Consider the following 144,179-nt stretch of genomic DNA (forward strand, 5'->3'; position numbering starts at 1 on the left):
ATTTAAATAAACCACAGCGTAGAACCTCTACCTTTTAAAGAAAATTCAGTTCTCAGGATCAAAACACTTGATCTGCACTATTTCAGATGGTAAACCTCAACTCTTTCATTGTATAATAAAAGACCTAAATATATCTCTAATATATATAACTATATATAAAGTAAAAGAGACAATTTATCACTGGTGAGTTTAAAACTTGTCTGTGATATGGTTTTGATCTCTTTTTACTTTCCTTTTAAAGCATCTTTCAAGTGCACTTCATTCAGAAAATGCAACATAGAATGTGCTATTAAATTAAGAAAAGAAATGATGGCAGCTGCTTCATCAGTCCATCACCATCCCAAAAGTTTAATTAGTCTCTTCCATAACCATCATAATTTTGAACTTTAAAAGATAGTTCTAGCTGTCTTTAAAAAAACTGAAATCTAGCTTTATTTACAAAAACAAAAATGAAATTAAGTTTTTTGGTCCAAATTTATATTAAGGGTACACCTAATAACCAATGCCACTGGCTCTTCAGTTAAAAGGAGGAACAGTTATTTGACTAACCATACACAATAAATTTTGAAATTTCTTTCTCTACCCCTCCCCCCAAAACAATCCCAATGAGTCCAATTACTTTGGGATTCTTTTTGCAGATATTTGATTTTTTTTTAGATTTAGAGATACAGCACTGAAACAGGCCCTTCGGCCCACCGAGTCTGTGCCGACCATCAACCACCCATTTATACTAATCCTACACTAATCCCATATTCCTACCACATCCTCACCTGTCCCTATATTCCCCTACCACCTACCTATACTAGGGGCAATTTATAATGGCCAATTTACCTATCAACCTGCAAGTCATTTGGCTGTGGGAGGAAACGGAGCACCCGGAGGAAACCCACGCAGACACAGGGAGAACTTGCAAACTCCACACAGGCAGTACCCAGAATTGAACCCGGGTCGCTGGAGCTGTGAGGCTGCGATGGATGATAACATAGAGCAAGCAATGCAGCCCTTGCCCCGAACAGGTCACAGCTTCTATATTCAAGACTGCTCATTGCTTGATTTTGCCTACCTTAGGTTTGGAAGCAGGAGATGGAGAGAATGTAAGGGAAAACTCATTCTGGATTAGTGTTGCACACGTTATAAATGGGTCACTTAAGAGCAGTAGAAACCTAGGTGTATGTTGGCTACCTATTCTCTTAGCCAGGGTAAAATGTGAGGTTGCACTGGGAAGTCTAAAAGACGGGACATGGGAAAAGTAGTCAAAATGAGGCAAGAAGTATAAAAGGTCAATTGCTACAGAGACACTTTCTGAAAGACATTCTCCTTTGAAGGGGAAACTAACATGTACAAAATAACTTGCTTTTAAGCCAACATTTTATTTTAAGGGGACCAGAATAAGCTACTTTCTGACAAAAACACATTATAAATAGATTTGATACATGAAATGGAATTACAAGGCTGTAACCCCATTTTAAGGTTTGATTAACTTTGATAACACTTGAGGTTTCCTATTGGTTTATGCTGAGTTAGCCAAACTCCCAAACTGAGTTTCAGGCTTCAATGCTCTTAAAATTACACATATAATATTTAGAACGTAATATTTGTGACCATTTCCTCAAAAATGCACCATGTTACCTGGAGTTGAGGTGCTACCAAATATCTAAATTCCTAAGTGCAGAGTAAATTTTGTCAGCAGGATTAAAACATTGAGTAGTATGATTTTCAATTTGCAGTGCAAGTACTACAAGATTACACTGTGTTGACACACAAACAACTGTACTAAAATTTCTTTTGGAGTGGGGTGGGTGGGAATAAGGAGTTACAGATTTTCTGGCTGTATCATATGTTTTACAAAATGTCAGAAGACAGCAGTCAATTTTCATTTCACTTACTAAAAATACTGCTAATGGATTCTATCATTGTTACAAATGAAGAATGGGAATGGATGAAGATGAACATTCAGGAAAAAAGGTAATACAAGACGTTTCACTGTGGGAAAAGTGGTATCCCAGTAGTTCTCAGTTTAGAACTGTTAGCACTGCCCCACTAAAATTGCTAAGAGAGGTGTGAAGTAAATATTATGCTATAAACTTCATCACTGGGGAGGCATAAAAGTACTAAAAGATCATGTCAAAGCCTTCTCCCTGCCTGAATTTCTACACAGCAAAATGCTAATCTTAGTGAAGTCAAGTGAGGGAAAATGTCAGGCAGAGATGAAGAGCCTTCTCAGAGAAGAAAGAGTGAAATTAAAAGCAAGTCAATAAAATGTGACTGTCCTCATTTCCTTGTGGCCCTGTTATTCAGTGATCACAAGTCGTGGGAGTCAGTTGCCAGCGTTCGCCAGAGCTGGCGGGCAGCCATAAAGACGGGGCTAAAATGTGGCGAGTCGAAGAGACTTAGTAGTTGGCAGGAAAAAAGACAGAGGCACAAGGGGAGAGCCAACTGTGCAACAGCCCCGACAAACAAATTTCTCTGCAGCACCTGTGGAAGAGCCTGTCACTCTAGAATTGGCCTTTATAGCCACTCCAGGCGCTGCTTCACAAACCACTGACCACCTCCAGGCGCGTATCCATTGTCTCTCGAGATAAGGAGGTCCAAAAGAAAAAAAGAAAGATATTCAGGCACCTTACTATGTAGAACAACAGATATCTGGATTGATAAATATCAACTTAATCAAGTAGTTTTAAAAGACATGAAATTCATGAGGAAAAACTCAAATCACTTACAATAGTCATCTGAATCCATTGCTGGAAAACACTCTTGGTATCCATTTAAAATAAACAAACATACTGTTTACATTCCTTGTGAAGTTTACATATGCAGTTCAGGCCTTGGGGTTTGATATTTAGCAGTTGTCTTGGCAGGAGATGTGTGACGAGGTTCAAAGGAGAGATTTAATCATTGGCATCATTACTATAAATGTAATTGCATAATAATCCATAGCCGATTGCTAGAAGTTCTACATACAGCGTATGATAAATACATTCATACCATGGTACATTAATGGTTCTTTATTACATTGTTAAATATTTGTTCATGTCTCCTTAAAATAAATCTGTTTATATTAATTTCAACACTTTTTCCAGTTCACTGTTTTTTTAAATATCGTACCTGTATTTGCTTTTGTGTAGCTCACTAGAGGACCAACATATATGTTTCCTCTCATATAATGCACCAGTGAAATAGCACCATATTGGTGCATGAACAGAAACTCCCAGTTTCTAACACATTCTTAATCTCTATTGTGGCCTGCAATTGGGTTTGAACAGAATCAATTCACAGTGCAGCTCAGTGAACACACTGTTCAACAAAGCCATCACAGCAACACTAACAGACAACAAAAAAAGCAAATCCAGGCAAATTTTTTTAAACAGACAATGGTCTGTTTTTTTCATGTGTAAGAACTATAGCAAGTAATCTAGGGTAGCTCTTTCCCACAAGTGAAAAATACAGAACTTAGTGTTACAGGTGAGATATTCAGCTTATTGTAATGGGTAGGTATCTGCCAGCAGGATCTTGAGTAACCTTTAGTTCTCAAGTAAAAGATGCTACTTTTGATCGTTGTGTAATTTCAGAATGAACATTACCAATTTTCAGATGAAACGCATCAATCCCATAGTTAGTGAAATGGCCAACCTAATCATGCTTATAGAATAAATAATCCCAATAGGGCCACAAATAGTCAGCTGTCCGAATGCCACAATAAATATTTGGTTATATGACATGAAATCCTGAAGCTTTGTCTCTGCAGCTATCAACCAACAGATTGTCAATCTTTTCGGTTGACCATTTCATATCCTCCCCGCCAAGTTGTGCTGCTACAAAAAACGTGCTCAATCCATATTAATCACTTTCTTGACAAAGCCTCAAAAACCAGCCAACATACATGTCAGTGTCACATGTTTACTTACAGTACCAGGACTTTATTAGGAGAAATCATGTTACCACAAAACAAAAAAGTCAAAATGGTACTTATTTCTGTAACTGCATTTGTTTTCCCACAATGTTAATGTAATTTATGAACCATAAATCCTACCCAATGGGACAACTGGTGTCAAAATACCAGAACCGGTGTACAGCATGAGATGCAAAAAGATTGGCACAATAGTAAAAGAGATAGAGAGAGAATATAACAGGAAAGAACAATTAAAACCAATACTGCAACAATAATATTGTTTAGGCATCAAATTCATGGTAATTAAAATCAACTTATCTTTATGATGACAAAGAATTTAAAAATGTAAAGGATTTTTAAAATAGAATGATTAAACTTTGTGCAACAGGACTGGCTCAAGTTATTTACACATGAATATTCTAGAAGGGGGAAAAAAACCACTCAGTGCCCCAGTGACAAGAGCTTACATTTCTGCTTCTAAAATGTAAAATAATAAAATATTTTTAAAAATAAGATGTAATCCATAGACATCATTTCAAGCACACAAACTCTAAGTTCTTGGTATTGCAATTTGTACCCTTGTGTTCTTGAGTGCACAAAATGGCTCAGAATAGGACCAGTTGATACATCACTATTCAAGAGCTGGTGATGTCACTGTTCCCTCCATCTTTCACCCACTCATTTTATCTTCGACTAAAACGGTTCTTGAAAAATTTTATTGTTTTTGCCATCATTGGTGCAATTTCTGAAAAACAAAAATAAAAAAGTCACAAGTAACAACAGTAACTTTTTCTCCATAAGTGTTGCTCAGCAACATTTCAGTATTTGCTCCGCCATTTTTTAAGTTTTACTGGTCAAGCATCATTCCATGGTGGAAACGGCAAGGGATCTTCCTGCATCTAGTTTTTGCCAATATAGTCCTTAGGATGGTTACTGGAAGAAGCACAAACACTTGGGGTGACTTGCCCTCCCTGTGCAGCAAATGGTTATCTATAGTCAGTGCCTCCATCTCCCAATGTCATAAGTGATTGTTGACACCCCTAATATACGATGGCAGAGGATGTTGGTACTTCCAAAAGAAAATCATGTAGTTATGCTGGCATTTTGATGTAAAAGACACTGTATGAAAGAAAATTATTTCAATTTCTCTGATTTGTTTTTTTAAAAAAGTGAATCTTATCACTTTTTAAAGCACAATTAAACAGAATTCTGATAAAGCAGAAGGATATTAAAAGTTCATTTTGGTTACTTTTTCAACATTTTTGCTTAAACAGTAACCAGAGGGCTGCAGCTAGCGAGCCAGATTGGATGAGTTACAGGTGCCAGCAGTATTAAAAGGAACTGTAGAAAACACAAATTGTTGAAGCAATAAAATTTGATGACTGTATATTTACAGACATTAGTTCAACTACCTCATTATGTCAGAGCTCAGATGCTCCTTCCAGTCAACCCTCCCATATGCAAAGATCAGCAGCTCACTGTGTAAATAAAAACACATTCAAATAGAAATAAACAGGACAACGAACAAAAAAAGGTTTTACTCAGAGTTCTTTCAAACTTTTTTTTTTAAAAAAAAGGAGTCTGGTGATGAACTTTCATTATAATCCCAATTTCACTTTATAAAATCACTGATTTTCTTCCCTGCCACAAGTACATGTTTGCCTGATAATGTTGCAACTCCCTCTAAATGGACAAGGCAATCGATATCTACATTGGAAAAAGCTGTCGAGATTTCAGTTACAGGTGAAAAAATGTCTCCACTGAAGTGAAGCAGTTAGTTTCTCAAGCTGGCAAACTAAGTGCTCTCAAGAGCTGTGGACTCAAAAATGGTCAGTGAGAGAACTCTTCCCTTCCCTCAAACATTTTACTGCTGCTTTTCTGAAGGCAGTCACTCTTGCTGTGGTACAGTTCCAAGGTCCTAGCAGCCATCTATGCCTTAGCCAAGTGGTATTTAATCATGTGCCAATCAAGTCAGTAAACAGAACAGACACAGATGATATCCAAGGCTGATCTTATCTTTACCCAGCATCCACATACATACACTTTCCAAACAGTGACTCTGAACAGAAATGCTGAGTGGCTTTTCTCCTGCAATGCATCATTGCTGCTCCAGCTAAGATCAACTAACTTACTCATGAGGAATCAAACCTAGGTGCTTCCAGATTTGAACAGCTGTGCTACACCATGCAGTGCATCTACCAACTGAGCTATCGGGGAGGCAGAAAACAGCTCTTTATTGCATAGAACAATACAACAACCCAACTGGGAGTGCTGCATGTGGTTACTGTGCAGTGAGTTTCCATTCTTCTGCTGTCATCCTTCACCTAAACACAGAAATTCACTATATTATAAAAGAATGGGGAAACTGGAACAGCAGAAAAATATATTTTTTAAAACTTACTTTTGACTTGGGGTTTTTTGGATTCATGGATTCCCCCTCCACTAACAGGGGGCATCAGACTTGATGATGTAGAGCCATGGCTAGTGCTAGGACCATCAAAGGACTGATTTCCTCCCCGACTGCCACTGTTTCCTGCTTGACTATGCATCTTTATCCTGTTGAAAAACAGTTTGAAGAAATAAAAAATATTCTGACTTCAACAGCTCCTAAAATAATTCTAGACTTAATTGAGCACTGTATCTGAGGTTTCACAATATGAAATAATTTCTCTACAAGTGATTTTTTTCATTAGATTTTTGACACTGAAATAATGTAAAGTAGAATAAAAATCTAAGTCCACAGAAGTTATTCCTACCCTGTCAAAAAGCTAAAAAAATGAACGGTGTGATTTGCAGATTAAAGGTACACTACTTTATTATCTAAATAAACTATGGCCATTACCTTGGAGGTGCTGAAATAGATACTCCAGTTCCATGCTTCTCCTGTCTGCGCCTTACATCTCTGGGTGGCTTTACCTCAGTGTTTACGAAGGCCAGCTTTGCCTGACGGCCTGTTTTTAAGACACAAGCAACACAGTACTTAGAGCTGGAAAAGACACCTGTTGCATATTTCTCAGTTCCCCTGAAGTATGCCAGTGCTAATTTCGTGAATTTGTACTTGCATTACAGAGTCTTGTCAATCAGGAGTGCGTAACAGGAAATCGGGAGTGCAACCCACAATTTTCTGTCATTTAATTCTAAGAGACAAAAGATCATGGTGGGGTGGGTGTACATGCACCTAAATTTCCAATATGTACCCCTTCACTGTCTGTGGCGCATTATAGGTATATCTTGGCAGGACAAAATCATAAATGTGGCAGTCCTCTCAAAGGCAGAGCTTCCAAGTGCGTTGGCACTAATCAAACAGACAGCTTCGGTGGATCGGACATGTCCGCAGGATGGAAGACAGTCGCGTACCCAAGGACCTTCTGTATGGTGAAGTAGCCAGGGCCAGATGACTAAGGCCCAAAGCTCTGCTTCAAGGATGTTTGCAAGCGTGACATGAAGGCACTACATGCCAATGTTCGCACTTGGGAGTCACTAGCTAGCAAAAGAGGGAAATGGCGACACATCCTGTGGACTGGTGTGCACTACCACGATGACCAGTTGCTACAGCAACTTGGCAGCAGGCACCAAAGTCAAAAACAACTCACAGCGTCACTTGGCAGCTTCACGTACAGCACCTGTGGCAGAACCTGCCTCTCAATGATTGGCCTTCATAGCTATTAACAAAGGTACACCAATAGAAGACACCCCACTTAAATGGATTGTTTGCTGTGTGTCCGTCACCTTTCTTAGATGGAAGGATGCCAACCATCACTCCTGATGGTTAAATTTGGAAAATTACTCCTTCTGAATTATAACAAAATCATATTTGGCAAAATCAATCCAGCTGCTCTTTCCAAGACAGATATGATTCTGAAATGTAGTTCAACAGTTTGGATGAATAAAAACTTCAAAGCTGGGAGTCAAGAGGCAGTATGTCTAAATCACTGTCAGTTTCGCTCTCACAGATCAAGTCTTGATCCAATTTTTGATGAGATACAGGTTAGCAAGTAGGGCTTCTTCTGATTCTGCAAGTAGTGCTGTGTCTTCAGTATACCATAAGTTTGTTATGTTTTTACATCTGAAAGTATATCTAATTCTCTGAATATTTGTTCTGTGTACGGATTGAATATCTTTGCTGACAGTACACAGCCTTGTTGTACTCCTCTCTTCACTTGAAACATGTCTGATTGTCCATCTTCTAGTCTGATGCTCGTGATTTGGTTCCATGATTGGCTCTGGATAAATCTCAGCTCTTTACCGTCAATGTCACATTTCAATAACGTCTATTAGCTTTTGGTGATAAACACGATCAAACGCTTTTGCATAATCTATAAAGCATATGTAAATGCTCTTGTTTACTTCTAGATATTTATCGAAGATTGTTCTTAGGTTAAATATTCCTTCTCTTGTTCTTACACCAGATCTAAATTTCACCAATTTCTGCTTCAAGTATGTTATTATTTCTTTCTATTATGATTTTCAAGATCACTTTAATGAGATGACTCTAGGTTTAGAGTTCTAAACTGATACACTCCATTGCTTTAGGTTTCTTAGGAAACTTAGCTAATAATGAATGTCTCAAGTCATTTGGAATGTATCCTTTGGTATATATTTGATCACAAATTTCTACAAAATATCGCAGATCAAGCAAAATCTAGAAGTTTAGCAAAAAGACAAAAACAATGGAAATGAGAAGGAATACGTTAGAAGAAACGAAGATTGTAGTGGATGGTGTCACACTGGAACAAGTAGATAAGTTTGTCTATTTAGGACAAATGATAACAGAAGATGGCAGATGCCATACTGAAGTCAGAAGGATAGAGATAGCCAGAAGTAATTTTGTGAAGATGAAGGATGTGTTAACAAGAAGAAAGTTCAATCTTTTAACATGGAAAAAACTCATAAGATGCTACATCCTATCCACTTTCCTGTATCCTGCAGAAAGTTGGACAAGTAAAGAACTGTGGAAGAAAATAAAGGCCTTTGAAATGTGGATGTTAAGACACATGCTTAAAATTTCTTATACAGACCATAAGACACATGAAATTGCAAGAGCAAAAAGGACTCTAAAAAGTGACATTCAGAATATGTCAGTATTCCGGTAATTTGATTACAACTGAAAATCTATAGAGATCTCTCCTAGAGGACAAAATGGAGGGCAGCAGAAAGAGGGGTCAACTTAGGCATAGTTGGATTATGGCCGTCACAGAGCGGTTGCAGACATGCTATAAAAGGATGTGTGAACATGGCGCAAGATAGCCGAGCATGACACACCATGACAGCAGATCTCCTGGGTGTAGTAGGAGCAGCAGCGGCTTAGCACTGAAAAACAATCTGCTAATGCTGCACCTAATCACACCAATCCTGCATTTAGCAGATAGTCTTACATTTAAAGAACATACAGAAACCAATATGCTTCACTGCTGTAGTAAATAGTGCTCATCTACAGGTTTTGAGAGATGTGCTATTCAAGGAATGGAAAAATATTCTGCTCCTCACCTTCAGAACATATCAACAGGAGTTTGTTTTAAAAAATCAAGTGAACTAATAGAATTATACTGAACAAAAGGAGGCCATTCAGCACATCGTGCCTGTTCCAGATCTTTGAACGAGCTAGCCAATAGCTCTCAAATGTTTTCCTTTTCAAGTATATATACAGTTCCCCTTTGAAAGTTACTACTGATCTGCTTCCACCACACGTTCGATCAGTGCATTCCAGATCATAACTCGCTAAACTATAACAATAGTTGAACCTTTCATAATTAAGTATTGTGCATCATGTACATTTCATTTAAAAGTATTAGAACCAACAAATGCTTTTAAACCAGAAAACATAATTTGTTCATGCATTATATTGGCACAGCTTAAAATAAATTGATTTGACTGGCTGACAGCACTGTATTCATTAAAATTGCTCTTTACCCTTTGGTTTGCTGGCATGAGCCGAACTAATGCTTTGCGTTATAGCTCGCAGTTTCTCCTCTCGTTCATCATGAAGACGTAGATACATTTCACGCCATGACTCAAATTCCTGTCGGTCCTGGTTTTTAAAGTCTCTCTTACAGTGTCTCAGCCACAGATGATCGGTTTCTTCAACAAAAGTCTGTTTGGCAGCAAAAATGCACAATTAGACACCTATGGCTAAAGCTGCACTCAAGGACAAAGGTTTAGAAAATGCTGTTGGAGGAAAACTCAAACATGGATGTTACAGTTACCAAGTTAACCAACTCCAGGACATCAAGCCTTTTGGTTACAGTTCAATTTTACCCAAACATTTTATAGATATATATTAAAACTAATAGATAAAAAAAACTCACCGCATAAATTGAAAAAAAATTGCTTAGTGTAGTGGCTAAATGCACTGCCTGATGTATTTGTAATTTAAATGTTTTTCCAAAGTTTTATCTTTATTGTTGTGATCGCAGTGGAATCCATTTGCTGACATTAGCATATTGCTTAATATGATTAAGTAACTGCATTTAAAATATTCAGCTCCATAACTAAATTTTCCACCCTCCAAAATTAATCTTGGCTGAAGCTACACTATATCTTTGTACTGTAAACTAATCACAAACACAATCAGCTTGCACTGGAATTAGTCAATCCCCGATTCAATCCCTATAGTGTTTAGTTTCTTGCAGTCAATGTAAGAGATGGAATCTACCGCAATGCTAATGGCCCATGGGGATGGGGTACACATCCAGGGTTTTTGCTTTGTATCACTAAGAAACCGATGTTGGAAAAAGCACGTTTATGAAAATCTCATAAGGACAGGTTCGGTTACAGCTATAATGCCCCATATAGTCAAATAACTTGTCAACACTCACAATCAAGGCTAGCATATTAAAATTGGCCACTTGGGTGAAGCACTGCAGAACAGAACCCAACAAGAATCTGTACATACTTGAGAGTTGGAGAGAAAGGTTGGGGGTGGGGGAGCAGGCAAATGGAGAAAGAAACAGTAGATGTTTTGGAAAATAATTCATGTCATGTCTCTGCTGTAGGGACAATGTAATGTAAATACTACAGAATATTTTCGGACATTGACTTCCAGACACTGGGGGGGCGGGGGGTGCTGAAATTGGCTTTGGGTGGTAGTCAGTGGAACAGAAACGGACGCATGTATAAAACAGGTTGCCGACCCGCTATTGCCTACTTTGTGCTGCCAGTCAAGACAATTTCAACCTCTGGTTAGTTGCTGCACCAAAGTTAAAATTCCTCCTACAACTCAATTTCCTCCCTTTTCTAGCTCTATAAAACTCACCACTGCAGAAATAGATCGCCCCAGCAAAAATTAACTGCGAGGTGGCAAGATCTGTATGAGACCCCCATGTTAAGCTGACTGGTCCATAGTTACCAGATTCATCTTTTTTCCCTTTTTAAACAGAAGTGTCATACTAGCAATCCTCTAGTCTCCTGGCACAACTTCCAAATTCAAAGATGTTTAATTTTGTGATCAAATCTTCTATTTCCTCTCCAATATTCCTCAATATTCTAGGATGCAGGTCATCAGGCCTGGTGACTTTTTGAGTTCCACAAACTTTCTATGCAATTTTCTCATTTATAGTTAATCAATCTAAAGTTTCCTCCTTTTATTCCTAATAGTAAAGTCTCCAAAAATCTATGGCTCCATGAATGTATCTCAAGTGACTATTCTTCATTGCGAACCCAAATAGAAAACAATTTGACCAAAGGGCATCACACCCAAGTTTGATTTTGTTCACATCTGGCATCCACTCAGATCCATTTCCAGCAGGGGTCATTAGTTAGCAGTTGGAATCGAGAGCCTTGGCTTATTTTCCCTTCTCAAACCTGTGGATGCCGAGGCCAAATTTTACTACAGCTGCCTTGGGTGGCATCAGCTAACTCAGAACATATCGGAGATCCAACAAGAAAGGTACATCTATCACCATATCCAACAGGTGATGTGTCTCCAGGGGCTACAATGTTCCCAATCTGCAACCATAGCTCATTTTCTAAAACATACCAGCAGATTTTTGCTGTTGGTTAGCTGTCTGAAGAGCAGGGTAGTTCTTCTGGTGTCCTGGCAAATATTCATCCCTCAACCATCATCACTAAAACAAATTATCTGTTTGTTTATCTCACTGCTTTTAGTATGATGTTGCTGTGGACAAATTGGGTACTATGTTCCTTACATTACAACAGTGACTTCACTTCAAAAGCACTTTGTTGGCTGCAAAGTGCTTTGGGATTTGAAGTTGTGAAAAGCACTATATAAATGTAAATTCCTTCTTTCTTCTGAGTCAATGTGTCCACTGCCAATAATGGCATAGCAAAGATTGTACAAAAAAAGTGTCATGACTGAGGTCATAACCACAATTCCTCTCATGGTGGGTTTCTGATCTTGACTAGGCCATTAGAAAAACAGCATGACACCTCTTAATAGTTGCTTAAAGTCTCTCAACCTATTTCTCTCCACAATCACTTGAAAATCTGTTTTGAAAATGCAAAAAAAATTGAAGTTTTAAAAAGTCTGGCTGTATCATGGAAAACAGTAATTTCTACCTTTAAGACCTATCGTCTACACTTTAGTGAATCATAACCTCAGTACTTCCTTTGGGAAACTACATAAATAAAGTTAGGACTGCAATGTAGAGAAGAAGGTGACTTGTTTTTTCTATTAGCGAATAGTAGAGCACCACACCGAACAGCTCCTGTACCTTTCAGTAGCTTCCATTTTAGGAGTCAGAGCACAAGCTTACCGGATTGCAGTCCTCAATCCGATACAGCTGGTCTGGGGTACACCGCTCCAGCACAGGTTCTAAGATTTCAAATGGCACTCCTCCAACTTCATGAATAGCTGCAAGAAAGCACACAGATACTGAGAAAAAAATTACAAAACAAACACACTACAAAAGAGTACAAAACAGGACCTTCTTGAAGTAACGCCATCTGAAGAGGAGCTGCTCCTGGCCATAATATCCAAAGTGGTATGGACCACAGAGGGTTACAAGGTTGAGCCAAACCATTTCCCTGATGGCTGTAATTTGCCTCAATAGCCAGATTAAAGGAAGGTGGAAAAAGAAAAAGAATCAGACAGGATTCTTGATACTGATTATTATCCAGTGGCCACTGCCGAAAAGTGCACTTGCGCAGATGCTGGATGACGATTTGACCAGACTTGGCTGTGATGCCCCTCCATTGTCAAGAAATCTGCCACTACTCTTAATCTAGGTTCACATTAGAAGTGTTCACAATCAGACAAGGTTCTGGAGGATGATTTTTATTTATTTAGAGATACAGCACTGAAACAGGCCCTTCGGCCCACCGAGTCTGTGCCGACCAACAACCACCCATTTATACTAACCCTACAGTAATCCCATATTCCCTATCACCTCCCTACACTAGGGGCAATTTACAACAGCCAATTTACCTATCACCTGCAAGTCTCTGGATGTGGGAGGAAACCGGAGCACCCGGCGAAAACCCACACAGACACAGGGAGAACTTGCAAACTCCGCACAGGCAGTACCCAGAATCGAACCCGGGTCTCTGGAGCTGTGAGGCTGCGGTGCTAACCACTGCGCCGCCCTAGATTATTACCTATGAATCTTTATCTCAGCAGGAATCAATGTTTCAACAGGGGAGAAAAAGGGAATAAAGTTTACACGTAAATAGGTGCAGACTTTGAGAAGAAGGAAATTTATTAATAGCCAACTAAATGTGTCTATTGGAGTTTTTGTTTTTTTTTAATTGTACATCTCCTTGTCTTATGATTGGGTGCTTCCGGTTTGCTCCGAGGATCCACAAGCAAAAATCAGCAGACAGCAAAGTGAGTTGGAGCACCAATGTACGGATTGTATCTTTAGCTTGTGAGTTTAAAGGAAAGGGGTAAATTGAATCCTGGTGTAACTATTGTGGTAGAACAGTCCTTTAATGTGAGCTGTCTTGCCAATGTTCAGTAACAGGCATAACCTGTACTGTCCATTGCAGCATGGCATGTGTCCTATTGTATTGGTCAATAAACTATTTACAGAGAGTTAGAAATATGATTGTGTCCTGCAATCCATATAAAATTCATAATGAAAATGTGAGGAGGGGTTATGGTTTAGCTGTACCAGATTGTCAGACTACGGGGACAATATTACACATTGACCAATGTTTGTGCAACAGTCAGTAGACCCATGATTCTACTTTACTGCCTCCTTCAATTCCAGATATACAACTAATTTTAAACTGTTCAGGCTTCCTTCCAAAGAGTGCTGAAAGTTTTGGCCTCAGCTACTGCTATAGTTGAGGTCACTGGCTCTACAATCAGCTGCAGATGATACATATTTGCACCGACAGATACAGCAGTGAAGTTTCTTTTCTTTCCCACCAATGGTTACACAATTTGCTGATTGAGACTATGTAAATTCAAAAATCAAGTCAAGGGAGCTCCACCCCAACAAGCCACCACCTTCAGACAAAGAAGGAATAAAGGGGAAGGAAGAAATAGGTCACCAGAGGCTGGAATTCAAAAATATGACCATCTGGGATGCATTATTGCTGATGTAAGTCGTCTGGACATCTGCTGCCTCCTGTGTCAAGTAGCTTGCCAACATTCAGCATCAAGGTTTACACATTAATAATGTCCATTAGGGTGAGTAATTAGAAATCCCAGCACCTGTGGAACCATAGCACAGCGAGGAGCCAAAGCTTACAGGAGAGGTGAGAAGAAAACTACTGGTCACAAAAGAGCCCACTCGTGCTGACATTTAATGCTACTACATAGTCAGAATACTTAATTACCTCTCAATAAGAAGGTTGGATGGTCTGCAGTGTGGACTTCTCTACACTTGGCTGTTGGGAGGCACATATCAAGCAAAGTGGGTTGCAGCACAAATGTGTACATCATGGAGAAGTGTCAAAGATTTTCAATCCTCTACAGCACATTGTGGTGTCATCATAGAGAGATCAGTGATTTCTAAAAGGGGAAGGGACTGGAGGGGCAGGTGGGGGTGGAGGGTAGGTGACAGATAATTGGCAACTTGCTACAGGCAGTATGTATGGTCCAGATGGGAAATATCTAAACCCAATTGTTGTAAGCAAAGCAGAGCATCAAGCAACCCTGAAACCCAACATGGAACTACTCTATTAGGAAAAAACCACCCAGTCCTAATGTATTTCACGTACTTCAGAACGTGCACACCTGATAGTCATTTGACTTACAATCCACATTGTTTTGCAGAACTCGAATACACTGTTCATATAGTGACATCATTTTTGGGAGGTAGGCAGTCTTTGATCCAGAATAAACCTGCATCTTGGAGTTAAATCGCCGACCAGTAAACCCCAGATCTTCCTCAGACAGGACAGATACAACTGCAACAGAAAGGAACTGTAGGTTATTTCTGAAGCGCTTCAAGAATTAATTTCTAATCAACTGCATCTGGTCAACTGCAATCAACTGTGTGTCTATCCACCGCAGACACATTCGGTCTCCTTCCCACTTTCTTGAGATCAAACAATTTCCCATAACCAGAACACCTGTAACACATCGGGCCAAAAGACTAAATGACTCAAGCTGCAGCAAAGGGGCCTGGCAATTTAGCAGTGCCCTATGTTCTTCCCTTTCCTCCCCAGCCATCCGCATAAGTCAAACCTCACTTTCCACAGAGTAGTTGTCTAGGATCTTGGTGGAAATTCTAACACAACTCAATTAACTGAGGTCAACAGACCAGTGTGCCAAGTGTAAAGTATACCCACAACATCACAGTAAATTTATTTAAGAGCCACAAATTAACAGTACTTTTGATGGAAAATTATTCCAGAAATAGCAACATGACAAGTTGGTTGTTCTGGTTGGAAGGAGGAGTTGAAGCCAATGGGATGTGGCAGCCTGTGATGGTAACGGTGACTGTGGTGCTTAACTTTTACACCTCAGGCTTATTCCTGGGATCGTTTGGAGACATATGTGGGATCTGACAGTCAGCGGTCCATCGCTGCACTTAACAGGTGATGGATGACAAGTACCAGAGGGCAGGGCAATAAATTAGGTATTACACTGATCAGGCCAGTTAGGCTGAGGTCGTATTAGGATTGGGGGCCATGGCTGGATTCCCTCAGGTTCAGGGGGTAATTGACTGCACACACGACCATCAAGGTTCCACAGCGTAGCTGGAGCCTTCATGAACAGGAAGGGGCTCCACTCCCTGAATGTTCAATTAGTTTGCAACCACCGCAAAAGGATCCTGCAGGTGTATACACAGTTCCCAGAAAGCTGCCATGACTCATTCATCCTGAGACAGTACCAGATGCCTCAGCCGTTCAGGCGAACTGAACACCTTCATGCGTAGATACTGGGTGTTAAGGGGTGTGCACTGAAGACATGGCTGCTTACACCGGTGAAGAATCCCAACAGAGAAGCACAGAACACCTACAACCACTGTAATGTGACAAGGGCCACTGAACAAGCCATAGGCCTTCTGAAAATGAGATTCAGATGCCTGGATAGATTGGGGGAGCTCTGCAATATGCCCCGTCAAGGGGCTCACTTATCGGGATGGTATGCTGCACTCTGCACAACCTGGCGCTCCAGAGGGGAGTAGTATTGGAGAATAACAACCACATTGAGCACGCCGCCTCCTCCTCCGAGGAAGTTCAAGAACAGGCGGCCAATGGAAATGCACTGCAAGTTCAATGTCAACGCCACATGTGTGCCAGGGAGTCACACGACTCACTCATAAGCACGTTTTCCTGTGAGACCATTAAATGCCCCTGGAGACAAATCAGTCTTCTCCGAGGTAACCTTGGTGGCCTTTTATTAAACTCCCTTATCAGCTCAGTGGCCCTGTCACTATATCATTCCAAGGGCTACATTCACCATTGCCCTTATTCTGTGCACACCTATTCATGCCGTCTATCTCAAGCGTTCACCATCTGGTAACGGCCCACTGGTGCAGAAATGAACAGATGAACCGTTAAAGAATGCATTAAAAGACCTTTAATTTTGCACATACATCTAATGTTTCACATTCAGCAAACATCTATCATCCAGTGAGACCCCAAGTACTACAAAGTGGATTTACATGAATGCTTCTGTGCTCTCCCAGTGCCTGCAGTTGATGTGGAGGCAGACTACTGCCTTTTCTGCTCTGGTGTACGAGATGGCCACGGTGGACGTCCTCTGGGTGCCTCAACCCTAGAGCGGCCTGGCAGGTGGTGGACCACCTGTACAGGGGCTGCCTCTGTCATCAGGGTTTTTATGCAGCATTTGTGTCACTGTCAAAGGGGTCAAGGATCCACCGTCAACACAAGGAGCAGCTTGAGAAGAGCCCCCATAATCTTCAGGCACCCGATCCTCAGCGCTTTCAAGGCACACCTGCCCGACCCTGCTTACCTGGAGTGGTTGAACACCTGGCAATGGGTCCAGCCATCTCAGGGTCATCCCTCCTTTCCATCGCTCAATACAGCTCATGGATGAGGCCATACTGCGCAGGTCAGGGTGCACCTTCATCATCCACTCGGTGGCGTGCTGCATGTGGTTCTACATGAGGATCACCACTCTCTCAATGGAAGACGCCATACGCTCACATGCCAAAGACATGCCGCCAATCATGGCATAAATGGACTCCTCCATCATATGATCATGAATGCCAACAGCCTCTGGGAGCTCGGACATGTCCACACATTTCACGCTGCTGCTCCAGCATCTGCCGCTTTGCTGATGGCTCCTGAGGCTTGCCATCTGCGTGAAGGTGAGCATCATTGGGCCCTTCCTCAATCCTCCGATGGGGAGTGGCCGCAGATCTCACTGCCTCTGTTACCCACTCAGGCATGTCTGTTCCTTGCTCACCAGCTGGTGTCACTCTTTCTAACTGCCCACTGAGAGTATCTGGCATTGGTGGTGAGTGCACTGGACTGGTGTGATGCAGTCTCCACAGATTGCAGATCCTCCTTTGAGGTCTCATGGTCCCAGAGCTGTTGTCAGTTCCTCATCTGTTTCTAGACCTGTGGGGAAAAAAAAGTGATGTTAATGAGTTGCACTTTCAACCAACTCCTTCCGCTTGTCCTTGCTCTGGAGCTTCCTGTGTTCATCAAGGCCCACAGAAGCACCGTAGCAAGTACTTGTCAGAAGGTTTGATACCGCATCTATTATGTTACTCGCTATGGGCTCCACAACAATGGACCTTCAGCGACAGGTTGTCCCACTCCAACTCATCCTCTTTCTGTTGCCTCCTCTTCCATTCAGAAGCAATACAGCTATGAATGGCACACCACCTCTAGTTCTTCTCCACCACCTGGTATTGTGAGCATGCTTCTCCTGCGAACACATACTCAGTGTCACTTGTCTCACAACCCAGCTGTATTTGTCAGTCTGTGCCACTTTCTATGTCCATCATTGCACCACTGGAAGGCCTGCTGCAAGTGGCCATTCAGTCTTGTCAATGCAGCGACTAACTCTGACTGATTATGGGCCTCCAGTGAGAGTCAACTCTGCGTCTCACTGTGGATTCTGGTCCCTGATCATGCCTCACATCTCATTGCTGCCATTTAAGACATGCATGGCTGCGAGCTTGCTATTATGAATGCCACTCACCTTGCCAGACTGCACCAGGTCATTGAAACTCTTCTGGCATTGCAACCATGTTGCGCAACCTCTCCACAGCTGATTTCCACGGCCCTTCCAACCGTGCTTTCTTCATGAGGCTTGCTGGACTCCACCTCTCTCCGTTCCCTCGACGCCTACAGGAGCATCTCGAGGGAGGCGTCAGTGAATTGTGGAGCCGCCCTTTCTCTGACTCCGGCCATTCCTCCAAAGCCTCCCTTATTCAGCACCCCTTCCAATGCCCTCTTTGTGCCACCTACGAGGCTGCTAAATGGCACCTTCCATTGACATGCCAGAACTTCCTCCCATCCAGCAGCCATTATTGGCCAGATCCCCAGCCTGGCTGCAGATGCGAAAATTCCCGAGGAGTTCCGCCACCCGCTCATGCAACTGCACAACCCAAATTTGACCCCGGCATCTGGACTTCCTTTCAATTGGAAAAATCCTGCCCAAACTGTTCACAATCTTGGCCTCCTATTTGACTCTGAGCTGAACTTCCAGCCTCATAACTTCTCCATCATCAAGACTGCCTACTTCCACCTCTGTAACATCACCTGTCTCAATTCCGGCCTCAGTTCATCTGCTGATGAAACCCTCATCAATGCCTTTGCCAACACTAGACTCGACCATTCCAATGCTCTCCAGGCTGGCCTTCCAACTTGCAACCGCCATAAACGTCAATTCATCCAAAACTCTGCAGCATTTATCCTAATTTGCACCAAGTCCCATTCACTCACAATGGCCGTATTTAAAATTTCGGCCTACAATTAATTTTAGTTTAGTTTAGAGATACAGCACTGAAACAGGCCCTTCGGCCCACCAGGTCTGTGCCGACCAACAACCACCCATTTATACTAATCCTACATTAATCCCATATTCCCTACCACATCCCCACCATTCTCCTACCACCTACCTACACTAGAGGAAATTTACAATGGTCAATTTACCTATCAACCTGTAAGTCTTTGGCTGTGGGAGGAAACCGGAGCACCCAGCAGAAACCCACGCGGTCACAGGGACAGCTTGCAAACTCTGCACAGGCAGTACCCAGAACTGAACCCGGGTCGCTGGAACTGTGAGGCTACGGTGCTAACCACTGCGCCACTGTGCCTCCCCTAAAGCAAACTTACCTTTCCTTTTTGGCGGTGATAATGGAGTCATATCCACAGAAGGAAGAGGTCTGTAGTTGGGCTGGATAAGTGGCAATGGGATATCTGGTAGCACAGGTACCACATCAATCATCATCTGTTGGGATGAGAAAAAAAAACATTAAAACTTCAATCTTTAAGTGACAAACTAGAAACAATAATTGAAGGACAGCACAGTGGCATCTGACATCAGAGCATCAATGCATTGTAATACAGACTCATGTAAAATTGAATACTTAATTGCTTGTATTTCTATTTTTTCTTTTTGTGACTCCTTCCTCTTTTAAAGCTCATTGTCTTTGAGTAAATAAAGTGTTGCTGAAGACAGTGATGGTATTACAATTTCTCATTAGGTAGGTATTAGAATAAAGGAACATTCAATTATCAAAAAAATGTGTTCTCAGTGCCTCATTCCATGGCCAAGAGTCTGACAGTTAACCTGTTTCCAATGCCAGTTTGTGATTAGGCACTCAGGTCCCTGAAGGTGGCTCAACCGAACAGGATTTCCTGCTTCAAAAACAAGAAATGCTGGATTCACTCAGCAGGTCTGGCAGCATCTGTGGAAAGAGAAGCAGAGATAACGTTTCGGGGTCACTGACCCGAAACGTTAACTCTGCTTCTCTTTCCACAGATGCTGCCAGACCTGCTGAGTGAATCCAGCATTTCTTGTTTTTGTTTCAGATTTCCAGCATCCGCAGTATTTTGCTTTTATTTTAGGATTTCCTGCTTTCTCACCTCCACCTTAAATGGAGAGCCAGCTAGAGTCAGCTTATGTATTTGGCTGCAGCAAATAAAATTTCCAAATTAAATCTGGAGGGGATTTGTATCATCTGTTAATGGCAATCACATATGCTTTGCAGCTTAATGAAAAATGAGGAGAAATTATTTACTTTGAAATATTGCAGATGCATATATGCCTTCTTCCAACAATTTTGTTGCACAAGCACAAATCAATTTCCTCCCCGTGTCTCTTAAACCTATAAACTTCCTCCTAGCACTGCAAAACAGTCAATACCACAAAGTCCAAAGCAAGAGGACAGCTTATTTTAGTGTAGAATTCAATTTGATCAACTTTTTTGCCATTTTCATGCGACTAGAGACTTGTCAGCTCTTCCAATTTTGATAACTGACTGCAGGGCTAAACTGATTTGAGACCTTTAATTCCTCATTAAACGTTGGCTCGTATCTTTGGCTGACTGCTGGAATTTGCGGATTTTCACAGCCAATGTAAAACACCAAATACATTTAACAGCCATATAGTTCCTTCTCAAATATCAGGAGGAGAACATTTAGGGGACAGTGATCATTGTATCATAAGGTTTTGTTTAGCTATGGGAAAGGACAAAGAACAATCTAGAGTAAGAATAACTAACTGGGGGAAAGCCAACTTCAATTGGGTAAGAATGGATCTGTGCCAAATAAATTGGAGTCAAAGGTTGGCAGGAAAAACAGTAGCTGAACAATGGGCTGCCTTCAAAGAGGAGGTATCCCAAAGATTTGAGCAACAGGTGAAGCTAGCTGTTTCATGCTGCTGCTATGCAGTAGCAGCACATGTGGTGTTTGCTACTAACAGGATGCTGCTGTCAAGTCAAAAAAAGTCCTGCCTATCACACAAATGAGTAATGTGATGTATGAATTTCAATGTCAGTGTGATGCTAGGTATATAGGCTGTACGTCCCAAAGGCTGGTGGATCGTATCATACAACATATCCCTTCTGCTGTTCACAATGGGCAAGGTACAGGCCGTACCCAACCAGCCTGTGCTTGAAAAACTCAAAACAGTGTCCAACATTAGATGTGATTCCGCGATTGGACAACATTTGCTAAATAATCCTCAGCGTGCTAGGAGTTACTCTGACAACCAATTTAAGGTGGTCAGTCAGGCTCGCAGTTTGGCGCATTTGTGTACTGGAAGCTACATATATTAATACACAGGGCCCTTACTTTGCAGACAGAAAGAACATGTACACATTGCGCTTGTTTCAGCAAAACAAAATAAGTGACAGCCATTTGCTGGTCCATTCCTCAGGGCAATGCCTTGACCAGCGTAAAGCTGCCTGGTTTCAATTTCAAACAAAGCTTGGCAGTTACCTGTCAGTCACCATAAACTGGTGCATTTTCCATGGCAATGCCTCTACCAATCAGAGTCCACTTGCCAACCTATCAGCACTCTCTTCTCATACAGTATTAATTTGTTGTTTTCTCTTACATTGGTATTCTTGCAAGTTCCCCCTGATGAGTGCAAGATGAAAAACTTGACAAATGTCTCTGTTTTCAGCAATACTAAAGAAGAGATAGTTCAGGCACAGACAAGGTATATTTCCTCAAAGAGGAAAGGTACAGCAAATAAATCCAGAGCTCTTTGGATGACAAAAGAGATAGAGATGAAGATGAAGAAGAAAAAGTGTGCTTGTGACAGATGTCTGGTAGATAATACAATAGCAAACCAGGCTGAATATAGAAGGTTCAGTGGGGAAGTGAAAAAGCAAATAAGAGAAGGGAGTGTATGAAGAGACTGGCAGCTAACATAAAAGGGAATCCCAAAGTTGTCTATAGGCATATAAATAGTAAATGGGTGGTAAAAGGTGGAGTGTCTTTACCAAAGAAAATGATGTTACCCAGGCCACAGTGAAAGAGGTGGTTATTAATACAGTAGAAAGGATTTAAAATTAATGAGGAGGTATTAGATAGGGTGTCTATACTTAAAAGTTGACAAAGCACCAGGACTGGATGAGATGCATCCAAGGATACTGAGGGAAGTGTGAGTGGAAATTGGGAAGGAACTGGCCATAATTTTCCAGTTTTCCTTAGACTCCGAGTGGTGCCAGGGGACTGGAGAATTGCAAAAAAGGATACAAAGATAAGCCCAGCAACTACAGGCGAGTCAGTTTAACTTCGGTGGTGGGAAAACTTCTAGAAAGAATAATAAGTGACAAAATTAATAGTCACATGACAAATGCAGGTTAATTAAAGGAAATCTAGTATGGATTTGTTACGGGAAAATAGTGTTTAACTAACTTTCTGCAGTTTTTTTTGAAGAGGTAACAGAGAGGGTGGATGAGGTCAATGCTGTTGATGTGGTGTACATGGACTTCCAAAAGGCATTTGATATAGTACCACACAACATATTTGTAAGCAAAGTTATAGCTCATGGAACAAAAGGGACAGTAGCAACTTGGATACGAAATTTGCTGAATGACAGGAAACAGAGAGGAGTGGTTAATGGATGTTTTTCGGGCTGGAAGGTGGCTTGTAATGGCCACAGAGGTGGGTGTTGTGACTCTTGCTCTTCCCAATCTATATTAATGATGTAAACCTTGGTGTACAGGGCACAATTTCAAAATTTGCAGATGATGCGAAACTTGGAAGCATTGTGAACTGTGAAGAGGAAGGTATAGAACTTCAAAAGGACGTAGGCAAGATGGTGGAACGGGCAGACAAGTGGCAGATGAAGTTCAATGCAGAGAAATATGAAGTGATTCATTTTGGTAGGAAGAACATGGAGAGACAATATAAAATAAAGGGTACAACTCTAAAGGGGGTGCAGGAACAGAGGGACCAGGGTGTATATGTGCATAAATCATTGAAGGTGGCAGGACAGGTCGAGAGCACGGTTAATAAAGCATACAGCATCCTAAGCTTCATTAATAGGGGCCTAGAGTACAAGAGCAAGGTGGTTATGTTGAACTTGTAGAAAACACTAGTTCGGCCTCAAATGGAGTACTGCGCCCAGTTCTGGGCACCGCATTTAAGGAAAGATGTGAAAGCACTGAAGAGGGTTGTCAAAATCCTGTCTTTTTTTCTCTCTCTGGGAGTTTCTAAGCGTGTTTCTAAGACAGCAAAGGATCAGTACTGCTTTAACAGCCTCAGGAGTTGGAGAAAGTGCATTTTAGTTACCTTTGGATACAAGAATATGGAGAGGGAAACAACCAGCTTCAAAGAATGAACATAAGATCATAAGAACTAGGAGCAAGAGTAGGCAATTCAGCCCCTTGAGCCTGCCCCGCCATTCAATACGATCAAGGCGGATCTCATCTCGGCCTCAACTCCACTTTCCTGCCCGTTCTCAATCACCCTTCAACCCTTTACTAATTAAAAATCTGTATCTCCTCCTTAAATTTACTCAATATCACGACATCCACCACACTCTGGGGTAATGAATTTCACAGACTCACGAGCCTTTGAGAGAAGTAATTTTTCCTCATCTCTGTTTTAAATCTGCTACCCCTTATCCTAAAACTATGACCTCCCGTTCTAGATTGCCCCACAAGAGGAAACATCCTCTCTACGTCTACTTTGTCAATCACCTTATATACCTCAATTAGATCTCCTCTCATTCTTCTAAACTCGAGAGAGTAAAGGCCTAAACTGCTCAATCTCTCTTCATAAGATAAACCCCTCATCTCTGGAATCAATCTAGCAAAACTCCTCTGAACTGCCTCCAATGCAACTACATCCCTCCTCAAGTAAGGGGGCCAAAACTGTACGCAATACTCCAGGTGTAGTCTCACTAATGCCTTGTACAGTTGCAGCAACACCTCCCTACTTTTATATTCTATTCCTTTAGCAATAAATTCCAAAACTCCATTTGCTGGATGCATCCTGGTTATCTGACAACAGCCATTCAGGGACCAAGGTGTGGATATACAATGTTGCAATTATTTTTTGAACTGGCTTTTTAGTTGAAGACAGTTTGTTCTAACAGAACACAGACAGACAGCTGGTGTTAGCACCTGAAAGAAGAGCTCTCAGCCATTTAACCTGAAGGAAGAGAATTTAGTCTGTTTAATTATTATCTCTCAAAATTCTAAAAAAGTCAAGCAAAAACAGTGATCTCTGATAATTTAAACCGAAGAAAGGGAAGTTAGACTGTGACAATCTTTTATCCCTCAAAAACTCTAAAGTCATATTGATTCTATTGAAAATGTTTGCAAGTTGTTAATTTGTTGAAATCCATCGCTGGGGAAGGAAAGTATCACTTACTGCTGTTGAAGAACCCTATTTTCCCCATCGGACGGCTGTGAGGGCTTCAAGCAATATTGGACTGTAAATTTGCAAGGACTCTTAATTTTTTCTATTTTAAATGTTGTTTATATCTTCAGTGTTTAAGAATTTCGTTTCTCTAATTAAACAGTTGATTTGTTGATTTAAAGACACCTGGTTTGGTTAGCCTCCTTCGGGGGTTAATAGATGGTACAATTAGGTGATATGTTAGGTGATCTATGGAGGGACGGGATTTAATTAACAGTGCGTTTCTCCCACCACAATCAGAATCATATATTTTGATTGGGGGCTTTGACTAGAGTGGTCGGCTGTAACAGGGCGCAGAAAAGATTCACAAGAATGGTTCCAGGGATGAGTAACTTCATTTACAAAGACAGATTGGAGACGTTGGGACTGTTTTCCTTGGAGAAGAGAAGGCAGAGAGGAGATTGGATAGAGGTATTCAAAATCATGAGGGGTCAGGACAGAGTAGATAGGGAGAAACTGTTTTCACTCATGAAAGGATCAAGAACGAGAGGGCACAGATTTAAGGCAATTAGCAAAAGAAGCAATGGCGACATAAGGAAAAACTTTTTCACACAGCAAGTGGTTAGGATCTGGAATGCACTGCCAGAGTACAGGGAGGCAGGTTCAATCGAGGCATTCAAAAGGGAATTAGATAGTTACCTGAAAAGGACGAATGTACAGGGTTATGGGAAGGCGGGGGAATGGTACTAACTGAATTGCTCACTCAGAGCTGGTGCAGACATGTGCCGAATGGCCTCCTCTTATGTTGTAACAATTCTGCAATTCTCCCATACACAACCACTTGTCAATAGAACAAAATGACTGATATTTAATTTGATATTAATTTCTTCATATTTAATTTTGTCAGTAACATTTTGGTTTTCTCTTGTTGAGTTCAAGTTGAAAGACACATGCACCAAACCGTTACTGCATAATCAAAGAGTTGAGAATCTGATTTTTTCACTTTCAATGGAAAGTAACTTTTCTTTAGATTCATTAATGGACTCGTGCTCTGTTGAAAGAGGCCCCGGTCACATGTTGACCCAAACTTTTTTTTTTAAATTTAAAATTTGACTCCAAGCTGCTCCATTATCCAAACATTCCCATGGCTCAGAGCAGCAAGGGGTGGAAATTTTTGCCCAACTCCAAGCCTCAAAACTATAGGGACCTGGAAATGCCATCTCAAATTACCTGGAGACATCAGTCAGGATCACCAAGGTACTTCTATTAATATACTGACTGATGGTCACACTCACTCTGTCAGGCTGTTGCTTGACTTGTCTGTGGGACAGATCTCCCAACTTTGGCACAAGCCCCCAGATGTTAGTAAGGAGGACTTTGCAGGGTCGACAGGGCTAGGTTTGCTGTTGTCGTTTCCGGTGCCTAGGTTGATGCAGGGTGGTCCGTCTGGTTTCATTCTTTTTTATTGACTTCGTAGTGGTTAGATACAAATGAGTGGCATTTAAGAGTCAACCACATTGTTGTGGGTCTGGAGTCACATGTAGGCCAGACCAGGTAAGGACAGTAGATTTCCTTCCCTAAAGGACATTAGTGAACCAAATGGGTTTTTACAACAATCGACAATGGTTTCACGGCCATCATTAGACTAGCTTTTAATTCATTTATTAATTGAATTCAAATTCCACCTTCTGCTGTGGTGGGATTCGAACCCATGTCCCCTGAGCAATACCCTGGGTCTCTGGATTACTAGTCCAGTGGCAATACCACTAAGCCACCGCCTCCCCCTCTACTGCCCCATCAGTCTACTCTCAATCACCAGTAAAGTGATGGAAGGTGTCATCAACAGTGCCATCAAGCAGCACTTGCTTAGCAATAACCTGCTCAGTGACACTCAATTTGGGTTCCGCCAGGGCCATTCAGCTCCTGACCTCATTACAGCCTTGGTTCAAACATGGACAAAAAAGCTGAACTCAAGAGGTGAGGTGAGAGTGACTGCCCTTGACATTATGACATCATTTGACTGAGTATGGCATCAAGGAGCCCTAGCAAAACTGAAGTCAATGGGAATTGGAGTCATATCTAGCGCAAAAGAAGATAGTTGTGGTTGTTGGAGGTCAATCATCTCAGCTCCAGGACATCATTGCAGGAGTTCATCAGGGTAGTGTCCACGGACGAACCATCTTCAGCTGCTTCACTGATGACCTTCCTTCAATCACAAGGTCAGAAGTGGGGATGTTCGCTGATGATTGCACAATGTTCAGCACCATTCATGACTCCTCACATACTGAAGCAGCCCGGGCAGAAATGCAGCAAGACCTGGACAATATCCAGGCTTGGGCTGATAAGTGGCAAGTAACATTCGTGCCACACAAGTGCCAGGCAATGACCATCTCCAACAAGAGAGACTCTAACCATGTCCCCTTGACATTCAACGGCATTACCAATCGCTGAATCCCCCACTATCAACATCCTGGGGGCTACCATTGACCAGAAACTGAACTGGAGTAGCCATATAAATATCCTGGCTACAAGAGCAGGTCAGAGGCTAGGAATCCTGAGGCGAGTAACTCACCTCCTGACTCCCCAAAAAGACTGTCCACCATCTACAAGGCACAAATCAGGAGTGTGATGGAATACTCTCCATTTGCCTGGATGGGCGCAGCTCCAACAACACTCAAGAAGCTCAACACCATCCAGGACAAAGCAGCCCACTTGATTGGCACCCCATCTACAAATGCACAATGGCAGCACTGTGTACCACCTACAAGATGCACTACAGCAACGCACAAAGGCTCCTTAGACAGCACCTTCTAAACCCGCGACCTCTACCAACTCGAAGGACATGGGAACACCACCTGCAAGTTTCCCTCTAAGTCACACACCATCCTCACTTGGAAGTCTATCGCCATTCCTTCACTGTCGCTGGGTCAAAATCCTGGAACTCCCTTCCTAACAGCACTGTGGGTGTACCTACCTCACATGGACTGCAGCAGTTCAAGAAGGCAGCTCACCATCACCTTCTCAAGGGCAATTAGGGATGGGCAATAAATGCTGACCTAGCCAGTGACGGCCACATCCCATGAATGAATTTTTAAAAAGCAGCATAAATTCTCTAATATATAAAAACACGATTAGTTTTAAAAGAAATTCGCTCCGCGGACAGGTTTCTATCTAACAGGAGTTGTGTAACAACATATTTTTTAAAGAAAGGAAAAATAAACCAATACCCCAAGAAACCTGTTACAGATGCACAGTTTGAAATAAAAATAGCTATTTCATCCTGTTCACGACTATATAGCACCTTGCTCAAGGCTCAAATTTGCCTTTTTTTTTTTCTTATTCACTGCCATTCCTCTGCCCATACCCTCGACCTTGAGGACATTTAACTCTTGCTTTGTATGGTTCTGTGGGAGTAAAAACGTAACTACAGATGACCCAACTTTTACAAAGATAACTGCAATACCGCAGTACGTTCAGATTTGTTCTCTGTCGGAGCAAGCTGGCCTCTCTCACCTCCTTTCCTTAATCACCCTGCAGTGATCAACTCCCTCAGGAGAACTGCAGTAATGAATCCCATGTTGGCACACTCGATAGTGCAATTAACCACATGAATGCACACATGCCAAGATCAAAAGGGGCAGAGTTTTAACCTACCATGTCACCCAGGTCTTTCAAAAAGGAGACTATTGTATACTTCTACAATCTATAAAATACTTTTATTCTGCAGTATTAATTACAACCTTAATTTAATCTTATTTAATGTTACCTTTCTGGGTTTAACACTAGGCATATGGTCAATGTGTCGTTTGGATTTCTTCTTTTCTTCAGCATTCTGTTCTCTATAGGAAGAATTTGAACTCCTAGAACCTGATTTGGACATAGACTTATCTGACCCTTTAGGTTTATCTGGATGAGTTTCTTTAACCTTCTCAACAGGTTTGTTCACCTTTTTCTTTTTTTTCTGTGGCTGGTCATAGCTAAGATAAGACTCAAATGACATTGTTGGTTCTTCAAAATCATCAACCACTGCTGGTTTAGAGGAGTCCTTATGGAAAGAAACAGACTGAATTTTTTCATTAGATTTTGATTTTTTTGAGTCTGGCTGTTCTTTCTGTTTACTTGATGTGGGTTTCTCTTTGGGTTTGTCCAATGTACTTCTCTGCTCTTCATGATCAGATTTCCGCTTGTCTGAGTCTCTATGCTTATATTTTCTGTCATCTAAAGTCTCGTCAGGTTGCAGGCGAGGTTTCTTATGACTGGAACTTATTGATGCAAATCCTTCCTGGTCCCTATGATTCTGTTCCTTTGAGGAAGATTTGTTCATTTTATCTTGCATTTGAAGAGAGGAAAATTTATATTTTTCTTCATCTTTTGTAATTGATTGCTGCTTTTCCTTATATGAAGACTTATGTTCCTTGTCACGGCCTGTGCTCACTTCTACTCGTGAGCTGTGATGGTCCCGATGAGCTTTATGGAAACTTTTCACTGGCTGCACAGGTTGCTCAACATCTTCTTCAGAATAGTCAATCTCTTCATCATAATCTTCCACAGGAGGAGATTTAGTCCATCTCTCCTCTTTAAAGTTGGATTTTGAAGACTGGTAGCCATGGCTGTCAGATCTGAAAGATTTCTCACTCTCCAGTGAGCGTCTCTTTTTCTCATGAATATATTCATAGTTTGGTTCATTGGATTTGCTATGAGGGGCCTGGAATGTCTGTCTACAGTCTTCTTCTGGAGAAAGGTCCCTGTGTCTCTTTTTAGAGACCCCTTTATTATAACCAAACTCCCGTTCTTCTAGTGCATTGGTGGATCTGAACAAAACAAACATACATACAATTAATGATAGGCCATAAAAAGATTTTAATTGACATTGTTACAGTATTTCTACAAAGAAAAGGGACTCTCTTTTAATAAGAACACTCCAAGTTCTTCCCAATGGCACAGCAGCTAGAAGCACTGCCCAGTGTGGAATTGAGCCATACAAATTAGGAAGGTCCCAGGTCTAATCTCTGGTCTCTGTCAGCTAGAAGGGACAACAATGGATCCCTGTGCTCAGTAGAGGGAAAATTAAACAAAATCAGACAGAACTCATGATCATTAGTGATATCTAATGTAAAGTGTCCATTTCTGTATGTTTTGTGTAGGCATCGGAATCAGCTGTGATCTCCCACAATCAAAACTGCCAACAGTCACTGTCTAGGTTCACACATGAGGAATGTATGTTTCACAAGGAGGGCAAAGTGACTAGCTATTGAAAGTCAGCACAGCAGACATGGTCAAATTGTTTTCTTCTACTGTAAAATTCTACGTTTAAATGACTGAAAGGCAAGATAAAATCACCACTGGGCCCAATAAAAGACTTATGCAAGCTAGAGAAAAAAATTAAACATTAATCTTAAATTAGATTGGACAGGAATACAAGTACTTCCCTCCCCTCCCAGTGAATACAAGCAAAATATGAACCAACATAGTAATGCTTACACTTTGTAGCAGGATGATTGAGGGTCGATATGTCTGCTACAAGCTAATAAGGACTCTGATCCCAGAGTAAAGGTATGCTGGTTCCTTTAAGAAACCTGCCTTTAAAAAGTAATTGCACTGGAATGCAGGACAGGGGAGGCACTGGGAGACTTTTCTAGCCAGTTGAGCATAAAAGAGTTATATTCAAGAGAAGAAGAAAATGCTGAAAGGCTGGGAGTTGGAGAGTTCTTTAGGAATTCTGTTTGTAGGAGAAAAGAAATGCAAAGATGGTAGGATAATGTAATAACGTATTTGGAGTAAATACAGCCTGTCAGTCCAGCTCATGCAAGTAAACTTATGTAAGTAAACATAAACTTACTATTATTAATTTTATACAGAACAGCATATTTTAAACGAACATACCAGAAACAGAAGAGCCAATAGTTCAAACTCTTAACCCCGAGAAGTATGGAAGATGATGCCACGCTCCTGTCAGCGACCTTTCTTTTGGGCAGGTGATGGTGATGTGGAGAGGTGAAGCGGAATTACTTTTGGCAGTTACTTTTTCAACTGCTGACTATGTACCTTCAGCTCTAATCATCCTTTTAGTATCATTAAAATGCTTTTCTACATTATTGTCTATCCTTGGCACTATGAGATACTGCATTACTTCTGCCCATCTTTAACACCCTAATAGACTAGGACATTCGTGGAAGACCCAGTAGTGTTTAACTGAAATTGATTACCTGGAAGCTTGGATTCCTGATCACCTTGGCTTGGGATGCTATTCTCCCTATTTTATCATGAATATCTAAACCAGATTCATCAACAAAAAAAAAAATGAATCTTCAGTCACAAAACTTGTAGTAGTAGGATTTTATCTAATTTAATAACTGAAGAGCTCGAGTTAGGGTCAATTGGAAATGACAATCTCCACATTTCAAACTGCCATATTTAGAGAAGCCTGAATATTAGCTTTCTATGTATCATAACACATGATAAATAATCTTTTCTCCTCCAAACCCAACTTCCAGAATTGGATTATACAATAAACAATCGGGAAAAATATGCATGTACAGTGTGTAATAACAGCTTTCACTATTTAAGCAGAGATGGCTGTTAAAACAATACCGTTCTACTTCCTGAGGTACCAGTTTCTTCCACTTTGAGACTAGGTTCTTAGCACACTCTCCAACCACATCATGCTTCCTGAATCCATTCACAGTTTTCCCTATTCCTGTATCCTGTTTACAGAAAGAAAAGAAATAGCAATGAAAATAATTTCTTCAGCCTGTGAATTAGGCACAACTTCAAATCCTCACTACCACACTCCAAATCACTTTGACGAACCACAGAGTAGCACTACTATACTCCAAGATCTAATTAACAACTTTTTAAAAAAATAAAATGTTCATGGTGCATTTAACAGTAGTTGATTATTCCACATGCTGCCATTGAATAATTCTGTTGCATGTTTTCCTCTGTGACTTTGCAGAGCTATTCTATTCCTGTTAAACATTTACTGGGTGACATTCAATGTGGAAAGTGGCAAGATGGGAATATTGGCTTATAGTCCCCAAACAACTCAGTTATCCCTTACAGCCCTTAGTTGCCATATGGAGAGAGAAAATTAATATCAAAGGTAGAGTCATCACTGACTGCTTATGTAGCTTCAAAAAGTCAACTGAACGACTTGCATTTATATAGCACTTTCAACATGCAAAAACACCCCAAGGTACTTCACAGGCACATAATTAGACAAAAATTGACAAGCCAAAGGAGGAGATGTTAGGATGAGTGACTAAAGGCTTGGACAAACAGGTAGGTTTTAAGAGTATCTTTGAGGAGAACAGGTGGAGGAGAGGTTTAGGGAGGGAATTTCAGTGTTTGGAACTTAGGCAGCTAACAGTGAGACGAAGGCAGTGGGGAATGTGCAGGAGACCAAAGTTAGAGGAACCAAAGTTCTTGGAGGGTTGTAGGGCTGGAGGAGGTTACAGAGTCAGGGAGAGGCAAGGCCATGAAGGAATTTGAATGCTGAATAAAAATTTTAAATTTGAGGTGTGGTACATTGGGATAAAATGTAGGTCAGCGAATGCAGAGGTGATGGGTGAACAGGACTTGGCACAGGTTAGGATCCAGACAGTAGAGTTTTGGACGAGCTCAAGGTTATGTAAGGTGAAGATGGGAGGCTGACCAAGAGAGCATTGGAACAATCAAGTCTGGATGGATGAAATGCAAAAGGTTTCAGCAGCAGATGGGTTGAAGCAGGGGTGGAGAAAGGCGATGTTAGAGGTGGAAGATTGACAGTCTTTGCAATGAAGAGGTTACGAGGTTGGAAGCTCAGCTTAGGACACAGAGTTTGCGAGTGGTCTTGTTCAGCCTGAGACAGTGATCAGAGAGGGGGTGGAATTGGTGATGAGGGAACAGATTTGTTTGGGTGGAGGAGGAAACAAAGGTGAAGACGACAATGGTTTCAGTCTTCCCAGTGCTTAGTTGGAGGAAATTGAGGCTTGTCCAGGTCAGGAAGCTCAGGAGCTCTATGCAAATAGGCTTGGGCATAAATCATCTATTCCATGATGAACAGAAAGTTGGCTAGACAGATGAGAACAAGATACCTCTGAGTTTTATTGTAAAAAGTAAAAATTCCACATAGTTAAGAGTAGCAACTTGCATGTCCCCACTACATAGGGATAACTTAAAACTTGAGAATTATGGACAGACCAGCAGATTGGCCAGTAAGAAGCAGAAAAAAAAATACGCATCAAGCATAAGCAGCTTTTCAAACTGCAAATCGAAGTCTGCACTGAGTTCTGATAGGTAGACATTACCATAGTTTTGGTAATGGAGCAGCAAGCACTACATTATATTTGGTGTTCTCTGATGGCCCAACATTAGTGGTTGGTCCTGAATACACTGCAGGTGATGACTTGTACTTTGCAGGGACAACTGTGATGGCAGGTTCAGCTACAGAAATTATATAAATAATCTGACAACCTGAAAAAGAGAGATCAGTACTGCCATTGTTTAGAGGTATGTTTTTGTCATAGGGTTATGTTGTCAGTTGTATTCTTACCCTTTAATCAGATATCCTATCTTTGAGTCCTGGGTATAGTAAATGTACACAAACATTAGCTGTTTTAGATGTACCGTCAAAGCACTTTTATTTTCAGGTAAGATGATAGACATATACGATCAAGAATTCATGCGATCCTCCCTGGATGACTCAACATGTTTACATAGTACGTAACTGAGCTGCACAGACCAGGGACACCCTTCCCAGTTTGGTTTCTCAGGTCTCTGCTGATCTCAGGCAGGAGCAGCAATGGGGGCAGTAGAACTAGCTTTAGTGCACTGGATTATGGAAAGGTAAATTAGCCACAATTCCCACTATTAATCCAGCAATTTATGCTGGAAATGAACATGTGGAAGTTCAGGTGAGAACAGGATTAGGTTCGTCCGTCATGCTCTCCTGTGATTGAATATCTTGTCAGTGTCAGCATTTATACACAAGTAGCCACTTGGAGAAGGTTCCAGGGACAGGGATGACCAATAGGCATGGCACCTTCCTCCTGCAAGCAGTTAAAACACCTACAGAAGCAGAGGGAGGAGAGAAAGCTAGTTGAGAAAACCGGAACATAAATGGTAAATTGTGATCGCCAGAAGTGTTTCACTAGGTATATATATATATATATATATATATATATATTTATTGTTTAGCATTTGTTTAAAAAGGGGAAGGGAAATGTAACTGGTTTGGTGTATTGAGGGAGGAATCCAATTTCACATGAAGACTTGTTGCTTTTATATATATATATATATAAAAGCAACAACAAGTCTTCATGTGAAATTGGATTCCTCCCTCAATACACCAAACCAGTTACATTTCCCTTCCCCTTTTTAAACAAATGCTAACAGAATAGCCCGGATTTTGCAACAGAAAGAACAGTGAGGCTAACAGTGCTCACTATTATGGAGTAAATTGGACAGCAACTTCCAGCGCCCACACACGCACAGTAAAATGAGGAAATCTATAAGCTGTTGTCAGAAACACCCTGCTGCTCCACATTCTGCACTATAACAGAAACTTGCTAATAGAAACCAATGCAAGGTGTGATGTTGGAGTACTTGCCCACTACTTCCCCACTAAAGCCAGGCTCTGCTTAAAAGCCTGCAAAAGTATTGTAAGCAGCTGTCAGAAAGGTGAACAGCAAGCACTGTTCCACTGCCACTGACTGCAAAATCCAGGCCATTTAACCTACCACTGCAGTTTCATTTATTTGCAGAAATTCTGGGAATGTGATTTTACATTTGTGCAACTAAGTGGCTGTGAGAGCGAAGATCCACTAATCAAACCTCCAGAGAAAAGGATGGAACAGTTTATATTGTAGGAAGAACTATGTAATAGTGCAATGCTGAATTGGATTGGCAGATAGTTGTCACAGGATTCAAACTTGCAACCAACATGGTTTTCTGCTCCCTAAGCAATCACTACCTCTTCCTCCCACCCACAAAACTTGAAAAATCAAAAGATCGTAACTTACCGCTAAAATATCCACAGTGACAGGAAGTTCATTCAAACGCTTCAAGGTCTTCAAGAGCTAGTCAAAAAAAGGTTGATAACATTAACCCTCAGAGTATATGCCATACTTTTCATCATATAACACACCATGTATCTGGGTATTACTGCCATTTGATTATACTATCGAAATATACTACAAAATAAAATGTAAAACCTCTGGCTCAGTCAGAGAGACAGTGAAGTTTGAAAGCAAGCCAATGAGGAACAGTTAAAATGTGGGACTGCTCACAGCTAGTGTCGGATTTGTTTACTTCCCTAATTTTCTTCTTGTTGCCAGGGTATGTCTCCAAAAGCAGATGCAGCCTTCTGGGACTTTACACAAATGCCCATTATAGATGCACCAGCCTGGACAGTGACTACACTCGCAGGGTACTTTGCTATTTATTTTGGATACTACATATTAAAGTTTAACAAAAAAAATTCACAAATCTAAACTAAAAACACACCAACAGAAAGAGCAGAAACATTTGTTTGTATCTCTTTTGTATGGGCTAAAGCAGTACAATTATTTTAGTGGAAAAATAAAAGCTCTGTTGCAGATTTTTAAAATCTCCCTTTGTTGTAAAAGTACATCTTTGGTTACATAAAAATTTAACACCAAAGACACAAGACAGATGAAATATCTTTCAATCATAGGACTTTAAAGATGACAAATTCAAACCGTCAATTTCTGGATATATTATTCATCCCCGTAATATCATCTGTGCGTCTACACCAACACCCTATTTATAGAGTGCCAAGATAATGCCACAACAAAAACACATTTCATTAGGTGTCAGCTGTGGCTCACTGGCAGAACTATCACCTCCGAGTCAAATAAAAGCAAAATACTGCAGATGCTGGAAATCTGAAATAAAAACAAGAAATGCTGGAAATACTCAGCACGTCTGGCAGCACCTGTGGAGAGAGAAGCAGAGTTAATGTTTCAGGTCAGTGACCCTTCATTAGAACTGGCAAAGATTAGAAATGTAATAGGTTTTAAGCAAATAAAGCAGGGGTGGGGCAAGAGATAACCAAAGAGGTGTTGATAGGTCAAGGTCACAGAATAGCTGACCAGAAGGTCATGCAGCAAAGGCAAACGGTATGTTAATGGCGTGCTGAAAGACAAAGCATTAATGCAGAGAGGGTGTTAATAGACAGAAAAATAGAACAGCCTGGCCCAAAGCACAAACATGAAAAAAAAAGTCATAGAGTCGTACAGCATAGAAACAGTCTCTTCGGCCCACCGCGTCCATGCCAACCATAATGCCTAACTATACTAATCCCACCTGCCTGCATTAATTCCATATCCCTCTACGCCCTGCTCATTCAAGTACCTGTCCAGATGCCTCTTAAATGTCGCTACTGTTCCTGCCTCCACCACCTCCTCAGGCAGCTCATTCCAGATACCCACTATTCTTTGTGTGAAAAATTTACCCCTTTGATCCCCTTTAAACCTCCTCCCTCTCACCTTAAATCTATGCCCTCTAGTTTTAGTCACCCCTACCATGGGAAACAGACTCTGGCTATCTACCCTATCTATGCCTCTCATAATTTTATATACCTCCATCATGTCCCCTCTCAGCCTCCTTCGCTCCAGGGAAAACAGACCCAACCTATCCACTCTCTCTTTATAACTCAAGCCCTCCAAACCAGGCAACATCCTTGTGAATCTTTCCTGCACCCTCTCTAGCTTAATTACATCTTTCCTGTAGTGCGGCGACCAGAACTGCACACAGTACTCCAAATGCGGCCTAACCAACATTATGTACAACTGTAACATGACGCCCCAACTCTTGTACTCAATGCCTCAGCCGATGAAGGCAAGCATGCCATACGCCTTCTTCACCACCCTGTCTACCTGTGTTGCCACTTTGAGGAAACTATGTACTTGCACCCCAAGGTCTCTCTGCTCAACAACACTCCCCAGGGCCCTGCCATTCACAGTATATGTCCTGCCCTGGTTTAACTTCCCAAAATGCATCACTTCACACTTGTCTGCGTTAAATTCCATTTGCCACTCCCTTGCCCACTTTCCCAGTTGATCTATATCCTGTTGTAACCTTAGACAACCTTCTTCACTGTCCACTATACCACCAATTTTGGTGTCATCTGCAAACTTACTAATCATGCCCCTTACATTCACATCCAAGTCATTAATATATATGACAAACAACAGAGGGCCCAGCACCGATCCCTGCGGCACAACACTGGTCACCGGCCTCCAATCTGAAAAACAACCCTCCACTACCACCCTCTGCCTCCTATCACCAAGCCAATTTTGTATCCAATTTGCTAGCTCACCCTGGATCCCATGTGTTTGAACCTTCTGGACCAGCCTACCATGCGGGACCTTGTCAAAGGCCTTGCTAAAGTCCATATAGACAACGTCCATCACCCTGCCCTCATCAATCCTCTTGGTCACCTCCTCGAAAAACGCAATCAAATTCGAGAGACATGATTTCCCACACACAAAGCCATGCTGAATATCCCTAATCAGACCATGCCTTTCCAAATGCATATAAATCCTGTCTCTCAGAATCCCTTCCAATAACTTTCCCACCACTGATGTAAGGCTCACCGGCCTGTAGTTCCCTGGTTTATCCCTGCTGCCCTTCTTAAATAAAGGCACAACATTAGCTATCCTCCAGTCTTCCGGTACCTCACCCGTGGCTAACAATGATACAAAAATCTCTGCTAGGGCCCCAGCAATCTCCTCCCTTGCTTCCCATAGTATCCTAGGATACACTTGGTCAGGCCCTGGGGATTTATCCACCTTAATATGCTTCAAAACCTCCAACACCTCCTCCTTTGTAATGTTGATAAGCTCCAGGATATCAGTGTTCCCTTCCTTGAACTCACTAGCTTCCATGACATTCTCCAAGGTAAATACAGATGAGAAATATTCATTTAAGACCGCGCCGATTTCCCTTGGCTCCACACATAGATTGCCACACTGATCCTTAAGGGGACCTACTCTCTCCCTAGCTATCCTTTTACTCTTAATATACTTATAGAATCTTTTAGGATTCTCCTTTATCTTATCTGCCAGGGAAATCTCATGGCCCCTTTTCACCCTCCTAATTTCCTTCTTAAGTGTAGTCCTACATCCCCTATACTCCTCAAGGGACTCGCTCGATCCCAGCTGCCTATACCTGACATATGCCTCCTTCTTTGTCCTGACCAGACCCTCAATATCCCTCGGCAACCAAGGTTCCCTAAACTTGCCAGCCTTGTCCTTCCATCTAACAGGAACATGCCGGCCCTGAACTCTTCCTATCTCACTTTTAAAAACCTCCCACTTGCCAGACGTCCCTTTACCTGTAAATGTTTGAGAGAGTTCCTGTCTGATGCCATCGAAATTAGCCTTCCCCCCAATTTAGGACTTCAACCTGAGGACCAGTCCTATCCTTTTCCATAACTATCTTGAAGCTAATAGAGTTATGGTCACTGGTCCCAAAGTGCTCCCCCACTGACACATCAACCACCTGCCCATCTTCATTTCCTAAGAGGAGGTCGAGTGTATCCCCTTCTCTAGTAGGGCCATCCACATACTGCTTCAGAAAACTATCCTGGACACACTTAACAAATTCTTCCCCATCTTCCCCTTAGCACTAAGGCAGTCCCAGTCAATATTAAGGAAGTTAAAATCACCTACTATTACAACCCTATAATGCCTACACCTATCTGTGATTTCCCTGCATATATGCTCCTCCACTTCCCTCTGACTATTGGGGGGGCTTATAGTATAATCCCAAAGTGATCACCCCTTTCTTATTTCTAAGTTCTACCCATATGGCCTCGCTGGACATTCCCCCTGGGATATCCTCTCTAAGTACTGCCGTGATGTCCTCTCTAATCAATAGTGCAACTCCCCGCCCTCTCTTACCTCCACCTCTGTCACGCTGGAAAAATTGGTACCCCGGAACACTGAGCTGCCAGTCCTGCCCATCCCTCAAACACGTTTCCGTAATAGCCATAATATCACAAGCCCATGTACCAATCCATGCTCTGAGTTCATCTGCCTTACCTGTAAGGTTCTTGCATTAAAGTAAATGCAGTTTAGCCTGCCAGACCTTCCACGCTCCCTCTCCTGCCCCTGCCCGGCCTGCCTACCGGACATGCTTGCTTTAACCTCTACATTTGCCTCAACTATCTCATCTGAGCGACTACTACTTTGGGTCCCACCCCGCTGCAAGACTAGTTTAAACCCTCCCGACTAGTGCTAGCAAACCTCCCCGCAAGGATATTGGTCGCCCTCCAGTTTAGATGAAACCTGTCCTTCTTGTACAGGTCACCTCTGCACCAGAAGAGATCCCAATGATCCAAGTAGCTGAAGCCCTCCCGCCTACACCAGTTCTTCATGATTGATGAAACAAACTAAAGTAAAAAATTTTTTTAAAGAACTAAAAATAAAAAGGGAGACCCGTCTTTGCTCTGAAATTATTGAACTCAATGTTCAGTCTGGCAGGCTGTATTGTGCCTAACCGGTAAATGAGATGCTGCTCCTCGAGCTTGCGTTGATGTTCACTGGAACACTGCAGCAATCCCAGGACAGATATCTGGGCAGGAGAGCAGGGGGTGGGGTGTTGAAATGGCCAGCAATCGGAGGCTCGGGGTCATGCTTTCGGACTGAGCAGACGTGTTCCGCAAAGCGGTCACCCAATCTGCATTTGGTCTCCCCAGTGTAGAGGAGACCACATTGTGAGCAGCGAATACAGTATACTAAATTGAAAGTATAAGTAAATTGCTGCTTCACCTGAAAGGAATGTTTGGGGCCTTGGATAATGTGGAGAGAAGAGCTAAATGGGCAGGTATTACACCTCCTGCGATTGCATGGGAAGGTGACAAAGTGTTGGGGGTAATGGAGGAGTGGACCAGGGTGTCGCGGAGGGAACGATCCCTTCGGAATGCTGACAGGGGCGGGGAAGATGCATTTGGTGGTGGTATCATGCTGGACATGGTGGAAATGGCAGAGCATGATCCTTTGGATGTGAAGGCTGGTGGGGTGGAAAATGAGGACAAGGGGAACCCTGTCACGGTTCTGGGAGGGAGGAGAAGGGGTGAGGGTAGAGGTGCAGGAAATGGGCCGGACATGGTGGAGGGACCTGTCAACCACAGTGAGGGGTTTATATTCGGTTGAGGAAAAAGGAAGACATGTCAGAAGCGCTGTCGTGGAAGGTTGCATCATCAGACGGAGAAATTGGGAGAATGGAATGGAGTCCTTACAGGAGGCAGGGTGTGAAGTGTAGTCGAGGTAGCTGTGGGAGTCGGTGGGCTTATAATGAATATTAGCAGACAGCCTATCTCCAGAGATAGAGACAGAGAAGTCGAGGAAGGAAAGGGAAGTGTCGGAGATGGACCATGTAAAGATGAGAGAAGGGTGGAAATTAGAAGCAAAGTTGATAAAGTTTTCCAGTTTGGGGCAGGAGCAGGAAACAGTGCCCGATACAGTCATCAATGTACCGGAAAAAGAGTTGGGGGAGCGGGCCTGAGTAGGACTGTAACAAGGAATGTTCAACATATCCCACAAAAAGGCATAACTAGGACCCATGTGGGTACCCATAGCAACACCTTTTACTTGAAGGAAGTGAGTGGAGTTGAAGGAGAAGTTGTTCAATGTCAGAACAAGTTCAGCCAAGCGGAGAAGGATGGTGGCGGATGGGGACTGGTTGGGCCTCTGTTCAAAGAAGTGGAGAGCCTTCAAACCGGCCTGGTGGGGGATGGACGTGTAGAGAGATTGGATGTCCACAGTGAAGAGGCGGCGGTTGGGGCCTGGAAACTGGAAATCGTCAAAATGACATAGGGTGTCAGGAGAGTCACGGATGTAGGTGGGAAGAGACTGGACCAGGGGAGAAAAAAAAAAGAGAGTCAAGATAGGAAGAAATAAGTTCAGTGGGGCAGGAACAGGCTGAAACAATGGGTCTGCTGGGACAGTCCTGTTTGTGGATTTTGGGAAGTAGGTAGAAGCAGGCTTTGCTAGTTCTGAAGGGTCACTGACCTGAAACGTTAACTCTGCTTCTCTCTCCACAGATGCTGCCAGACCTGCTGAGTATTTCCAGCATTTTTTGTTTTTACATCACCTGAGTCAGTGGGTTCAAGTCCTACTCTCCAGTCTTGAGCACAGAATCCAGCTGACACTTCAATGGCGTATTTCGAGAGAGTGCTGCACTGTCAGAGGTGTTGTCCTCTGGCTGAGATATTAAACTGAGACCTGGTCAGCCTGCTCAGGTGAAAGATCACATGGCTCTATTCAAAGAAGAGCAGGGGAGTTCTCTTTATTGGACAGGACACTGTTTATCCCCTCAATCAACATCACTAAAAGAGATCATCTTATTGCTGTTTGTGGGACCATGCTGTATGCAAAATGGCTGCTGTGTTTCGTACTTAACAGCAGTGACTACACTTCAAAAATTGTTTTGGAATATCCCGAGGTCATGAAAGGTACTATACAAATGCAAGTTCTTTTTATTTACAGCACTTTTGACATGAGCATCCCAGTGTCAATCCTCATGAACAGCACACTTATTCTCATACTGACTTTTTTTTTTAAAAGAGGCAGCATGACAATGCTGGGTTATGGACCACAATCGCAAGCAGTCGAAATAGGCCGGATCCTCCATTTAACTAAGTTATCACTTTCAGCCATACTGCTGTGGGGAAGCACTGAATGGAAAATGGAAGGGAGAGAAAAAGTTATAACCGGACCACCTTCCCTCACTCATTAGCTAGTTTAAGAATTCCATGAAGGGCAGGTCATTTGCCTACTCTGCGAGATTCTTGGCCCGTTGAGACTTTAAGCTAAAGAAGGGGGTGGGGGGAAAAAATCACCTTTTGGGATTACTTTCATCTTCAGAAGAGTTTAGAAGTGCTGCATAAATGTATAAAGGGACTCAAGCCAATGGGCGAGCTTTTATGGTAGAAATAGCAGTGAGGCTAATTACTGGAAATCAGAGAACAACTTCCAGGGACCAGTTAAACGTGGAAATCAGGACACTGCTGTCTAAGGTGCTCTGCTCCTCCAAAAGCAACACAATAACAGTACCTGGCTGAGAGAGCCACCTTTCAAATACATTGAATGGCATAAGGTTGCTGCAGTTACCTGTTAAGTATGTACTAAACTCACCTGAAAAGTTAGATCTTGTCCACTCCAGTGTAAGTACCCATTTAACAACATAATAATCTTAATTAATGCCAAACAACCTCTCTTTTTTAGTTTTCTTTCCATCTCTTATCTCGCTCTTAATCCAGTCTTTCTTTCCCTCTCTTTATTTTGCTTTCTGTTCTTGATTAGACACTGAATTTAGTATTCTAACTGGCTGTTTCTGGTTCAGACTCTGCACTGCTAATTAATGATTATTCACTCTGATTGGTTAAGGAGATTTACCGTTGCTTGCCCTGTTCACACAGGTCCCAGATGTCCTGTAGAGGGCGCAGTGTTTTTTGGCTCTCTATAGCAAATTTGAGCACTAAGTCCCAAAGAGTCGATGGGCATGGGCAGATAGTAGGCAGGCAGGCAGGGCGTATAGGCAGCTGGGATAGGATTCAAAGAAAGCATGCATAATTGGAGTCAGCAAGGAATAACCTGGGTGGGAATGGTGCTGAGAAGCACAAGAGGTGGCCCAGAAAGAGAAATTCAAGTAGCAGGTAAAGAGTGGTTCAAAAGTCCCAATTCTTCAGTCTTTGGATGAGGGACTGCAGGTCTGACACAGGAAGGAAGCAAGCAACAGAGGGTTTGGTGAGCAGGCCTTTGATCGAGGAACCACAGTTAACAGTATAAAGGGAGAAGGAGCACCAGACACTGGACAGCAAAACTTTAAAAAGCTACCAACAGATTTAAGAGTCAATAAAAGTTAGGTGCAGAACAAAAGGGAAAGGAGTTTAAGTGAAAAAGAAAACATAACAAAGGAAAAAGTGGTAAAGCTAACTGGCGAGAAAAAGGAGAACTCACAAAACAATGTCAACAGTGGTGGGAAGAATATAAGGCAAGAAAAATGATATTTTTATAGGCATTAAAGCATTACTCAGATTTTATTTTCACACCAATCCAGAGTGCTCACTAATTTTTTTTTTATTCATTCATGAGATGTGAGCATCGCTGGCAAGGTCAGCATTTGTTTCCCACCCTAATTGCCCTCGAGAAGGTGATGCTGAGCCACCTTCTTGAACTGCTGCAGTCCAAGTGGTGTAGATACACCCACAGTGGTGTTAGGAGAGCGAGTTCCAGGTTTTTGACCCAGTGACAGTGAAGGAACGGCAATATAGTTCCAAGTCAGGATGATGTGTGAGTGGAACTTGCAGGTGGTGGGGTTCTCATGCATCTGCTGCCTTTGTCCTTCTAGGTGGTAGAGGTTGCGGATTTGGAAGGTGCTTTCAAAGGAGCCTTGGCAAGTTGCTGCAGTACATCTTGTAAGTGGTACACATTTCTACCACTGTGCGTCGGTGGTATAGGAGTAAACGTTTAATGTGGTGGATGGGAGTGCTAATCAAGTGGGCTGCTTTGTCCTGGATGATGTTGGAGCTGCACTCATCCAGGCAAGTGGAGTGTATTCCATCACACTCCTGACTTGTGCCTTCTAGATGGTGGACAGGCTTTGGGGAGTCAGATGAGTTACTTGCCACAGAATTCAGAGTCTGACCGGCTCTTATAGCCACAGCAATTATATGGCTGGTTCAGTTAAGTCTCTGGTCGTGGTTAACCACCACTCCCCCCACCCCTCCACCCCCCAGGATATTGACGGTGGAGGATTCACCGATGGTAATGCCACTGAACATCAAGAGGAGATGGTTAGATTCTCTCTTGGTGGAATGGTCATTACCTGTCTCTTTTGAGGCACGAATGTTCCTTGCCCTTATCAGACCAAGCTTGAATGCTGTCCCGGTCTTGATACATGGGGGTATGGACTGCTTCAGCATACGAGTCATCGCAAATGGTACTGCTGAATACTGTGCAATCATCAGTGAACAGCCCCACTTCCAATCTTCTGATGGAGGGAAGGTCATGCTGGATATGATTCCACAGATGCTGGCTAATTTGTGTTGGGTCCAGTTCAATGGGTGCCAATATTCCCTTGCACCATTCCCAAGTGGTCATTCTTTGGGTGAGGGAACAGACAAGGAATATCAGGTCATTTTCCATGCGAAACACTCTATCCTCACCAGATAGCCACAGAGCAGCACCTTTTAGCAGGTTATTAGATAGCGTTCAGAAACAGTAATCATGACTGATCATCTCTCCTTAGCCCAGCAGGATTAAAGTGAACAGAAGTCATAGTCATTTACGGAACAGAAGGAGGCCATTTGGTCCATCAAGTACATGTCAGCTCTTCACGGGTTGTGCAGTCAGTCCCACTCTCCGGCTTGATCCCTATAGCCATCCAACTTCCTCTTGAAGTCAATAATTGTCTCTGCTTCCACTCTCTCAGTCATAGATCCGATTCCAGGATCAAACCCAGGACCTTCCCGGTCTGTACCATTCCATTCCATACTGGGCTGTATATTTACTCTCAAAGTGATAAATGGATTCACTTATAAATTTCTAAATTAAACTGTTTCCTTTTGTTCCAAGGGAAAATTGCCATTGCTTTCCTCCAAGAGTTAAAAACAATCTCCTCTGAAGAACACTTATTCAGAGGATTAAAATGCAGATAAGAAAAACTTTTCACAACCTCGTGATGTCCCAAGTGCTTTCCAGCAAATAAAATTGTTTGAAGTATAGTAACTTGCAATGTAGGAAACACACAGCCAATTTGCACAGAAGGGTCAAACTAATAGCAATAGCGATAGGGGTTGTAGACATAAATGTTGGACATACCTCCCCTGCTCTTCTTCACATAGTGTTGTGGTATCTTTTACTTCCCTTAATACAGCCACTGATGTGTTAGCCTAGATTATGTGCTCAAGTCTCGAGTGGGATTTGAATCCACAACCTTCTGACTCAAGATGAGTTGCTACCACTGAGCCAAAGCCAACGCAATCATAAATACTTTGACTTGTCCAGGCTGGCTGCTTTAAGTTCAAACTCTTCAACAGCTGTTTGTGTGTCTTGCTGCAGGATAGACAACATGCTGCCACAAGGAAATTATGAAGAAAGTGCAACAGGCCAGGAGCACAGCTGCTCTGGTGCCATATATGGCAAGCTGATGTTCCTGTACAGAACATTGGAATGGCTGAACTTGCACTGACATCAGCTTCCATCTATGGGAATCTCACACTCAGTAGTTGCTTCAGCCAGCTATAAATGGCCTCTCTGACATGGTACAGTTGCCCAAATGGCAAAAATAGCAACCACCTGACACTCATCATCTTAAGGGTGACAAACAGGCACAATTCACCCATCCTCCCGATACTGTTCTTTTAAAATGAAATTTCAACAAAAACCAGATGAGATAATTAGTGCATTAAAGTACTGGTACATCCATATGTCACAACAGCAACACACAGATTACTGAAGTGGATGCATACCTAATTCCAAACGTATCAAATCTTGCTAAAGGATTCAAATGTACAAAAACACTTCCTATTCATTCCCCTTACTGAAATGTTGCAGCATCAAATACAATATGAATAAATACAACAGAGAACAGTACAGGAATTCAAAATAAATTTAACAAATGCTATATGTTCCATGCCACAAATTAAATACTGAATTTATGCAACACCTTTAATGAAGAAAATCATCTCAATGCTTAAGTAAAAAACAGCTATGCCTCAAGGTTCAATATCATGTTGAATCTTGAAATACTGAAAATGGTAAGAATAATTGTAAATCAAATTCTTGTTGAGTATTCTATATATTTAAAGACAGAAGGCTAAACCGTTGTTTGTATGTCATTGCCATTGATAGCTTTAACATCAGGTTAACGCTTTGCTGCTGCCCTGTTATACATAGGCCTAACCACTGCTCGCCATATAGTTCTGATCAAAGGATATCTCTCAGGAAATTCTTCTTGGACGCAGTCAATTGATTGCCAAATTTCAGTCAAAAGGAAAGTGACGTTATATATTTGAATTCTCCTCACCAATCCCATCCTGTGGGAGAGATCTCTGCTCAACCCACCACCCACTGACAGGACAGTCTCAGTTAGGAACACCAAGCAAGGAAAGTCAAAGGCACAGTATGTGAGTGGGGCTGAGCTATTCTGATTGTAAAATTCTAAAATACAGATTAATAGCATTTTCCACTTTTTGTAACAATAAGTAATTATTGGTATAATGTTGCTTTATTTCAATTTAGCTTAAATAAGCTAAACATTGCAAACTTAGTTTTGCAAAATGCAAAAGTATATTTCTCAAATAATTATGCAGTATTTCAAAAGTCTGCAAGAGAATCACTCAATCTTTTGCCGTTAGGGCTGCATTGCTTGTGTGCACATCTTTTCAAAGTGGTAGTGACTCAGGTCTAAAATGGACTCCAACAGCTGATTAGAAACTGAAAAGCCTGTTCAGTAACACTGTGATCTGCTACTTGCAACCCTCCACAACAGAGCATACAAAAATTTAATTTATATTCATCACACTTGTTGAAGTTCCTGACCTTTGTTGTTGCTGTTGCAAGTGTCTGTATGTTGAACTATCACCTGAAAGCACAGCATCACAAACGAGAAAGAGAGAGAGAGAAATTTGTGGATAATGGGTAGCTCCACATTAGCAGCAAACTATTTCCTTAGGGTGACAGGAATCACAGTCTTTTCCCAATTCACATACTAACCCTCTGCCCACAGGCTGGGGAGATGACACTGAAATTTTACAACAAAGAAGACTGGACTTGGATTTATAGACCATTCCTCAAGATCGATAGTTTAGTGAATATGGAGTGTTTTTTGTTTCCAAGCAAAAAACTATTAAAAATGAGTATTCATTGTTATCAAGACAACACAATAAATATACTGTCGGGGGAGAAAAAAGCATGCTCAGGAAGCTATTAGTCCCACTGGTTACTAAGGTGCTAAGACTTAACAGTTTATTGGCCTGATTTCTTCTTTTATTTAAAAGGAAAAATATTCTTACAAAATACAGTAATCTTCAGTTTCTGTTCATCATGCCATTGTAGACTAAGGGAGATAGAGCACTATGTGCAGTGTTTATGTACCAGAGACTGTGCTGGCAGAACTACCCACTCAAATGGTTGTCACAACAGATAGTATAAATTGCTGACTGTGTTGTACAGTGCCTTGCCTATGTTTTTGCAAATCATTCTGTTTGTTAAATCAATCTCAACCATAACTATGCCTGTGCAGTGCATTAACATGCCAGAATTCCATCATCTGAATTCACGGAAGATGGTGCATTAAGCAGCCTGTGTGTTTTTCAACAAATAAATAATTTACCACTTTAAGGCTTCACTATCAAAAGACCTGGATCGCATAGAGAATAAAAAGCACAGCTTTTGATTGCAATTAAAATGGTCTACTTATGAAAACTGTTATCAAGCCAAGGAAGGAAGGAGTTGGGAAACAAAGCCTGATCTGTGACAGACAGCCCCATACCTGTAGTAGATTTCCCAGTGACATTGCGGTCGTAGAAAGATGATTCAGAATCCACTATAAAGTATACATTCCTAGCAATGTTCATCAAGGGCTGAGTTACTCTTGCGTGCTGTTGAAAGGCAGCAGTTTAAATTTACAGATTCACTGCAGTACATGGCTTGATAAACTGTCTTAAGCAGGCAGTGAAAAGTGATATGTTCAAAGAACGGTGTACCAGTTGAAACAACTTACCTAATGCTTACACAAAAACACATTTTTGTCACTTCCACTCACACTCTAACCAAAGGATTATTAATATAGATGGCCAGTCACAAACATGTTAGTTTATAATAATGTTTGGTCTACAAAATGGTCCTTACTGTGGTCTATGGGGCAATTTGCTTCTGCACACAGGTGTGTAAGTTTCAGGGCTGTTCCAAGCAAGATATGGAGGCCAAAACCATAATTCAAAAAAATTCACCTCTAAACACCACAAAATCAATCAATAGGGCTCGAAGAGCATAGTGGCGCAGTGGTTAGCACCACAGCCTCACAGCTCCAGCGACCCGGATTCGGTTCTGGGTACTGCCTGTGCGGAGTTTGCAAATTCTCCCTGTGACCGCGTGGATTTCCGCCGGGCGCTCCAGTTTCCTCCCACAGCCAAAGACTTGCAGGTTAATAGATAAATTGGCCATTGTAAATTGCCCCTAGTATACGTAGGTGGTAGGAGAATGGTGGGGATGGTGGTAGGGAATATGGGATTAATGTAGGATTAGTATAAGTGGGTGGTTGTTGGTCGGTACAGACTTGGTGGGCCAAAGGGCCTGTTTCAGTGCTGTATCTCTCTATGACTCTAGCAGATAGGAAGAGTGTGTAAAATGACAGACAGCCAAAAAGGAAAGTCAAAATGGCAATGTCAATAAACAGGTCATGTCACAACCCAAGATGGCAGCTCTCTTACAGAGCACCCGCACACAAGCTAGCAGGAAAATTTAAAAGCAATGGCAAAAGATGCAGCATAGAATATTACCAGGATCAGAGGCCACAGTTATGGAGAGACTTGAGAATTAGGACTTCTCTCACGAGAACTGAAAAAGTTAAGGGGTAACCTGATAACGGTCTTCAAGGCTATGAAGGGCTATGATAAGGTAAAACAGAGATAAATTGTTCCCACTGGTCAGCAAGAATAGTAACAAGAGAGCACAAATTTAAGATCACAAAAAGAATTGAAGGTGAAAAGAAAATACTCACACAGAAATCTGCAATTTTCCAACACACACCATTGTTGAAGCAGATTAGTAAAGCATTGGACTCAACTGTAATAACCCACAGTCTAACAGTCTAGGCCAGGAGACACATGCAGAGAATGATACTTGAAATAGAGTCAATGCTTTCAGGAATGGCATAGGAGCGAAGAGAAAAAAAAACACAAACATATACGACTGCAACTTGTGTTTCAACACATTTTGGTTAATGTTTTAAGAACGTAACACCAATTTAATTATTAACAAGAGATTAAATATTGACAGCATAGGATATCCCAGAAAGTATAATATGCAACTCAAGTTCAGAACCCAGTAACAACCAACATTTACACTCAAGATTCTCCAAGTAATAAATCTGCTTGATGCAGCTTGAGCAATTGAAGGAGGAAAAATGACAGGATAGTTCCAATAGCTCTACAGGCTGACTAATGAACAGTACTCAGAACCTGTGGAGGTATACTCCCTCCCAGCAGAGCATGGAAACATGATTACAATTTGGCTTGGCTTCAACAAGGAGGGACTGTTTTAAGGATTGTAAAAGAGAAATCTAACAAAAAGTCAGAAGGAATTCCAATTTGGCAATCTCTGGTATCAATAAACAAACACACCAAGTCCATGAAAAAGGAATTAGGTTCATAACTGCTATTCCCTTTACACCAAATTTCGGATCACAGCTGGATTGTAATGGAAGGAACCTACCCATGGGGAAACAAAATGTAAGAAGATACAGTAGGCAATTCAATTCAGTTTGCCCTCTACCTTTTGTCACTGTACCTGGAATCTGCTGAGTCAAGAGTAAGCTTATAAAATAATACATTACAATAAAAAAAACCTCTGGAGAACAAGTGACAACAAATAAGGCATAATCCATACCTAAACTTATTGCACATAAAAGACTCTCATCCCATCAACCTTCAGCTAAAATTAGATCACAAATGTTATGAGCACGATGGTAACCTCTTGCTTCACCCAACCACTCTTTCCTCTCTTGTGCCCAAAAGCAGAAGTTTTCTATTGCTACATTGCGCGGGCTTACTATTCCTGACATTTTAACAGCAGCTCCTTATGGTCAGACTAAGGCCTTAAAATATAAAATGCTTGATCATACTCCCAAGTTCATAAAACCATGATCATGTGCCAGTAATTAAAACATTTTAAAATACTATTAAGTGCCAAAGGAATACAAACAAATCAATTACAAGATGGAGCAGATGAGACAACTATTGAGAACACAACAATATCCCTTGCTGAATAAACAGGAACTCTCTACAGTCAGAACAAACATTGTGCCCAGTGCTTTAAGAATTAACAAGAAAGCACAGCTATGGCCTGCTTATTATACATGACCTGCATACTAAATTTATCACACACAGAATGAACAGCCGTCAGGATCGCACCTGCTCCTCAGAGGGTTAGATTTACTTAGTTCACTGGGTGATATATTTCACTAAAGCAGGATTCTGTAGATGGAGAAGGGTGAGGAAAAGCAGGGTGCAGGGGAAGAAAGGGAGTGAGGAAGGTTCACACTCTTGTTATCCGGTCAGTGCGCAGCTTGACAGGATTTGTAATGAAGCTTCAACATGAATTACCTCCCCATTTTAGGCTAAAGCAGTCTCCTGGGCATCAACTAGCCCCTGGTGAAGGATGGATAGGCAAGAGGGAAATTGGATAGTCAAGAGGGAAATTGAATATGCAAAGATTTAGAAACATAGAAAAGAAACAAGGAATGTTCCTTATGAATTAATACCAGGGGAAAAAGAAAAACCACTGAGGGCACAGTTACCTCAACATAATTGGGTTTCATTTACTATCAAGTGACTTAATAACGATTCACTAATAATTCTGTTTACAGCTGAACCAATGAGCAGCTGTGTTATCTCAGCTTACACAGAAATGTGGTGACTAATATAGGTAAGTTTTAAAACCACAAAGAGTTTTGCCTTTTGGAATAATAAAAATAGTGCTGCCCACAAAAACAACTACAATTTTAAAACTTACTTCTGAATCTATTTTTCTTGCCTTTCTTTTGCATACACTATTTGAGCTGAGAACGAAAATTAACTGTTTAAAGCACCACATATTGCTGCTTCAAATGCATCTGAACATCATTAACTATCTGTGGGAAACTGAATGCAAGTAACTATCACCACAATCAAACCCCAGATAATGGAAAATGCCCAAGTCATTAATTCCTGTAAGCAGAGCAGGAACAGGGATGTAATACATACTTATTGGTCGCTTCAGGTATGACAGTAAGTTTACCTTCAAGAATAGACCCCAAGTTGATTTTAAATTGTCCTGGCCATTATTTATCCCTTAATTAACAATTTCTTTTTAAATTACCTTGTCATTATCACATTGATCCTTGTGGGAGTTTGTTGTGCTCAAATTGGCTGCTGCGTTTCCCATATTACATTAGTGACTACACTTCAAAAGTACTTAAGAGTCATAGAGATACAGCACTGAAACAGGCCCTTCGGCCCACCGAGTCTGCGCTGACCATCAACCACCCATTTATACTAATCCTACATTAATTCCATATTCCCTACCACATCGTCACCTTCCCTCAATTCTCCTACCACCTACCTACACTAGGGGCAATTTACAATGGCCAATTTACCTATCAACCTGCAAGTCTTTGGCTGTGGGAGGAAACCGGAGCACCTGGCGGAAACCCACGCGGTCACAGGGGGAACTTGCAAACTCTGCACAGGCAGGACCCAGAACCGAACCCGGGTTGCTGGAGCTGTGAGGCTGTGGTGCTAACCGCTGCGCCGCCCCATTGGCTATAAAATGCTTTGGGTCGTACTGAGGTCATGAAAGGCGCAATGGAAATGCAAGCCTGCCCTTCCTTCTAAAACAAAAGATTACCCAACACAAGCTTATGTTCTAATTTTTAAAAAAAAAGATTTTTGTACTTGTTTACAATAATGAAAAAATAGAAGCCAGGTTATATTTCCTGACTCCAGTTGCCAGTAACCCCTCTCCACTAAAGGGTGTCAAGACACCCAAAACACCACACCATCAATCAAGACATTAGTTAATAGAACAGATCCTCTTAACAAAATATTTCTAGCACACTGCAAAAAAACCCCAGAAAATATTAAAAGAAAAGCTACACAAAATTCTGTAAATAAAAACATGCAGTCCTTTCCACAGCAGTACATAATGCCAATACAAGCTTAAAAACGGATTTGCTTTTTAAAAAGGTTTTGCTCCCAAGCCCTCATGCCCCATTTACAAACTAAGAGAAAAGTAAGCAGTCTGAGTTTTCCGCCTATGACACCACAACTGGCCAAGAACAACAGCAGGACAGCAGCCTCTCTCCTAATAACGAATCACTCTGCCTCCTCTCCAAGTGGATATAGATAATTCTACAGTATGATGGGGAAGTACAGATTTTTCCACCCATGTAATGGTATAAAATGTTTTACTGATCAACTAAACATAACTCCTTGCCTTGCAAACTGGAAAAGAGGAGCATACAGTTTGATCACTTAGCCAAAGGCTTAAAGTAGCTATTTACTGTTTTTATGCAGAGCACCCCAGGTTTGCTCCCAGGAAAAACAAGGGCTAATCGGCAATTGGTGTAATGGCAGGCCTTGACTTATACCACTCATTCCTGGTACTCACACTACTTGAAAATGCAAAGCTCTCATTAGAACAAACAAACCAACAAGATTTATGCAACCTGTAGATTAAGACTTCATGTGGAAAGACAAAGGAATTCCTATTTCAAATGGGAAAGCCCAGAGGCACTTCAACTTCAAACAGAAAGACATAGTGATAATTTAAAAGGACAACCTGGATGTGGGCACATTGACACACAGGGCAAGATAAAGTATAATTCCTGTGAATTCCCAGTGGGTGGCATATAATTCAGTTAATGCATAAGGAAACAAGGAATAAAACTCAAGTACTTCAGGATAACTCAGTCAAGATCAATCATGTGCACCTCCTGGCAGCCAAAACAGAAAATAGGAGTTACAGGTAGTTACTCAGACTGACAAAAGGTGTGCAATGGTGTTCCATAAGGATTTGCATTGGACCACTGTTGTTCACCATTTACATAAATGATTTGGAATCAAAATTTGTGTATGACACCAAATTGGGGAGTATCATTCGTACTGACAAAGGCTGCGACAAGGTACAAGTAGATATTAATAAACTTGTAAAATGAGCATCTAATTGACAATGAATTTTAATATAGACAAGTGTGAGATGGTTCATTTTGGTAAGACGCATGAGCAAGCCACATACTCCTTGGAAAATTAGTGGCTCAATCGGGTAGATGAGAAAGTCATCAAATATGTTTTTGCTGTGTAATGCAAATGTGCATTGCATATAAAATAGAATGGAAAGAGTTGAGGTAACTCGTGTTCGGTATCAAAGGAATCTGATCGCTCGCAATTGTACTTTCCAAAATGTCAAATTTGAACTGCTTTGTAAAGTATTTTTTTACAATTTATGAATAAAGTTTATTTTTGGAAAAAAAAATCTGGGGTACACAAATCCATCAGGCATGGTCTACACGGAATGTCCTCAAGGCCCTACAGGAAAAGGAGATGGTGGATCCTGTCGGATGGTTCTCCGAGCAGACTGCCAAAGTCATTTGGCAGAATGCCTCATCGCCAGAACTTTCAAACAAGCACCAAGATGTAGGTTGGCTGGTAGTGAGAAGGGCCCTCCCCGTCAGATCCTTCCTGCAAGCCCAGAGTCTAACTGCCTCCACACGCTGCCCTCAAGGTGGCTGTGGTGGGGAAGAGAGAGTCATCCACCTCCTTCTGGAATGTGCCTTTGCAAAGTAGGTCTGGAAAGAGATGCAGTGGTTTTTCTCGAGGTTCATCCTGAGCACCTTTGTAGCACAGGGCTCTGTGCTCTATGGGCTGTTCCTAGTGATGCACACAGAGATAAATATCAACTGCTACTGGAGGACTATCGTCTTGGTGAAAGACACTCTTTGGTCTGCCCGAAACATGCTAGTCTTCCAATGTTAAGAGTTATCCACGACCGAGTGTTGCAGACTAGCACATTCCAAGGTCCAAGACTATGTGCTGAGGGATGCACTAAAGCTTGGGGAAGCAGTCACAAAGGCTCAATGGGGGAAAGGCACTGTGTAAGGTCCTCCCACCACAGTGTACAGAGGGTCTGGAACCAGTGTAAAATCCCTCAGGCTGTACCAAATATGTTTTTGCTGTGTAATGCAAATGTACATTGCGTATGAAACGGAATGGAAAGAATTGTGAGGCAACCCATTCTCTGTATCGAAGGAATCTAATCGCTATTGTACTTTTTGAAATGTCAAATTTGAACTGCTTTGAACTATTCTGTAATTTAAATAAAAACCAATATGAAGAATAAAGTATATTTTTGGGAAAAAAAGGAGGTTCTCCCAGGCTGAGGCTGCACTTAATGCACTTCAGGGCTGCTGACACCTGTGAAGCTTCCAAATGCGGGACACTTGACTGCGGAATTTGTGGTAGTGGGGACTGCGTTCGCGCCATCCCTGATTTTACTAATTAAGGATAGAATTTTATTAATGCAGAAAAAAAAATGAGGTACAGATACACAAGTCACCAAAAGTAGCGACACAGGTTAATAAGGCCATAAAAAGGCGAACAAAGCATTGAGGTTCATTTCTAGAGGAATAGAATTGAAAAGTAGCGGTTGTGTTAATTTTGTAGAGAACATTAGTTCGACACTCAAGAACTGTGCACAGTTCTGGTCTCCATATTATAAAATGGATACAGAGCCACCAGAGAAGGTGCAGAAAAGATTTACAAAGATGATAGCAGAACGGAGGTATTATACTGAACAGGAAAGATTGAACAGGCTGGGACTCTTTTCTCTAAGAGAAATAAGGCTGAGGGGTGACCCGATAGAGGTCTTTAAGATTATGAAAGGGTTTGATAGCGTAGAGATGATGTTTCCAGTTTTGGGGAAGACCAAATCTAGGAGCTATAAATACAAGATACACACTAATAAATCTAATAGGGAATTCAGAAGAAATTTCTTTACTCAGAAAGTGGTTAGAATATGGAACTCACTAACAGAAGGAGTAGTTGAGGCAAATAGCATAGATGCATTTAAGGAGAAGCTAGATAAGCCCGAGGGAGAAGGGGATGGAATGGAACATGACAGTATAATCTTAGATTTGCCTATTGTTACGGCCAAGTGAGGATGGGTCACAGTCGCCTCCTCTTGCCCTTCCTCTTATTTGACCGCAACAGGGTTTATTCCTTTTTAAACAGTGGCTGTGCTTACCATCTCCAGGAGTGTTTTACCTTTACAGTGATCGTGAAAGAACCAATCGGACAGGTTTTCTTGAGCTTAAACAAGAAACCGTCAAGTTTATTATACTTAACACTCTAACCCCGATTTTAAAATACCAAAAAAATGCTACACATTCACACGAGAATCTCACACACAAATAGATTTGAGGGAAAAATAGATTTGGTGATTGGATTAAAGTCCAGAATAAATACACAGTTTGAGTTGGATGATTCAGTGATTGTCCAGCTGGAGTTGTACGCTTGAAGTCCTTGGTTGGTCAAAGTGCTCTTTGGCTGGCTTGCTTTGCTCAGGGTTTTCTTGAAGGCAAAATTGTAGTTGGCTCTCTTTCCCTTGGTTCTGGCTGCAGCAGTCTGTAGGCTTGGAAAGTCCACAGTCGCAGAGAGTTTTCAAACTTGATGTTTTCGGAGGAGAGGGGGAGCAGGAACGAGAGAAGCACGCAGCCTCCTCTGCTGCTGCACAGTTTCTGCTTGTCTTCTGTCTGTGTAACAAAACTTCTATTTGTTCAGAGAGGGACAGACAGTCACATGGTTGCTTCAGGTTTTCTGGAACCTTCTAATGCAATTCTAGGTTCCACATGCCCCAGGATGTCAATTTACACTTGGAGGGGGTTTGCTCTTTCAAAGTCAATGTGAGGATTCCTTGACTGCCATGCTAATGAAGCCATTTTAGGTCATTCAATCAATTGGAGCAAGCCATTGTCCTGCTGGGCTTCGTTAGACTTTTGTCTCCAGTTCAATTTCTTGGTATTTCAGATGCTAGTTGCTAGTTTTTTTTTTTAAGTTACTGTAGGATTTTTTCCATTAAAATGTTTAATGCAAGTTTTCAACTGTTAAAATTAATATTTCTCATTTGACATATCCTTTCCTTTCCACTTTGGCATCCTTGTCTCGAGAGACAACGGGTAAGCGCCTGGAGGTGGTCCGTGGTTTGTGGAGCAGTGCCTGGAGTGGTTATAAAGGCCAATTCTAGAGTGACAGACTCTTCCACAGGCACTGCAGTAAAGTTGGTTGTAGGGGCTGTTACACAGTTGGCTCTCTCTTTATACTGCTGTCTCTTCTCCTGCCAACTGCTGAGTCTCTTCAGCCCCACCTTTATAGCTGTCCGCCAGCTCCGGCGATCACTGGCAACTGGCTCCCACGACTTGTGGTCAATGTCATAGGACTTAATGTCACGTTTGCAGACGTCTTTAAAGTGGAGATATGGACGGCCGGTGGGTCTGATACCAGTGACGAGCTCGCTGTACAATACATCCTTGGAGATCCTGCCATCTTCCATGCGGCTCACATGGCCAAGCCATCTCAAGCGCCGCTGGCTCAGTAGGACATACATGCTGGGGATGTTGGCTGCCTCGAGGACTTCTGCATTGAAGATACGATCCTGCCACCTGAAGCCAAGGATTCTACGGAGACAGCAAAGATGAAATGTGTTGTGATGTCGTTCTTGGCTGACATACGTTGTCCAGGCCTCGCTGCCATAGAGCAAGGTATTAAGAACACAGGCTTGAAACACTCGGACTTTTGTGTTCAGTGTCAGTGCGCCATTTTCCTACACCCTCTTGGCCAGTCTGGACATAGCAGCAGACGCCTTTCCCATGGGCTTGTTGATTCCTGCATCGAGAGACAGGTCGCTGGTGATGGTTGAGCCTAGGTAGGTGAACTCTTGAAACACTTCCAGAGTGTGGTCGCCGATATTGATGAATGGAGCATTTCTGACAACCTGTCCCATGATGTTCGCTTTCTTGAAACTTGAAAATGAGAATTAATATTTCTCATTTGGCATATAGGGTTTTCTTAACACTGTTACTCCTTTTGCATTCCTTTTTCACCAATTTCCTCTCCTTCCTTCTCCTGGAGGCACTGAATGCTTTCCACGTAAGGTTGCACAAGCATTGGTCATCCTATGATATTTCACCAAATGACCATTTTGTACATGTTCAAAGGGTGTGAGGGAAACACATACAGTCAATACATCACCTGATGTCCACACATGTACCTGATGTCACTGAATGGCAACCAGAGCAGGAACATTGTGAGTTTCCCTTTCCTAGCATAGGGGTGCTAAGACTGCAGTGCCCATTTGTATCAACCAACTCAAACAAACAAACAGTCAAAACCATGAAGTTGAACCTACTGCATCTTTCCTAGGTCTATCATAGCTAAGTTACACATTGACTTAACCAATTGTGCCATCAGAGAACCATTGCTTATATCATTTAGGTTTAATAAAGAGTGCCTTACAGATTAACCAAGAAACCAGATTTTTGCAGATTGTGTTCGCAATCTTGCATTTTTAAAAAAACCAAGTACCTTGCATAGATTATATAAAGATAACTAAAGTAGAAGTGAAAGATGATAATTTGATTTGGAATCATAGGGCATGCGCCATCTGAACCCTGCTGTACACAGGCTTGTAATTTCTTCCTAGCTATCCAACTGTCTGTATACATTACTCTACAATTAAATGTTGGAAAAATAATCACTTTTCCAGAAAGAAGTGCTATTAAAAAACTGGAGTGATTGGAATAATGCAAAGCCATTTTTTTTTGCTTGGACTAGGTAGATGTTTACCAACACTTCACCTACACGGTCTAAAAAGGGAACTGTAATTCTTCAATCAGCAGTCCTAAGTACACAGCTGCAGAAGGATCCCTTGTGGACGAGTATTCACAAGTGAATAACTTTTGATCATTTATATTTAGAAAAGTATCCAATAATAAAAAAGGAAACAAACAATGTTAAAATCTGTATAGTAAAAGCAGAAAATGCTGGAAATACTCAGCAGGTCAGGCAACATCTGTAGAGAGAGTAACAGAGTTAACCTTTCAGGTCAATGACCCATCATCAGAACAGAATATTAAAATACTTGACAGGGTACTTTGTATTGTACAGAATTGAACAGCTGATATCACAACACCCAGTCAAAATATTTTCACATTATTAGAAAGACATCTATTTTTCTCTCCTCTAGCTCTTGGTATGGCATTCAATGGTACCAAATGAGCCAAGTTCCCGTCTCTGCTCGTGGAAAACATTCAGCCTTCATATCAGTTGAACTGAGGCTATGCACTAAGCCTGGGAGTTGAACCTACAATGTCCATCATGGGTGCAATGGTGTGGCCATGTTACTAGACTATTAAACCAAACAATGCGAATTAAAAAAAAAAAAATTCAGTTCAAAAAATCTGGAATCAGTTAAAAAAAAAAAGAAAAATGACAAAGTTGTCAGATCGTCATAAAAACCCAACTGGTTCATTGATGTCTTTTAGGGAGGGGAACCTGTAGTCCTTAACTGGTCTAGCCTATATGCAACTCCAGTCCCACACAAACAAGTAACATTTAACTGTCTTCTGAAGTGGCCTAGCAAGTCACTCAGTTGTATCAAATTGCTACAAAATAAGGTCCCTTCTCAGGGACAACTACAGATGGGCAATCAATGGCAGCCTTGCAACACCCACATCTGGAGACTGAATTTGCAAAAAATAAAAAATACATGCTTCATGGAGCAAATAACAGTCTGACTATTCAAAATAGCCTTACAAATCAAGGATATACGGAAATGGCAGGGTTAGCCCCAGGCCACATAAAATCACACATAAGTTGACAGAGTAGATAGAGAAAAACTGTTCCCACTCACGAAAGGATCAAGAACGAGAGGGCACAGATTTAAAGTAATGGGTAACAGAAGCAAAAACAACATGAGGAAAAACTTTTGCACGCAGCGAGTGGTTAAGGTCTGGAACGCACTGCCTGAGAGCGTGGTGAAGGCAGGTTCAACTGACCCATTCAAAAGGGACTTAGACTGTTATACAAAAAGGAAGAATTTGCAGGGTTACGGGGAGAAGGCGGGGATTGGCACCAGTTGAATTGCTCATTCAGAGCCGGTACAGATACAATGGACCAAATGGCCTCCTTCTGCGCTGTAACAATTCTATGATTCTGAGGTAGGTTTTAAGGAGTCTCTTAAGAGGAAAGAGAGGTGGAGAAATTTAGGGAGGGAACTCCAGAGTCTAGGGCCTAGGCAGCTGAAGGCACGGCCACCAATGGTGCAACGATTAAAATGGGGGATGTTCAAGAGGCCGGAATTAGAGAAGCGCAGCTATATTGGAGGATTGTAAAGCTGGAGGATATTACAGAGATATGGAGGGCCCAGGCCATGGAGAGATTTGAAAACAAGGATGAGAATTTTAAAAATCGAGCCAGTATAGGTCAGCAAATACAGGAATGTTGGGTGAACAGCATTTGGTGTGAATTAGGCCACAGGTAGCAGAGCTTTGGATGACCCCAAGTTTAGAGAGGGTAGAATGTGGGAGGCCGGCCAGGAGTACGAGCAAAGGAAGGTGTGCCTGTTTACTCTGCAATTCAGATTAAAGGGCTGACAGCACATCTAATAATTCAAAACAAAACAAAAAAATCAGAATTCAACCAAATCAACAAGCTTAAAAGAGAAAGTTCCACATCAAAACAAAAGTATTATATATCCATACTTCTCCCTTTATACATAACTGACATTGCTTTGAGGTCCACAAACGCAGCACGGTATAGAAATTATCTGTTAGCATCATTACATATATTTATAGTAACTATTATTCATCACTTAATTACTCATTAACTATCTCTAAAAATTATTTTGAATTGATTCCAGCAAAAAGTCTAGATGGTCCTGATGGCTTATTTAAAAAGTATTACATTTAAAGTCAAAGTGACAGTAAAACATTTCTATTCTCTTCAAATTACTGGCTAGATTTTTTTTTTAATCAATTGGGGTTTCCTGAGAGGTTCAAAGATTGCAATGTCATCACTTTCCTACACTACAGTGGAGATTCTCAGACAGACGTATTATTCGTTTTTGTAAACAGAAATTGAATACATAAAAAGATAATAAAACAAGCGCATTAATACTTCTCATAAAAGGTAGACGCCCAGCACACGACCCTTGGCCTGACCGCTGGTGCCCCAATGGTTTGATTATTAATCAATATTCAATAGATCGATCACTGGTTTCCCAGGTGTTAGTCAAATACCTTTCCGTGGTAGATTTATTACCCCATTCCTTAAGAGTTACCCCCACCGCGAATCCTAGGAGTGACCTAGAGATCCTGGAACTGGCGGTCCTTTACCTTCTTGGGTTCCTGAGCCTCTGACAAACGAGACTGCAGCTTTAAAACCTGCTCCTGCAACCCGTCAGCAGCCATGATCCCACCGTCTCTGGCCCAGCAACCACCCGGAAGTACTTCTCGCATTCAACCTGGAACTGAACGGATGTCCATTGTAGTTAATAGACCTTATTCGCAATCGCCATCTTGTTTTGACACGAGGCTCAGCAACTTCCACTTTGTTAAGAAATCGGTTCTGACACTCAGGGATTCATCATCTGGCACCAGGAAAATATACATAAATATGAAACTATACAACTGCTAATTGCCATTAAATTAAACAGTGTTTATATTTGATGGCTTGCCCTAATATCGCTGACAATAAAAGCAAGAAATGCTGGAAATATTCAGCAGGTCTGGCAGCATTTATGGAGAGAGAAGCAGAGTTAATGTTTCAGGTCAGTGACCCTTCATCAGAACTATTTTTCGCCTTATGTGGCTCTGTGTCAAATCTGGTTTCATAATGCTCCTGTGAAGCGCCTTGAGATGTTTTACGTTAAAGGTGCTATATAAATACAAGTTGTTGTCATTGTTGATATTCGCACAGAACAGAAACAATTAAGTATAGTCGATTGCACGTATTAATGTTATATTAAAACTTGCTTGAGCAGGAATTATTCTTATAAATACATTCATATTTTACCATTAATAACGAATATAAAACCCTCTATATAGTAAATGTTATTAAACGGTTTTAGTTCAAGAACAGTAAGAAACAGAATACTGCTCTATTACTTGATTTACAGGACATGGAAAATTATGCATTTGATATATAGAAAACAAATTATTATCTTGGATCACTGAGATGTAGTCTACCTAAAGGAGAAGAAATGCCTCGTAAAAAACTATTAACAGGTACCCTGACATAGAGACTAATAGGAGACTCACACATTGACCAACTTGCTGTTAAGAGAAGCTGTTCTTAGAAGACTGATCAAAGATGAGAATTGTGTTTATAGAAACATTACATATCCTTATATAAAAATAACTACATTTTTTCTCCACAAATTTCCCCCAATTTATTCTCTCTTGCCCTCTCTCCCATTCTGAAGGGGTTGGCTTCTGCATGTGTAGGTTCCAGGGGCACCAATATTCTGCAGCACTTAACACAAATGACCTTTCTCCATGTGTGAGCTTAGGTAGGAAGGCAATTTGTTACATGACATCATAGTATAGTCCAATCCTGTCCCTTATTTGGCATCCACAGCTGCAAACATCCAGCAGGGGTCAATGGATCACAATGAGGAGCAGGAATCCTGAATTATAAGCCCTTCTTTAATCCAAGGACTTGGACACCAATTGTAGTATGCCTATTACCACTCATCTGAATTTAGCCAACTAAACACAGACTGGGAAATAAAACCTGGGATATTACTAGTTTTTATAGCTCAGCTACCAAATGTTTTAATCAAATGGCTATCCAAGAGGTAAATTTATAAACATCTTTGTTTAAATGTATTTGTTTTTGCATTCTCTTAATGCAGTATATAAGACAAAAAAAAAGCTTTGAACATTTACCAACTGGTTGCAAAATATTCCTGTAGCCAAAACCTGAAACAATCTTTTTAAACTGTGATGAAAGTATATACACTCAGATAAAATTTAAAAAAATAAGTTGGCAGTAAAGACATAACCTTGGGGGTAAACATAATTTAAACTGAATTTAATATTAAATACAACCTTGACTTAGCAGGTAATATGTCTCCAAGACATGAGCAATTGGTCAGAGGCCCCACCCTTCAGCTGAAATGATAAATTGAGGCCCCACCTGCCTGTTCCATTGATTTGGGTGGACATTAAAAAATCCATGTCACTATTTAAAGAAGAATGGAGAGTTCTCCTAATGTCCTAACCAACATTCTACCCTCAACTCGCACCAACTTGTTCAATAATAGATTAAATGGTCATTCATCTGACAACTGTTTTATGTGATCTTGCCATGCATAAATTGGCTGCTGCCATTGGCTACAGAACCAAGGCCTCTTCACTTCAAAATAGCAATTGAATGCTTTGTAATGTTTCTGAGAAACATGATAAGTTGCTATGCAAGTATTTTTACTATATATTCCCTTCAGTTGTTCTTTTCTACACAAAGAGTTTAGGAGGTTGCAAGTTTGAAAGCTCACACTCTGCCTTTGCTTTTAGCCTAAGCTTTTAACTGTGGTTAGTATAGATGATACAATACATGAATTATTCTTCCTTGACAAAAGCGTAATGGCATTAAAAATAGGCCATCTGGTCTAGGCAGTTGAAGCATGTCAAGCTCCTCAATGAAGGATTAACAATTGTAAATCTTATTGGATGGCAATCTTTCACCGATTACCAAAAATGAAGTCTAGTTGTAAACACATAACATTAATCATAGAGTATAGTGTCATTTATGGCACAGAAGGAGGTCATTCAAGTCATGCTGGTTCTCCACGAAGCTATGCAGTTAATCCCGCTCCTCACTCGATCTCCGAGCCCTGCAAGTCTATTTCTCTCAAGTGGTCATCCAACTTCCTCTTGAAGTCACTGATTGTCTCCGCTTCCACCACCCTTGTGGGCAGCAAGTTCTGGATCATTACTACCCGCTGTGTAAAAGAAGTGCTTCTTCATATTCCCTCTGCATCTTTGCCCAAAACTTTTAATCTGTGTCCCCTTGTCCTTGTACCATTAGTTAACAGGAACAGTTTTTCCTTGTCTAACTTATCTAAGCCTGTCATAATCTTGTACACTTCCATTAAATCTCCACGCAATATTTTTTATTCTAAAATGAACAAACCCAACTTTTCCAACCTTGTAACTAAAATCCTCTATCTCTGGAACCATTTTGGTAAATCTCCTCTGCACCCTCTCAAGGACCCTCACATCCTTCCTGAAGTGTGGTGACCAGAACTGGACACAATACTCCAGTTGGTACCTAACCAGGGCTTTATAAAAGTTCAGCATAACTTCCCTGCTTTTGTACTCAATGCTTCTATTTATGAAGCCCAAGATCCCATATGCTTTACTAACCCCTCTCTCTATGTCCCGCCAACTTCAAAGATCGATACACATGCACCCCCAGGTCCCTCTGTTCCTGCACACTCTTTAGAACTGTGCCATTAAGTATATATTTCCTCTCCCTATTCCTTCTGCCAAAATGCATCACCTCACACTTGGCAGTATTAAATTCCACCTGCCACCTGTCTGCCCACTCCACTAGCCTATCTATACCCTGTTGCAAGTGGTTCATATCATCCTCACTGTTTGTCGCACCTCCAAGTTTGGTGTCATCTGCAAATTTTGACATTCTACTCTGTATTCCAAGACCCAAGTCATTTCTGTATAGCGAAAAAAAAAGCAGTGGCCCCAGCACTGACCCTAGGGGAACACCACTGTCTAACATCCTTCAGTCTGAAAAGCAATCATTTACTACAACTAGCTGCTTTCTATCCTTAAGCTAATTTTTTTTATCCATTTGAACACTGACTCTCCTATTCAGTGAGCCTCAGTTTTGTTTACCAGCCTTTTATGAGGTACCTTATCAAATGCTTTCTTAAACTCCATATAAACAACATCCACTGCACCCCACTGGATATTATGTATACCATTGTGAAAATGATAACAGTTAGGATGGCTCCTGTATTCTCAATAGTTTACCACCATCATTTTCAATAATGTTCATTACTAAGCCTGGACAGTGAGTTGGCAGGCTGATTGACCATGGAGGGCATTACAACAGAAACAAGATCAATCCTTACTCAACATTCACATTTTCCAGTAGGGGTCCCTAGATGGAGATCAGGAGTAAGAAACCTGTCTGAATTTTTTTCACCCTCTCTGTCAGTTGTCTGCTTTCTTTAAAGGATCTAAGTGAAATGGATTTGGTCAACCCAATTGTTAGTAGGTATAAATTCACAACACAAAACTTCCCCTAACGCCATAGCAATTGACAATGGTTGATGTGGAAAATAGAAAACAAAACTAAAAAATCTGTTCAGAAGGAACATGATCCTTTTCTGAAGATGTTGTTGAAGAAGGGCGGCACAGTGGCACAGGGGGGGGGCGGCACAGTGGCGCAGTGGTTAGCACTGCAGCCTCACAGCTCCAGCAACCCTGGTTCAGTTCTGGGTACTGCCTGTGCAAAGTTCTCCCTGTGACCGTGTGGGTTTCTGCTGAGTGCTCCAGTTTCCTCCCACAGCCAAAGACTTGCAGGTTGATAGGTGAATTGGCTATTGTAAATTGCCCTTAGTGTAGGTAGGTGGTAGGAGAATTGAGGGAAGGTGGGGATGTGGTGGGGAATATGGGATTAATGTAGGATTAGTATAAATGGGTGGTTGTTGGTCAGCACAGACTCGGTGGGCCAAAGGGCCTGTTTCAGTGCTGTATCTCTCTATGACTCTAATATTGTTGTGCAGAACAGATGTGATGTGAGTTATGCCTGTCCTAGGAGTGCTCCATGATAATACTGGGTGCTAAAGATGTATATGCATTTCATTCACTGGCACAGATATTCCTCAGCTTGATAATCATGAAATTCAACAAAAATACAAATGAAAACAAAAATATTACCATGCCTTCTATATGCATATTGCTTTAGTATATATGTTCGCAACCCTGGTGTCATATTTGACCCCGAGATGAGCTTCCGATCTCATATTCATGCCACCACCAAGACTGCCTATTTCCACCTCCATGACATCACCCAACTTCACCCCTATCTCAGCTCATCTGCTGCTGAAACCCTCATTCTTGTCTTTGTTATTTTTAAACTTGATGATTCCAATGCACTCCTGGCTGGTCTCCCACATTCTACTCTCCATAAACTTTGAAGTCATCTAAAGCTCTACTGCCCGTGTCTTAACTCACACTAAGTCCCATCCACCTCTCTCCCCTGTGCTCGGTGACCTACACTGGCTCCCAGTCAAACAATGTATTGATTTTAAAATTCTCATTCTTGTTTCCAAATCCCTCCACGGCCTGGCCCTCCCTCTGTAATCACCTCCAGACCCACTACCCACCGAGAAATCTGCACTCCTCTAAGTCTGGCCCCTTGCACATCCCCAATTTTAATTGCTCCCCAGCATCACAGATGCCAGTCCTCAGCCAACCCAATTCACTCTACGTGATATCAAGAAATGGCTGAAGGCACTGGATACTGCATAGACTGTGGGCCCCGACAACATTCCAGCAATAGTACTGAAGAATTGTGCTCCAGAACTAGCAGCGCCCCCCATATCCAAGCTTTTCCAGTACAGCTACAACACTGGCATCTACACGACAATGTGGAAAATTGCCCAGGTATGTCCTGTGCACAAAAAGCAGGACAAATCCAACCCAGCCAATTACCACCCTATCAGTCTAATTCCAATCATGAGCAAAGTGATGGAAGAGATTATCAATAGTGCTATCAAGTGGCACTTGCTCAGTAATAACGTGCTCACTTACACTTATTTTGGGTTCCACCAAGGCCACTCAGCTCCTGACCTCATTACAGCCTTGGTCCAAACATGGACAAAAGAGCTGAACTCCAGAGGCGAGAGTGACTGCCCTTGTCATCAAGGCAGCATTTGACTGACTATGGCACCAAGGAGCCCTAGCAAAACTGGAGTCAATGGGAATCAGGGAGGAAACTCTCCACTGGTTGGAGTCATACCTAGCACAAAAGAAGATGGTTGCGGTTGTTGGAAGTCAATCATCTCTGTTCCAGGATATCACTGTAGGAGTTCCTCAGGGTAGTGTCCTAGGCCATCCCATCTTCAGCTGCTTCATCAATGAATATCCCTCCATTATAAGGTCAGAAGTGGGGATGTTCGCTGATGATTGCACAATGTTCAACAACATTCGTAACTCCTCACATACTGAAGCAGCCTATGTCCATATGCAGCAAGACCTGGACAATATCCAGGCTTGGGATGATAAGTGGCAAGTAACATTCCCGCAACACAAGTGCCATAACTTATCATAACATAAGGCAATAACTATCTCAAACAAGAGAGAATGTAACCATCTCCCCTTGACGTTCAATGGCATTACTATCGTTGAATCCCCCACCATCAAGAGCCTGAGGGTTACCGTTGACCAGAAACTGAACTGGAGCAGCCACATAAATACTGTGGCTATAAGAGCAGGTCAGAGGCTGGGAATTCTGTGGCGAGTAAGTCACCTCCTGTCTCCCCAGTGCCTGTCCATCATCTACAAGGCACAAGTCAGGAGTGTGATGGAATACACTCCACTTGCCTGAATGAGTGCAGCTCCAAGAACACTCAAGAAGCTCGACACCATCCAGGCCAAAGCAGCCCGCTTGATTGGCACCACATCCACTACCTTCAACATTCACTCCCTCCACCACCAATGCACAGTGGCAGTAGTCTGTACCATATACAAGGTACACTGCAGCAACTCACCAAGGCTCCTTCGACAGCACCTTCCAAACCCACACCTCTACCACCTAGAAGGGCAAGGGCAGCAGATGCATTGGAACATAACCACCTGCAAGTTCCCCTCCAAGTCACGCACCATCCTGACGTGGAACTATATCGCTGTTCCTTCACTGTCACTGGGTCAAAATCCTGGAACTCACTTCCTAACAACACTGTGGGTGTACCTACACCCCAAAGACTGCAGCGGTTCAAGAAGGCAGCTCAGCACCACCTTGTCAAGGGCAATTAAGGATGGGCAATAAATGCAGGCCTTGCCAGCGATGCCCACATCCCCCAAACAAATAAAAAAAAAACATTGATGGCCATGTATTCAATTGCCTAGGACCTAAGCTATGGAATTCCCTCCCTAGACCTCTCCATCTCTCTATCTCACTTTCCTTCTTTAAGACACTCCTTAAAATCTATGTTTTTGACCAAGCCTTTGCTCATCTGACCTAATATCTCCTCATGTGTAATAATAAATTGGAAACAAAGTCTCTTCCACACCAAGTAGGTAAAAATCTTAAATGTTACTGTCATGCTTTGTGATCTTTTGACCATTTTTCAGTAGAAAGGAATTGTAAAGGAGTTACTTCAATTGTTGCATATTAAAGTATAGTATAATCATGAAAGTTAAAAGGGATCTAATATGTTAGGCAGTTAAGATGAGCTAGCTTTGATATTGTTTCCTTAAGATTGTAAATAATAAGCAATTTGTTAACTTGACTTGGTATTGACAATCATCTTATGCCCATTGTCTTGGCCAGTTGCTGGTCCTCAGCAAGAGGTCTGATAGGCAGGCCTTTCCTTTTTAGCTGCAAACAGGAAGAAATAAAACAAGAGACAGGCACAGCCAAGGAAGCTTTTTGAAACAGGAAGGCTTCAAAAACAGGTTCCTTAAATAGAAAACTGCAACGCTTCTGCTGATGCAGAGGTTAAAAGTACTGGGCAATAATTAAAATCCATCTTGATATTGTAAATGACTCCCCCTCCTCAGGTACTGTTCCCCCTCCCTTTCAAATCTGTCCTCATTACCCCCTCCTCAAAATATTCACCTTTGACTCCTCTATCCTTGCATATTTATTTATTTATTTAGAGATACAGCACTGAAACAGGCCCTTCGGCCCACCGAGTCTGTGCCGACCAACAACTACCCATTTATACTAATCCTACATTAATCCCATATTCCCTACCACATCCCCACCATTCTCCTACACTAGGGGCAATTTACAATGGCCAATTTACCTAACAACCTGCAAATCTTTGGCTGTGGGAGGAAACCGGAGCACCCGACGGAAACCCACACGGTCACAGGGAGAACTTGCAAACTCCGCACAGACAGTACCCAGAACTGAACCTGGGTCACTGGAGCTGTGAGGCTGCAGTGCTAACTACTGCCCACCTCTAACTTCCCTTTCCTCTCCCAAGCTCTTCAACATGTTGTCACCTCCAAAATCCTCACCCTGTTTCCCACATCTCCATTTATGAACCTTTCCTGTTAGGTAACCACAGTCACAACACTGAAATTACCCTAATCAAAGTCACAAATAGCATCCTCTGTGATTGTGACCGTGATGCACTAATACTCCTCCATTGTCCAGTGGTTCCACTCTTATGTATTCAGTCATAGCCAGAGCAGCTTCTGCAATGGCTTCTCTTCCTGCTCCTGCATCATTAACTCTAGAGTCCCCCAAGGATTTCTCCTTGGTCTCCACATATATTCATCTAAATGCTGCCACTCGGCAATCTCATGCAAAGACATAGGACTGAATTTTCACGACGGAGGTGGGAAGCAGGAGCCAGTTTTGTTTTCAGGTCAGAAACTCACCTCCGATGGGAAACTGATTAAAGACCCAATTTTCATGTGGGTAAGTCATTAATTGGGATGGAGACAGGTTTCCTGTCCAATTACAGCCAGTGGAGGGGAGACAGAGGCAGGTCAGATCAAGTGTGGGATGGATTTAGACTCCCACAGTAACCATCAGTGATGCTGCTGGCTGTCCTGAAGAAAACTGTGGATCATGCCAAAGCCTTCAACTGATCTAAAGGGAGATGAGATGACTCAAGAGAGCCAGAGGCCTAACACCCGGGGCAGGGCTGCCCTTCGGTTCATTGATGTCCCCAACCTGAATCTCATGTTGGAAGCCATGAGGGAGAAGAGAGAGTTCCTTATCCTGGAGGGTAGCAGGAAGAGGCCACCAGCTCAGACCAAGAAGGCCTGGCTCCAGATTACTACCTCCAGGAGTAGTATAAGTAAGACAAGGAGAAATTGGATCTGGTGCTGAAAAAGGTTCAACAACTGGCACGATTAGTACAACCCCCAACCCTCCAAACTGGTCTTAGGGCTCGGCATTCTCAAGCAGACACACCACCTGAGGAGCCTCAGGGCACATGCTGCTTCTGAACATGGTGTGTGTGCCTAGAGCACTTAGTGACCCCTCAGAATGGTTCACTGCCACAGAGCTGCTGAGGACCTCTCACCACTTGAACATGCAGCTCCGAATGGATGGGACAGATGACATTGGACACCGAGGACAGTAGCGCCTTATCTTGCTCACTTTTGTCCTTGTAGGAGAAATGAGTGCACGATATGAGGGAGAGAGCCCAGACGGGAGGAGGGGTGCCCTTCTATCGAATAACCCATACAGAAATGGAGTTGGCCGTATAGTGGGAGAAGAGGCAGTCATGCCTGATGAGAGGGCAAAATGGTCATTAAGGGGGTGCAGTGCACTCCACCCTGTCCGATAGCGTGTTGCGCATTGAGTAACATTGGGTAGCCTCAGCTCTGCAGCAGTTTCCTAGGCTACATTTTATCAACTCTTCTGTCTCCCACAGATGCAGACATCCAACACACAGCACCCTCTCCCTTTACATCTGCGAGCCTGAGTTACACAAGGAAGAAGAAGAAGCACCCTCACACCTTACAAGTGCACCGTTCACCAGTACAAATACTCTCACCTAGGTGGGTCCTCACGTGCGTGTAGATATGGTGGCACAGGGTGATGATCACAGCACTAGTGTGAAGGATGAGGCGGAGGTAGAGGGAGATGTGGGCAGATCCCTTGGTGGATGGAGGACAGACACAGCCCTGCTTCGCTGGGCACAGGTGCAGTGCCTCAGGAGCCACAGGAAAGAAGGCTTTACCTTGAACAGGAGCAGGAGATGTGCTCCCGAATGTTGGAGTTCCCTGAGGCAGTGTGAGGTCTTGGGCAGAGGAGTCCATCCAGCTCATGTGCGCCACCATGGCTCCGGGCTACGAATAAATGAGCTCCTCCACAGAGAGAGTGGCCAACCTTTTGGAGAGCCATGTGTGTCATCACTCAGAGTTAATGCAGGAACTGCACACTGATGTCCATGGGATCTGGGAGACACTGTGTAGAATGGATCAGTCAGTGACACTGGTGGCTCAAAGATCCATGGAGGGTATGCCAGCTGTGCCCCAGCTGGTGTCCTCCACTAGGCATCCGGTGCACCCAACAAGAGTTGAGGATATCACGGCAGAGGATGAGGGTGCCATCCACCCCTCACGAGGCGCCCTCATTATCCTCAGCCTCCTTGGCCCCTCTGTCTGAGGGACCATCTGTGCAGCAGGGCCAAGTGACAGAGGCTGCCCCTGCATTGATGTAGGTGCAGCAGTCTCTGGAGATGCCCCATGGACATGTCCACAACGAGGATGACCACCAAATGCATCTCAGCCACAAGCCGAGATGAGTGAGCAGGTTGCCTCCACGTCCTCCAAGGCCATAACAGAGCAAGGAGAGTAGGAGTGGCTGGGTGCCGAGGCCACCGTGTCATGTGGAGCACTAAGTGGGTCACTGGGGCATCTTCCTACTGTCCATGAGAACTGATTTTCTCTCTGTACACTTTATAAATGATGATACATTAAGGCACAAATCTCGGACCCATTTTATTGCTGCTGTGACAGGAAAAGTGATATGAGGTGGTGAAAGTTATAACAGGATCTTCCACAGTGAGGGCAAAGCTTCTAATAGATGTGCTTCCTTAATTGGCGGTAAGTGATTAGAAGTTCCAGGCTGCATCTTCCATCCATATGTTAGCACAGGCATCTCAGATTCCCTTCCATGCCATGCCCCTCAACCTGGGTCAGAGGTGCTCAGTTAAAACTTTCCAGAATCAGGAGATCCCTGATATTCATGGTATCCTCACGAGCTATTTGCATCTCGGCCGTGCCCGGCCACCTCGTTGTACAGCGTGGGCACCTCGCTGTTCAATGTCATCTCCCTCCGCCTCCACCTCCTCCTCCTCTCTCACCTCCTGCTCCTGCTCTTCCCCCGATGAGCTGTCTCCTTCCAGGGCCTCACCGTTCTCAAGGTTCACACCTCTCTGGAGAGCCATGTTATGGAGAACGCAGCAGACCACCATAACGAGACCCTTGCCAGCCAACCAGTCCAGGCACCGAAATCACATCTTGAGAAGCCCAATGGCCTGCTCAATGGCAGTCCTCGTGAGCAGGTGGCTTTGGTTGTATCGCTTCTGTGTCTCTGTCTGGTGCAGCTGTAGAGGGATAAGTAGCCATGTCTTCAAGGGATTTCCCTTATCCCCTAGCATCCATCATGCACTTTGTGGATTTCAGTAAAGATTTGAGACCATGTGGACTGATACGAATATACAAACATACAAATTAGGAGCAGAAGTAGGCCATTCGGCCCCTAGAGCCTGCTCTGCCATTCAATAAGATCATGGCTGAAATGTTTGTGTCTCGAATTCCACACTCCCATCTACTCAATAACCTTTGATTCCCTTGCCTAACAAGAATCTATCTGCCTCGCCTTAAAAATTTTCAATGACCCTGCCTCCACCACCTTCTCAGGCAGAGAGTTCCAAAGTCGCACAACCCTCTGAGAGAAAACAAATTCTCCTCATCTCTGTCCTAAAAGGGCAACTCCTAATTTTAAAACAGTGCCCCCTTGTTCTGGACTCACCCACAAGAGGAAACATCCTCTCCACATCCAACTTGTCAAGACTGTTCATGATCTTATAAACTTCAATCAAGCCTCCCCTCACTCTAAAGCCTGGTTTGGGCATAAAATTAAAACCCAACTGGGGCCCGACCCGACCACAGCCAACCCGAGCCCGAGCCATTTAATTTTTTTACGCATCTGACCCGACCCAACATGAATCTCCTTCATCTGTTTTGGCAGCAGGCTATTCCTGCAGCTGGTGTTGTGGGGAACCATGGGTAAGCCCGATCCCGTGACTTCCCAGAAGCAGCACTGTCCAGCCCAACCTGACCTGAGCATGAATGCTGGACTCGGAATTTCGACCCAAACCAGACACATGTAATCAGGTCTAGTCGGGTTTGGGTTGGGTAGCCAGGCTTTACCTCACTCTTCTAAACTCCAGCGAAAACAAGCCCAGCCTGACCAACCTTTCCTTATAAGGCAACCCGCTCATTCTAAGCATCAATCTAGTAAACCTTCTCTGAACTGCCTCCAATGCATTTACATCCTTCCTTAAATAAGGAGACCAAAACTGCACACAGTATTTGAGATGTGGTCCCACCAATGCCCTGTATAACTGACGCATAACATCCTTACTTTTATTTTCAATTCCTCTTGTAATAAAGGATAGCATTCCATTAGCCTTCTTTATTACTTGCTGTAGCTGCATACTAACTTCTTGTGAACACCTAGATCCCTCTGCACCTCGGAATTCTGCAGTAGTTCTCTGTTTAAGCAATACTCTGCTTTTTATTCTTCCTGCCAAAGTGAACAACTTCACATTTTCCCACATTATATTCTGTCTGCCAGATTTTTGCCCATTCACTCAACCTATCTATATCAGTCTGCAACCTCCTTATGTCCTCTTCACAACATACTTTCCTACCTATCTTTGTGTCATCTGCAAATTTAGCTATCATGCCATCGTTCCCCTCATCTCAGTGATTGATATAAATTGTAAAAAGTTGAGGCCCCAGCACAGACCCCTGCGGGACTCCACTCGTCACATCCTGCCAATCAGAAAAGGACCCATTTATGCAAACTCTGTTTTCTGCCAGCCAGCCAATCTTCTATCCATGCTAATATGTTACCCCCTATAAAGTCCGCAGCTATAGCCTCTTTAATGATCAATTCTAACACCTTCCTCATGACAGACATCAAACTAACTGGCCTTTACTTCCTGTTTCTGCCTCCCCACCTTCTTGAATGGAGGGTTTATATTTGCTACTTTCCAGTCTGATGGAACCTTTCCAGATTCTAGTGAATTTTGAAACATGATGAAGGAGGATGGAGTTATGGCAGCTGCCAGGAAAGCGAGTCCACACATTGAGGAAGCTCTTGTTATGGTTGCAGACCAGCTGAACGTTTAGGGAGTGAAAGCCCTTCCTAGCAGGTCACTGGGTGCCTTGAAGGTCACATGAGTGCAAGCAATGATGTCTTGCACCTGGCGGAATCCAGTGATGGTGGCAAAACCCACTGCTCTTTGTGTCTGCAAGCCGTGTCTGTCGTGAACTGAATGCACTGTCACGCTCTGGCAAAAAAAGGCATCAGTGACCAGCGAGATGCAGTGGTGTGTTGCCATTTGTGAAACTCCCCTCTGCTGAAGACTTCCATCTCACTTTGAGTAACATGAGGGAGAAAGGTATAGAAGAATATGTTAATAGAGTTAGATGAAAAGGGGTAGGAGGAGGCTCCTGGAGTATAAGAACATGGCATGGATCTATTGGGCCAAATGGCCTGTTTCTCTGCTTTAAATACTCTGTAATTTGACCAGCGAATGTTATTAACAGCCTCCAATCCCCATAATACCACAGCTCCTCGTTGCTGGGTTGAATTTGAAACGTCAGTTCCTGAGAGTGGTTTCAGATCGTTTTGTTATCCAGCCGTCACTAGCTCGCTGCTGCTCCAAAACCTCCACACGAAATTCGAGTTCTTCCCTGAACAGCTCTCGGCGAGTTTCTCCAGCTAAGGTACTGAGTTCATAAAACAGGGTTTAACGGAAAAGCGAGAAGTTCGGGGTGGGTGATGGCGAGGGGGAATCTCTGCATGTAATGATCCTGCCGTTCTGTTAGCGAGGAGTTACTGAGTGAAGCTTATTTTCTTTATTTGTGGATGGAGGACAATCTACACTCGACATGTTTAAAACCATGTAAAATGTTGATTAATGTCGAAAAAAATATAACGATATAATTTCAGTTAAGTTTTGACAATTTCGATTTTGGGGGAGGAAATACAATTTTAAATCAAAGTCGGTAAAACTGACGAACGAATTTCTGAAATGTTATTATCTAATAATAATAACCAGTGACGCGTTTTATGTTTTAGGATTTGATTTTAAGGAGATATTTTGTTGCAGTGTACTGCGATTCCTCACTGTTGGAGAGAGTGCGAAATTGGAGACTTGAAGTTGTCCAGCATCTGCTTAGTCCCTTTTCCTCAATATTTCTGTCAACATCAGATTGACTTTAATAAGCGGGGAAACAGCAATTGTTCTCATGACTCGGGGGAAATTGATGAATGCGATCAAAAATAACTAGTTTGCAATGTTGCTACTCATAGCAAGTTGTCTGCCATTATCTAAAAGGATATCTATAACTGATTGTAGATGAGGTTCGTTAATTCGTTTAGTTTGTTTCTGTTGGCGATGGAAAAGTTACCATAAAAAGTGACCCCGACGTTCGTATTTGATAAACATCTCAGGCTGCGCCATGGTCCAACTTTCTATTTCTGTCCTGAGCCACATTTATAACTGAGCAGCTGGGAGCCTCGACATGACTCGCGGATACCCTTCCAGAAATTAAATATCATTTAAATTACGTACTCTTGTTTCACCTTCATCCGAACAGGACACGGATTACAGAGTCCTCACCAAAAGTTGCAGATTCAGAAACTAGGTTAAATAATGTTCATCGTGACTTTGTAGATTAGGTGTGTTCAGCAGGAATTTTAAAGTTTTGGCATGTTTGGGGGATGGAGTGAAACGTAATCTTTAATACAGAAATATTTCCGATATTAACAAAATTAGGCTTTAAATACTCAGCTTTAGACACAATATAGTATCTTTTCATCCGCCTCCAACTTTTTTAAGTCACGGGAAACCGTGATAATATGTCCTTTTTGTTGGTGTCAAAATGTATACAACTTACTGCGTTGCTATGCTTAATTGCTGATAACCTTGAACTGCAGATCAAGGCATGGCAAAGGTTTCATTTTGTGCTAAGATAAACCCTTTCAAGGGACAAGTGCAACCTAACCTTGTCAGATCCATCATAGAGGAATCTACGTCTTGCGATTCTCTCCAATAATGAGTTGCATTTTGTTTCATTTTCCCGTTTCAATTATTTCTATTTGACCAACAGTAATCGGTTTGTTGACCGTCCCGCTTGTAAACATTTCCCGGAGGTTGACAGGTTCCCAGGCCACCTAGCGGCCAATTCACACGACTGACTCTTATCTATGATATACAAATGCAATCTGTAAATAAAGTAATTTATTGCTATAAGAAACCGGGTAGAAACTTAAAAACACGGGCTTTGATTACTGTGCGATGCCGAAGAATGGCAAGACTATCCGAATGTTTGCCTTTTGTTATTTGTAACAGTTTAAAAGTTCATGGAATGCATAAAGCCAGCTGGTGCCTACTTTGTGGCTGTTACACGGTTCGCTGATCGCTGAAATGTAGGGGTATTTTTTACTAGAACTAAACATGAGATACGCTGTCAGCCCAGACTGGCGCTGCATGCAATTCGTGGTGAGTCGGCCTTCTGCATTTCTTCAGCAGCACTGGGCTTCGACATTCACGCATTTCGCTTGACAACATGTGAGTACTTTTAGGTTTCGTTGGAATGAAATCCGCCCTGTTGGTATTTTAACCGTTCTATTTTAATCAAGAGCTGGAGAAAGCAGCATGGTCAGCTTTATAGAGATCCGGCCATTCTTATAAACCTGATATGTTGCATACCCTTAAAAAATACAAAAGAATTATCCTAGCTTTCACCTTTCCTTAAAGTTTCTTTAGAAAAGCAGGTAAATCGTAAATTAGAGCGTACAAAATATTTCTGGTAGTTTATTATGGCACTGTTGCAGCGTGTTTTATGCTGGAATAGGGTTAATCTCGAGGTTTCCTTTACAATCATTTACATATAAACCCTGATTTCATTATTATAAACAGTTATACTCCTTTACCTGTAATGCCACATAGGATTCATTCCGCTTTTTGATCGTCAGTAGCACGTTTTGTAGATTTAATTGATAGCTCTCAGGCTGGATCTATACTGCAGGCTTTGGGTGCTCGACCCCGAGAATAAGACGATCTCTTGGAGGGGATTTTTTTTTTTATTTCCAAAATATACTTTATTCATAAAAATCTGTAAAAATTACATTGCCAAACAGTTTCCAAACAGCACGAAAAAATACAAACATTGCAAAAGAGATCAGTTTCTTTCAATAATGTCATGAGTTTCTTCCCAACCCTTCCGTTTCACAATTGTCATGTCAATTACAGTTTTACATTTACAGCAATTGAGAATATTAACGATACAGTTCGAGGGGCTTCCCATGGTTCCAGCCCCTCAGTCCAGCTTGGTGGGGGAACCTTACACTGTGGTCTTTCCCCATTGAGCCTTTGCTGCGGCTGCCCCAAGCTTTAGTGCGTCCCTCAGCACGTAGTCCTGGACCTTGGAATGTGCCAGTCTGCAACATTCGGTTCTCACATTTCAGGACATTTGCTGGTTCTTTGGATTATACTGCCACGTTTCCGATGACTTGCACAACCACAACCACTTTACAGTGAAGCTAAAATTGTAGCAGAAATCTTTGGCTTCGGTATTGTTAAATTGAGGGGAGGAGAAAGGGTTCAAAATCAGAGGGGAAACGGGAGGAGTTCATTCAGTACAGCATTCTTTGTCTTTGGGTCTTTGCCTAGAATGGGAATCCAATCGCAAACTCCGCAAAAGAGACCCAAATTTGAAGATTATTGTGCAAAGGAAGCCACTCATACTCGCATTGACTGCCCTGCCAAACTCCGCTAATGTTTAAAATTGGATCTTCTCAAGATGGATTGTCAATTTTGTTGGGGTTTCCATGGAACTTTGCAGAGAAAACAAGCTATCTAATCGGGCAACGGCAAATGTACAAAGGATCACAGTTCACCGCCCAACTAACTAGTCGTAAGGGTATGATGGAGATTGTGAAAGTGACTATGATAGTTAATTTTCACTCTCAGTATTAATTACCGAGGCTATTCAGAGGAGAAAATGGGAGGAAATTTTTTTAATTTCCAAAATATACTTTATTCATAAAAATCTGTAAAAATTACATTCCCAGTTTAAAACAGCATCAAGTCAAAAAATACAAACAGTGCAAAGGTGATAAGTTTCCTTCAGTACAATCATGAGTTGCTTCACAACCCTTCCATTTCATTGTCATGCCATATACATTTTTACATTTTACAGCACACAAAATTTCTCCAATACAGTTCAAGGGGTTTCCCATGGATCCAGCCCCTCAGTTCACCTTGGTGGGGGGAGCTTACACAGTGGACTTTCCCCATTGAGCCTTTGCTGCGGCTGCCCCAAGCTTTAGTGCGTCCCTCAGCACGTAGTCCTGGACCTTGGAATGTGCCAGTCTGCAACATTCAGTCGTGGACAAATCTTTGCGCTGGAAGACCAACAGGTTTCGGGCAGACCAAAGGGCGTCTTTCACCGAATTGATAGTCCTCCAGCAGCAGTTGATGTTTGTCTCGGTGTGCGTCCCTGGGAACAGCCCGTAGAGCACAGACTCCTGTGTTACAGAGCTGCTTGGGATGAACCTCGACAAAAACCACTGCATCTCTTTCCACACCTGCTTTGCAAAGACTCATTCCAGGAATAGGTGGGCAACCGTCTCTTCCCCACCACAGCCAACGCGGGGGCATTGCGCGGAGGGGACGAGACTTCGGGTGTGCATGAAGGATCTGACGGGGAGGGCCCTTCTCACCACCAGCCAAGCTACATCTTGGTGGTTGTTTGAAAGTTCTGGTGATGAGGCATTCTGCCAAATGACTTTGACGGTTTGCTCGGGGAACCATCCGACAGGATCCCCTGTCTCCTTTTCCCATAGGGCCTTGAGGACATTCCGTGCAGACCACTGCCTGATGGATCGGTGGTCAAAGGTGTTTTCCCGCAGAACCTGCTACACGAAGGATAGGTGGTACGGTACGGTACGGCATGGAGCGTTCCACGGCAATGTGACCAGGTCCATCCTTCGCAATACCGGGGACAGATAGAACCTCAGCACGTAGTGACACTTGGTGTTTGCGTACTGGAGGTCTACACACAGCTTGATGCAGCCGCACACGAAGGTGGTCATCAGGATGAGGGCCACGTTGGGTACATTTTTCCCGCCCTTATCCAGAGATTTGAACATCGTGTCCCTCCGGACCCGATCCATTTTGGATCCCCAGATGAAGCGGAAAATGGCTCGGGTGACCGCCACAGCGCAGGAGTGGGGTATGGGCCAGACCTGCGCCACGTACAGCAACAACGTGAGCACCTCGCACCTGATGACCAGGTTCTTACCCACAATGGAGAGAGATCGCTGCCCCCACATGCTCAACTTCTGTTGTACCTTGGCTACTCGCTCCTCCCAGGTTTTGGTGCACGCCCCGGCCCTTCCGAACCATATCCCCAGCAACTTCAGGTAGTCTGACCTGACGGTGAAGGGGACAAAGGATCGGTCAGCCCAGTTCCCAAAGAACATGGCCTCGCTCTTGCCGTGGTTAACTTTGGCTCCCGAGGCCAGTTCGAACTGGTCGCAGATTTTCATCAGTCTGCGCACAGACAGCGGATCCGAATAGAAGACGGCGACGTCATCCATGTACAAGGAGGTTTTAACCTGAGTGCCTCCGCTGCCTGGGATTGTCACCCCTCTTATGCTCGCATCCTTCCTAATAGACTCAGCAAAGGGTTCAATACAGCAAATAAACAAGACCGGGGAGAGAGGACAGCCCTGTCTGACTCCAGATTGGATCGGGAAACTTTCCGATTCCCACCCATTGATTGAGACTGCGCTACTGATGTTTGTGTAGAGCAGTTTGATCCAATTGCAGATTCCCTCCCCAAACCCAATTTTGGAAAGCACGTCCATCATGTAAGTGTGCGATATCCTGTCAAAAGCCTTCTCCTGGTCCAGGCTGGTGAGGCAGGTGTCCACCCTCCTGTCCCGCACGTAGGTGATCGTATCCCTGAGTAGCACGAGACTATCAGAGATCTTCCTGCCGGGTACAGTACAGGTCTGATCGGGGTGGATCACCAACTCCAGAGCAGACTTGACTCGACTGGCTATGACTTTGGACAGAATCTTGTAGTCAACATTAAGCAGTGAGATGGGCCGCCAATTTCTGATTCCTGCCCTCTCCCCCGTCCGCTTGTAAATGAGGGTGATGATGCCTTTCCTCATGGATTCTGACATGCTGCCGGCCAGGAGCATACTCTTGTATACTTCCAACAGGTCCGGGCCCACCCAGTCCCACGGGGCCGAGTACAACTCGACCGGTAAGCCGTTGCTTCCGGGAGTTTTACTCGTCTCGAAGGACTCAACGGCCTTTGTCAGCTCGTCCAGAGTTAGCGGCTTGTCCAGTCTTTCCCTCCTGCCATCATCTAAGTCCTCTGTGATAGATGACAGGAAGGACTGGGAGGCTCTGCTGTCTGTGGGCTTCGCGCCATACAGCCCAGCATAAAAGGATTTGCTGATCCTTAGTATGTCGGACTGCGAAGACGTTACCGAGCCATCTTCTTCCTTCAGGCTGCTGATAACAGAGCTCTCTCTGTGTACCTTTTGGAAGAAGTAACGCGAGCACGTCTCATCCTGCTCGATGGAGCGGACTCTGGACCGGAAGATGATCTTGGAGGCCTCCTTGGCAAAGAGCGAGGCCTGCTGGCCCTTCACCTTCAAGGAGGTTCTCCTTGACCTCGACCCCCATTGACTGCAACCGGAGCAGATTTTGCATACTTTTCTGGAGTCGGGATATTTCCCTCTGTCTCTCTCTCGCCCTCTGAACACCTTTGTGGATGAAGAACCTCTTGATGTTCTCCTTGATCGCTTCCCACCAGTGAACTGGAGACTCAAAGAGGGGTTTCACGGTCCTCCAACGAAAATGGGGGGAAATGTGTTATTTCTCGGCAAAACTGGCAAGGCAGTCAAATGTGAGTATGAGTGGCTTCCTTTGCACAATAATCAAATTTGGGTCACTTTTGCCACTTGGTGACCTGCTGGAGAATGCTGCAGTTAGTCAGCAGTCCCTTAATGTCACAGTGAAAGTTCACTTTGGCCGAGATTTTGCAATAGGATTGAGGGCGAAATTGTCAGTGTTCACCATTTTTACTCCTCTGAAACTGACAGCAACTTCTGTTGCCACACATGCACAGTTTATCATGGAAATCCAGAAGTTGCTGTCACTGATTCTATGTTTCTCCATAGGGGGTGCTGTTGAAGTCCCGGCAGACTGCAATCAATTAGAAAGTGGTGAGAACTTGCCTTTTTACTCTGTAATATTTCTGTTAAAAAACAAAAATGTTATGCCTTGTTAATGGGGTGTAGCTGGGGTTTTAACACCATACTAAGCCATAGCTATTGCTGAAGAACCTCACTGGCCCTGAAAAACTAATTTTATATTTATGTAACGTTAAATTTTTCCAATCTGATAAATCCACGTTTTCTAACAAATGTAAAAAAACTATGATATTTCAGCTTCTAATGTGTACATCCCAATCACTTATTTTGCTCTCTGTAAAATGTAATAAAAGTGAAAGATAACCAGTGGATTTTACTGCTTGGTTTACTATCTGTGAGAATACTTCATGTGACTGGTTGCTTGGTGACATCACTATTGCCGGATGTCTGGAGATCCCCTTGATTTGGCGCCAGATTCAAACTAATGTCAGGAAAGGGAAAAATCCATGCCTCAGAACACTCATTCTTTGTGGGCAGCTTTCATTGAGGTCAACGGTGAGCGCTTCCTAGCTAATATATTTCTATAAGGTTATCAGAGTTGCCTCCTTTAAAGATTCTAAAGTTCAAGTTTCTCTAGTCTTTCCTCATAACTCAACTCTTTGAAACTAAGAATCAGCCTTTTGCCTTCAGCACTTGAATCCAGCTGGCTCAATGATCAGAATTGAACACAATATTTAGGATAAAAGCAAAATACTGCAGATGCTGGAAATCTGGAAAAAAAACAAAGTACTGGACATACTTGGCAGGTCCGGCAGCATCTGTGGAAAGAGAAGCAGAGTTAACATTTCAGGTCTGTGATCTTTCATCAGAACTGGCAAAGGTTAGAAAAGAATTAGGTTTTAAGCAAGTGAAGGGGGAGGTTGGTGAGGAAGAGAACAAAAGGGAAACAATAGAGCAGGACAGCTTTGTTATTTAATCTCTCCTGTCCTCTGCCCTATCACACACCTTTCCTTTTGTTCTCTTCCCCACTGTTACGACTGGGTGAGAAAGGTGGCTAGGGGTCCCTTTTAGTCTTCACCTGGTCTTATTGTAACAGGCAAAGAAATTAGCATGAACAGGCTTTCTTAGGCTTAAAGAAGAAAAGTGAAATTTATTAAACCTTAAACTTAAACTCTAATTTGGTTAACACCCACGGATACATGTCATGCCCCATGCTAACATGCATACTTGATACGCACATGCAAATAGAGACAGAAAAGAGAAGAAAAACAAAGTGAAAATGTTTGATGCAATCTCTGAAGGGAGTTTGTGACTGTGCTTCGAGCTCACTGTAGAGTCTTTGATTGTAAGTAGATCTTGCTTTTCGTTGGGACCCAGTATTCTTCTTAAACCTTGTTCACTGTAGGAGACTTTTCTCTCTTGGGGTTCCTGTGTCTTCAATGGATTTCAGTTCCGTAAGAAAGATGAGAGAATGCAGGAGAGAGGTCCTTTCAGTCTAGGAGAAAACAGCTTTCTGAATTTTAAAACTCTGTGACAAGTTCAAATTCAAAAAACTCCAACTGCCAGTTAGTCATGTGATTAAACTGGTCTGACCAGGTCTTCTGTGCATTGGGGAAGCAGGGACTGAGTCCTTTGTTCCAACACTGTCTGCAAGTCGGCAAAAAAAGTCTTTCTGGCGAGGGGCCTGGCAATTCTTTGTGATAGGCCCTCTTTTCTTCCCAGCAGCAAATTTAGGTTTTAATGTTCAGGTGGCAAAATAATGTGTGCCTCATTCTTGGCAGGTGGGGGCCTGCATGGCACCCACCAACGTCGCCCCTTCACTTGCTTAAAACCTAATTCTTTTCTAACCTTTTCCCGTTCTGATGAAAGGTCACAGACCTGAAACGTTAACTCTGCTTCTCTCTCCACAATAGTTAGGATGTGGTTTACCAAAGCACTGTACAATTTGAGCACGACTTCCTCTGCCTTGCACTCTACTGTTTTGGCTATGTAATTCAGCATTCTATTTGATCGTACTGTGACATCTCTTTCAACTTCATTCTTAGCTACTTCCATACCATTTATGGAGTATGTATGTCATTCCTTTCCTTTCATTGTGCAGTACCTTACACTTTTCTAAAACAAATTTAAGTTGCCATTATTCTGCTCACTTGCGTATTTTGTCCAATTCATTTTGTATTTCCCAACTGTATGTAAAAAGGTTCTAGCTTAAATTTTATGTTTCACTGCACCTGCCTAAGAGAGTGCATATTGGGAAATTGCACATCTGCAGCAGATAATTTTCCATCCACATACTTTGGTCTACAATTTCCTGATATGTACTCCTAGTACTCCGGAGACCGAGACAAAGCGAGTGAGAGAAGCACGGTGGGAGCGGAGGTTTAAACCAGAGTTGGAGACCAGAGACGGGGAGAGAGAGGAGCACGGTGGGAGCGGAGCCGGGAAAAATTGAAAAGTGACATCAGAGTGACGTCACAATCTACAGGGAGAGCAGGAAAATAGAGCCACTGGGGTGACTGTACAGGTAAGCTTTTAATTTAATTTAAATCAAACATAGCATCAAACATCACAGGCAAGCAGGTAGGTAACTGGTTTGGGAAGAAGCTACCTGTTTGGTGAGTATCTGGAAAGTGATTAAGGTCCATTCTAATCCTAACGTTTCAAATAGTAAAGGAACTAGTGGTAAGCTTAATAAGATAAATAAGAAAAGGAAAATAAATAATTGAAATAATTAAGTAGTTAATTAAAACACATTAAGGATGGCAGGACGGGTGATGTGTCACGGCTGCAGCATGTGGGAGCTTCTGGATGCCAGTGTGATCCAGGGTAAACATGTCTGCAGTAAGTGTTTGTGGCTCGAAGAGCTTTGGCTCAGAGTAATTGAACTGGAGTCCGAGCTGCAGACACTGGGACACATCAGGGAGAGGGAAAGTTACCTGATCATTTTGTACCAGTGACACCCCTGAGGATAGGGTCTTCTGATTTGATCAGTGGTCAGGGACAGGAGAGTGTGGCTGCAGCTGAGGCAGGTAAGGGGACCCAGAGGGCAGGAGTGTAGGCGCCTCAGCCTTTGCGATTCTCCAACAGTTTGAGGTTCTTTCAGCTTGTTTCAATGAGAGTGGGGGCTGCAGGGTGGATGAGTAACCTGACCATGGCACCATGGTACAGGAAGGCATTCAAGTGGAAGGAGAAAAAAGGAATGTAGTGGTAGTAGTAGTAGTAGTAGTAGTAGGGGACAGTATAGTTAGGGGGATTAACACTGTTCTCTGCAGCAAAGAGCGAGAGTCCAGACGGATGTATTGTCTGCCCACTGCCAGGGTTCAGGACATCTGCTCAGGGCTGGAGAGGAACTTGTAGTAGGAGGGGGAGGATCCAGTCGTTGTGGTCCAATTAGGTACCAATGACTTAGGCAGGACTACGAAAGAGGTTCTACATAGTCAGTATGAGGAACTAGGCGCCAAATTAAGAAGCAGAACCTCAAAGGTAATAATCTCTGGATTATTACCTGAGGCCACGTACAAATTGGCATAGGGTAAATAAGATTAGAGAAATGAATGCATGGCTCAAAGACTGGTGTGGTAGAAGTGGGTTCCGGTTCGTGGGGCACTGGCACCAGTACTGGGGAAAGTGGTGGCTGTACCTTTGGAACAGTCTGCACCTGAACCATGCTGGGGCCGGTGTTCCAGTGAGCCGCATAACTAGGGAATTAGAGAGGGTTTTAAACTAAATAGTGGGGGCAAGGGATCAAATTTGGGAAGATATGGTAAATCAAGGATTAGAGACAAGGCAAGAGAGAAAGGTATTAATATGGGAAATGATAGACTGTGACAGGAAGGGACAGAGCGTACAAATCTAAGAGTAAATCAACAAATAAGGCTAGAAGTCACAAAAATAATAAAAGGACACAACTAAAGGCTCTATCTGAATGCATGAAGCATTTGAAACAAAACCGACAAACTGAGAGTGCAAATAGAAATAAATAAGTACAATCTGATAGCCATTACAGAGACATGGTGCAGGACGACATAGATTGGGACCTGAATATTGAAGGGTACATGGCATTTAGGAAGGACAGGAAGCTAGAAAAAGGTGGAGGGGTAGCTCTGTTAATTAATGATGGTATTAGCGCAATAGAGAAGGATGACCTAAGTTCAGGAGACTAGGATGTAGAAGCAGTTTGGGTAGAGATGAGAAATCATAAAGGCAAGAGGTCACTTGTGGGAGTTGATGTACAGGCCACCTAACAATAACCACACTGTAGGACAGGGTATAAAGGAAGAAATAATGGCAGCTTATCAGAAAGGGACAGCAATAATTATGGGGGATTTTAACCTACATATAAACTGGAAAAATCAGATGGGCAGACGTAGCCTAGATGAGGAGTACAAAGAATGTGTTCGGGATAATTTCTTGGAACAGTATGGTCTGGAGCCAACCAGAGAGCAGGCTATACTAGATCTAGTATTGTGCAACAAGATAGGATTAATTAATGACCTCATAGTTAAGGTGCCCCTAGGTAGCAGCGATCATAATATGATTGAATTTTAGGTTCAGTTTGAGGGAGAGAAGAGTAGGTCCGAGACTAGTATTTTAAACTTAAATAAGGGCAATTATGAGGGCATGAAAGCGGAGCCAGCTAAAGTGAACAGGCAAATCAGATTAAGGGATAGGTCAATAGAGATGCAGTGGCAGACATTTACGGGGATACTTCAGAATACAAAGAATAAACACATTTCAACGAGAAATAAAAATTCCAAGGCTTGGACCTGCCATCCATGGTTAACTAAAACAGTTAAAGATAGTATTAAACTTAAAGAAAAAGCCTATAATTGCGCAAAGATGAGAGGCAGGTCAGAAGATGGGACAGAATATAAAAAACAGCAAAGAATGACGAAAAGATTGATAAGGAAGGTAAAATTAGAGTACGAGAGAAAGCTAGCTAGAAATATAAAGACAGATAGTAAGAGTTTCTATAGATATTTTAAAAAGAGTTAACAAAGTGAGCGTTGGTCCTATAAAAAGTGAGTCTGGGGAATTACCAATGGATAATAAGGAGATGGCAGATGAATTGAACATATATTTTGCGTCGGTCTTCACTATTGAGGATACAAGTAACATCCCAGTATTAGCTATAAGTCAGGAAATGGAAGGGAGGGAGGAACTCAGGAAAATTACAATCACCAGTGAAGTGGTACTAAACAAATTGTTGGAGCCGCGGGCTGACAAGTCCCCGGGTCCTGATGGACTTCATTCTAGGGTGTTAAAAGAAGTGGCTAGTGAGATAGTTGATGCGTTAGTTTTAATTTTCCAAAATTCCCTAGATTTGAGGAAGGTTCCGTTAGATTGGAAGACAGCAAATCTAACTCCTTTATTCAAAAAGGGAAGGATACAGAAAGCAGGAAACTACAGGTCAGTTAGCCTAACATCTGTCCTAGGGAAAATGTTGGAAGCTATTATTAAAGACATTATAACAGGGCATTTAGAAAAGTTCAAGGTAATCAGGCAGAGTCAACATGGTTTTGTGAAAGGGAAATCATATTTAACCAATTTATTGGTGTTCTTTGAGGGATTTACATGTGCTGTGGATATAGGGGAAGCGGTGGATGTATTGCACTTGGGGTTTCCAGAAGGCATTTGATAAGGTGTCACATCAAAGGTTATTGCAGAAAATAAAAGCTCTTGGTGTAGGGGGTAACATATTGGCATGGATAGAAGATTGGTTAGCTATCGGGAAACAGTAGGCATAAAATAGTAATTTTCTGGTTGGCAAGATGTAACGAGTGGTGTGCCACAGGGATCTGTGCTGGGGCCTCAACTTCTTACAATTTATATAAATGACTTAGATGAAGGGACCGAAGGTATGGTTGCTAAATTTGCTGATGACACAAAGATAGGTAGGTAAATAACTTGTGAAGAGGACATAAGGAGGCTACAAAGGGATATAGATAGGTTAAGTGAGTGGACAAAGACCTGGCAAATGGAGTATAATGTGGGAAAGTGTGTAATTGTCCACTTTGGCAGGAAGAATCAAAAAGAAGCATATTATCTAAATGGTGAGAGATTGAAGAGCTCTGAGATGCAGAGGGATCTGGGTGTCCAAGAATCGCAAAAGATTAGTATGCAGGTACGGCACATAATTAGTAAAGCTAATAGAATGTTATCATTTATCGTGAGGGGAATTGAATACAAAAGTAGGGAGGTTATGCTTCAGCTATACAGGGCATTGGTGAGACCACATCTGGAGTTCTGTGTACAGTACCGGTCTCCTTATTTAAGGAAGGATGTAAATGCGTTGGAGGCAGTGTAGAGAAGGTTTACTAGATTAATACCTGGAATGGACGGGCTGTCTTATGAGGAAAGATTGGACAGGCTAGGCTTGTATCTGCTTGAATTTAGAAGAGTAAGAGGCAACTTGATTGAAACATATAAGATCCTGAGGGGTCTTGACAGGGTGGATGTAGAAAGGTTGTTTCCCCTTGTGGGAGAATCTAGAACTAGGGGTCACTGTATAAAAGGGGTTGCCCATTTAAGACAGAGATGAGGAGAAATTTTTTCTCTTAGAAGGTCATGAGTCCTTGGAATTCTGTTCCTCAAAAGGCGATGGAAGCAGAGTCTTTGAATATTTTTAAGGCAGAGGTAGATAAATTCTTGATATGCAAGGGGGTGGAAGATTATCGCGGGTAGGTGGAAATGTGGAGTAATCAGTTCAGCCATGAATTTATTGAATGGCAGAGCAGGCTCGAAGGGCCGAGTGGCCTACTCCTGCTCCTAATTTGTATGTTTGTAAGTTTGTATGTTCGTATCAGTTGTATGATGGAAATTTATATATATATATATATATATATAATGAGTAATTTGAGTTTATCTTTTTGCTGCACTTGACTAAGCATTTGGTGACTTTAGAAATTGGCCAACACAAATGTAGCCTTTCGATAACCCACATTAATAATGCCACAGTAAACACCCAGTTAGCAAATCAAAAAGCAAATGCTCCTTTTGTCTTCTGGAGCAACTAAAGTAAATGCTAAATATCACAATCAAATACAAGCTGACTGTTAAGGTAATTTAGATAGTTAACTCAAAGGTGAACAAAATGAATTATGTGAGAAAAGTAACGAATCTTAACTTTTTTCGGTATTTGTTGTCAAAAAATGGCAGTCCTTTTATTAGACATGGAGACTTGTGGAATTATAATATTGAAATATCCAAGTGTGTAATTCCAATACATCAAAAATCTTAATTTTGATTAGCAGGGTTTTCAATTCAGAAAAAATGCAGGATGTGGTTTACTTCAACTTATTTCAAAACTTCTGTTGGGAGGGGATAGTGGAATTGTGAAATATGATTCTAATTATTGAATTTCTACTTTTAGATTGGCTTGTGTCAGTAAAACACAAAATGGCACCAAAGAAGAAAAGCACCAAGAAAAACAAGACTGAAAAGAATGAAGTACCAAAGATAAGCATTGTTGAGGACACAACCATTGACATTGTTCAGCTGAACCACCTTAACACTCTCTATGATAGTGGATCAAATGGGTTTCGGTGCACAGCTACAGAAGTCTCCAATCCCAACCATGGCACCATCCTCTTGGAGGAAATCAGCAGGATGCGCCAGGAGAGACTCTTCTCTGATCTCACACTATCCACTAAAAACAAATCCTTTGATGTCCATAAAGTGGTGATGGCTGCTTACAGTGATTATTTCCGTAATATGTTGAAGAAAGATCCATCCATTCAATGTGTAGATGTTAATGATGCATCACCTTTAGGTTTGACCACTGCCATAACCTATGCCTACACAGGGACACTCAGCTTGTCTCTTTATACCATTGGATGCACCATTGCCACAGCCACCCAATTCCAAATGTCTACCTTGATCAACATGTGCACTGACTTCCTTGTTCAAGAAATTAACGTGGAAAACTGCATGTACATCTCAAACATTGCTGGGACATATGGGCTGAACCAGGTTAAAGAGTCGGCAAAGAAATTCATCCGTGAAAATTTCTTGGAGTTTTCAGAAAATGATCAATTCATGAAACTAACCTATGATCAAATAAGTGATTTGTTAATGGATGACAGTCTGCAACTGCCCTCTGAGCTCACTGCATTCCAAATTGCTATGAAGTGGTTGCAGTTTGACTCAAAAAGGGTGAAGCATGCAGCTGATCTGTTGAGTAATATCAGATTTGGTACCATTTCAGCTCATGATCTTGTCAGTTATGTTCAACCTATCCCATGCATGATGCAAGATCCAGACTGCCATCGGCTCCTAGTTAATGCCATGAACTACCACCTCCTGCCTCATCAACAGAATTCAATGCAGTCTAGAAGAACAAAGCTCAGGGGAGGACAGAAGGTCCTGCTAACTGTAGGTGGTCGGCCAGCTTTGACCGAGAAGGCTTTGAGCAGAGAGATCTTATACAGAGATCCTGAAAATGGATGGAACAAACTTGCAGAAATGCCAGCCAAAAGCTTCAATCAGTGCGTAGTCGTGATGGATGGCTTTTTATACGTAGCTGGTGGCGAGGATCAGAATGATGCCCGAAACCAGGCTAAACATGCTGTCAGCAGTTTAAACAGGTAATATGAGCCAAGTATTCTGTGGGATGTGTTCGTGTATAATGATTTCAAACTCCGAAAATTAAGGTCTGTGGACTATTCAGGGACTCTTTTTTTTTTAAATCAGGGATACATCCTAGTTTTTACAATAAAAGAACTTGCATTTATATAATGCCATTAATGGCCTCAAGACATCCGAAAATGCTCCACAGCCAATGTAATACTTTTGAAGCATAGTCACTGTTGTATTATTGTCAAATATTGTGGCCAATTTTGTGCACAGCAAAATCACATGAAAAGCAATGAGATAATCATAGAATTGTTACAATGTCTGCACCAGCTCTCCAAAAGAGCAATTGACTTTGTGCCATATCCCTTTTCATATAACAGTCAAATTCCCTTTTGAATGCTTCAACTGAACTTGCCTCCACCACACTGTCAGGCAGCGCATTCCAGACCTTAACCACTGGCTGTGTGAAAAGGTTTTTCCTCATGTCGCTTTTGCTTCTCTTGCGCATTACTTTAAATCCATGCCCTCTCGTTCTCGATCCTTTTACAATTGGGAACAGTTTCTCCCTCTCTGCTCTGTCCAGATCCTTCATGATTTTGAATACCTCTATCAAATCTGCTCTCAGCCTTCTTTTCTCCAGGGAAAACCGTCCCAACTTCTCTAATTTATCTTCATAACTGAAGTTCCTCATCCCTGGAATCATTCTTGTGAATCTTTTCTGTACCCTCTCCAGCGCCCTCGCATCTTTCCGAAAGTGCAGCACCCAGAACAGGATGCAATACTTCAGTTGAGGCTGAAGTAGTGTCTTCTATAAGTTCAACATAACTTCCTTGCTCTTGTACCCTAACCCTAACCCTATTAATAAAGCCCAGGATAGTGTATGCTTTATTAACCGCACTCTCAACCTGTCTTGCCACCTTCAATGACTTATGCACATATATACCTAGGTCCCTCTGCTCCTGCACCCCCTTTAGAATTGTACCCTTTCTTTTATATTGTCTTTCCATGTACTTCCTACCAAAATGAATCACTTCACATTGCATTGAACTTCATCTGCCACCTCTCTGCCCTTTCCACCAACTTGTCGATGTCCTTTTGCAGATCTATGCTAAACTCCTCACAGTTGACAATGCTTCCAAGTTTTGTAACATTCGCAGACTTTGAAATTGTGCCCTGTACACCAAGGTCTAGGTCATTAATATATACCAGGAAAAGCAAGGGGCCCCAACACTGACCTCTAGGGAACTCGACTACAAACCTTCCTCTAACCAGAAAAACATCCTTTTTTTAATTCTTTCATGGGATTTGGGTGTCACCAGCAAAGCCAGCATTTGTTGCCCATCCCTAATTGCCCTTGACACCTGAGTGGCTTGCTAGGCCATTTCAGAGGGCAGCTATGAGTCAATCCCATTGCTGTGGGTCTGGAGTCACATGTCAGCCAGACCAAGTAAGGACAGCAGATTTCCTTTCTGAAGGATACTAGTGAACCAGATGAGTTTTTATGACAATCAATGTTAGTTTCATGGCACCATTACTGAGACTTTCAATTCCAATTTTTTTGAATCAAATTTAAATTCCACCAGTTGCCACAGTGGGATTTGAAACCATGTCCCCAGGCGTTACCTCATACTTCTGGATTACTAGTCCAGTGACATTATCACTATGCCACTGTCTATCCCCACTACTCTTTGTTTCTTGTTACTCAGCCAATTCTGGATCCATGTTGCTACCATTCCTTTTATTCCATAAGCTATAACTTTGCTCACAAATCTGTTGTGTGGCACTGTCAAACGCCTTTTGAAAGTCCATGTACACTACATCAACAGCATTGCCTTCATTATCTCTCTCTGTTACCTCCTCAAAAAACTCCAGCAAGTTAGTTAAACATGATTTTCCCTTAAGAAATCCATGCTGGCTTTCTTTAATTAACCCACATTTGTCCACTGGACTATTAATTTTGTCCCGAATTATTCTTTCTATAAGTTTCCCCACCACCAAAGTTAAACAGACTGGCCTGTAGTTGCTGGGCTTATCTTTACACCCTTTTTTGAACAAGGGTGTAACGTTTGCAATTCTCCAGTTCTCTGGCACCACCCCTAAGTCTAAGGAAGACTGAAAAATTATGACCAGGGCCTCCGCGATTTCCACCCTCACTTCCCTCAATATTCTTGGATGCATCTCATCCAGTCCTGGTGTTTTATCCACTTTAAGTACAGCCTATCTAATATGTCCTCCTTATCAATTTTAAACCCTTCTAGTGTCTGAATTACCTCTTCTTTCACCATTGCCTGGGTTGCATCTTCTTCCTTGGTAAAGACAGATGCAAAGTATTCATTTAATACCTCAGCTATGCCCTATTAATAATCAGATAATCTGTTATTGTCAAATCACATCAGGTTTTAGTGTCAGAACTCGTTGGGGAGAGAAAAATTAGGCCCTAAAATGTGTTCAAATGATTTATATCTCTAGAACCTTACTTCATCTACAATTCTGTTAGGGGATTTCTGGCACTTTGTAACATTGCATCTTTCTTTGGGACCTGGAATAACTGAAGGCACAAAGGTAGCATTGCTTCTCTTTGAAAACTGTTTCTAATGAAGCCAGTTCAAGATATCTCAGTCCAAGCAGCATCAGAGCTCATACGCTAACTGAATGCTTTAATAAACAGCTAGAATATCTTGAGGGTACCACTACTTGCCTATTGTTACTCAACCTCATTTGTCTTAGTTTTGTAAGCTTTCTTTGTTCCCAGCCTAGCTATTATATGTAGAGGGATGATGACATTCACATTTGACTCTGTCCTGATAAACTAACATCCTCTTACTTACCAGGCACCTTTTGCAATGATGGATGATGCCCATTATTGAATTATTCACAATGCAAAGCATCCTACTTCCTAGCTTAAAAAAAACAGCGATGAGCATGGGCATAAAATAGGCAAATGCAGTTTTTTTTTAACAAGTGCTTTTTTTCCCATTCGTCTCCTGCAGCTGGACTCCTGTAGTGTATGAATCCACAGGTGCTGATAAGCTTCCATTAACTTTTCCAAGTGACTATTTGTCACATCAGCCTAGTCAGCGAGTGTTAGCAGGGATTTGATCATGGAGGGTATCCTATGCTGTTAGCTGATATCTAGATAGGGTCAGAAGCAGAAAATCTAACTAATTTCCCTTGCTATAGCACAGGGGCACTAAGCCAACTGTAGAAGCTCAATGGGAACAAGTAAAATATGAATCAGTTCCCAATGGACATGTTCCCTTTCAGGCTTCATCAAAACATGTTACTAGTGAGCAGAAAAATAATCATATGTTTTGTTACACTGAAAATTGTTAAACATTGAATATTCAGCAATTGAGAGCAAACCCATCTGAAAACTGATCACTTTAAGTTTGAAATCATAGGCTGATAGTGCTGCGAGAATAACACAACCCTTGTTGTTCTTACAGTACAAGCAAGTCCTGAGGCATAGCAGCAGCCAAAACAGAATTAATCTACACATGCATGCATCATTCAAACTAAGAAAAGCAACAATAGTATCTATCTATTTTTTTTTTGTTTGGGATGGGGCGTCACTGGCAAAGCCAGCAATTGTTGCCATTTTTAATTGCCCTTGAGAAGGTGGTGGTGACCTTCTTGAACTGCTGCTGTCCATCTGGTGCGGGTACACCCATTGTGCTGTTAGGGACTGAGTTCCAGTATTTTGATCCAGTGACAGTGTCAGGATGGTGTGTGGCTTGGAGGAGAACTTGCAAGTGGTGGTGTTCCCACGTGTCTGCTGCTCTTGTCTTTCTAGGTGGAAGAGGTCACGGGTTTGGAAGGTGCTGTTGAAGGAAGCATCGTGAGTTGCTACAATGCAACTTGTAAATGGTACACACTGCTCCCCACTGTGAGTCGGTGGTGGAAGGAATGAATGTTTAAGGTGGTGGATGGGATGCTGCTCAAGCGGACTGCTTTGTCCTGGATGCTGTCAAGCTTTCTGATTGATTCAGGTTCTAACGACGTCCAGGCAAGTGCAGTGTATTCCATCACATTCCTGACTTGTGGACCGGCTTTGGGGAGTCAGAAGGTGGGTTACTCATCACAGAATTCCCAGCCTCTGACCTCCTCTTGTGGCCACAATATTAATGTGGCTACTCCAGTTCAGTTTCTGGTCAATGGAAACTCCTAGGATGTTGTTAGTGAGGGATTTAGTATCATTGAATAACCATGCTGTGGTTGTGTGAATGCTGTTGAATGGGGAGATAAAAATACAAAGGGTAAGTTTTTTTAATGCTACGTAAGAACAGTTGGTTTCTTAAACTGTTACAGGACTTGTAAAACTCAGGCTTGAATAAGGATTTTTATGTAATGGGGCAGAATGATAGTGGAGCATTGAGATTTAAAACTCAAATCAAAATTGCTTGATTATTAAAGATGCATTCATTGTATAAAAGTAATTTTAAAGTCTTTTAAAAGATTCTAAAATGTGGCAGTTAGTGACAGACTGGTTTCTAGACTGATACTCAAGATTATTCAAATATTGTAAATTTTGTGGTTGTTACCATTTTACAATGCTTTACCTAGATTTGTTCATTTGCAAGAGATGCCTTTGTAAATCATGAGTTTCCTTCAAATATAGCACACCACCACAGTTACAGTTATGATTCTAAGTACAGCAGACACCTATTGTCTGTTACATAATATTAGGATCGGATTTTATTTTAGATTAAAAGCCCGATGGAACAATGAAGACAGACGGAATTGGGATGTACATCGTGCCTTTCATATCCTCAGAACATCCAAAGCACTTCATTATTGACTGAAGGAAACAGCCCTTCGAAGTCTTTTGGGGGTTTTTAAGACGTTCCCAAATTATCCCACAAGTTTCCTGCTGCCCTATTGCAATCTCCTGATCCACAATTTTGTATTTGCGTGAATTGGATTCAGTCTGAGTTTTGTTAATTTTTGGTTTCATTCAAGTGTTAGAGACTGGGTTATTTGACAGCATTGTGAATTTCAACCTAATAATTCATCCATCACTGAGAAGTAGTAAACTCCAGGGGAGCAGGAACTTTCAATTTTGGGCTTTGAAATTTACGATGGTTCTGATGGCTTCCATCTCCTTAATTTCAGGTTTTGCAATTATTTGTGAACTAACATAAATCTTGATTGTCCACGAAGTTGTGTTAGACATATAACTTTTTGGCTCTGGTCCTTAGTCAGCTTGACTCAGTTGGTAGCACCCCTCCAAGACAAAAGGTTTGGGAGTTTGAACTCCACTCCCGATTTGAGCACGTCATCTAGGCTTACACCAATGCAGAACTGAGGGAGACCTGTAATGTTGGAGGTGCCATCTTTCAGATAAGATATTAAACTGAGTAGATGTGAAAGATCCCATGCGCTATTTCAAAGAACAGTACTGAAGTTCTCCCTCATGTCCTAGCCAACATTTTGCCCCAAAACATCACAAAAAAGATTATCTAGTCATTATCACATTGCTGTTTGTTGGACCTTGCTGTGCAGTTTAGTTGTTGTATTTCTTACATGAGCAACTTCACTTCAAAAGTGCTTAATTGGCTATGTAGAGTTTTGGGACATCCCAAGGGCATAAAAGGCACTTTATAAAAGATAAGTTCTTTCTTTCTTTAGGACATCTCCTAAGCATTGTATAATGCAAGTTCTTTGAGTCACTAAAAGATCTTGGTTGAATCCCATGATATGTTCAAAGTAATATTTTGTTCAATTAGAAACTTGAGTAAAGAGGCAAATCCCATAACGTGAGGCGCTGTTAAAGCTGTAAGAAGTATTAAAGTAGAAAGAAAGACTTGTATTTATATAGTGCCTTTCATGACCTCAGGGCGTCCCATTGTGCTTTACAGCCAATGAAGCACTTTTGTGATGTGTCATCTCTCTTGTAATGTAGGAAAGATTTGGTAAATTAGAGTGGTAATTAAGTGTGCCATAGAAAAATCTCTCATATTTATGATCACTGTGGAGACCATTAACAAATCAAAAAGATCAAATCCACTGACTGGTTTTTGTTTCCTAAATTGGGGTCAAACAGACAAGATTTCACTTTTATAAATTTTACTTTAACACTCAAACCAACATAAACATGAACTACAGCGAAATCACGATCGATATATGTATATCTTAAAGGTTACACGTTAATTAGCGGATGCAATAAAGATGGTCCTTACAGCTCCTCAGAATAGTCTTATCAGCAAGGCGGCGCTGTACAGTCCCACAGTACAACAAAATCAGAATCTTCCTCAGGTTCTGTCCTCCAGGATGCAGATATGGAAGCAGTGAAGTCCCATCAATAGCGAGCGATGCAATCTTCCCTTTAATGGTTCGGTCTTGGTGCCTCTTGAACAACCTCGGTCTTGCTCACTGCTGTCCTGATGGCATGGTATCACTAACAACTTTTCAGTCACTGAAGACAGCTGCCATAAGTCATTCACCAATAGTCAGCCCTCAGTCCAGGTTTCTCTGCTGGCAGTCAAACTTCTTCAACCAGTTGCTTTGTAGTCTGATTTTCTAGATGCCCAGAAACCTGCAGCTCTCAGCCTGTCTCTTTAAAACAATCTGGCTGATTTTCCATCCACTGCAGAATTCTTCACAACTCCCCAAAAGTCTTTTTACAAAACACACACACAGCATTTAGCTGTTTAACACTCTATAAGAGTTTTCTTGACAAACTGAAATTAAAACCACCAGTCACGTCCTTGGTAAAAAGAAAACTGCTTGTTTGCTCTCAGTCACAGGACAACCTGGGTTTGACTCCCAGAACCTAGAAACCCCCAGTCTCAAATCAGGGACTCTCAAAAACACAAACACAAGCTGTACATAATCACATCTTCTGCTAGTGTCATGCCTGGGACTAACTGATGAGGTGACTACCAGGATGGTAGAAGGCAAAATAGATGAATCCTCCTTTTTATGTCTAGCAATTTTTATCTAAAATGGCAAATCTTATGAAATCATGAGCTTATCTACTTGATGTAGTCTTTTCAAAATTGAAAGGTATATTTTAAAAAAGTGTTTTTTTTTAGATATGACCCTCGTTTCAACACTTGGTTTCATTTGGCCAGCATGCTCCAGAAGCGAACCCACTTCAGCATATGCGCTTACAATGGCCTTCTTTTTGCTGTTGGAGGTCGGAATTCCGAAGGTCCTCTCGCATCCATGGAATGTTACATCCCCTCCACTAATCAGTGGCAGATGAAGGCTCGGATGGAGGTCGCACGCTGCTGCCATGCTTCTGCACTCAATGACGGCAAGATCCTGGTAACTGGCGGCTATATCAACAATGGCTACTCTCGCACAGTGTGCGCCTATGATCCTCCAATAGACTCATGGAAAGACTATGCCAGTTTGAGTACCCCCAGAGGCTGGCACTGTGCAATCACCTTTGGTGATTATAGCTATGTTATGGGTGGTAGTCAACTTGGGCCACATGGTGAGAGGGTTGATGTCATAACAGTTGAACGCTACAGCGCTTATAACGGCCAATGGAGCTACTTGGCCCCTCTATCGATTGGTGTGAGTACAGCTGGTGTAACGACCCTGAATGACAGAATCTATCTGATCGGAGGTTGGAACGAAAGTGCAAAGAAGTACAAGAGCTGCATCCAGGCCTACAATCCAGATCTGAATGAATGGACTGACGAGGACGAGCTGCCAGAAGCTACCGTGGGCGTCTCTTGCTGCACCATCCTGTTGCCCAACAACAAACTTCGGGAGTCCAGAGCTAGTTCTGTGGCATCTGCAGCAATCAGTATCTAATAAGCTGCCTCTTTTAAATTAAAAAAAAAACTCTTTATACAGCCAGACTCGAAATTCAAACCTTCATATTACTACCCCATTCCTTCCTCACTCCATAAAGACCTACTGCAACATTTCACCTGGCAATGTCTGGCAAAACTTGCAATATTGGTTCCATGATAGAGCAGACAGGAGGTGGGTGGTCTGTCTCATAGTATTTTTAAGGTGTATATCTTTACAAATGTATTTGACAAATCTTTTTACAATTCCCCCTAAAACCCTAACCTGGTGTGTTGAAATGCAGATTTCTTTTCCTTCTCAAAACAATAAAAGTTTTGTCAAATATTATCCATTAAGATTGTGCATCTTGAACATAAGTGCAAGTAGCCAAGACACATTTATATCTTCATCCAACCAAATGAAATTGTTCACTGGATGCAATGTCCTCCAAGACTCAGCCACCTGGCAGTCACTTTCTAGCAACTATATTATTTGATTCTATTCTGATTGATATGTTCTGAAGAAATCAGCTATATTTCTAGAATTCAGAATCAGTAAAGTTGCATCAATACTGACCAGCCTGAGAAGAGAAGGTAACAAAATGTAGAAGACCTTCTTTTAAAACATTTACCAATTTTATTACATTTCCAATTCGGGAAATTGAGAAAAGGAACATCCTTTGTTGACACTCTTCCCCTTTAGTATCACCTCTTGAGATAGAGTGAACGTTGTGCGCAAAAGGTAAGGTAACTGTTTCTGTTGATTAATGGTGTGCGTGACTCATCTTAAAGCACCTTAAGTGGTTTGCTAAACACTTGACACAGTGCTTTAGACAACCTTATCAAAAGCAGTCACAAACAAAAAATAGGCTTTGGAGGTTCCACTTCTGTGATCATTTTTATTTGTTAATCAATCAAAGAATGAAGTGTAAGTTCAACAAATTTAACAAAAAAGATTTGTCAAAGTGAATTTCGAGTCTTACCAAGGTGATTAAAAAGGCAAACATTAAAACAAAAAGCATCAGCATTTTGGTATTGGCTGTATGAAGGTATAAGTACCATTCTCTCGGATTACCGTGTTGTGATTACCATAACAGAAGGGAAGGTTAAGATTATGAAAAGAACTAGTACTAAAAATAATTACGATAAATTGAAAAAAGTTATTTTTTTTTTAAATCAGAAATTAGGTAGCAGCAGAGGGGATATTGTAACTCATGCTTATGGAAAACAGCAAGATGCTGCAAATAAACCCTGAAGCCTGATTAAAATTCTGTAAAGTTAATTAGCTTGAGAGCACAAATATGAACTGAAATGATTCCTATGTAGTCATCTGCATTTTCACTTTTCAAAATGTTATTTCCAAATTTAAGGATTTGGGTTTACCTTAATTATTTTTTTTATGTGAAAAACAACCTGATGTTTCAAGTTGTTCAAAACCAATTCGAAGTCTACTTGATAAAAACTAAAACTTATCCAATAAGACACTAGTCACCAAGTAAGAGTTTGGGGGAGGACTGAAGAGGTTATAGGCCCTAAATGTTAACCCGACCTTCCTTTCTCCACAGACGCTGCCTGACCTGCTGAGTGTTTTCAGCATTTTATTGCAGATTTCCAGCATCTGCAGTTTTTTTAATATATAAAATGGAAACTGGGGAGGGTGGGAGGGAGACTGTGGACCTAAACGTTCAATTTTTAATTGCTTTCAAAATTCAACACCAAAAATGTATAGCTTTTCACCTGCATTAGCTGCAATATTTTGAAATTTGTAAATACAGTTCATCCCATAGAGATGAGGATTGGGGTGAAGCTCGAGAGGTTTAGTCCCTTAGTAGAATTAGAATAAAATGCAGCAACAGGACAAAACAGGAAGGTATAAAAAGTCGTTCAGATAACAAAGCACGAGAATGGAGATGGAGGAAGGAGAAGCAAATCTACACTTTTAACAATCTTGCAGTTGTAATATGCCCACCCAGGACTGAGGCAAGTCACCAAGAAAAATACGTCAAGATAGTTCTGTGGTGCGAGCAGTGGGGCATTTGACTATTGAGCCCAAGCAATAGCTAGTTCATTGTAATTGCTTAAATACATGGTAAGCAAACACCATCCTTTAGGCTGTGAGTTAGAGTTAAAGTTACCTAAACTTGCTTTGGTGAATTTACTGGTTCACAGCTAAACTATTAGATAGAGTACTCAGCAATATAGGGAAGGGGATACAAATTGGTCAGAGTCACTATGTCCCATTGGCATCACTCCAATTGTCTGGAATTAGGTGGGTGTTAATACCGATAGTGGCCAGGGCTTGAGCCAAAACTGATCCTCTTCAATTTTCTAATGGAATAAACAGCATGGAGAGAAAATCTAAATACAAAAGTCTTCTAATGTAGCATAACTTAAACGTGACCTGAAAAAAGTACGACTGATGGCACAGTGCATACTTTAAAACAAAAAGAAATCATTTAACTCAACACTTGGAATAGAACTCAATTTCAAGTTTAATTATTAACTGAAATATAATTTCCTAAATGGATATCAGAAGCAGCAAGGAGGTGGTCAAAATTGTGCTGCTGGTGGAAAAACTTTTCTATAGGTCTTAAGAAAAGCTGAGACTTTACCAAGGTGACAGTGAAGATAATGGAATCTTGAGCAGTTTTAAGATGTTGCAGTTAAAATGTTTAAGTTAATGTAAGGGAATAGGAAGGGTCACTGAAAAGTTAAAGATGGATTGCTTATTGGTCTCCAAAGAAACTCTGTTGGCACTTTTTTTTTAAAGTTACAAATCTTGCATCAGCTATTCTTTGAGAACAAAGCAAATGACAGTTATTAATCACTATCAGTTTAGTATGCATCATTGAAACTGTATTCGTTTACTTAATCACTTCTCAAAACTTTGCAAAGTTTAGATAAAGTACACAGTTTCCAAATTTATATGCTGGAAAAGAGTTCAGAGAACATAGATTTTTCTGGAATTAAACTAGAGAAAGGTTATACATGGGTAGTGGCGTGGGGGGAATGATGTGGTGGCAGGTGGCAGAGAATGTTGGAGGGTGCTCCTCTATAAATCACCAGCCTATGACATTCAGTTGCAAACTAAGCTGAACACTGAGTACCATTCAAGATTTTGCTCTGACCTTCAGGAAGCAGTCAAAAAAAAGTATGAAAAAAATGCATGATATCTATTCAAGAAAAGTTACTGCTGTAAACTTTCCATTTGGGATGCTAGATAAATGACTATTCTCAGTATCAAGGCTTCAGACTGCTGTTAAACATATTAGTTGCCCTGCTACAATGGATTTGCAATTTACCATTGCTGCCATAAGCATACAGGAGACAAGAGGCATTAACTGCTATTGTACCCATATGTGACAGGTAACTAATATGGGACAATAGACACAAAATAACCTGATTGAACCCGAATCAAAGCAGGACTGATTTCTCAATTTTAGAATGACTAGGTTACACTTGAATCAAGGTTTCTGTGCAACAGAATTGGATAACATTGCTGAAAAAGAATCCTAGGTTTTTTTTCCAGGATTTCCCCAAGGTTACATGGAATAATGCAATATAATCACGTTTACATTTATCTAAACTCCACTTGCCCAGAGAGAGAGAGAACAAGAACGAGAGAGAGCACGAATGTGTGTTAATACCACTCCTTGTGTAACACCAAGTACAGGCTGGTAGTTAAAGTTAATAGAAATTTTATGAATGATAGAGAAAGTAACAAAAAGGCCTGTTGAATTTAAAAGAAAATTGCATTCATCCATTACAGAAATGTGTCAGGTTCCTTGCATATTCACTGTCACAAAAAGTTGAATTACTATTTATGTGAATAAAAATATATAAATAGTAAATATGGTGCATTTATTGTATTTGTCACTTCGTACACATTGTAATAACATATCCCTGAAGTAGTTTAATCAGCCAACATATTGAAATGAAAGCATTCCAGATAATTCTCTGAATTTGTGGATGCAAAGATGTATCAATGGTTATTTGAACAAAAACAGAAAATGCTAGAAACCCTCAGCAGCAGGGAGTATTTGTGGACAGACAGCATAATTAACATTTTGGTTGTGGACCCTTTGTCAAAACTGCAAGAAATTGATGTTATTTTTCCCCTCATTTAAAAAAAAAACTAACACCTGAAAAATAGAATTATCTGTAAAGTGCTCAAGTGGAAGACAGGACATGGTTAGAAGTGGTAAGACAATAGGAGGCATTATGAGAGAAACCAAAGAAATAAAAGACATATACAAGACACAGAAATGAAAACACAAAAATCTGACGAAGACTCAGTTCCAGCAGCTTCAGAACCTGATAGAAGAGGGGGGAAAAAAAGGTCACCATCAAGGGTGCAGCCTACCTAATCAGACAGTGCTCTGATGCAGGGTCTCTATCCCACACATAAACCAGCTTCTCCCCTCATTCCCAGAACCACCCATCCTTGGGGTGCACACACTTGGCTGACAAGGTAGTCTGCATCATTGGTGTTCACCAGATTTTTTCTCCTTCCTTCTTACTTTTGTTCTGTTCCTTCTTAAATGCTGCACATCTGTCATATCTTCAATTAAGACAGCAATCAGAGTGGAGCACGACAACTAACTACTGGGGAGACAATCTCTTCCCAATCAACTATCTAGTGACTCCAGTTGAGAAGAAGCTAGGACACGAACTATAATGCTCTTCACTGCTGAACTGCCTGTTGTCACAAAAATTTTCCTGATTATGAATTCATGGTGCACAGCTTCCCCCAACAAAATTACAATCTGGAAATCACACTTGCAAAGCGCAAGATTTCTTGCTCCTGGTGGATGAAACTTGAGAATCCATAACTAGAAGATTTACTCCAGTATTTAGACTTATACCTGAAGAAAACCTGCTATTGTTGAACCATACACTTGTGATTCTCACACAAAAAAGCATACAAGATATTAAAAAGGGGGAAAGGAATTGGAAAATTTTAGGGCTACAAAGCGATACAAGGGTCTGTAAATGGGTGACTCACACCAATCAGCTCATGTTCCATTCATGGCGTCAGTGCTGTTTTTAAGTTTACAGATAGGTGGAGTACAAGTCAAATGGCGGCATCACGAAAAGGCCTACATTCATTAACATATAGTAAACTCAGTACTGGACATAAACTACTTTGTCAAATGACCTCTCAGAACAGAGAATGTAGTGTAAACCAGCAGCACATTTAACACTTGTCTTTCGACCTAATCCAAGATACAATCATGAGGTAACTACCACTAGACTAAAACGAATAAGGTTGTGGATTAGATTTTTCCTTTATTATTGATTGCTTTAAACATTTTTATTTTCCTGGCAGAATGATACCATCGTACTGCAAAGAAAAAGAGAAAAACAAATCATTAGAAAGTGAAATGTCTTGAAACAAATTTCAGTTTGCAGCTACATTTGTACAGACATTCAGATCAATGAGTCACATCATGAAAGCAGAACTACCTTCTGCTGGAACCAGCGCATGGCCTCCTCCTTGTTGATCCTGTGTTTGGCTCCAATACGACCACGTTTACGCTTCTTGTCAGCAATGCTGAAGCCTGGTCTTCCCAGAACCTGCAAAAATGGAGAGAGGAACAAAGGAGTCATAACAAAAGCAGGGGTTGGGCAACAGACAAGTCCTCGTCTGCAATACTACCTGTTTCAAATTTTTATGGTACTGGGAGGCAACTACAAATGGGATGGGCTTTACTTAACTGAACCAACAGATGGTAAAGGGAATAGGGAAAGAAGATATAAGCTAGTGAAGTGAGGGAGGTAAAATCTTTGCCAGTACGGTAGGAGCAAAATGGTTCAACGGTGGTGGGGGGGGGGGGGGGAAAGCGAGCACAGGAGAGAGGATAATAGAAAGGAAAAGGGAACTACATATTCCAATTCATAACATTTTCAAGATAGAGGGGGGAAAAAGCAAGGGAGTGTGGCCTATTAAAGATATAATTACAACCACCAGAAAAAAGTTATTAATTGATGATGCTCAAACAAACTTTGTCTAATGTTACGACCTCAGTGAGACCGTTAATGTTAAAACATGAGATATGAACTCCGGAACTCCGCAGACCAATTTAAAAGAATTACACGACAAAATTCCACATTTTAAGACTTTTATTATAACTAAACTAAAAATCACCATTAACTAAATAGGACTTTGTAAATAGCTAATATTCTAAATTACAGAGAAAGGTATTTTCTATTAAAACACTTGAAAACCTCATACCACATTTATACATTAAGCTGTCCTTGAAGCAAAATTTTTGCAGCCAAAAGTCCCAAATTCCTCCCAGTTGCAAAGGGTTGGATCTCCCAGAACTTCTCAAAGTCAATGTCCTCATTTCTCACTTCTTCAGAGCACTTTCAATCTGGACTTCCATGAATAAGGCAATCACTGGTTACCCTGTTGTCTTTTCCTTCTGCACAAACCACAACTTTCATATCAGGTTCAAGACTTTGCAGCCTTTTGCTGCATCAGTTTTCTGAGAGCAGGTGATCCCTCTCTCTTTGCCTTGAGGCTGCCTCCGCTGGTCGTTATCTGCCTTACAGCCTGCAAATTTCTCAGTCAGCAAAATTTATCTAGAATCAGAAACTGAATAGCCATTTGTTTTTTCCCCATATGCAGAGCCCACCTGAGCCTTCCTTTGTTTCCAGGTGTGTGCAATTGCAATTCGTATTTGCATTTCCAGAGCCACTGACTCCTTGTTTATGATCTGAGTGTCTGGGAAAGCGAAACCCATTGCCCGTCATAACCTTACATTCTCTGCTTTTCAAAGGGTCTTTGATCTGGGCTCCTTGTTGTCCTGGTAACCAAGATTCCTATCTTGTCTTTACACATGTTGATGTGAGGTTAAAAATAACTGTTTTAAAAACATAACCATGCTACAAAGTCCAGTGTTCATAATACTGAAATTAATTTCCGTACTGGGTGTACATTATAGATCAAACAATGCAGAAGATTTCAGGAGGCCAGAACAGTTAACAGTCAGTTCAGTGGCAAGAAGAGAGGTTTAGCAGTGCAGATATGTAGATCTTAAGCCGAGAGCAGTTCGAAAACACCATTTACAGGAAGGATCCATGGTAAAGGTACAAAGGTTCATGAGAATATCAGGAACTTAGAGGTTAAAGTCACAAAGAAAGACTCAAAGTTTTTTCCATCAGAACACAAAGGATTAAGGGCAATTTAACAGCTGTTTTCAAAATTAAGATTAAGGGGGTACATAGTAAAATATTGTTTCCACTGTAAATTAGACACAGGATTATCAACTGTGGTAGAAAACATGTTCTGACAGCCCTTGTGCTCGAAGAACATGGAGTGACTTATGAGTCAAGACAGAGACTATTATTCATTTTTAAAAACTGGATAAATGAAAAGAAATATAGAACAGAACAAAGGACAAGGAAATGGGATTACAGTAGATAGTTCCAGTTGAAGAGCTAGCACTGGCACAGGTGTGTGGGACCGAATGGCTTCCTATGCTGTAATTTCAGTATTTCTACTTTCTTTCACAAGTACTCTAATCGGCCCAAGGACCACTTGCAGCACATTTTGCCTTCATTGTGGTTCTCTGGACCACCAGTCACAGTCTGCCCACTCCAATGATATTGGGTCCAGTTGGAATTCAGTGCTGATTCTTCCATCATTAGGAGAGGAAAGCATGTTACTTGGAAACAGATTACCCCAGCTTTCAGAGAAAGTTTGAAGTTTGCCTTCTGGTCTGTGCAAAGTTAGCTGATCTTGGCCAGGCCATCAGTAGGGACAAAGTATCCTGCCCGTGATCACTATCCAACAATTCATGCTGAAGTGCATATAAATGGATGTCAGCTGTGACAGAAACACAGCTGCACAGACCCACTGATCAAACAGCCCACCATCTGTAAAAATGTACCATAGTACAGAAAATAGATTTTAAAAACACATTTAGAAACTGATCAAGTCTGGAGAGTGTTTAATTAATCCAGTGAGATGAAAGTGGGCTGGATTTTACCTTAGGCGGATGGGAATTCGCCACTGACGTAAAAGTCGGTGGCGAACCTGCTTCCGCCTAGCCTGGAAGGCGGGAGCGGGCAGGTAGGCCTCCTGGAGCCTCCCACTCCATTTTATGCCGCTCCCATGCCACCATCCAACCCGCTGGGGTGGCGTACAATTCAGCCCCCTATGTCAGGAATACTCAAACAATCGATTTTAATCCCCCCTTCTCCCACAAAGGAAGAATTCGATCATTTCCCAAAAGTAAAAAAAATTTTTTAATTCTTCCCAGTCCTGTCCATAATAAGTAATTAAAGCATTCACCTGTGAAAGACCAAAATGATCCAATTTGAACATGGGAAGCTGGATTTCTTATCTTATAGGGTGTGCTTAACACGATCATGAACTTAATGCTCTATAGTGCTACACCACAACCAAGCCATCAGGAAATAATGGTTTGAAAATCTAATACTCCAGACCAAATTTTAAAAAAAACTTTGAAAGGCATTGTTTTCTCCCCACAACTTCTGACCCATGATATACAGGACCCCCTTTAAATGCCCAAGACAATCTTCTGACAAGCATCGCCCACAGTGCTTTGAAATAACGAGCCAGAATTTGCTGTCAAAATAAGTGAGGCTAATGGAATTCACTGGTTTCTATGCATAAATCATACAGCAACTTCAGGTAAGGGGCAGATGAGGACATTAAACACAAATATCCAAAAGTTGCTGTCCAAGTTGCGCCGTTCCACCGTTAGCTTTGCAAAAATGGCATCTTGCTGTCTGCCTCACCATTGAAATGCATGAAGCTGCCGTACTTGGATGGCAGATCAAACTAAATTCCCCTTGGAAAATTATGGTCTGGACTTTATGCAGGAGGCGGGGCACCCGGCCAAAAAGACGGGGGAACCCTGCCTCCGCATTTCTTCTGACCCCTGGAGCAAACCTCTAGTCTTTTGGAGTCAAAGTTTAAGGAGACAGGATCCCCGTCCCTTTAAAGACTTAATACGGACGGGGATACCGCATACAAGAGCTGCCAACCAATCACAGGGTTGGCAGCGCCACCAGAAACAGTCAAAGAGATACACTGTTGCTTGCCCTCTTCACTTATGTCCTAGATACCCTGTTTCCCTCGCCGTTACCAGCTTGCACTTTAGCAACTTGCCAACGCTAAAAAAGTTTTTAAACCTAAACATACAGAGCATGATTAACTAACAGCAGATGCCATTAGATGCCGTAGTACACCAAATTATGGCCCAATCTATTTGAAAGTTGTGAGTAGCCCTATCATCACGAGTGTGTGAACCAATATCATACCACCCAATGGCGCAGCACACGGCAACTCCAATCAGTTTGAATATATATGAACAACAGTATCTTCCATTCTGCCATTAAATATTACTACCTATTGGTTAGATAAAAGGAAATATTAATACAAGAGAATCTCTTACCATGCATTACATCTGTATAAATATTACCTGCCCATCACATTTTCTCCCCCCCTCCTCCCACCCCCGATGGCATGCACACCTTGCTTGGATACAGTTGCACAGAAGCCAATCACTCTTTGTTACCAAGTCCAAGTAGCCATTCTTCTTGTGAGACTAAAGACAGCAAGTAATAATCATCAAAGGTATCACATTCAAGTACATTCTGTTCTTCTAAGATGCTCTATTCAACTCTACTCAACAACCAGCAGCAGGAATCCTAAGCTATCAAGGCAAGCTGGTCCAGGATTGATCCTTTGTCTATGCTGAGTTAAGTTAAGGCAGAAATAGGGAGTACTTTATACCCTTGAGCTAGGGAAAGTTGGGAAAGGGGGGGGGGGGGGGGGGAGGTGCTGGTGGGGGAAGACATTTTTTTTATAAAAGCCAATGCACCTATGCACCTGCTTCCTATCACTATCTAGTGACTACTCCTGGAAAGTGCACATTTGTGGATGTTCAGTGAGAACATGAATTGGATCAGCTGTCACGTCACCTTCAAAGGCCCGCCAACAATCAGATTGGAGTGAAACATAAAGAATGGTTCCGGGGCTCAAACAGCCATAAATCATGAATGAACAAAATGGGATTCTAGTTTTGAAGCTTCAGCCATGCTACAATCTCAGTACACTAAATTACTACCCAAGTTCATGGCCAGTATAAACATTCCATTTCAGAATCTAAGATTACACATAGAACCTATACTGCATTTTGCAATTTGTAAAATTAGAGCATGAGCATCAGTGACCAAGAATTATAAAAATTTTATAGGGTTAAGATAAATTGAACTGAATATAGCTACATCACTATATGGGGCTTACGCACAATTTAATCTAGAACTAGGATACCAGAACTCCTAGATAAGTAACTTGGATAGGTTAACTGAATACCTCAACTATTACACTAGTGCAGAATGGCAGCTACTGGAAACGTATTTAAAAAATTGTTTCTTTTTTGTTGATTTGTGCATTTTTTAAGTCAACTTACTTTATATCAGCAGCACCTGGGAACAGAAGTTTTTGGTCTGGGATCGATGCATGCAGAAAATAGCTGGGGCCAGAAGAATATCTCATGAGGGAAAAAATGGTTTTGAGTGGCATATTTAAATGCATATTCTCCCAACTGCTTTAATCCCAAAAGGCAGCTGTGTAACAGATGGCACATACCACATAGAAGTCCAAACCATAGATACCAATACTTGGGTCATACTTAATGCCCAAATCAATGTGCTCCTGAATACCAAAACCAAAGTTGCCAGTGTCCGAGAAGTTGTTTTTCCTTAGTTCATATTCACGAACCTGTAGATGAAAGGAATAAAACAAAATTACTAAAAAGATCTTCAGCCATGGCCTCACTTTCACAGCAGATACTCAATAAATCACAAAAGGTCAATTCTAAGAAATAAAATTCCTCCTGAAGTGGTAAAAAAAAAACTTTGACAAATAATCTTATTTTTCTCCTTTGAAGTGCTGCTTAAAATTTTAATTCAAACCATTTCTGCCAACCCCACCAAACATCAAAACTCTTCCCCAAAGGTCAGTGTTAATGGATTTACAAATTAATTTAAAAAATGTTCTGACAACAGGTCATTGACCTGAAATGTTCTTTGTTTCTCTCTCCAAAGATGCTGCAGGCCTGCTGAGTATTTCCAACATTAACTGTTCTTCTTTCAGATTCCCAGCATCCACAGTATTTTGCTTCTGTAATTTTAGGCTTGCTAATTTGTATATCTGATTATTCTGACCCACTCTTTCATGCAATGCTCAAATAATGAGCAGCTTCATACTTGTGAATGAACTGCTGGAACTTAGACAAGGCTGTATGTGCATAATATAAAGTGAGCAATAATCCACACACATAGAATAGTCATAACTCTTCTGGATATTCACAAATCAAATCAAATAATCTCTGCACCAGCAACTGTGTATAACAGGGATGTCTCAACTGTAATTGCACATAAAACAAAATTACAGGAATCATTGTTACAAACAGGTGAGATATGATTAGGATGGTTCGCCTATTTCAACTCTCAACTGACCTCAAACAGCACTTTTATTAGAATTTTGAAATGACAGATTTTCTTATAGGTTTGAAGAAAGATAAATGTTTAAACAAAACCCAAAAATTCACAACTTCACACACACACACACACACACACACACAAGAAAAGATAGTGATTAAAAGATAGCATGCATTTAAGTCAGGTGTGTTTTTTAAAAAGTTCATTGTGAAACCTTGTTTGTTTTCCCGAAAGGAAAATTTAAACGATGCAGGCCTGTGATTTCTTTTTTTCCTGGTTCACCGGAGTCAAGCTTTGGAAAGTTTCAGGTGGACGAATGCTTTGCTGCAGACTTCCTTGGTTAAATCTCAGTTACTATTTGACGGTGAAGATCCTGTTTCAATCTCTCAGATGGGGAGTTTTCAAAAGTCACCTTTTCGACTCTGCCTCTAGGTAGTTTTTAAAGATAGTATTTGGCAGGGTCATCTTCTCTCTCAGCCTCCTGGCTGCTGGTTTTCTGTCAATACTTTGCTTTCTGCACAGAAAAGTGTCTTTTTTAAAAAAAAACTACTCAGGCTTGTTGTCTGTCAGATGGCCAAAGTTGCTCTCTCCTGGTGTTTTCATACAATGTCTCTGAATGTGTGGCCATTGTTAGACAATGGTGTTTGGATGTTGCCCAACTTGATAAAGTGGTATTTGGTCACATCTATTATCCTGAGTTTGAGTCTGGAGACTATGGCTGCAAAGGTCATTGTTAGTCCAACTGGCTGAAAAAGGTAGCCATTAATATTTCTAATGCCTTCTTCAAGGCTTGTCCAGACATGATAATGTGTTCAGTCTATGTACATTTGCAATACAGGAGAGGTGACCTGACCTCTTAACTTCATTTTGTCTTGGAGCAAAAGTGTGTCCATTTTGGGAGGTTAATTCATCAGTTCATTTTTATAGTTCATAATTGCGCCGTGCTTGAGTGTGACATTATGCATTTTCCCCACACATGACTTTAGTGAAAGTTGCTATAGATTGTTAATGCTGTTGTAATTTTACTGTCCAATCAATAGAGTTAAAAGACTTGCATTTCTATAGCGCCTTTCGCAGCCACAGGATGAGCCAAAATGGTTCACAACCAATGAAGCATTTTGGAAGTGTAGACACTGTTGTAATGTAGGAAACGTGGCAGCCAATTTTTGCACAGCAAGCTCCCACAAACAGCAATGTGATAATGACCACAAAATCTGCTTTTCTGATGTTGACTTAGGGATAAATATTGGCCAGGACACCAGAAATAACTCCCCTGCTCTTCTTCGAAATGACCCCACATGATCTTTTATGTCCACCTGACAGGACAGATGGAGACTCAGTTTAATGCCTCATCCAAAAGATGGCATCTCCAACAGGGTGCTGCTCCCTCAATACAGCACTGGACTGTCAGCTTCGACTTTTCTGCTCAAGTCCTGGAGTGGGACCTGAACCCACAACCTTCTAACTCAAGAAGCAGGAGTGCTACCAACTGAGCTGTTGTAGATCATGAATTCATATCCAAACCCACCAGACACTGAGCTGGTTAGTGTGAGGAGGCTTCAAGAAGGAACCATTCTCATCTCCACAGGAAGGAACAGTTGTGGCTTGAACATTCATGTACAATCCAGAAGTTGATTTGAAAGCAGCATGGTTCCAAGTATTTGAGCAACTTCTCTTACTTGCCTCCCCGCGCACCCATTACTTCAAATTGCATACAAAAATGTAGCCGAAGAGTGTTAAAAGCAGAAAAACAACTTTTTAAAAATAAAACATCCACCCTTACAAAAAAAAAGGGGGAAACTTATTACTTATACAAACTACTACGAAACAAAAGTAGTCCAACTTACTTTAAGGCCTTTTTCCAGGATCTCCTCAGCTTTGGCACCACGGACTGTGCAGTGAACAGCAATCTTTTCATTTCTCCTGATACCAAAAGATCTCACTGTGTAGCGAGCTAATGGAGGACAAATGTTATTTGACAATGCTGCAAATTCAAAAGCATTTTAACTCAAGTTTTATAAAGCTCAAGCAGTGTATACAAACTCACCTTTGGAGAAGACAGGAGTTTGGCCAGTAAGCTGCTCAAGAACTTTGGCAGCTCGAGTAAGTCGATCACCGCTTTCACCAACGCATATATTCATACAGAGCTTTCTGATGCGCAGCTCACGCATAGGGTTTTCTTTCTTCCCCTGATCCTAAAATAAAGGATCATCTTAGAAACCAAGATATTACATTTTGCTGACGGTACAAGGTTCAGAGCTGAACACTGTGGCATCGATGGTATCCCTTTTCTCTCCACCCTCTCCCTGCAAAAATTACCAGCTGGACAATTTTCCTCCCATACCACTCCCACAGAAAGAAGTTACAATTGTGCTGTCACTTGGATTTCAGTAAACATTACAGTAGATATGAAATCTCCATACTACAGTCACTTTACGCTTACAGTACAATTATAAACAGCATTTTTTCCTCAAACTTGAATTATCATTTTGAATTATTCAATAATAGAGAGTAAGTACTGGTTATTACAGGCATGACATTGATGGACAGAGCAAACTGATTTTTTTCTCTGTTGCGTACTGGTACTAGAATGCTAAATACGTCTAACAAAACAGTACTACAACTATAGTTTCCTAGATCTATAACTTAGCATTCTGCCAAAATCAGAGAATCAGCCTGACTTCAGAACATTAGTAGCCATGATTTTAGTGCCCTGTACTCAGATTCCAAATTTATTACATCTTTTTTGGTGGTATTGATGACCTATTGTAGCAATTTCAATCAACCAAAGTACTCGTCTAAAAAAGCTGAAAAAGCAGCGAGAGCGGGAACAGGCGAGAGGAGCCGGGAGATAAAAGGAGCCGAAGCCAGAGACCAGAAGCAGCAGCGAGAGCAGCGGCAGCGAGAGTGGGAACAGGCGAGAGGAGCCGGAAGATAAATGGAGCCGAAGCCAGAGACCAGAAGCAGCAGCGAGAGCGCTCTGTTCTGTTCTGTGGACCTGTTTGACCAGCAAAAATTGAAGTGTGATATCACAGGAGAGCTGGTAAGTGATTGGTGGGTATTTCTTTCTTCCATTTGAGCAACGGGAGCAGTGAGAGCGCGAGCCAGGGGGCAGCCGGGAAGGTAAGTTGAGCTATAAAGTACTTACCTCGTGATTCGGCGGACGCGGACGCGGGGACTGCTGGGTAAGTGAACTTATATATTTGGGCAGTGGCTAAACCCGAAACAATACACGTGTAGTGTCTCCCACCCATCCTCCTCCTCTAACCAAAAAAAAAAGGACTCTTGTGTGGAGGGTTTGGTAAGATAAGGTTTTCCTTTATTTTTTTTTAAATCTCTTTTGTCAATTTAGAGCAGAGGGGATGGAAGCTAGGGCAGCTGCATGCTCCTCTTGCAGGATGTGGGAGGTAAGGGTCACCACTTGTGTCCCTGCTGACTTCACCTGTGAGAAGTGCACCCAACTCCAGCTCCTCACAGACCGCGTTAGGGAACTGGAGCTGGAGCTGGATGAACTTCGGATCATTCAGGCGGCTGAGGGGGTGATAGAGAGCAGTTATAGGGAAGTGGTGACACCTAAGTTACAGGATAAAGGTAGCTGGGTGACCGTCAGGGGAGGGAAAGGGAATAGGCGCACAGTGCAGGGATCCCCTGTGGCCGTTCCCCTCAATAATAAGTATACCGTTTTGGATACGGTTGGGGGGGGGGGGGGGGGGGGGGAAAACGACCTACCAGGGGAAAGCCACAGCGGCCAGGTCTCTGGCACTGAGCCTGGCTCTGTGGCTCAGAAGGGAAGGGGGGAGAATAGGAGAGCGATAGTGATAGGAGGAGATTCAATGGTTAGAGGAACAGACAGGAGATTCTGTGGTCGCGAACGAGACTCCTGGATGGTATGTTGCCTCCCGGGTGCCAGGATCAGGGATGTCTCGGATCGAGTCTACAGGATTCTGAAGGGGGAGGGGGAGCAGCCAGAAGTCGTGGTACACATCGGTACCAATGACATAGCTAGGAAAAGGGATGAGGACCTGAAAAGCGAATATCGGGAGTTAGGTTGGAAGCTAAAAGGCAGGACGAGCAGAGTAGTAATCTCAGGATTGATACCTGTGCCACGTGCTAGTGAGGCTAGAAACAGAGAGCGAGTGCAGCTGAACACGTGGCTACAGAGCTGGTGTAGGAGGGAGGGCTTCAGATATGTGGATCATTGGGATACCTTCTGGGGAAGGTGGGACCTGTACAAGAAGGACGGGTTGCATCTGAACTGGAGGGGCACCAATATCCTGGGCGGGAGGTTTGCTAGAGCTCTTCGGGAGGGTTTAAACTAGTTTGGCAGGGGGATGGGAACCGGAGCTACGGATCAGTGGATGGGGTAGCTGTTGAATAGGCAGATACAGAGTGCAGAGAGTCTGTGAGGAAGGTTAGACAGTTGACAGGGCAAAGTTGCAGCCAGTATGATGGGTTGAAGTGTGTCTATTTTAACGCAAGAAGTGTCAGGAATAAGGGTGATGAACTTAGAGCATGGATCAGTACTTGGAGCTACGATGTTGTGGTCATTACAGAGACTTGGATATCACAGGGGCAGGAATGGATGTTGGATGTTCCGGGGTTTAGATGTTTCAAAAGGAATAGGGAGGGAGGTAAAAGAGGTGGGGGAGTGGCATTGCTAATCAGGGATAGTATCACAGCTGCAGAAAGGGAGGTCTCGAGGAGGGTTTGTCTACTGAGTCAGTATGGGTGGAAGTCAGAAACAGGTAAGGAGCAGTCACTTTATTGGGAGTTTTCTATAGACCCCCCAATAGCAAGAGAGACACGGAGGAACAGATTGGGAGGCAGATTTTGGAAAGGTGCAGAAGTAACAGGGTTGTTGTCATGGGTGACTTCAACTTCTCCAATATTGATTGGAACCTCCTTAGTGCAAATAGTTTGGATGGAGCAGTTTTTGTCAGGTGTGTCCAGGAAGGTTTCCTGATTCAATATGTAGATAGGCCGACTAGAGGGGAGGCTAAGTTGGATTTGGTGCTTGGCAACGAACCAGGCCAGGTGGCAGATCTCTCAGTGGGAGAGCATTTCGGTGATAGTGGTCACAACTCCCTGATCTTTACTATAGTCATGGAGAGGGATAGGAGCAGACGGGATGGGAAAATATTTAATTGGGGGAGGGGGAATTACAATGCTATTAGGCAGGAAATGTGCAGGTTGTTTAGGGAGCACTTGCTGTGACTGCTGGATAGGTTTGTCCCGATGAGGCAAGGAAGGGATGGTAGGGTGAAGGAACCTTGGATGACAAGAGATGTGGAACAGCTAGTCAAGAGGAAGAAGGAAGCTTACTTAAGGTTGAGGAAGCAAGGATCAGACAGGGCTCTAGAGGGTTACAGGTAGCCAGAAAGAAACTGAAGAATGGACCTGAGAGCTAGAAGGGGACATGAAAAAGTCTTGGTGGGTAGGATTAAGGAAAATCCCAAGGCGTTCTACACTTATGTGAGGAACAAGAGGATGGCCAGAGTGAGGGTAGGGCCGATCAGGGATAGTGGAGGGAACTTGTGCCTGGAGTCGGAGGAGGTAGGGGAGGTCCTTAATGAATACTTTGCTTCAGTATTCACTAGTGAGAGGGACCTGGACGTTTGTGAGGACAGCGTGGAACAGGCTGATATGCTCGAACAGGTTGATGTTAAGAAGGAGGATGTGCTGGAAATTTTGAAAGACATGAGGATAGATAAGTCACCGGGGCCAGACGGGATATACCCAAGGTTATTACGGGAAGCGAGGGAAGAGATTGCCGCGCCTTTGGCGATGATCTTTGCGTCCTCACTGTCCACTGGAGTAGTACCAGATGATTGGAGGGTGGCAAATGTTATTCCCTTGTTCAAGAAAGGGAATAGGGATAACCCCGGAAATTACAGACCAGTCAGTCTTACGTCGGTGGTGGACAAATTATTGGAGAGGATTCTGAGAGACAGGATTTATGATTATTTGGAAAAGCATAGTTTGATTAGAGATAGTCAGCATGGCTTTGTGAGGGGCAGGTCATGCCTCACAAGCCTTATTGAATTCTTTGAGGATGTGACAAAACACACTGATGAAGGAAGAGCAGTGGATGTGGTGTATATTGATTTTAGCAAGGTGTTTGATAAGGTTCCCCATGGTAGGCTCATTCAGAAAGTAAGGAGGCATGGGATACAGGGAAATTTGGCTGTCTGGATACAGAATTGGCTGGCCCACAGAAGACAGAGGGTGGTAGTAGATGGAAAGTATTCAGCCTGGAGCTCGGTGACCAGTGGTGTTCCGCAGGGATCTGTTCTGGGACCCCTGCTCTTTGTGATTTTTATAAATGACTTGGATAAGGAAGTGGAAGGCTGGGTTTGCTGAAGACACAAAGGTTGCTGGAGTTGTGGATAGTGTGGGGGGCTGTTGTAGGTTGCAACGGGACATTGACAGGATGCAGAGCTGGGCTGAGATGTGGCAGATGGAGTTCAACCTGGAAAAGTGTGAAGTGATTCATTTTGGAAGGTCGAATTTGAATGCAGAATACAGGCTTAAAGACAGGATTTTTGGCAGTGTGGAGGAACAGAGGGATCTTGGGGTCCACGTCCATAGATCCCTCAAAGTTGCCACCCAAGTTGATAGGGTTGTTAAGAAGGCGTATGGGGTGTTGGCTTTCATTAACAGGGGGATTGAGTTTAAGAGCCGCGAGGTTATGCTGCAGCTCTATAAAGCCCTGGTTAGACCACACTTGGAATATTGTGTTCAGTTCTGGTCACCTCATTATAGGAATGATGTGGAAGCTTTAGAGAGGGTGCAGAGGAGATTTACCAGGATGCTGCCTGGACTGGAGGGCCTTATGAAGAAAGGTTGAGGGAGCGAGGACTTTTCTCATTGGAGCGAAGAAGGATGAGAGGTGACTTGATAGAGGTGTACAAGATGATGAGAGGCATAGATAGAGTGGATAGCCAGGGACTTTTTCCCAGGGCAGAAACGGCTATCACCAGGGGGCATAATTTTAAGGTGATTGGAGGAAGGTTTAGGGGAGATGTCAGAGGTAGGTTCTTTACAGAGAGTGGTGGGTGCGTGGAATGCACTGCCAGCGGTGGTAGTAGAAGCAGATACATTAGGGACATTTAAACGACTCTTGGATAGGTACATGGATGATAGTAGAATGAAGGGTATGTAAGTAGTTTGATCTTAGAGTAGGTTAAAGGGTCGGCACAACATCGTGGGCCGAAAGGCCTGTACTGTGCTGTACTGTTATATGTTCTATGTAACAGTTAATAGATTATACTTCTGTACACTACTGTATGCATGAGATTTTTAAAAACATACAATCGTCACACTTCTCCCACAGTAATAATTTTACATATCTGTGGTCAACAGAAATTGATGAAAGACATTTTCACTGATGAATGATTTTGACAACTCAAACTGCATGATTTTATGTCGTGAATTTTCTTCAATAAACTCTCAACTCACCACAAGATGTTAGAAATTAGCTTACTGTACAGATAAACTGAATTCAAGCTTTTATAGAAACTGGAAGTTATATTAAGAGTGACAGACCACTGCTCTATAAAGACGACTTCCAATTCTTATAAAAACAGGATTTTAGTTCTCAAACTGAATTAGTAGAGCTCAATAGGGTTTCAATACAGTAGCACTGAAGCAGGAACTGTAATCCATGCCCACATGAACAGGCAATCATTCAGCCCATCAAAGCAGATATTTGTTGCACTCAACCCCACCCATCTATCATTCAACTGCATTTCAATAACATTTATGCCCTTAATTTCTTTGCCACTCAACACCTCCCCATTTAAGCAAAGAAATGCAAAAGCCCTTTATAAATCAACCATTAGTTTAAATCAAAAACAAGAAATGCTGGAAGCACTCAGCAGGTCTGGCAGCATCTGTGGAGAGAGAAGCAGAGTTAACGTTTCAGGTCAGTGACCCTTCTTCATAAGTTTAAATTTATGTACTCAGGTCCTTCAAGTCTGACTTAGTTTGAACTAATAACCTGGGGCGAGGTCCTATAATATTTAATATCCCTCAAATTAGATTTCTTCCTACTCCACCTACTTACTGAACCATAAAATCTAAGCTTCTCTAATCTTTCTGCAATTGTGAACACTAGCCACTGGCAAGATTACTCTCTCATTTCAGCGTCCTCTAATCATACAACTGTTTCTAACACCCCAAATCATCTGCATGTACATTGAGGTTCAAGCACAAAACTGCAGTACTCTACCCAACACCTACCCTAGCGTGACGTTACACAAAAGAAGTGATCCATTTCCTATTTGTAAAACCAATTTATCCAGTCCACAGCGACTTACATTTATATAGCGCCTTTAACGTAGTAAGACATCACACACACTAACGCTGGATTCCCAAAAAGCAAAGATACACAAGTCACTAAGAAGCCACTTTTTTTCATTAAAATAAACTGTCATTCCGAATTTAAAATGCAGAGGGCCTGAAACAGATAAGTTATTTAGTGAAAACACACAGACTAGCAACAGTAACTAGCGTTGCTCCTAGCAACGGAGCTAATGTCGAGGTATCTGTGGCCTAACTTGGCCTCCGCAAGCTGCAAGTCGAGCAGCTTTCATCTCGGCTTAAAAATAAAAGCCAGCGTGAGCACAGTTCGCTTCAAACCGAGATCCTCCATGAGTTATGAAGCTAACAGGTTTTCCACAACCGCCACCCCTTTCCCTTACCGCCATGTTGGTGGAGGAGACAAAGCCGCGACCATTTACTCAGGGCCCGAATGGCGAAGCGTCCAGAAGATCAGCAAGAGGTTCCTGCTGCACAATGTTACCCCATTAGCGCCACCTTTCCAATGCCAGAAAAGTACATCATCTTCAACAGTCATTTTTTTATTCGTGAGAAACCTAACTAGAAAATACTGACCAACAACTTGCTCAAAAAAACTGATATCACAAAGCAAATAATGAGACTGGAAGTCCAATGGGATATGGACTTACATTGAAAGAAAAGTAAAAGCGTGATTGGGGATACAACAACAACTTATATTTACATAGCACCTTTAATGTAATAAAACGCCCCATGTCGCTTCACAGGAGTATTATAAAATAACGTATGACACCGAGCCACAAAAGGAGATATTAGGTCAGATGACCAAAAGCTTGGTTAAAGAGGTAGGTTTTAAGGAGTGTCTTAACGAAGGCAAGTGAGGTAAAGCAGTTTAGGGAGGGTATTCCAGAGCTTAGGCCCTAGGCAACTGAAGGCGTTGCCATCAATAGTGGAGCATTTAAAATTGGGGATGCTGAAATAGCCAGAATTAGACCGGCGCAGATATCGCAAAGGGTTGTGGGGCTGGAGGAGATTACAGAGCTAGGGAGGCCATGTAGGGATTTTAAAACAAGGATGAGAATTTTAAAATGAAGATGTTCCTTGACCGGCAGCCAATGTAGCTAAGTGAGCACAGGGGTGATAGGGGAACAGGACTTTGTGCGAGTTAAGACACAGGCAGCAGAGTTTTGGATGACCTCAAGTTGACAGAGGTGGGACACGAGCCAGGAGTGCATTGAAATAGTCAAGTCTAGAGGTAACGAAGGCATGATTGAAGATTTCAGCAGCAGATGAGCTGAGACAGGGGCAAAGTCAGGTGATGTTACAGAGGTGGAAATAGGTTGTTTTAGTGATGGCACAAATATGAGATCAGATGCTCATCTCAAGATCAAATGTGACACCAAGGTTGCGAACAGACTGCCTCAATCTGAGCCTGTTGCTGGGAGAAGGATAGAGTCAGTAGCTCGGGAACAGAGTTTGGAGTGGGGACCAAGAACGATGGCTTCAGTCTTCCCAATATTTAATTGGAGGAAGTTTCTGCTCATCCAATACTTGATGTTGGATACATGGTCTGTTAGTTTAGCAACAGTGAAGGAGTCGAGAGATGTGGTGGGGAGGTAGAGCTGGGTGTCATCAGCATACGTGTGAAAACTAATGCTGTGCTTTCAGATGATTTCACCAAGGGGCAGCATGAAGATGAGAAATAGAAGGGGGCCAAGAACAGATCCATGGGGAACACCAGAGGTAATGGTGCGGGAGCAGGAAGAGAAGCTATTGCAAATGTTTCTCTGGCTACGGTTAGATAGGTAAGAATGGAACCAGGTGTGAGGAGTCCTACCCAGCTGGATAACAGGGAAGAGGTATTGGAGGAGGATGGTGTGGTCAACTGTGTCAAAGGCTGCAGACAGGTCGAGAAGGATGAGGAGGCAAAGTTTAGCTTTGTCACAGTCACATAGGATGTTATTTGTGACTTTGATTAGAGTTGTTTCGGTACTGTGGCAGGGTCGGAAACCTGATTGGAGGGATTCAAACATGGAGTCGTCATAACAATAGGAATGGATTTGGGAGGTGACAACACATTCAAGGACTTCGGAGAGGAAAGGGAGGTTGGAGACAGGATGGTAGTTTGCAAGGACAGTGAGGTCAAGGCTTGGTTTTTTGAGGAAGGGGTGATGGTGGCAGATTTAAAGGAGAGAAGGGCAACACTTGAAGAGTGAGAACTCTTCACAATATCGGCGAACATGGGGACCAGGAGGGGAAGTTGGATGGTCAACAGTTGAGTGGGAATAGGATCAAAGGAGCAGGAGGTGGGTCTCATGGACAAGACGAGCTCAGAGAGGGCATGAGGGAAGATAGGAGAGAAACTCGAGTAAGATGTGAGTTCAGGGCTAGGGCAGGGGGGAGTGTGGATGGCACAACATTTATTTTCTATAGGAGCCTGGGTACACGCCTTCCCCTCTGACAAATTTGTCAGATTCCTTGATTTGCTTTCTGGCCTCTCAAAAAAAATCACAGTTAATTTTATTTCTTCCAATTTCTTACACCCAGCTTTGTTACATTGCTGCTGGGTTCCGCTGATTAATAAAAAGAAGAAAGGTTTGCATTTATATAGCACTTTTCATGACTGAAAGACATCCCAAAGGGCTTTACAGCCAATAAATTACACTTGAGGTTTAGTCACTGTTGCAATGTAGGAAATGCAGCAGTCAATTTGTGCAAAGCAAGCTGCCACAACGGCAATGTGATAATGATCAGATAATCTGATTTTTTTTGAGATGTTGATTGAGGAATAAATATTGGCCAGGACACTAGGGATAAATAGTACCATGGAATCTTTTATATCCACCTAAGAGGGCAGACAGGGCCACAGTTTAACATCTCATTCAAGAGACAGCACCTCCAAAAGTGCAGCAGTCCCTCAGTACTGCACTGGAATGTCAGCCTAGATTTCTGTGCTGGGCCTGGTGTGGGACTCAAACCCAAAACCTTCTGACTTAGAGATGAGAGTGCTACCAACTGAGCTACAGCCACCAATAAAGAAGGTGCAGCCTTCAAAGATAAGAGGTTATTGTATATTACTCTACTCTATTTTACGTTTCATTGCCTTCTTTCATGAAGAAAGGTGTACTTGTAGCTCCTATGATGGCTCAGTAAGGAACATTCTGAAGTTGAATCAAACAGATATTCATTTTTCAAATTCACACATGGAGCATGGCAACTTGATCGCGGTGTCAGAAAGTAAATGCTGCTTATGGAGCCATATCCCAGTAGGAACCAACACATTTGGGGGAGGAAGAGGGAAAAAATGTAAATGAAAAAGGTGTATTTCACATACCAAGGGTAAGTTAACTAAATCAGTAGAATCGGTGTTAACGTTTCAGGTCAGTTCAAAGTAAGTTAGACTGGAAAGACCTGAGTACATAAATTTAAACTTATGAAGAAGGGTCACTGACCTGAAACGTTAACTCTGCTTCTCTCTCCACAGGTGCTGCCAGACCTGCTGAGTGTTTCCAGCATTTCTTGTTTTTATTTCAGATTTCCAGCATTCGCAGTATTTTGCTTTTAAATCAGTAGAATGCTTGGGCTGAATTTTACCTTAGGCGGACGGGATTTTGCCACCAACGTAAAAGCATTTTATGGGTCCCTGGGCTTTAATTGTCCCGAGGCGGGACTTCCACCCACTTGAGGGAGGAGGTCCCGCTTCAGTGAGCTGCCGATAAATCATCGGGTCAGCAGCTCTTAGTCCCAGCAGCGCCATTGGGAGTGGTGGCCACTGCTGGGACTGCATCCCAGCTGACGGCATGGAGCCAGGACTGCAGGTAAGTTGGGCTTGCCTCGCCAGGAGGGGAGTGAGGGGTGATTGGTCGTGTAATCATGTCGATGAAAATCAGGCTGGGAGCAAATTTGTCTCACTGTTGAACCTCACACATGAAGAACACTTGAGCACTGTACTAGTGCCTATGGAACCATATCGCAATGGTGCTTCAGAAATGGGGAAAATTCAGTGTGAAAGGAGACCTTAAAATTAAGAAGAAAGAAAGTTAAATAAAATCTACCTACTACCTAGCTGGACTTCATAACAATGTAATCCATTGTCTGTGAAGTGCCTTGGGACATTTCTGAGAAATGCAATGAGGTTTTTAAATGCTTTTTGGTTTTTATCTTTCTATTTTCATTCTCTCTCTATTTCTCACTCTTTCCTTCAATCACTGCTAAAGTAATTAAAGTAAAATAATTAAAAGATTGGACATGAAAAGTACCCTTTTACGAATCACCACCTTGAAGAAAGGAAAAAAATAAGGGGCGAGAAGAAGAAGATTTTCTGAAAAACATTAGCATTTTTTAGAATAAACACGCTTTGTAGCACTGTTTACTGACAAAGTATCAGTAGAAGTGGAGATGGTAGAGGTAATAGATGAAGTGAAAATTGATAGGCAGGTTGTACTGGAAAGGCTGGCCATGCTTAGCGTGGATATGTCGCCTGGTCCAGATGGCTTGCATCCCAGGTTGCTAAAGGAAATGGGAGCGGAGATAGTGGAAGGCCTTGCCATAATCTTCCAATCTTCCCTGGATGTGGGTGGAGGTGGGGGGGGGGGGGGGGGGGGAGGTGCCAGAGGGTTGGAGAGTGACAAATGTAACACCCTTATTCAAGAAAGGGCGTAAGGACATTCCTAGTAATTACAGGACGGTCATATGAACATATGAATTAGGAGCAGGAGTAGGCCATTCGGCACCTTTGCGCCTGCTCTGCCATTTAATAAGATTACGGCTGATCTGATTGTGGCCTCAACTCCACTTTCCTGCCTACCCCCAATATGCTTTGACTCTCTTGTTAGTCAAGATTTTATCTACCTCTGCCTTAAAAATATCCAATGACCCTGCCTCCACCATTCTCTGGAGAAGAGAGTTCCAAAGACTCACAACCCTCTGAGAGAAAAAATTTCTCCTCATCTCCATCTTAAATGGGCTACCCCTTATTTTTAAACTATGTCCCCTAGTTCTAGTCTCTCCTACAAGGGGAACCATCCTTTCAGCATCAACGCTATCAAGTCCTCTCACGATCTTATGTTTCAAAAAGATAACCTCTTATTCTATACTCCAATGAATATAGACCCAACCAGTCCAACCTTTCCTCATAAGAAAACCCCCCCATCCCAGGTATCAGTCGAGTGAACCTTCTCTGTACTGCTTCTAATGCAGTTATATCCTTTCTCAAATAAGGAGACCAAAACTGTACACGGTATTCCAGATGTGGTCTCACCAATACCGTATACAACTGTAGTAAAACATCCTTACTTTTATCTTCCATTCCCCTTGCAATAAACGACAACTTTCCATTTGCCTTCCTAATCACTTGCTGTATCAATTCTGGGTACTGCCTGTGCGGAGTTTGCAAGTTCTCCCTGTGACCGCGTGGGTTTTCGCCGGGTGCTCCGGTTTCCTCCCACTGCCAAAGACTTGCAGGTGATAGGTAAATTGGCCATTGTCAATTGCCCCTAGTGTAGGTAGGTGGTAGGGAATATGGGATTACTGTAGGGTTGGTATAAATGGGTGGTTCTTGGTCGGCACACACTCGGTGGGCCGAAGGGCCTGTTTCAGTGCTGTATATCTAAATAAATAAATCTGCATACCAACCTTTTGTGATTTATGTACCAGGACACCCAGATCCCTCTGTACCTCAGAGTTCTGCAATCTCTCCCCATTTAAATAATATGCTGCTTCACTATTCTTCCTGCCAAAGTGGATAACTTCACAATTTCCCACATTATACTCCATTTGCCAAACTTTTGCCCACTCACTTAACCTATGTCCCTTTGCAGACTACTTATGTCTTCTTCACACTTTACTTTCCTACCTATCTTTATGTCATCAGCAAATTTAGCAACCATACATTCAGTCCCTTCATCCAAGTCATTGATATAAATTGTAAATAGTTGAGGCCCAGTACTGATCCCTGTGGCACTCCAACCCAAAAAAGACTTCTCTACTTCCTGTTAGCCAACCAGTCCTTTATCCATGCTAATATGTCACCCCATACATCATGAGCTCTTAATTTGGTTAGTAACCTTTGATGTGGCACCTTCTGGAAATTCTGGAGTTTAACATCTGTGATGGTAAGATTTTAGAAACAATAATCAGGGAAAAAATCAACAGGCACTTGGAGAGGTTTGAGTTAAGGATAGCCAGCACAGATTTGTAACAGGCAGATCGTGCTTGACTATCTAATTAAATTTTTTGATGAAGTAACAGAGAAGGTTGATGAAAGGAAAGCAATGGATGTCGTCCATATGGATTTTAAGAAAACCTTTGACAAGTACCACATAAAAGGCTGGTTACAAAAATTGAGGCTCATGGAATAGGAGGGTCAGTGTCTGCCTGGATAAAAAATTGGCTTAAGAACAGAAAACAGCGATTCATAGTAAATGGGTGTTTTTCAGATTGGAGGATGGTAGACAGTGGTGTTCCCAATGGTTCAGTGCTAGGATAACAACTTTTGACATACATAAATGACTTGGATATTGGAATTCAGAGTAAAATTTCAAAATTTGCCAATGATACCAAACTTGGAGATGTGGCAGACAGTGAGAATGATCCCAATCAACTGCAACAGGACATAGATAGGCTTGCAGGATGGGCAGACAAGTGGCAAACGGAATTTAATACGGAGAAATGTGAGGTGATGCATTTTGACAAAGGGGATAGGGATTAAATATAGATTAAATGGTAACAGTTCTGAAGAGTGTACAGGGACAGGGGGACATGGGAGTTCATGTGCATAGATCTTTAAAGGTGGCAGGATATATTGAGAGCGTAGTTAGCAAAGCATTTTGGCTCTTGGGCTTCATAAGTAGAGGTTATGCTGAACCTTTATAACACTCTGCTTAGGCCACAACTAGAGTATTGTGTCCAGTTCTGGTCACCACACTTTAGAAAGGATGTGACAGTCCTTGAGAGGGTGGAGAGGAAATTTACCAGAATGGTTCCAGGGATGAGGTATTTTAGCTGCAAGGTTTGTTTGGAGAAGCTGGAATTGTTTTCCTTGGAGCAGAGGAGATTGAGTGGAGATTTGATAGAGATGTACAAGATTCTGACAGGTTTGGATAAGGTAGGCAAAAAAATGCTATCCCCATTAGCTGATGGTACAAGGACTAGGGGACACAGATTTAAGGTTTTGGGCAAGAGATGCAGGGGGGATGTGAGGAAGAACCTTTTTACACAGCGAGTGGTAATGACCTGGAACTCTGCCTACGGGGGTGGTGGAAGTGGAGACAATGAATGATTTCAAAAGGAAATTAGATGGGCATTTGAGGGAAATAAATTATAGGGCTATGGAGAAAGAGTCAGGAAATGTGACTGATTAGATTGCTCCACAGAGAGCCAGCATAGACTTGTGTCCAACTGACCTCCTTCTGTGCTGTTGTGACTCTATGACGTCTGATAGCTGGAGCAAAACTCCATGAGCATCATTATGTGACTAGTTCATCAAAGCCAATTGGCATCACTGACAAGGTATTTAAAAGAATTTGACAAAAAATGCAATGATTAAAAATATCACAGAAGATGCTGCTAGTTTTAGCCAATAGGTACTGACTCTGAGGTTCAAGTGCTTCCTGCTGGCATTCTGCTGGAGGTGCAAATGTCAGAATGTGATTTGCATTTTGCTCCTTTAGCATCTTCAAGAGGAATTTTAAATTCTTTGGTGCAAAATTTGTCAAGTCAAATAAATTGCAGGTGGCCAAAAAGAAGTGTTTCAGCTCTGCCTTTTCTACGTGTTCAATGAAATCATTCAGGAAATTGAGAAAGCATTCCTCAATCTTGGAGGCAGGACATTGGTCATCCTTGAGTCTCCGGACTACTGAATGGAAATATGCAGTCTTTACACAATAGGAGTTGAGCTTAGATAGCTCCTGTGGGTACTGTTCCTTCAGAACATGGCCAAGACACCTGATGAGTCTGAAGCAGTTTTTCCTGGAGAAAAAAATAGGACAAAAGAAAAATAGTAAATCCAGGACTTCCATGTCTATGGCAAGTATGGGAAAAATTACCTCACTATAGATACAGAAAATAAAACAAAAAATGCTGATAATCTAAAGGGAAGGACATTGAAAAATTAACAATTGAAGGTTGAGCATAACCTGGGAAACCTGAAGCTTGAAATATTACATTACAATCTTATTTTGTTTCTAGGCACACCAAGGAGAACAAACCAAAACAAAAGCATGGAAACATTTCATTACCAAACATATGTTTTCATAGTTTTGTTAGTGTGTTGGCTATGAACATAAATGGAAATAACTGGGAATAACGTGAATGAAAGAAAAAGGCTGGCCATAACATAGGAGTGCTGTAAAGTACATGTAGCAATGGTGGAAAATATAATGTGCTTTCATGGATTTGCATTTAAATTACATATAAATATAAACCAAAATTATCTGAGATTGAGTTTTTTCAGCAGTCATTTCTGAACCATGTTTTTTTATTGCATTGTGCCACTATCTCACATCGTGGATCAAATATTGTTTATGATGCAATGGGAAAACAACAACTTAGAAGAAAAGAATTTACATCAATAGATGCTTGTGACCTTTGCTCATGATTTTGTTACCTCCAGACTCAAGTATTCCAATGCTCTCCTGGCTGGCCCCCCATCTTCCATCCTCTGCATACTTAAGTTTATCCAAAACTCTGCTGCCCCTATCCTAATTCATACCAAATCCCATTCATCCATCACTCCTGTGTTCACTGACCTACATTGGCTCCCAGTCCAGCAAAGTCTCAAATTTAACATTTTCATTCTTGTGTGGAAATCCCTTCACGGTCTCCCGCCTCACTATCTCTGTAAGCTCCACCAGCCTTAGAAACCTCCAAGAACTCTTTAGTTTCCAATTCTGGCTCTCTTTTGCATCCCTGATTATGTTCAACCCAGCAGTGGCAACCATGCTGTCCAGGTCCTAAGCTCTGGAATTCCCTCTCTGGACCTCCCCATCTCTCTGTCCTCCTGAAAACCTACCTCTTTGACCAAGTTTTTGATACGAATATCTCCTAATATGGCTCAGATTTTGTCTGATAACACTCCTACAAAGCACCTTAGTAAGGTTAACTACTTTAAAGGTGCTATATAATGCAGCTTGTTGTTGGTTGTTGCTATGGTTACTCACCTGTAGCAGTGAACTGCCCACCACAACCATCCCCGCCCCCCAACAGTAGTTCTTCATGTGCCATGGTTCATCAATAAGGTTTTTTCAATGTGAGAGAAGGAAATGCACCAGGTCTCCGCAACAAAACACATAACATTGTTCAGAATGTTGTTCCGACCAGGTGAGAAAGAGGTCTAGGGTTCCCTTTCAGCCTTCACCTGGTCTTACTGTAACAGGGTTTAATTTTAAACACCGTGTTTTTAGCTCCCCTATGTTCACCGCTTTCCAATTATAAGGCAAAGAAACCAGCACAAATAGGCTTTCTTAGGTTTAAAGAAGAAAAGATGAAATTTATTAAACTTAAACTCTAATTTACTTAACACCTACAGATACACGCTGCGCCCCATGCTAGTGTGCATATGCAATACACACATGCAAATAGAGACAGAAAAGAGCTGAAGAAAAATAAAGTGGGAAGGTTTGAGACAATATCTGAAGAGTTGTTGTTACGGTTCTTTGAGCTCACTGAAGAGTTCTTGATTGTCGGTAGATCTTGCTTTTCATTGTGGCCCTGTATTCTTCTTAAAACTTGTTCGCTGTAGGAGACTTTTCTCTTTTGGGGTTCATGTGTCTTCAGTGGATTCAAAAGCTTGTGAGAAAGAGATGGGAGCAGACAGGAGAGAGATCTTCTCAGTCCAGGAGCAAACATCTTTCTGCCCAAATTGTTCATACAAATTCAAAAATCTCAGGTTGCCCAGCAGGTTAGTCATGTAATAAGCTAGTTTGACCATGTCTGTTTGTGTATTTGGCCATCTTAGCAGTCAACCTGGAATGCGAGCTCCCCCACCTTCAATGTCTGGTGATCAAAAGTCCATTGTGGGTTGAATGTCAGGGAATGGCTTCTTTGTCCTTTCAAACACCGTCTGTTAATATGCAAATGTCTTTTCCAGCCACGGCTGATCTTCTCAGCAAGACCTTTCTTCACTCCAGTAACAGTTTAAAATCAATGTTCATGACAAAATTAATGTGCCTCATTTTTGGCAGGTGGGGGCCTAGCATGACAATGTACTAATGTTAAACTTTAAATTTATCCCCATTTATTCTATACTTCTCTACCCTGCCCCCAGCATATTTTCTCCCAAGTAGCTGGATAAGATATTTTGACCCATGAAAGCAGTTGCAGCAAGCTCCCCTAATTGTTCATAGAGAAAATTAGAGGGGGAACTGATAATTTAATAATGTGTCATGGATCATTGCTGGCTAGCTAGCAATGCTACTTAATAATCTATCCATAAATTGCTGCTATGTGCCCAACTTGAAGCCCAACCTAAATGACAGTAAGTGACAATGTTTGCGTTACAATTGTTTGATTTGTGAAAATGTTGCATCTTGACTGTTTGATTTATGAAGCATGAGATGCAGTACAATGGCTGTGAGATTGTGTGAGGCCTGGGTATGTGTAAGCAGTAAATATGAAACAGGTTGTGGTATGGCATCTTGTGTTGTCAACCTAGTAATTGGTTCTTTGGGTTAGTTTTACCTTGCCAAGTTTCTTAAGGTATGGCATCTTCTACATCTGTTCCTAGGTCTTGCAGTTATTGGAAGCAGCATTCAGCCTGACTATTATCTCTTTCCATGTATAGTGCACAAAACCCTCTTGAAAGAGGGCCCTGGAATGCCAAACAGGGCATCCCTCCTCTCATCCACCAGATAGCAGAACATCGTCTTTGCCTGTCATCAAACATGGCATCAAGGAAAGTGCCAATCTGTCATTTACTGAGTTATTCATCCTTTCAATCTAATTCATCATATTTCCTCCATAAGGCCCTTGCAAACAGAGTCAGCATTTTAACAATCTTCAGCCTCATAATTTTTACCTCTTTAGTTTTGAGCAGCAGCCCTTTAAGACTGCATGCTTCAAATATTCTTCACGGCTCCTTTCATCATTCTCCATGCCGAAAGCACAAGCTGTGCAAAAATGTGTTCAAATGAAGAAGTCACAATCTAGCCATGCAGCATCTGGAAAGGCCACAACAGCAATCCTGCTAGCCAGGAGTTATAAAGGTTCTGGTGTTCTCATCACTGAAAGTCATGCTAAAATGCCTTTGGACAAAAGCTGAAGTTTACATGCAAAAGAAGGGCATTATAGACACAGGAAAAGAAAATCATATGGGTTGTGGTTGAAAAGCCTCTTAAAGATTCAGATTTTGCTCAGATTTCCTTGTTACATACCTTAATTTATCCACAAAAGTAAAATTGAAAGAAGAACACAAGTGCTTGGAAGCTACAAAGGATATTGGGTACTTTTTAATGAGTTAAGTGGCCCTACTACTTTTATCTGAAGCACTGACCATCAACCTACCTTTCAGATCTTCAGCCAAAGCCCTCCTGCATGGGTGCTTTGGCACAAAATAAAACGGCTGATGTATCAAATTCCCCTTTGTTTTTTTTAAATGAACCATTTCTCAATATTCATGCCTTTTAGCCACTCCTGAAAACTTTCCAAACCAAGAACGATGTCAATGGAAATATTCTGTTCTCCTTTACTGTCCTGCAGCAGCATGGTGACAACAGCGCTCCCCGGGGTTTTCCTCTGTAATTTCACCTTCCAGTTCTTGTGGCAACCTATTCAGCAAAAGATACATACAAAATAAGCACAAATGGTGACAGAACCAGAGCAAACTATTTATTTTATTCAGTAATTTTGTCCCCTCTTCCTTCCCCCTCCTCTCTTGAGTAATGACTCATAGCCCTTTGCTAAAGTGGCCATTCTCCCTCCAAGAACCAGGACAATCAATCTCAACAGACAATTCTACCCTCACCTATATCCTGATACAGACAATTTCCATGAAGAATTATTGAACAGTGATCAGAGTGGGAATTATTACTGATATGTACATTCCCTAGCCTGGTGACACAAGGACAATTATTACTCCACTACTACCATCACAGCTAAGATTGGCTAATAGAACAGACTAAAATTGAACCTAGGAGCTTCCCTCATTTATATTGCTTGATAATGGATGAGTTAATGTATTTATGTATTGAGCAGAATGAAACCACTTTCCAAAGATATTGTAAAAAAGGTTACAAAATAAATTGATTGGGAATTGCTTGCCTCTATATTCAAGCCCTGAAGTGAGTAAAGGAAGCAGTTAATCATACACTGTATGTCGATGACCCCTGAAATATCACAAGGCTGAGTTCAAGTGCTGCCTATCACTTCAATTTGTTTGCCTGAATTTTACAAACTTGGTCATTTCTCATTAGGCAACTATGTACAAGTGAGCTGTTCGATTTCCAGCATAAATTATGCTTATTTGTTGGTATAGTGGAGCACTAGCAATGGAACACCCAAGATGATTGTACACTTCTGGCTAGAGGAATGGTGATCTACCAACATGGAGTCAAAAGGGAAATAACTTTTTTCTTTGAGGGTAAAAACATTTCATTTTTGCAGATTATTTCCTCCTCTCTTTTCTGGTCCCTGAGATCTAGGTATTAACAGGAGACAAGGGGGATAGATGATCTGTTTCTAGACCTCTGCCAACGCTGGACTGAGCCAACCACTAGAACATGGACAAAGAAATCATGGGCTGATTGTCCTTCTGTTTTTCCAGAGAACATACAGCTGAGTTCAGAAGGACAGCACTGCAGGTGATGGTGGGTACAAGGACACATCTCACTACTCATCAGCACTTTGTATTGATACTCCAATAAGTTGCACTGCAACACCCCAAAATGGAAGAATAAAAAATAATTGAACTGTGTTGAATTATTTGGCTTGCAGAAAAATAAAATCAACTTGGCATTAAAAGGAACTGATTATGATCCATTCTTTATTACAAATACATTCTAACAAATTTTGTTTAAAAAAAAACGATGTTTATATATTTTCCATTTAACAAAATTGCTAAACTAGCCTTTGTACATTATCCTGAGAAACTGTTTTTTTCAGTGTTTGTAATCTTCAGTCATTTTCAATGGTGAGATTGTTTCACAATCATCAAGTAAAAACATTTCAGATCATTCCTTGGTATTCTACTAACAGACATTTTGTAGAAGAGTCCAGAAAAGCCTTCCACATCATTCACTTGATTCTAGGCAGTGGAATGGTCTGCATGACATCAAATTCATAAGGGTGAGCTATTTGGAAATAACCAAACAGAAACGTAGAACTGAATTTTTAAAAAAATCGGTGCCTTGTCGGACAGAAGGAAAAACATTTTCACTTTCTCGTGGTGGCTAGGATCATCAGTGAATATTTTTCAGCTGGACTCAAGTTAGTTCTTAATGTAATTCAACACTGAACTTAGTTGAGATTGGGTGATGTCTAAAATTGCACACACCTGCAGCAAGGTGCTTTTTAATACAGTTGAAGCAAATTGTTGATACGGTATAGAGAGAGTCAAATTTCATCTGGACATCTTTAATGTCAACAGATGCAAATGGGGAAAGATATAAATTACTTAGCACCATCCTGCCTCATAGTACACAAATCACAATTGTTTCCTTTTATAAATAGATGACTAATTAGCTCCTTGAATGACTCAGTTGATGAAGGCAGTGTGTACTTGCGTCAAACAAACTGATAGGCCCATGTTTCATTCCTAGTCTGTGTTGTATAAACTGATCTCAGCCAGAGTGACACTATGAAAAGATCAATTGGTGCCCCTGGGCTTGGAAAGGGGAAGATCTGGCAAGATTCCCACTCCTGATCACTATGCAGTTTACCCAGATAGAAAGTGTACACATTTGGGGATATTGGGTGAAGACAGGATCAGGATTGGCTACGATGCTGCATGTTGAATAGCACATCAATACTGTTTGTTTAGGGTCAAATGTGAAGAATAGCTGCTTGGACGAGATATTGAAGATGCCTGTGAACTATAACCCTGGTGGAGGCACCACCTTTAAGAGAGGAAAGGTTAAAACTGTCAAAAAGAACAGCTGTATTTAAAAGAATCTCAGAGCCATCTGACATTGGCAGATCAAAAGTTTCTTTTTAAAGTTATTTTCTCAGCTTCATTATCATCTGCCCATTTCCACCATTTCCCAGTTTTCAGAGTGAAAAAATAACTTGTTGCTAGAAATTCACTCTTTGGTGTAAGGGCTTCTTCCTCAATGTTTCAGTGGATAAATATGCCACATAGTGTGGCACTGAGCTAAACACCAAGATGGTCCCAGGTTCAGTCCCAGGCCTGTACTGTTAGATGATCTCACCCAGAACAGTGATTAGGTGCTACAATTGGTTTCAATGTTAGGGAGAGAAAAGAAATTCAGAAAGGATTTCTACTCCTGATTGGTATCCAGTGAACATTATCGAAAGTACACATGTATACAGATCATGTTAGGCTTGGCTGTGATCAAAGAATGTTACAGCACAAAGGTAGGCCATTTGGCCCATCATGCCTATTCCTGCCTTTGAAAGAGCTATCCAATTAGTTCCACTTCCCTGTCCCAAAGGCCTGCAAACTTTCCTTTTCAACTATATATCCAATTCCAATTTGAAGTTACCATTGAATCTGCTTCCACCACCTTTTCAGGCAGCGCATTCCAGATCATAACAATTCGATGCGTAATTGTTCCTTCCTGATTTCCCCACCATTTCTTTTGACAATTAATGTCCTCGACTACCAATCATCCTGCCAGTGGAAACAGTTTCTCCTTATTTAGTCTATCAAATCCCTTCATCATTTTGATCACCTCTATTAATTTTCCCCTTAACCTTCTCTGCTCTAGTGAGAACAATCCCAACTTCTCTCATCTCCCCACATAACTGAAGCCCTGTGATGTTACACACTGCTGAATAGACAATAGCCGGGATTCCTGATGGCGGGACTGGAAGTTGGTGTAACTTACGCTTCTGCCGTTTTTCCCATATCCCACTCAATTTTATATGTAAATTAACCTTGCGGCAATGGGCACGGGACACACTTGCGATCATGTGCAGCGGGGATGGTCTTTCATTGATGGAACCCACCGTCACTGGTTCAAGCACTCATGATTGCCACGGCTATAAAGCATCAATGTGTTTCAAGCCTTAAGGAGCAGCAGCCTTCGTGTTATGTAAGTGTATTTAGAGTTACCAAAATTAAATCTTTTACTTATATGTAACTGCTCTTTCCTTCCTTAATTTAACAAACCCAACATCAACGCCCCATCATTTTTTCACTGCAGTAAGAACAAAGAAAATGTCAGGCAGCAGGCAATGTCCTGCCCCATGGTTCAGTGATGCCTCCCTGCAGGTTCTCCTCCAGTCCGTCAGGGAAAGGCAGGAGGTCCTCTTCCCTGCAGATGGAGTCAGAAGACCATCCCACCTGAACAAGGCAGCCTGGATGAAGGTAGCAGTGGAGGTCTCAAACCGTGGGGTGATGCGCAGAACCTGGGGGCAGTGTTGCAAACATGTCAATGACTTGCTCAGATCGGCGAGAGTAAGTGGTCTTGGTGAAGCTGTTCCATTCTTTTTCTCCCTGGCTCCGTCTCTTTAAGACAGAGGGCAGACAAGACATGCAGTCTTGGTACCATAAACTTACTAACTGTGTGTAAAGTTGACGATTGCCACAGTTGATGTGCTTGGATGTGTCGTGCAAAGGCCAGTCCTGAATGAGTGATGTTGATGCATGTTTACAATAGTTGTGATTCATCTTTTAGCATGTCATTAAATCTAAACTGTCTCCTGCAGGATAAATGCACCCACAACCATCACAAGCAGATGAAGACGGGTGGAGGTGTCCCAGACATCAGAGTCCTGATACTGGCTGAGGAGGAGGCTGCAGAAATTGCAAGAGAGGAGGGAGGCAGGGCAATCGCAGATGGCGAGCAGGATCCTCAAGGTGTAAGGATGTATTGTCATTTTCAGCCTTGCAACCATATGTGCACACCAAAGGAAAGTGTCTGAACTCATGTTCAGCTGATGCTTAACATGCCTCTGTTTGTGACTCCACTGCAGGTGCCCACACTCGAGTCTCTGAACACTGCAAGGCCCAAGACTCTTCCACTGGGGAGGAAGATGAAGTCAATGCCCCAGAGGGTGCACTGTCACCTGTGTCTTTTTCCATCTCCGCCAGCACAGAGACATCCACACAGTCCGTGGTGGGGGGGGCGGGGGGTGGGGGGGGGGGGGTTGTGGGTGTGGTGGAGGGGTTTAAGATTAGAATCTGGGTCACAATCTGGTGTGCATGACACAGAAACATCCTAGCCGCTGAGGGAGCATCTGCCAGCCTGGTCCCCTGACAATTGGAGGACTACTGGGTACCAAGCCCCTGCTCAGCCCCAAGCTCATGATGATCCTCTGTTTGTCACTATGAGAGGTCTACTGGATGTGCATCAAAGCTATGTCAAAAATATTTTGGAGATGCCTGAGGATCTGGCTGAGGCTTGGCTTTGCATGTGCCATGGAGGAGTCCATGCAAGCCATGATGTCTGCCAAGTCCCTGGCATATGAGCATATTGCTTCTTCAGTCAAGAGTTTGGCGAGCTCCGTGGTGAATTTGGTTGAGCATTCGAACCATATGCGATCTGACCTGGACTCCATCGCTGTTGCCGTGGGCTCCCTGCAGCAGAATCTAAGCAAGAGGGGGATGTGGAACCTGGATCTACCTACAGGTGCTCCTTCCCCTCAATGACACAGGCAGGTGCCATTGTGCACACGGATGGAGGAGGAGCACGTGCCAGATGTCCCGGGGCCCTCCTCTCAGGTCACCCCCAGAGTAAGTGGCGTTTCGTCCTCCCCCTCCACCCCCCCCAACATTGAATCCCATAACTCTAGCAGGAAAGCACACAGGGGATACTCTTTGAATGCAAAATACTGGGTTAACGGTAGGGTTCTTGGGCATGTGGAGGAGCAGAGAGACCTTGGAGTCTATGTGCATAGATCATTGAAAGTTGCAACTCAAGTGGATAGGGCTGTGAAGAAGGCATATGGGGTGTTAGCGTTCATTAGCAGAGGGATTGAATTTAAGAGCCGTGAGGTGATGATGCAGCTGTACAGGACCTTGGTAAGGCCTCATTTGGAGTACTGTGTGCAGTTCTGGTCGCCTCATTTTAGGAAGGATGTGGAAGCCTTGGAGAGGGTGCAGAGGAGATTTACCAGGATGTTGCCTGGAATGGAGAATAAGTCTTACGAGGAAAGGCTGAACATTCTAGGCCTCTTCTCATTAGAAAGGAGAAGGATGAGGGGTGACATGATAGAGGTTTATAAGATGATCAGGGGAATAGATAGGGTAGACAGTCAGAAACTTTTTCCCCGGGTGGAGCAAAGCGTTACAAGGGGTCATAAATTTAAGGTGAAGGGTGGGAGATATAAGGGGGATGTCAGGGGAAGGTTCTTTACCCAGAGAGTGGTCGAGGCATGGAATGCCTTGCCCGGGGAAGTTGTTGAGTCAGAAACTTTAGGGACTTTCAAAAGGCTTTTGGATAGGTATATGGATAAAGGAGAATGATGGGGTATAGATTAAATTGTCCTTGACAGAGGACAAAGGATCGGCACAACATTGTGGGCCGAAGGGCCTGTTCTGTGCTGTATGTTCTATGTTCTATGTTCAATCATCATTGCTGCAGATCCCAAAGCCCTGTTCCTCCAGAGGATGCCCTCCATGGTCATCCACAGCAATGGAGCAATGCATTGAGCAGATTGCCTCCACCTCAACTGCTAATGTCAGGGTTGCACCTAGATGTAGTGGTAGGAAACGTAAGATGAAAAAGTTATGAGCACGAATGTGGCACAGGTGTTATAAATAATGTCCACATTTTGCACAATTTTCATAACATATTTATTTACTTTAATTTTTACTCCACTTTCGTAAGTCATTTGCTTGGTTTCATTTGAAAAGGAAGATGTTTACTCGAGGCATATGGCAGGAACGTATTGTTGCTTGCAATGTCTTTCAGAAAGTGTCCAGTGTCCATTTATCAGTTTTATGTTAGCCTTCAGTCCTCAATTATGGCTGTATTACGTCTGCATATTTGTCAATGCCAAAGTACAAACATGCCTTTCATCTGTGGATCTGTGGTCACAACCTTACTTTCCTAACATTTTTGTGTTCCCCGTTGAATCATTGCCCACAGAACATTAGATCTGCCAAGCACATCAACGTGCTGCAATGTTGTAGCTATCTACGTGTGCAGCATTGCTAACATAAAGTCCATTTACAACATCTCCACTGCAGGTTTACGTAATGTTGTCAGAAGAGTCCTTCTTTTTGATTGCAGCAATGATTAAGACCTCAGGTGTTTGTGAACATAACTGGAGATTGTGTGTTTTCTGCTGTCAACGTCACTTATAACATTGGGTCACTGTTGTCAGCAAAGTGCAAATATGAGGTGCTCCCTGATGTCTATTGCATTTCTCTCCATTGTCCTTATACCTATTACAGCATCATTTGCATTGCTATCCTCCTCTTCACCCTCTTCAAACAAATCCTCATTTGCGTAGAACTGTTCTTTCTCCTGTTCTTCTGCCTGCAGAAAGTAGCCATGTCTAAGTGCCAGGTTGTGTAATGCTCAGGAGCCAACCATAACTCATGAGACCCTCTCTAGCATTTCATGATGAGCCCCTCCAGACCTCGCAAGGCAGCATAAGGGCATTTTAAAAATGCCAATGGTGTTATCAATTATAGTTCTGGTGCATGTGTGAGCACCTATGCATCTATCTTCAGCTCCACTTTGGGGTTGACACATTGGTGTCACCAACCATGCAGCAAGGGGGTAACCTTTGTCACAAAGGATTCAGGTGTTCAATTCGGATCATTCTTCAATAACTTCAAGCAGCTGTGTTTTCGTCATGAATTATGAGTTGTGACAGATCCATTGGAAACGTTTGGAAACCTGCATTAATTTTCTCCTGTCCTCACAAAACAGTTGAACATTCAAATATAACATTTGCGATTCACACATGTGTCCCAGGGAGCTCTAATGCCCCCATGAGTGCACTCAATAAACCCTTGCACTCTAGTTAAACCAACAATGGCAGCAAACATGAACACACCATGCTGCAGGGCTGTCCTCTTCCATAGGTAAGTAGATGAACTCATTGGCACAAAGAAATAGGGCATTGGTCACCTCTTCCATACAACTATGTGTTGCAGGCTATAATATGCCAGATATGTCACCCGTTCATCCCTGGCAGACGCCAGAATGCCATCAATTGAGTGCAGCATTCATCTTGAGGGTAAGTGGCATGGGTATCCTACAAAACCCAAGCGGATGCAGGTCATGCTGCAGAATCCTCGATTGTGATAATTTCATTATACATCCTTATGTGTCTCTGGCATTGCCCCTCTGACATTTGAAGGTCATTATTCCTTGTCCTGAGGATGCGATGCCGTGCAACACCTGTCTTTGATGATGCCAATCCTGCATGTTGTCAATCCTGTTCTGCCTGTTCTGGCATTCATCCATCATGAGTTGAGGGAAAAGATCCATCCTTAGTCGCTCCAAGTGCCTCTCTTCCCGAGATATTAGACAAATTGGAGGTCTGACACCCATGTTGCTGCAGCTTTGCAAATAATGAAGTGAGCAGAACGTTTCAATGCAGCCTTCTGCTGCCAGTCAGTGAAAACATCCAGGCAATCTGCAGTCTTATTTTCTGTGCCTTAGAGATACAGCCAGGTTGAGTGCCCACCCACAATCATTTGTTTCCTCCCACTCAACTTGCAATCCTTGAGTGGCCACGTGGTTTCATTATCAATCGAAAAAATGGAGTAGGTGCAATTTAAGGCAGGTCTCCCCACCTTCCAACCTCCTCCTGCCACCTTCCAGCCTGAATCCATTACCCTCGACCCACCCAATGTAATCTCAAACCTTCCCTCCGTTACCATTGAACCTTCCCCCATTACCGAGTACAAAGCCACAATCAATTTATTCGTGCCATCCCTCCCCCTGTTCCAACTCCTGTTACCATCAAAATGTCCACTCTGACCCTTGATCCTCCTGAAATCAAACTGAATATTACTGCCGAATCCCCTTCCCTTCCCTATGATGCCATAGAGTACCCAAGCCTAAGTCTCGTCCTTCCCCCCTACAGGATCCATTTGCCCCATTGACTGTGACCATTCCCTCTGCCAGCCAGTACCCTGAATTTGCCCCACAGGTCCCTGACATTGACAGCACTCATCCCTCCCTTTAGGCCCTTCATATTCTGCTGATAACTGTAATACTCAAATCCATCCAATAATCCCTCAGCCACCCACAGCCAGCATCAGCAGCAAAAGCAGCCACTACACACCCTGGAAGCTCCATTTCTGCCTCTCCTGATATTCCATGCACCCGATCACCCACCCTTGGTTCTCCCCGACTCCCGCCCCGGCTCCTCCATGACCCAGTAACTCCACCTTGGTTCTCCCCTTTTCTCTCCCCTGCTCCTCCACGCAACCAATACCCCACCCTCTTCTCCCTAAGTAGCCTCCCCTTCTCTTCCATGTAGACCGGGTAACCCTACCCTGTCCTCTCCGAGTAGCCTCCCCTGCTCCTCCATGTAGACCCACCCATGCCTTGGCAGCCATCCCCTGAGAAGAATCACCCTTGCTGGTGACGAGCCTGGAAGCAAACATCCATTCCAATGCTTGTGTTCGTTTTGCCAATGAGTTCAAGAAAGAAAAACACCGACCTCAGACTCAACTGCACAAAGCCAACTGCTGTATGCCACGTTCAAACGAACATGAACACAGTGGCATGGGAATAGTGCTCGCCATTCACTTTATCTGACAGGTAGGACTTAATTAGAACTAAGTGTAGGGTAATGAGTATTCATGGAATGTAAATGAATGCAAAGATGCAATCCGCCACCATGCGGGGGAACCCCGGAACATTGCAAACATGCTGCTGACTTAATTTCAGTACAAAATCTTGGTGTTGGGAATCCAAAAAAACACATCCTGCCTAATTAAATCACACTGCATGCCGCACATTTTGCTCTTGAAGGGGCCATAAAATTCCACCCAATATCTATGCTCAACTTTGGAGTCAATTCAGCAGCTGGGGTATTCCAGCATTTGATTGAGTCTGTACTTCAAGGACTTGAAGGCACGCTGAACACCAGTGCCTCTCATCTATGGCTGCACCGAAAAGGAACTCGAGACATGCCTATATGCATACCTATAACATCTCAGAGAATGTAACCTCACCTTGAACAAAGACAAGTGCTTGTTCAGTGAAAGCAAAATTGAATTATTCAGTCATGTTTTCGGTGGTGAAGGAGTATCACCCAATCCATGGAAAGCTGAATCCATTGCAAATGCTGCGGATCCTACAAACATGCAGGAAGTCCGGAGTCTGCTAGGACTCCTTACATACTGTCATTTAATTCCCGACCTTGCTACACTATCTACCCCCTGCGCGATCTGAAAACAGAGACCACCAAGTGGGAATGGACTAAATCACATAAATAGGTGGTACACCAGAGCAAACGACATTTGTCAGCAAGTTGCACAAATGCATATTTTGACCCTGAGAAAACCACCCAGCTAGTCCTGGATGCAGTTCACATACAGAAAGACAAGACAGGTAACCCATCAATCGTTGCGAAGGCAAGCAGATCATTAATACATGTAGAGCAACGCTATTCGCAAACAGAGAGAGAAGCGCTCTCAATCACATGAGGTATCTTACACTTTCATCTCTACTTATTTGAAAGCGAATTAAAGTAATAACCGATCATAGACCACTAGTGAGCTTGTTCAACAATCCACATAGCAAACCAACCACTCGAATAGAGCATTGGGTACTCAAACTACAAGACTACGAGTTCCAGTTTGAGTATCAGGCAGGCAAGCTCAACCCAGCAGACTACCTTTCCACAACATCCACTGCTGACAGTCAGTCCTACTAGTCGTGAGGAAAAGGTTGCTGAACAACCTCTTAACTATGTAAACATAAATGCAGTGCCAAAGTCACTAAAACTAGCAGACATCAAAGCAGCAATGAAACAAGATGAAGCTTTGCAACTATGTATGCAGGCTATGGAATCACAAAACTGTAAAGACGTGATCGAGAAAGTGTCTACAAACAAAATCGCTCACACACTACAAAGTCTTCACAATGTGTGAAATGAGCTAACCATTACAACCACATTTGATCCTGTATTACGCAACAACTGTATTGCCATTCCACACTCATTGAGGAAATGTGTTGTTGTTATAGCACTTGAAGGACACCAGGAAATTGTCAAAACCAAACAACTCCTTAGGGAAAAGGTATGGTTCCCAGGAATCGACCACATGATAGAGCACAAAATCAATCAGTGTTTGCCATATCAAGCAACCACAACGTCAAATCTTCATGATCCTCTCAAGATGTCCGAACTACCTCCAGGACCATGGATTGAAGTTAGCATTGATTTCACAGATTTGCCCACAGGTGAACACTTATTTGTTGTCACTGATGACTACTGCAGATTCCCAATCGTGGAATTAGTTATGTCAACTTCAACGAAAGCTTGACCAGATCCTTGCCTTGTTTAGATTCCCTCTAATGGTAAGAAGTGACAATGGACCCCCATTCAACAACGATGAGTTCAGCAAATTCGCAAACTACCTAAGGTTCACTCATAGAAAAATCAGACCCTGTTGGCCAAAAGCTAAAATGGTGAAAGTCGACAGATTTGTGCAAACCTTGACAAAAGTGATATGTACAGCTGCAGCTGAGAACAAGTCACGGAAGCGAGAACTATAACACTTTGTAATTACAGAGCGACTCCTCACTTGACTACTGGAAAACCTCCAGCTACACTCACCTTTGCACATCCTATGTGCACACGTCAACCTGAGCTACTCTGCAGAGCTACTGATCAACATGTACACGAATTTGAACGAGAACAGAAGGATCGAATGAAAGTACCTGCAGAGCAAAACATGAAATTTAGAGCCGGGATATAAAGTATTTGTGAACGTGATGGTCATAGTTGAAAACAAAGAGCCTCTTATGACATCCAACCATTTGTTGTGACCAACACAAAAGGATCAATGATCACTGCTAAGCATGGTTCACAAATCATCACAAGAAACACGTCATTCTTCAAAGCACTGAAAACACCACTTGTAAGCATTGAATCCGATTCCGACAGCAACACTTCAGATGAAGAACATGAGTCAAATGAGATTACATCTGATGTCAGACGATATCCTACTCATTGGAGAAAACGCCCACCACTTTTCTATTGGCCCATGGAACCATTGCCTTGGTGGAGGATCAGCTTCAGCACTCTAGGAACACGTAATCTTTGCATATCATTAATGGCTTAAAATGGCATATGTTGGGAAGTGATCAGAACAAAAGCAGAGATCCATTACATCAGATTTCTGCCATTTAGTATGGAGTGAGGAAGCGCAGAGTGATCTGAGGACAGAGTGCTTCGTGAGTGCAAAGACAGGAATTTGGTGCAGGTGGAATCTCTCTGGTAAGTAATTATCAAGTTGTCATTTAGACTAACAGTCAGACACTGACTTAGAACTTTAAAACTGCAAGCTAGTTAAGAAACCTAGTCAGCAGAAACTGCCTGACAGTGGCAGTTATCTGTCAATCAACTAAAAGTGGTTAATAAAAACAGAAAGTGCTGGAAATACTCAGCATTCATGGAGAGGGAAGCAGAATTAACGTTTCAGGTCTGTGACCTTTCATCAGAGCTAAAAGTGGTTGCCTGAATTGGTGTTGATTACTGTAGCAGTTAGCAGTTGCAACTTGAGTGTGAGTCATCACATCTCTATAAAAGTAGACAGATTTGTATACTGCACAGAATGATCTGAGATCAGAGTGCTAAGTCTAGCATTTGGTGCAGGGGTGAAAGGATTTGCTGCTTTTTAAAAAACTTTTTTTTAACTTCCAGGAGCTGGTGAGTGTTCTTCTTTAGTCTGCAAGTTGGGAGACTGTAACATACTGTTCCTTTAGCTAACTTAATTAATAACTAACTGATTAATTAAACAGACATGGCAGGGATGGTGATGTGCCATGACTGCAGCATGTGGGAATCTGTGGAATACTTTGCAGTCCAGGCAACCATATCTGCGGTTAGTGTCTGCAGCATGAGCTATTTCAGCTCGGAGTTGTTGAGCTGGAGTCTGTGTTACAGTTGGGGGGAATTTTGTGCTCTTCCCATGTTTTGGGTTTGGAGGCGGGGAGAGCATGGATAGTGGCGGGAGGATCCCCACCACCTTCCTGCCTCCACCCAAATTAAATCTGGGGTGGGAAGGCCTGTGAATGGCCTTCCTCCCCCACTGCCAATTGAGGCCCTTAAGTGGGCAATTAACGCCCAATTAAGGACCTCATGCCACTGCTGGAATTAGCCCAGAGGCAGGCAGGCCTGTCGCCACATGGGGAGCACACCAAGCAAACCCATGTGCGTTGCTTACCAGCTATGGTGGAGGGGGGGATTCCCTGTTAAAAGGCACTTAGAATGAGGAACCCGGCATTGGGAAGGGGGGGGCCTGCTGAGAGCCAACCCCTGCCCTTGCTGCCAACCCTCCTACACCCCGCGACCCTCACCCTGCAAAACCCCTCCTCCTGTGACTTACCTGTGGCCTGGTTCCAGGGTCTCAAGTGAGTGCTCTACTGGCAGCTGTCACCACCTCTGCTCAGTTAAAGAGCTGCAGCCTCTGATTGGCTGGCAGCTCTCAGCAGGTGGGACTTCTGGCATCAGGGTCATTGATCCCAGGGAAGGCCCCCTGCTGTCCACGTAAGTGCCCAATTGGCACCTGATTTGGTGGGCCTTCCCCAGAGGAGGCAACGTGGGGCTTTCATCAGAAATTTCGTCAGTGGTCGAGACCCCCCCCCTCGACAAGACAGAATCCTGGACATTATGGGGCATCAGTGAGAGGGAGAGCTACCTGGACACTTTGTTTTGGGAGACAGTCACACCCCTTAGGTTAGGTAGAACTTTAGAGTTGGTCAGGGACAGGAGGCTGTGACTGTGGGTCAGACCTGTAAGGGGATCCAGCATGTAGTGATGGAGGAGCCTCAGCCCTTGATTTTGGCCAACAAGCACGAGGTGTTTGCTACCTGTGTGGATGAGAACAAGGACTGCAGGGTGGATAAGCAAACTGACCATGGCACCATGATGCAGGAAGCCATTCAAGTGGGGGGAGCGAAAAGGAATGCAGTAGTGATAGGAGGCAGTATAGTCAGGGGAATAGATCATTTCTCTGCAACCGCAGTTTGGAGCTCCAAAGGTTGTGTTGCCTGCCCGATGCCAGAGTTAAGGACATCTCCTCACAGTTGGAGGCAAACGTGGAATGGGAGGGGGAGGATCCAATTGTCATGGTCCATGTAAGAACCCAGGTAGAACTAGAAATGATGTTCTGTTGAGAGAGTTTGAGAAGTTAGGTTCCAAATTAAAATGCAGAACATCAAAGGTGATAATTTCTGGATTGTTACCTGAGCCACCCACCACTTGGCATAAGGTCAAGCAGATTGGAGAATTAAACCTATGGATCAAAGAGTGGTGTGGGAAGAAGGGGTTTCGATTCCTGGGGCACTGACACCAGTACTCAGGAAAGAGGAAGCTGTTCCATTGGGATGGGCTCCACTTAAACCAGGCTGGAACAAGTGTTCTGGTGAATCGTATAACTAGCATTGTGGTAGGGTTTTAAACAAACGGTGGGGGGGGGGGGAGGGTTCAGGCGAAGGGAGAATTAGAAATCCAAAGAGAAAAGTCGAGGCAATAGAACAGTGTAGCGATGTTGGTAAAGACAAGCAGAGTAGGACAGGAAGGGACAGAGAATCTAATGGCAATAGTGTTCAGTGAGTAAGGTCCTGCAGGGAATAGTAGTAAAAAAAAATTTAAAGTTCCATCTGAACGTGCGAAGCAATGAGATAGATGAACTAGTGGCATAAGTAGAGATAAATGAAATCGCCATTACAGAGACATATTTACAAGGTGATCAAGTTTGGAAAATAAATATTCCCAAGTACACAACATTTCGAAAAGACAGGAGAATGGAAAAGGAGGCGGGGTAGCCCTGAAAGTAAAGGATGACATAAGGACATCAGTGAGAAAGGATCTTGGCTCGGAAGATCAGGAACTCGAATCATAATGGGTGGAGATTAGGAATAGTAAGAGTCAGAAAACGCTGGTGGTAGTAGTTTATAGGCCCCCTAACAACATTTATACCATTGGACAGAGCATTAAACAAGAAATTATTAGAGCATGCAACAAAGGCAATGTAATAATTGTGGGTGACTTTAATCTTCATATAGACTGCACCCATCAAATTAGCAAATGTAGTCTAGAAGATGAGTTTGTAGAATGTTTTCATGACAGTTTCCTGGAGCAATGCATTGTGGAATCAAATAGGGATAAGGCTATTTTAGATCTAGTTTTGTGTAATGAGGCAGGGTTAATTAGTAATTTCATAGTAAAATATCCGCTGGGATATAGTATCATAATACAATTGAATTCCATATTAAGTTTGAAAACGACATGCTCCATTCACAAACAAGAATCTTAAATATAAACAAAGCCAATTACATAGGTATGAGGGGCGAGCTGGATAAGGTTGAATGGGTAAATTAACTAAAAGGTATGGTGGTAAATAAATAGTGGGAAACATTTTAAAGAAACAATTCAAAATATTCAACAAAAATATATTCAATTGAAAAACAAAAACTTAACAAGAGGGCTAGAAGAAGTGAGAGACCTTGGAGTGCATGTCTCTGAAGGTGCAGGACAGGTAGATAGAGTGGTGAAGAAGGCATATGGAATGCTTTCCTTTATTGGCCGAGGTATAGAATACAAACTCAGGGATGTAATGGTGGAACTGTATAAAATGCTGGTTAGGCCACAGCTGGAGTATTGCATACAGTTCTGGTCACCACATTAGAGGAAGGACATAATTGCTCTGGAGAGGGTACAGAGCAGATTTACAAGAATGTTGCCTGGGCTTGAAAATTGCAGCTATGAAGAAAGATTGGATTGGCTAGGGTTGTTTTCCTTAGAACAGAGAAGGCTGAGGGGTGACTTAATTGAGTTGTACAAAATTATGCGGGGCCTAGATAGAGTAGACAGGAAGGACCTGTTTTCCCTAGCGGAGAAGTCAATTACCAGGGGGAACAGATTTAAGGTGATTGGAAGAAGGATTAGAGGAGGCATGAGGAAAAATCTTTTCACCCAGAGGGTGGTGAGTGTCTGGAATTCACTGCCAGGAATGATGGTGGAGGCAGAAACCCTCAATTCATTTAAAAGGTATCTGGACATGAACCTGAAGTGCTGTAACCTGCAAGGCTACGGACCAGATGCTGGAAGGTGGGATTAGATTGGGACACTAGTTTTTTCGGCTGGCACAGACACAATAGGCTGAATGGCCTCCTTCTATGCCGTAATTACTCTATGGTTCTATGGTTCTAAGAAAGATCTATGTGTGACTCACTAAGGAAGTTAAGATTAGATTAAAGGATGAGGCTGTTAATCTTGCAAAGAATAGTAGTAAGTCTGAGGATTGAGAGTGTTTTAGAAACCAGCAAAGGGCCACCAAAAAGTTGATAAAAAAGGAAAAAATTAGAATATGAGAGCAAACTAGCTAGGAATATAAAAAACAGATTATAAGAGCTTTTACTAGTATATAAAAAGGAAGAGAGTAGCTAAAGTCAATACAGGTCCCATAGAAGCAGAGACAGGAGATATTATCATCGGGAATGAAGGAATGGTGCAGACATTGAACATAATATTTTGTGTCTGTCATCACAGTAGAAGACGCAAGTTACATACCATAAACAGAGGGTAACCAAGTGGCAAAAAGAGTGAGGAAATTAAGGTAATTAATATCAGTGGAAAAAAAGTATTGGAGAAGCTCGAGAGACTAAAATTCCTGGCCTACATCTCAGGTTCTAAAAGAGATAGCTGCAGAGATAATAGATGTGCTGGTTATGATTTTCCAAAATACCCTAGATTGTGGAACGTTCACTGCAGATTGGAAGTTTGCAAATCTAACACCGCTTTTCAAGAAAGAAGGGACAGAGAAAGTGGGGAACTACAGGTCAGTTAGCCTGACACAAGTCATCGGAAAAGAGCTGCAATCTATTATTAAAGAAGTATTAACAATGCACTTAGAAAATCATAGTATGATCAGACAATGTGCAAGATAAGGGCTCATGGAGTTGGGGGTAATATATTAGCTTGGATAGATGATTGGTTAACGAATAAGAAGCAAAGAGTAGGGATAAATGGGGCATTTTCAAGTTGGCAGGCTGTGACTAATGAGGTGCCGCAAGGATCAGTGCTGTGGCCTCAGCAATTTACAATCTATTTTAATTACAAATGAAGAGACAGAGAGTAATGTATCTAAGTTTGCTGATGATACAAAGTTAGGTGGGTATGTAAGCTGTGAGGAGGACATAGGTTTCAAAGAGATATAGACATGTTAAGTGGGCAACAAGGAGGCAGATGGAGTATAATTTGGAGAAGTGTGAGGTTATTCACTTTGGTAGTAAGAATA

The 144,179-nt window shown here is 42.3% G+C and overlaps 3 protein-coding genes across 9 annotated transcripts; 1 reads left to right on the forward strand and 2 right to left on the reverse strand.

Annotated features, from left to right (window-relative positions):
* Nucleotides 1-3,896: 3,896 nt before the first annotated feature.
* On the reverse strand, nucleotides 3,897-59,816 carry eloa (elongin A). 2 transcript variants are annotated; one of them, XR_010968870.1, is made up of 12 exons: nucleotides 59,708-59,816; nucleotides 34,549-34,605; nucleotides 31,139-31,251; nucleotides 28,314-29,358; nucleotides 19,559-19,673; nucleotides 15,050-15,202; nucleotides 12,601-12,698; nucleotides 9,800-9,980; nucleotides 6,732-6,840; nucleotides 6,291-6,445; nucleotides 5,302-5,367; nucleotides 3,897-4,634 (listed from the first exon to the last, which is right to left on the reverse strand). XR_010968870.1 is itself a non-coding variant. In XM_068011269.1 (11 exons), the coding sequence occupies exons 1-11, from the start codon at nucleotides 59,780-59,782 to the stop codon at nucleotides 4,573-4,575; spliced, it is 2,163 nt and encodes a 720-aa protein (XP_067867370.1). In that variant the 5' UTR covers nucleotides 59,783-59,816; the 3' UTR covers nucleotides 3,897-4,572. The 2 variants fall into 2 exon arrangements, 1 of the variants encoding a protein (XP_067867370.1); XM_068011269.1 differs by lacking the exon at nucleotides 5,302-5,367.
* A 78-nt stretch (nucleotides 59,817-59,894) lies between these two features.
* On the forward strand, nucleotides 59,895-99,664 carry LOC137347137 (kelch-like protein 31). 4 transcript variants are annotated; one of them, XM_068011272.1, is made up of 7 exons: nucleotides 59,895-60,141; nucleotides 72,881-73,060; nucleotides 74,789-74,910; nucleotides 79,548-79,592; nucleotides 81,849-82,044; nucleotides 86,893-88,105; nucleotides 95,129-99,664. In XM_068011272.1, the coding sequence occupies exons 6-7, from the start codon at nucleotides 86,919-86,921 to the stop codon at nucleotides 95,859-95,861; spliced, it is 1,920 nt and encodes a 639-aa protein (XP_067867373.1). In that variant the 5' UTR covers nucleotides 59,895-60,141; nucleotides 72,881-73,060; nucleotides 74,789-74,910; nucleotides 79,548-79,592; nucleotides 81,849-82,044; nucleotides 86,893-86,918; the 3' UTR covers nucleotides 95,862-99,664. The 4 variants fall into 4 exon arrangements, with proteins under 4 accessions (XP_067867373.1, XP_067867371.1, XP_067867372.1 ...); XM_068011270.1 differs by lacking the exon at nucleotides 74,789-74,910; XM_068011271.1 differs by lacking the exon at nucleotides 74,789-74,910 and having other exon boundaries at nucleotides 72,905-73,060.
* rpl11 (ribosomal protein L11) lies at nucleotides 96,438-116,116 on the reverse strand. Of its 3 annotated transcripts, none has more exons than XM_068011277.1 (6): nucleotides 116,026-116,116; nucleotides 109,371-109,518; nucleotides 109,171-109,277; nucleotides 106,513-106,601; nucleotides 101,306-101,416; nucleotides 96,438-101,183 (listed from the first exon to the last, which is right to left on the reverse strand). In XM_068011277.1, the coding sequence occupies exons 1-6, from the start codon at nucleotides 116,029-116,031 to the stop codon at nucleotides 101,144-101,146; spliced, it is 501 nt and encodes a 166-aa protein (XP_067867378.1). In that variant the 5' UTR covers nucleotides 116,032-116,116; the 3' UTR covers nucleotides 96,438-101,143. The 3 variants fall into 3 exon arrangements, with proteins under 3 accessions (XP_067867378.1, XP_067867376.1, XP_067867377.1); XM_068011275.1 differs by having other exon boundaries at nucleotides 96,440-101,183; nucleotides 106,470-106,601; XM_068011276.1 differs by lacking the exon at nucleotides 116,026-116,116 and adding an exon at nucleotides 115,642-115,966 and having other exon boundaries at nucleotides 96,440-101,183; nucleotides 106,470-106,601.
* Nucleotides 116,117-144,179: the final 28,063 nt, after the last annotated feature.

This window comes from Heterodontus francisci, chromosome 31 (genome assembly GCF_036365525.1).
Source record: "Heterodontus francisci isolate sHetFra1 chromosome 31, sHetFra1.hap1, whole genome shotgun sequence".
Lineage (NCBI taxonomy): Eukaryota > Metazoa > Chordata > Chondrichthyes > Heterodontiformes > Heterodontidae > Heterodontus > Heterodontus francisci.

What these genes read in the sequence shown, in the direction of transcription:
- eloa (XM_068011269.1), bottom strand. Translation starts at nt 59,782, where the DNA reads ATGGCTGCTGACGGGTTGCAGGAGCAGGTTTTAAAGCTGCAGTCTCGT. An exon ending in CTAGTGTTAAACCCAGAAAG is followed by an intron (nt 19,674 to 28,313) that starts GTAACATTAAAT and finishes TCATCCCAACAG; the next exon opens with ATGATGATTGATGTGGTACC. An exon ending in CAAAAAACCCCAAGTCAAAA is followed by an intron (nt 4,635 to 6,290) that starts GTAAGTTTTAAA and finishes TTTGTTTTTCAG; the next exon opens with AAATTGCACCAATGATGGCA.
- LOC137347137 (XM_068011272.1), top strand. Translation starts at nt 86,919, where the DNA reads ATGGCACCAAAGAAGAAAAGCACCAAGAAAAACAAGACTGAAAAGAAT. An exon ending in GCTGTCAGCAGTTTAAACAG is followed by an intron (nt 88,106 to 95,128) that starts GTAATATGAGCC and finishes GTTTTTTTTTAG; the next exon opens with ATATGACCCTCGTTTCAACA.
- rpl11 (XM_068011275.1), bottom strand. An exon ending in AACTCCTGTCTTCTCCAAAG is followed by an intron (nt 109,278 to 109,370) that starts GTGAGTTTGTAT and finishes GTCCTCCATTAG; the next exon opens with CTCGCTACACAGTGAGATCT. An exon ending in TGCGCTGGTTCCAGCAGAAG is followed by an intron (nt 101,184 to 101,305) that starts GTAGTTCTGCTT and finishes TTTTCTTTGCAG; the next exon opens with TACGATGGTATCATTCTGCC.